Source organism: Cheilinus undulatus, linkage group 19 (genome assembly GCF_018320785.1).
Source record: "Cheilinus undulatus linkage group 19, ASM1832078v1, whole genome shotgun sequence".
NCBI lineage: Eukaryota > Metazoa > Chordata > Actinopteri > Labriformes > Labridae > Cheilinus > Cheilinus undulatus.
Window position 1 is genome coordinate 12,102,260 of NC_054883.1, and position 144,179 is coordinate 12,246,438.

The window sequence follows — 144,179 nt, forward strand, 5'->3', positions numbered from 1 at the left end:
TAGCAGGCATGTAAAGAATCCAGAGATGGATTATGCAAGCTATACACAGAGAAATATCAAGTTTACATTGTCTCATATACCCCGTATAGAATTCAGTCCACTTCCTGACAAACGGACTCAGCAGTCTTTTAAAATCCACAGTTATGAAGAATTTAATCCTAAAGCAAGCAAGCAATAAGGGGTGATGGTGGAGAAAACAGGGTGGGCAAGCTGGGACTGACCTGAAGAAAAGAAGTTTTGGTTAGAGGTATAAGTGTGGGGAGAAATAGACCTCAAAGTGAATAGAGGAAGAGGGGAAATCATGCTCTTTGCACATGTTTATAGATGCTTATTCTCTTTCATGCAAGGCCAAATCCTCTCTTGTGAGCCAGTAAATGCCTTATTTATAATATTCGCAAGATCTGCTGTATTGTGACAAAGTCATCCAACAAACTGTCCGACTGGTTAAAGAGAGAAAATGATTTATGATTGGTTTTGTTATTGTACTTTGCCTCTGGTACATTTCATATAACACTATAAAGGAAATGAAAGGAAGATGTTAGAGCTAATGGTCTAAGACACTTTAAAGGACTGTTTTATAAACTATTTAAATGCAGAGATGGTTTCTGTTGAAAATATTTCTATTAGTGAGCAGAAGCCAAGTGCTAACAGGCCCATGGACAATGCCAGTGTATCCACTCTATTGTCATTGTTAATCTATACACAAATATATACATTAGGGTTTGACCAATATTGTTTACTCAGGTCCAATAAGATACAGATTATTAGTGGGCTGAGAGACTGATAACCAATATTTGGAACAAGAATGTGTTTAAGGTTAAAATGAGATTTAAAGCATGTGATAGGATTTAGATTTCTCATTTAAAACAAGCCTAGTCCATCGCTGTTGTAAACCATTAATGAGACTGGTCTCAAGACCACATTTTGAATGTCTTGGTCTTGTCTCGAGAGCATTTTTACTCGGTCTTGGACTGGCTGGTCTCAGGATTTTCCATCAAGACCGGTCAAGACCAGCATTGGTCTGCTATTTTTCAACTTCATTAATGTGATAATAAGGAGAAGCACTTGCTAAAACAACAAATACACCTGCAAAAACTCTGACATCAGTCCATCTTATTTCTAGTCAGAAATATCTCTGAACACTTACTTTGGGACTCATTCACCTGACAAATCTAGATAAACATCTCATTTCAGATAACTAGAATAATTCTGGACTTGTCAGTGGCTTTTAAATACATGTAATGATTTTTTTTTTTACCAGAAGTTGAACAAATTTGCTAAGATTTGAGATTTTTGCATGTTGTGGTTAGAAAGAGTTGCAGACACCTTGTTTTTATTTGTCACATGTAAAAAAAAAAATGTTTTTGCCATGTTTTTATGGCCTTGATCTTGTCTCGGTCTCGGTCTTGACTCGATCTCGACCCCCAAAAGTCTTGGTCTTGTCTTGGTCTTGGTGCACTATGGTTTCGGCAAGTCTTGGTCTTGGATAGTGTGGTCTTAAGTACAACACTAGTATAAATACTCAAAGTGTAAGTTTTAAATCCAAAATCTTATGAAATAGCAACAAAGAGAATATTCTTAATGAATCAAAAGTAAAAGTGCATGTCAGAATAAAACTTGATTATAACAGTCGATGCGTTGATATGATCAGAACTGAAATGAATAAATAGATTGATTTATACTGAGACTGTGGTGAGTGAAAACAGAGCCAGGGGGGAAGACACATCTAGCAGAGCCAAATTGAAATGAATTGTTCAGATATCAGTAAAACAGCCAATACAGATGATTCCTTATATGGGACCTAAAAATGAGCCAGGCCATTTGTATTACCCCTAATACAAACATGTACTAAATGTAAGTTTTCCATGTATGGAAACGTTCAGTGGTTTGGCTTCATTGAGTTGTTGACTGTCATAGAGCAAGAGGCAGGATACACCCTGGACTGGGTGCCAGTCAGTCACAGGGCTGACATAAAATAGTGCTCTATTTAACTGACTTTATTAGATATCAGTGAAATAGCATGCCAATATAAATAACGCCTTATATCAGATCTGATAATGGACCAGGCCAATAATTTAAATGTTTTATGTGTAATCAGTAATTTGGCTTAATTAACTTAAATTCCAAGAACTAAAACTGCTCATCAATCCAATATCTCTTCTGCTTACCTGTTTACCTGGGTAACAGGCAAGAGACAGGGTACCAGGGCTGACTTAGAGACCAACAGCCAGACTGGCTCAGACTCACACCTACGGGAAATTTAGACTGACCAGTTAATCTGACAAGCAGGTCTTTGGTCTGTGGGAGGAAGCTGGATTACCCAGAGAGAACCTCCGCTCAGAAAGTCCCTGTCAGACTGGGAACCATCTTGCTTTTTTGAGATTATTTTTTGGCCTTTTCTGTCTTTATTGAGATTGGATAGCTGAAGAGAGACAGGAAATATGGAGGGAAGACATGCGGCAAACAGCACCGAGACCAGGAAACCTGCCCTACTAGTCTATGTATTACAGTAATACCATCTCAATGGCCGCTAATATCTAAAAGTGTCAAAACTTGAACATAACATCAGATCTTTAGTTTTTATTTATTTATTTTTTTTTTTTTTTATGTTTACCAGAAGCTGCCTTAAGAAAAAGTGAGAGACTTTGCCAATTTTTGTTGTGCAGTTTGGTGGAGCAGAAGTTTACCTTCAATTTTCAACAATTAAAAATAAGAAATTGTCCAACATTGCTTGCCAGTAGGACTTCTATTTCTACTGCCTGGGAGCCAGTGTTTTTGGTTTTCACAAGTATCATACTAAAGTGTAAAACAGCCCAGCCTGGCACCCTTCCACTGCACCCACTGACATACATCTTGGTCAGGTTTCTCACTTCAAAAAGCTTTTCAGCTAAAGTGACACCCTGGAAGGTGAGACAGAGGAGGAAGTAAGTTGTAGGAGACTGCTGTTTAGTTGCGCATTTCTTGTAGACACCCATGTTATCCCTCTTCAAAGAGTAGCAGTTGCAATTTAAGCTGCATTTCCACGCTAAGACTGGCTTTAAATTAGTGTTCCAGTAACCTGTTTGAAGACACACGATGCAGCCGCTGTTGCAGAACGTTCTGTCGGCCTCAAATGAGGCCCAAACGAGCGGATGATCAAGAGGTGGGAGGCTGAGGTGCTGTGTTCCTGGTAAGATGAACCTCACTTCATAATGGCTTGGTGATAAATCATTAACTCCATCAAGCAGACATTTTACTGACCTCTCTCTACTGGCAGCCAGATGGTGGTGCTCATGTCAGAGCTGCCGGGCGCTCAGGCCGACTCAGATAGCTATGTTGATGGGAACCACTGTTCTATGTGAGCTTTTTTTAAGGTTTAACTCCTGAAGAAATTCCCATGATCTTTAGAAGAGCCTGCATTTCAACATGCTGAAATTGGATTAGACATGGAATGTCGCTGCTACAGTGCATTTTCAGGGTCAACCTTTGCCTTAAGGAGCAAAAAATACCCCAAACTTTCTCCTAATCCTGATTGTATCACTCATTGTGGGTGTTTACAAGCAGCAAAGGTCCACTGTAGTGCTAAAGAGGATGCAGCTTGCTTTTGTGACCTTGTGAAGTAGGTGTTTGCCTTCCTGTCTGTGGTCACCTGGGGTTTATGGCCACCATTTAGTAATGTGCCATCTCAGTCGGAGACATAGCTCACTGGACTAATTCACCTGCTTCCGAGTCGTCACCTCACCTTTTTTATAGGTCTCACTTACATATAGGCAGTAATAACTTTCAGCTTTGTTTATATTCTCTCCCAACCAACGTCCACTTATCTCAAGCACCCTCATCATGGAAAAGTACCGGTGTTTTCATGCCGGCCTTTCTGGTTCTAGTCTGTGGTGTTGATTCTTCTTCCATTTTTTCCATTTGTTGTCTTCAAGAAATCTTTAAGAGATCTTCCTAAACTATTTTAAATCCTCAAACCATGACAGCGATATGTGTTTTGTCACTCTCCTCTGTGTAGTTTAAATTTATAGCCACCCACTGTTATAACCATTAAAGAGAGAAAACATATGTACAGTAAATCCAGGCAGTGACGCCCATGTTGGTGCGTTTTCCCCTCTCTACCTACTCTACCAGCGCCTGTGCAGGAAGCTCGAAGAGATATTTCATTATTCTGTTGCCCTTGGCGCCCACACATCCTCCACGCTCAACAATCCCCACATCTGCAACCGATACGCTTGTTGCTTCAGCGTGCGGAGGGAGTTTTCAAGGAATTCACCCACTTAAAGCTGGTGGAAAATGAGGAGATGTTTGACTGGGAGATAGAAGGGCTCAGACTGTCTTAATGCCAAACAGAGGGCAGAAGAATGTAGAAAGTTTTTTTTTTTTTTTTTTTAAGTGGGGTTGACAAATCAGCAGTTTTTTGCATAATTACAATGCAGATTTTAAAAGATTACAAATATCACTGGTCTAGCTCAGGTATTTTTGCAGTCATTCTGTAATAGTTGTGAGACTGAAAGAGTAAAATCTTGAAGCTAGAATGCCATCTTGTGGCAAGTTACCAACATGGCTGACACTCAGAGAATTTCAATTATTCTCGTATAAATGTCTACATTATTAGAGACATTATTCAGCTTTATTTCATGTATCTTTATCATATGTTTAAGCAATTTGGCCACCTTTGAGATTCAAATAAAGCATGTTTCCCTAAATGTGTTTGTATTCAACCACAAACAGGTTTTTTCATGCAACAGAAACTATAGGAGCGCTATACATTAGGATTATGCTAATATCATTACATCAGCCGCACTAATTACCCTCGCTAAGCTATCCTGTTAAACATAAAGACTCCCAACAATGAGGAGAATTTGTTTTTTATTCCCATTTCACATTCTGCTCACAAATGAAGCAAAAAACCTCGCCCTGAGGCAAATTTTCCACCGCACGCAGGTTTGATTTTCTCACAGAGCAAAGTTTCCACAGAGCCGAATCCCTGCTGTCCTGTTTGTTTAGGTGTGTGCTGATTAGAAGTTCTCACGCTGGGTACAATGTATCTCTGCACACCAAGGGTTTGAAACGTGACATGTCTTTTACAGTGACTGGAGCCTCAGCCATTCTCTTTTTACTCACTACCTCCGTGGTTAATGGAGTTGTTATCTGAGCTCGCACTTTGCCATGCAGTCTTCATTAACACAGGTCGTAACACGAGGCATAAATGTTCCCCTTCCGGGTGCTGACAGTCCACCCAGATGGACGGACCATTTGATAAACACTGTACAGTTTTACTGTTGCCTTTCATTAGCCCAGAGACGAATTAAAGGAGCAGGGAGAGTGCAGACTGTCTGAATAATGATGTTTCAGAGGGCATTTTTGGAATATTGAATAACACACAACATCTGTTTTTCATGGCTTCTTATTTTACAGAAATAACATAAAGCGTCAGGACAGCTTTAATGTGCAGGTCTTTAATGAGCTGGTGTAGGGTGAGCACTTTCATGGGTGCTCGTGTGAATTAGCGTTTATGGGCCATGCCAGCGGTAATGATGCCTCTTCCCCTCGACTGCCTATGACATTTTTTTGTTGTGTTTCTTTTATAGGACTCACTGAGGCCCTTGCCCAAGGCCTGTATCAGTCACAGCAGACGCACCCTGCCGACAGGGCCCCCCTGTTTTAAAGTCCCAGGATCTGGCACTAACAAAGAAAGAGAGGGAAAATGCAGAACATAACAACAGGAACGACGGGAGGGATGGATCTGACGTGCGGCATGTCTGGAAGCCACAAGCTGATCTTCACCCTGGTACCCATCGTCTACGGCTGCATCTTTGTCATAGGAATTGTGGGAAACAGTATGGTGGTGGCTGTCATCTACTGCTACATGAAGCTCAAGACTGTGGCCAACATTTTTGTGCTCAATCTGGCCGTGTCTGACCTCACCTTCCTCATCACTCTGCCCATGTGGGCAACCTTCACAGCCACTGGCTACCACTGGCCCTTTGGAGGATTCCTGTGCAAGGCCAGCGCAGGCCTTGCGATATTCAACTTCTACACCAGCATATTCTTTCTCACCGCACTCAGCATCGACCGCTACCTCGCCATCGTTCACCCTGTGCAGTCGCGCAGGTTTCGCACTGTGGTGTACGCCCGCGTCACCTGTGTGGTGATCTGGCTTTTTGCCTTTCTGCTCAGCGTTCCCATAGCACTGACCAGAGACGTCCACGTGTTTGGCAACTTTAACAACACCGTCTGCGGCATCCTGCACCCAAGCATCGAAAACACAAAGATGTTAGACGACCTCCTGTTGGCCATCAGCCTCATGAAGAGCCTGCTTGGCTTCCTCATACCCTTCATCATCATCATCACCTGCTACTGTCTCATTGGACGGGCGCTGCTAGGGGCGAGACACATCCAGAGAAGCTCCCGTTCCCGTGACGACGAAGTGCTGCGCATGCTCGCAGCTGCCGTCTTGGCCTTTTTCTTGTGTTGGGTGCCACATCAGGTGTTCAACTTCATGCAGATGCTCACCCAGGTGGTGTTTGAAGACAACTGCACCATCCTGGAAATCATCGACACCGCCATACCCTTCACTATCTGCATCGCCTACTTCAACAGCTGCGTCAACCCAATAGTGTATGGCTTTGTGGGGAACAACTTTCGCAAGAACTTACTGCGTCTGTTGTGCTGCTTGCCACGAGGAGCGACGCCTCACCCAAGCATCAGCTCCAAGATGAGCACCTTCTCTTTTCGGGCCTCTGAGGCTTTAAGCCTCACAGCCAAAAGTAAAGCTTCTCCTGATGTTAAGTGACAAAAAAGAACAAACAAGCTGACTCTCCCTGCTCTACCTGTTTGTGGTTAAAGAACCGGGGATGGAGACATTCCAAACTTTAAACCCCAATTGTATAACCAAGCACTGAACCATGCAGAATGGTGGAAATGTTCTTCATGAAGAAGTCCAAGAGACATTAACTACCTTGTACAGCGCTTACCTGCAGGTTATTATCACAAGTCATGTCACACAACACACATGGCAGTCATGCAAACATGCATTTCTTTCCCAGCCTGTAAAATCTATGTGAGTGTCACACAAGCAAAAAAGAGCTATACATAATTACACCTAGCTTATCCCATTACTTACAGTAGAAGTGCATGATCTGCAGGATTTTGCCTCAAGTGTACAGCGCAGTGATATATAGTCCAGTGATAGCTGCTCTGTGTGCTCAGCAGGTCGTTCACCAGTTGGAGCAGTGATCAAGTGCTCAGCTAAGATGCAAAAAACAAACAAGGAAGCATCACATGCAGGCTTTGTCTGTGGAAAATTTGGGAAGATGTGATGTAAGTCCATATCAGCATATAAGGCTGTGTTTAACTATGATAAGTAGTATGTGGTGATGTCAAAATGCGTGCTCCTTGTGAAATGTGGATGTGTTTGCCTTATAAGATTGAAACGCCTTTATCATGCTGTACAAATGAATCACCCCAGGTCATGTGATTATTGTCAATGTATTTGATGGTTGTTTTTGTGGTATTTAAAAATGTCAGTGGAGCTTTTTTCTCACTTTGTAATGTACAGTTTGTGAATATATGAAAATATGAGAATATGAATAAAATAACAATAATCTACAGTCCTGAGTCGTGTCTTTCATTCTTATATACTCATGAGTGTGTCATCAGTTACAGAAACATCTAGAATTAACAGCTGATCTAAGATATGAGGAATCAAAATCAACTGACCTTGGTCAAAAATATCCCAGAGCACCTCTGGCTCCTGTTAATCATTGACTCAGCCCCTACTCCTCCATGTAGCTCCTAAAATAACAGGTGCAATTTTTTTGGGAGGATGTATTGCATGATGCTGCATCCCAGTCAGGGATTGGTGGATGGGCGGCAGGTCCAGGGTGTTATAAGAGCCGTCGAGGGCCGAGAGCAGCCTCACTGCCAACATGAGGGTCCTTCTGTTTTTCGGATTGGTGGCTGTTGCCCTGGCTGATGTTACACGCTTCGAGGGGTAAATCTCAAGTCTTTTTGAAAAGAGCTTTAGACTTCTATTCATTAGAATTGTTTTGAAACAAAAGGTTTAGTGCTAATCATGACTTTGCATTAAGAACAGATGGGTACACCACATTACTATAATTTTGTTTCTTCTCTTACATAGGGTGTTTTTAGTAGAAATAACAAGGAAAGCAATAGAAAACTTTATGCGCAGTCTAGTCAAGGCAATAACTCTTCCTGGAATTGAACTTGTGTTTATTTGAATATTTGTGAACAAATGGAATCATCTGTTAAAGAAAGACATCATTTTTTCAACATTTGAAAAGCTTACTGTAGCAATGTTTGAATCTGCTGCTCTTCAACTCTCAAAAGCTTAACGCATATGCTACTAAATTTGTTCTCGTAACTTCTTTATTCTTTTAAATGGAGGGATTCAGAAAGAAGGCTGAACCTGTCAGGAACTCTGTCAAGGCTTTATAACGCTCAAAACATTCACAATCAGAGGAATAAGCTTAGAAATGCGAGGCAATGCTGTCATGACTGAGCTGCATGTGATTCCTCTTTTTTTTGTTTTTTATTAAGAGAGAAAGTCTTCCGTCTGAAGCCCACTCTTGCTGAGCATGTGACCCTTATTAAGGACCTGGCCAGAAGCACCCAGGTGCATACTCTCACTTTATATCACTGTCATTACAGGTGTTAAACTGGTTTGCAGAAGCTAAAAGAGGCCAATTTCACCTACTTTTCTAAAGGGTCTTTCTTCTCATTCACTAAATATTTTAAAAAGAGGCTGATTTACTGGAAAAACTTGTATGTTAGCAAGTGTGATTTATTGTCAAAAGGCTGTTACTATCAGTATAAGCTGGCTCAATATAAGATAACACTGATTTTATAAGTCAAATTAAACATCTTATTATAAGGTACAAAATGCAAGGAATAATTCTAGCAATATTTAAAAGGAATCTTGCATTTTGTCTGCTCATCGATCAAATATCTACTTATCCTTTCAGAGGGGTGTAATTTAGAATTTTTAAAAATGGGGCAGAAAAGACATGATGGTTTCTTTCTCCAGCCTCATTGACATATTTTAATTTTTACACTGTACAATGAAAGCAGACCTATTCTTTTACTCATCATAGCTTGGAATAAGAGGAAAATCTGAACTTGTCTGGTGAATTTGGTTTTAAATCAGTGTAATACACAATCAAATACACATGGGTAGATTTGTGTTTTTGCAGTATTGCGTCTGGGATCATACTTAAAAAAATCAATTGTTTGACTTTGGCGCCATCTGCAGGTCGACTTCTGGAAGCCCGAGAGTCCTGAGCTGGTGACCATCGACATCGATGTGGACATCCACGTGCCCGCCATCTACCTCGACACCGTGCATACCATGCTGCTGAAGAGCAACATGAAGCATGAGTAGGTCACAACACACAGATGCAAAATTAAAAAATGGTTTTCATTCAATCAGTAGAGCTTATAACAGGAATGCATCCTGACCACCAGGGCCTGGTTGCTCAGAAACAATCCAGCAAGATTAAAAATATCATTTAAGAGTACATTTTGAAATGTGGTCATTCCAAAGAAGTAAAGGGGATTATGTAATCAGGTAAAATCAGGTAATCCAATCCTCGTCTAGTCTGTGTAGTTCAAAACTTTTGAGCAGGGATCACTCTGATCCCAAATGTCCTCATCACAAACAAGGACTGGATTCAAACTGCATAGCAGAGAGCATTAAATATCTAATGGTTATTATAGTAACTGTGAGGATCTTTTGGTATGAAGTGTGAAAGTCATATTAGTAACAGTCAGTACATTTACATCCACAGTTAAGTAGATCATGATTATGGCAGTATCAGGATTTAAGCAGGCCACTCTTGTCCCACTTCATATGCACAGGAGAAGAATCAATGTATTGATGGTTGCACATCCAGTTTCACATACAGCACAATTTGCCCCCTTTAAACTAGTTCCACTGTGTTTTCGTTAGCCTTGTTAACAAATTATCAGGTGGTAAACTGGTCATGTGTTAAATGGTGAAGACACTGACAAACCTTACAGCTCTGGATATTTCATATAAACTCTACGCCAGCGGTTCTGGACTGGTCCGGCATCAGGGTTTACCACCACCTCTGTGTGAGAAATCACATTTTAATAAAAATGTTGCAGTCTGGACCTGAGAGGGAACAAAACATGATGGAACAAAGAGAGAAGCATGCATGCATACCAAGAGATTTGTTTATCTCTCTTTTCCTGAGATAGCATGGTAATTCTGATCATTCTTGAGGAATTACCCTGTTATCTTTGGGAGAAAAACCGCCTTGTTACCCTGTGAAGAGGAGACAATTGCATTAAAATCTTGAGAAAACAACTGAAATGTATTCTTTATCACAGGGAAACTAAGTAAAATTAAAAAGTATGGATGTATGTCTCCTTAGGACTTCTTTACATCATAGGCTTTTTTTCCAGGCGCTGGAATAGGCTCTGCGACCCACTTTAGGTCCCTGCCCACCCCTTGAGAACCACTGCTCTATACTTAACTTTTGGCACAAATACAAAAGACACCATCCCTGTAGCTTATGGCGATTACTGAAGGCAGAAAACAATGCAGCTTCTGTTATGCAAGCAAGTGGAAACTGATAAGCATGCCAAGGACCCCTGGCCCACTTGAGGAGTATATTTGCAAAAATAGATAAATCTCCAACCACATGACCTCGGTTTGTCAGTCTGACTTTGAGAAAATAAATTTAGTATGATTTCAGTTGGGCTGACATGTTTGCATGTCTTTTAAAAGGTCAGTTTTATTTGGACTAATGAAATAAATCAACTTGTTCTAACAGCATGATAACATACTGACTGTAATCCAGATTTTGTAGTCCTTTAAACCTGTATCAGGTTGATCAATTTTAGCCTTGAACAAAATGGATCAAAGTCAGCTCAATTTAAAAAAAAATGAATTACCAAATCTAAATAAACCTTTGAACATCTGGGTCCAGGTCTCATTTCTACACATGCAATATTTAACTTGACTTCTCTTGTATGAATCCCTTCTTAGGGTCTTGATTGAGGATCTGCAGGAGGCTGTTGATGCCCAGGCTGATGGTGGACCCTCCCCTAGAGCCCATAGCTACACCAAGTACAACACCTGGGATACAGTAAGAGCTAAAAAGATCATTAGTTCAATCCTTTACCCTTGTGGGAAAGCATTTTCACTGTATCAATTCTTCTCCTTTGTATTTCAGGTCCTGTCCTGGATCAACTCCATCGCCTCCTCTAATGCTGCTCTGATCAGCAAGCAGGTGATCGGAAACACCTATGAGGGACGCCCCATGACCGTTCTCAAGGTATTTCAAGGCTCATATCAGTCCCTTGTGCTGAATCATTAAGGATTTATTCACCATCTATTACTTCTAACAAGTGTTTTGTGATTACTTGAACAACCACAGCTTGGTAAGCAGACCGGCTCCACCAAGCCCGCCATCTTCATGGACTGTGGTATCCACGCCAGGGAATGGATCTCTCCTGCTTTCTGCCAGTGGTTTGTCAAGGAGGTAAGATAGACACCTACATAAATGGACTTTAAAAGAGTTTATACAAAGTCTTCTGTGTTGTACTAAACAGCTTTTCCTCAGGCTCTGTCCACCTACGGCAGTGACTCTCAGATGACCAGCCTGCTGGACCAGATGGATGTCTTTGTTCTGCCCGTCTTCAACATTGACGGCTACGACTTCACCCACAAGAGCGTATGTTATGACACTGAAGTCTAACTTTATTGCCTGACCTTTTTTAACCTTTGTTTATCTCAAATAATTTGTCTGACATGATCATCTCGTGCACTTTGGGGATTTTAGAACAGGATGTGGAGAAAGACTCGCTCCAGGAGATCTGGATCCAGCTGCATTGGAGCTGATCCCAACAGGAACTTCGATGCTGGCTGGTGCTGTAAGTCTGACGATACTCACGGTTATATTTGAAAGGGGTTCTCCTGCTCTCCTTTAAAGATGCGGGCATAAGAGTAGGAGATTAAAGCAAAACAGGCACAAATCTCTACTTTAGAGGCAACAATAACATGACTTTAAGGGCATGAAAATAAATCTGAATCCTACATTTCCCATAATACAGCTTGGTAGCAAAATGTTCAAATCATGGCCATAGCAACAGCCACCTGCTAATGAAGCTAAAATCTTTAGAGAATTCAAGTAACAGCACTGCAAAACCTATCTTCTTAAAGCCCAGGTTGTCCAGAAAAAAAAAGGCATTTAGAGTTTGACAGTGCACCACAGGGTTGATGCTCTATGAGCTTTTTAAGACAATAAGTCCAGGTGAGACAGAACAGTTAAAAATGTGTTCGGGCTCAGAGGGTTAAGAGTCAACAAAGTCATAAAGGCCTCTTACCCTGTCCACAGGGTTAGAATAAATCAGTGCAAACATGAAGCCAATCAAATAAGCTTTAAAAAATAAATGAATTCAATATTGAAAGAGTGTTTACAGCAGTTCATTATAATCATGAAGAGTTGGGGAACTGTAGGAAAATTTTGACTGCAAGTTTTGCTTTGTTGCAGATGGGAAGGATTTGAACTTAATGATTCAGTTGAGGTTCTTTTGGCAAAACTTATATCCTCCTTTTTAGTCTATAAAGCCAAAGCTATGGGCTCATCAAAAAAATATTTAAATTTTTTTCTTGATTATTTTTTCCCACTGCTCTTTTCTGTTGACTTGGCATATTAACATGTTGATAACAGTTGGAAAGGTCACACATTTTTAGAAACTAAAAGCTTCATGATTCCAAAAGAGTTTAACAAATAATCATGCAAGAGCAGCAATAAAGTTTTTCAACATTTTAAAGCAAAAAAAGGAAGTTTCTAGGTGAAATAAACTCCAAATTATAGGCAATACAAGAAGGACAATCTTGACCTTTTTTGTCAACTCTGGCCCATTTATTGCATTGGGAAATTTTGCTGTTTTGGGGGGAAATGCATAGCCCTAGTAACAATGTTGTAAACAAAATTCATAGCACACTATTCTGAACATTGCACTTGCAATAATAAGCTACGTGCCAGAGTTTTCTAAAAGCTGCAGGTGGAGTTGTGCCGTGGAAAATGGCAGCAGATGAGTAATAAAAGGATGCACAGCTTGCACATGCAGGCACGTGGACAACATATTATTCCTGTTTGCTCCACCAGTCCTACTACTCCCACATCCTAACCGGAGCTGACCAAATGCTTGGCAAACCCCAAAACTCTCCAGTCAAAACAGATCAGTTATTTATTTTTATTGTTATAATTTATCATATCATGCATTGAATTAATAAGGCATTGTGATTCAGATAAATGACTAAACTCTGTCTGCACCAAAGTTAACCTATCAGCACTCAAGAAATGCCTCTTGTCCAATCACAATACTGGGTCTGAACTTAATTTTGCACAAGTCAAACAATATCAATCTCATGTGCACCTTACAGCTGCAAAGTCACAAAATGAACTATGTAAATGCTTTTTTTCATGCAGCTATGGGAGCCTCCTCAAACCCCTGCAGTGACACCTTCTGCGGTTACTCTATTGAGTCTGAGATCGAGGTCAAGAACGTCGCCAACTTCATCCGCAGGAATAAGTCTGTCATCAAGGCCTACATCACCATCCACTCCTACTCCCAGCTGCTGCTCTTCCCCTATTCTTACACCTACGATCTGGCTGCTGACCACAGCGAGCTGGTGAGTCAGCATTATCTGCCATACTGGGCGTGTCTCTATTATAGCTTTATAGGCACAGTGATCATATAAACTAGCATGCTTAGTCAGTCACAACGACTGTATAATTATACATCATGGCAGTGTCACATGCATCGCTATAGTGCTGCAGTCTTGTATGTACAGCACTGATGCAAACACATGAATCAGGTCCCCATATAGGAATCATTCTCTTGAGTTCATTTCTAATATTTGAAGCTCTTTAAAATGTAAGAATATTGCACATTAATTTTTTTGTTGTAAAAATTAGTTAAATTAAAAAAAAAAAAACTCTACAAACGCTCCCTGATTAAGAGTCATATGAATGACTCATTCATCAAAATAGAAACTGATGTCATGCAAGTATTTTGTCATTTGATATTAACTGAATCACTGGATTATATACATGTTTTTGCCCTCATGCCTAACAAAATATAAGAATTTTGGTAACGCAATAAACTACATCTGGCAGACAAGACTTTTATAATATTTAAGGATGTCAGGATGTTCAGTATTATGCTTTGTTTTCAATAGCGCATGCTTTATAAAGATAAAATGATCATTATCTACAGAATCCTACCAAAGGTTCAAAAAACTACATCAGTAGTTGGACAAGTGCACAGGAGAGGACGAAATACATCAAAACATTGCAGGCAAACTGCAGCACACTGTCTCATTTAAAAAAAAAAAACACTGACAATTAAATGTTGTAGATGGCTTTGTTTATCAATAGCAAAAAAAGTAACATCCAATATTTGTGCCAAAGACAAAACAGATGTCAGTGTGTTTAGATTTTGAGCAATGTCATATCCAAGTTTAAATTCATGGCATTTTATATTATATTGGAGATTTACAAACCACAAAATTTGCATAAAATATTGAATTACATCATTACATTTTAAAGGCAAAGTCACAGATTTATAGCACTTCTATATGAAATTAAGCCTTTATATTCCTTTATGTAGAAATATTCCTATTGAGCAGACCCAACAACAAAATTATGATTTATTGATGATGTCAGTGCATGTTTGTATGAGCAGTATTGTTGCTAACATTCTTACCGAATTTTGGGCTTAAGAAGTAAATCAAGTTATGAATGGGTCTGATGTAATTTTCTAATTGTGCCACTTTTAACAATTATTGCCATTTTTTTAACCACTTTCAGTACATTTTAGCCCCCTTTAAAGCCACTTTTATCCAAATTTTGCCACTAGTTGCCAGCTTGAAAGCTGTTTTTTTCTGTTGTTTTAACCACTTTTTTCTTTTAACCATTTTTTTTAATTTTTTTTTTTACACCTGTTTGGCCACTTTCAGCACATTTTTACCACTTTTCAATCAATCAATCAATCTTTATTCGTATAGCACTTTTCATACAAAACAATGAAGCACAAATTGCTTTACACAAAAACAAAACAATAAAAAAGAGAAATACATCCCTCCAGCCTACCCCATCCCTCCCTCCCCAGTCCTTCCCAACCCCGTCCCCTCATCCCCACCACATAATCCAAACATAGTATTGCCAAGTATATCATAAAGCACATTGAGTAATCAAAAGGCTAGAAAAGCACTAAACAAGCTCAAATCAATTTACCAAGTCCATTTTATATCATGAGCAATGGATCCAGTAAGAGCAAGAATGTGTGCTCTGAGGAAATGCCATCTTAAAATTCAAAATGAGGAAACACTGGAGGTGAGGTTAAAATGTAAAAAAAAAAAAAAGTGACATAAAATGAAATTAAATAAATACTAAAAAATCAAACTTTTGTCACCGCTTTTATCCCATTTTCAGCACTTTCTTGCTACTATAAACCAATTTTTGCCTCTTACTGCCACTTTTATCCCATTCTCTCAGCTTTTTGCCACCTCTAACTGTTTTCTCCACTTCTTTTTTTTTTGCATTTTTCAGCCTTTCTTTTGACACATTTACCACTTCTGATCCTTTTTGGCTACCTTTCTGCTACTTTTAACCTATTTTACTCCTCTTAACTTCAATTTAGCACCTTTTTAGCCACTTTAACTAATGTTTTGCCATTTTAACCACTTTTAACCCATTTTCACCACTTATTAACCATTTTTGCATCATTTTGTGGTTATTTAATTTATTTTCCTCTAATGTTTCACATCCTGTCATTTGACATTACTTTACAAATCGATTGGTTCAATGTGTCCATTCACATTTGTATTATTACCTAAAAAAAAAGGTAATTCTGTTTGAAGAAAATGGGTTTACATCTTGAAAAAGGCTTTATTGTACTTCAGCATTAATAAATTAAATATATTTATATTGCTCTGATAACAGTGGTTATTATTCAGGTTAAAAAATATGGTTAACACAGATTCTTTTACAATGGATCAGGATTTTTCTGACCTCCATGGGCCCCATTTGGCAAGGCACCTGAAACCTCTGCTTTGTCCTCCTTTATGGGCAACCTTGGATTGTGATGCAGGATTTAATGAGGGATCAAGCCAAGACAGGGGCATAGAGAGGTGTCACATAGAGAAGAAATCAAATCAAATCACACCATGATGTGTGAAACAATGAGACAATCCATTCGTATCCAAAAATACTCAACATAAGTGATCTCCCATAATAAGTATATAATATATGTTAATTTAAATATATGTCTCTTAAGGTTTTTCCAAAAGCTTAAGCAACAAATCATCCCAGTCCCATTCTGCCTGTTATCTAAAAGCCACTCTTAGCTGCTGCAAATCATTGGCTCCCTGCTCACATGCCTCATTCTCATGGCTCTTTTACCTCTCACCGGGGTGTCCGAGGGCTGCACAGTTAACACTCACACCCCGACTCCAGCTCTCACACTGACTGAGGCACATCACACATCTCTGCCTCTCTATTACTCTCTTGTAATTTAAGCTCTCCTCTGACACTTTGCACATCAAAAGAACTCCAGGGATCTGTCATCTTTTCCTGTAGAAACATAATTTCCTGTTTTGTGCATTTCTCTGGGGCTTTTTCATTTCCTTTCGGAGCTTGCTGAAGCTTTTTAGTAGTTTTGGTAATATTAGAAAAATATGTTTTGTTTGAAGTGTAATGGATGATCAACGTTGCAGTGAAGAAACATGTTTATGTTTCTGTCATGCAACTTTGTTTTGTTTATTCTTTAAATAGTATTTTCACTTTACAGCCATATTTAATTTTTAAAAGGAATATAGTATTCATAAAATAAATCAGTTTATTAGAGTTAGATGTTTTGCACAAGATTACTTGGTTTTGCCGAGTGGCTGATGTTAGCAAACTTGTGGCACATTCGTGTGGGTCTATCTCCTCTGATTCAGGCCTCATTCCCAAAGTCTGGGTCATCAAATGAGTTATCAACATTTCTTCTCTACAGTATTTAATGCAATGATAAATCACAAAACAACCAGTGGATGGCAGGAAAGCTACAGTCACAGTCATGGAGGCTTAACTAATAGAAAAGAAACGCATATGCAACGTAGACCAGACAGCTACTGCCTGCCTCAGGGGCGAGCATGCAAAGAAAGCTGGTGTGACGGAAGTAAAGTGGACCCTTCCAGACTCGTAAGATACAAAATAACAGATCAAGACCAAAATGAGTCCAGTATTACAGTTAGCCAAGCTAGCACCAGCCTTCAGCTCGACCAGCCGAGGACGGCACTGAAGGCAGATTTGACAAGCAATGACGTACAGAAAATGTTGTTGTGATGCTTTTGTATAATAAATATCTCACACTGGCTTGTCTTAAAAACTATCCTATGGGATAGGAAAATTATCAGATTGGCCAAAAACATTTAAATATGCTCAATTAAGCAGCCCCATGATGTATAGATCATTTCTGGATTGGGTCACGATGGCTTACAAACACTGGCTCAAACAACTTAGATCTTTCACTGTACATCTGAACTTTTGTGAGTTAAATCTTTTTGAATTGTCCTGTGACATATTTTTTCATTGCAGTTGGAGGTTGCTGAGGGAGCTTCCAGTGCTCTGCGTAGCCTGTATGGCACTCGGTACACCAGTGGACCTGGCGCTACAACCATCTGTAAGTACAGACACTATTGCAGCTGTATTGTGAACATGTACATTCTATTAAGAGGGAGCTTTATAACATATTTTGGTCATGTACTTTGTGTGACAATGAAAGAACATTTTTTAGAGTAAAGACTTCTAAAGGTTAACAATATGGACCCCTTGGTATGCTGAAGCATTAAGATTGCCTTTCACTGGGAGATAAGGGGTCTAACCCAAACCCTGAAAACAGCCCCAAACCATCATCCCTTCTCCACCAAACTTCACGGCTTGCAGTCAGGCAGGGAACATCCTCCAGGCATCTGCCAGACTCAGACTCGCCCATCTGACTGCCAAACAGAGAAGTGTGATTCGTCACTCCACAGCTTCACAGGCCGGCACTCCATCAGACGCTTGGCATTGGACTCGGTGATGCGAGGCTTGAATGTCGCTGCTCGGCCGTGGAAACCCATTCCATGAAGCTCCTGATGCACAGTTTTTGTGTACATTAATTTTAGTGGAAGTTTGTAACTCTTCAGCTTTTGACTCATCATGTGCGTGGTCTTCTGCTTTGTTGCTGATTTGCTGTTGTTCCCAAACGCTTCCACCTTCTAATAATATCACTTACAGCTGGCTGTGGAATATCTAGCAGGGATTAAATTTCCTGAACCGCCTATCACAGTTCCATGCTTGAAGACACTGAACTCTTCAGGATGACCCATTTTGTATCACAAAATGCTTGCCAATGGAGACTACATGGCTAGGTGCTTGATTGTTTGATTGAAACACCTGAAATCAATAATTAACAGGTGTGGCCAAATACTTTTGTCCATATAGTGTAGCAAAAGGAATGACTTATCTCTTTTTTCTGCATTACTAAGGAATTTCTTGTTTTAAAAAGCAGACTTTGTATAAAATACATCCAGACTGTCTCAGATAATCAGCATATTTCACTCTAAACATCCCCACTCTTCTCTCCACCTTCAGATCCCGCCGCCGGAGGCTCTGACGACTGGGCCTATGACCTGGGAGTGAAGTATTCTTACACCTTTGAGCTGCGTGATACTGGTCGTTATGGCTTCCTGCTGCCCGAGTCTCAGATCAAGCCCACATGCGAGGAGACCATGCTGGCCGTCAAGTACATCGCCGCCTACGTGCAGAAGAACCTCTATTAAGGAGCCGAAACTGCCAGGACCCCTGCCAACTCAGCTCCTCTGTACCAGCCCCCAGCCCCTCCAATCTCTCAGCCATCTCCAGCCCGTAACCATGGATACCGGGCACCACCCGCCTTGTTTCCTCGCTGTGTTTGACAGAATGTCAAGATGAGTGCAAACAATAAAATCAATGATCCATCCCCACATGCTGAATCATTTTTTATGTGTGTATAATAATATAGTGTCTGGTGGAGTGAGCCTTTGTCTTTGTATTAAAATATAAAACAAAGCTGTGATATTTGGTGAATAAAACAATGATTACTTTTTAAAGAGCATCCTTCAGAGGCCTCAAAACTTGTCTGCTGCCTTCATGGTTTGAAAAAAAAAATTGCACTAATAAACGAGCGAGTTTCCCTAACACTTCTAAGTGTACATACTAAGCAGAGAAGCATATAAGAGAGAAAAGCATCCATTAAATTTAGTGCATCATCCTCTTTGAACCCTTGTGATCCCTCTTATAAAGCTGGCACTGTTCCAGCCATGGAGGTTGAGTGGGTGAGATAGGGTGGGGGTCTTGGTCTTTTAAGATATTTATCCCAGCAGCACTGTACGTGACGACCACAGAGCACTCCTTGGCAGCGTCTCCACTCTCTGCCAAGCATCTGCCCGAGTGGAGAAAATAAAGGAGCCAAATATCAGCAGGGAGTTGAACAGCAATGACACACATTTCAGAAGCAGAGGGTAGAAACATAAAAACAGTGGCTGCTTTTGTCACAACAGAAATTCCATTCAAATATTTAAATACAGTTTTTTTTTAATATATTGATGCTTTTCCTCTTTAGTTCTCTATTTTTATTCCCACTGGTGTCTTTTTTTAAGTCTTGGTAAATAAAAAAATAATACAAACAGCTGATTCCCCCTCCCTTTCATTTAAGTCCTATCTCTAAAAGTAATCCTACACCACTTGCTCTGGGAATGAACCCAAGAGCTCTTCTGAGACAACTAAAAATAATTCCCTGTTGTGTAATACAGTACAAGAGGACTGAAGGCCTTTACAACTGCCTCTGTTTGTCTTGGCTGAGTCTTGATGTATCGCCTTTCATCCACTAGATGGCGACAAAGTTCCGAATGTATATTTTGGAACATGATGTTCTTAATCTGAGTGCTTCATCACAGCATCATCACCATCTTTACATTGTCATCACGAAGAAAATTGATACTAGACAAGGGGGCAGCATGGTATTTGTTTGAAAGGTCAGGGCCTGCAGAATGAATGTTTGAATTATTGTACGAAATTTTAAGCTTTTCTCCTCATAATATTAAAGAACGACAAACTTAACACATATATTCAGAACAAAATGAAGCATGTTAAGACTTTAACGTCCACTTTTACATTTAATTAATGTAAATCTGTGAAATGTTGAACCCCCTGACCTACTGGGGGGTGTGGTGTCTCGTGTTAGGGGCAGGTGGGTGTGTGGAGGACGCGTCACGTGACGCTGTGGCTGGCTACTGTCATACTGGTATAAATCCACCTCTATATATTTAGTCAGTCCTTTTCTCCACGCAAAGCTGCCGTGTCTCCAAGTCCAGGCTACAACGTAGCTTCGACTTCTTCTTCAGTCATGGCTGGTGAGTAACATTTTAACGCTCTAAACTGGTGGAAGTTGCGCAGTTTCTTTCGCGGAGGAGCTAAAGCGTGATTTCTGTGAAGTTTCAGAAAGGTTAAATCTCGCGAACTTTCACGGTATCAGGTACCCATTTAAAGGTGACGTTTGAACATGCCGCCGGGGACGATGCTAGTTTTGAACTCCTTTGTGTGGTTGAAATGTTTGCGCAGCAGCAGCCTCCAGAAGTGGACAGAGCAAAAGTACATGCTGTCTCCATCTGTGTTAGGCTGCCTATCATAGTGAGGAGCAGCTAACTTTAAGGCATGAAGTTGGCAGCCATATTTGAAACATGATAACTACATTTGACAGCCATAAATGACTGTGTAACTTCACATTTGACAGCCAGTTAGCCTGTGAGAGACATTCATCATTTAAACCATAGCTAAGTACATGAGAAAAGCAGACCTCTTGGTTTTGATAAACTTTTTCTCTTTGTTTTTTCTATTTGTGGGTGCTTTTAATTCAAACATAAGTCTGTCTAGTGTGATGTTAGCTTTGGAAACCCTGTTGACTGTATGTCAGGTTGTGGCACCCTGTCTGGGGGGGGGTGTGAAGGGGGCTGTGTACAGCATGTACTGTACATTTGCAGACTGTGCTTGCATTTTTTCATTCTGCATCATGTTGTACTCCATTATAACCAGCACTGGATGTACCAATTGAAAAGAAGGCGTGAGAGAGAGGGGGGGGGTGTGGCACCATGTACAGCCAAGTGAGGCAGAACAACTTTCCCTGGCAGCTCTTCGCTCAGACAGACTGCTCCAGAGCTACGGAAAGTAAAGCCCTTTAGTTTTGTATACAAATGACTTTTTCCATTTTTAGTTGCACAGTACTCAAGGTTTACGGCCCAAGAGGGAATTAAAGTTTGCCCACACGCTAGAGCCTCACAGCCTCCCCCAGTGGCCATGCTGACTTCATCGTCTCCTTTTATATGTTCTCTCACAGGCTAGTCATTGTTCGGAAACATGATTTGGCAGGTAGCTGACAGACTTTTCCGGAGGGGTGGTACAGAAAAAAACAAAAAACGTAATGAGACATTGATTGTTGTGCTGGCTGCTAAAGTCTTACTCCTCATGAAACAAGTGAGAAACCTGTGATTTAGCCAGACTGTAAAAGTAAGAACTTTATGGGGAATTACCTTGCAGATTTTTTTTTTTCCAGGCGTCAAAGGACCTACTTGGGAAAAAGGCTACTACTGCCTGGGAAGAGAAAAGACACTTGTTTGCAAAATTGTCAGAACATTCAATACTTGGATACTTTTTGATGCTGCATGTTTAATAAAGGTAAAATCGTAATTATCTAGGGATGTCAAAAATCAAACATGTGGCATTCGTTCAGGCTGGGCACTGAGACGAGCACTACCGTATAATCGAGATCAGCTGATCTCACGCAAGCTCTCATCATATGATCCCCAGCTGATTCACTCATGCCTAATTGCACTCATGCTGCCATGGATAAACTGCTCTAGCCTAGCTATACTTTGTTGCTCTTTGCAACCTTCCTCCTCCCCAGCTCCTCCTTTATTCTGACTTTATGTCATTCTGTTGTCAATGATAACTGCTCAGCTCTGGGGTTTCTGCCACCTCTCTCAGGCTTTCCTTGTAGGCACAGGAAAGGCAGGAACATGTGTGGTTTCCACATAGGCTCATGGAAGGGCAGGGGGATTCCAGACCATCCACGCCACCAAATATATATAACAACAATAAGTACAAACTAATAACCGCAAAGAAAGAGAAAAATGTCTAACTGCAAATCCTGTGGGGTTTTTTTGGTTATCTTTGGCTTGGGTGGCCAAAAGTGGTCCTTGGCCCCTTTTTAAATAGCTGGCAGCAAATCCTAAAATTTAAAATGAAATATGTACATGGAGACTATGACGCTTATATTTGACTGTTTAGTTCTTTCTTACACTAGATGCTGCTGCTGTGCTTAATCTGTAAACAAACATTTTGACAAGAAAATTCTTTAACTGACTTTCTTCTATGACTGAAATGAGATGGCAGCTTAAACGATAAAAATACGGACAACAAATAATAACTTTTCACTTCATAATGCTTTGAATGAAGACAAAAGGATTATGGAAACAAACCCCGACATAAACGGTGCTCGTTTGTGTCACTATCAGCAAATTTTTTATAGGTTTTACTATCATTTATACAGTTAAGGTGAAATTTTTCAAAAATGGTCCCATTATCCTGATATTTTCCTGCAGGTGGCCCTCAGTAGAGAGTTTGGACACTCCTGATTTACAGTATCAGAGACTGAGGAAGCTTTCAAAAGACTACATCTGTTTCACAGGGCCAGTGCCTAGGCAAGGAATGAGTCCCTTAGAAATGCCAGGCATACTCCTCTACACTGATTGCACAAAAACTTGGGCTACATTCTGACAATGTGAAGAAGTTTGCCAGCAAGATTTGGTTCTAAACCAGGAAATCCCCGACAATGGCTGCCTAGGACTTCTATTTTCATTCCTGCGGTATCTAATTTTTACAAGGATTTCATCGAAGTTTATAATTCTGCTGTCATGAATGCTTTACTTTTTGTTCTGGAGAACTTAGTTTTGTATAAATATTAAATTTAATACTTTTCCCCATCTTTATTCCTCCACAGACCAGGCTTTTGTGACGTTGGCTACCAATGACAGTTATGCCCGGGGAGCCATGGTTTTGGGCAAGTCCCTCCGCAACCATAACACTTCCAAGAAGCTGGTGGCACTCATTGGTCCACACGTGTCAGAGCCTTGCCAGTAAGAAAACTGCCAACCAGTGCTGCAACTTTTTTGATTAACTCCTGTCTGCATTCTTGTCTATTCTTGTTTCCCACCTGGACTTTTGATGCTGATTCATCCTTTCGTGCTGTAAATATTTAGAGCTGTGCTGAAGAGGATCTTTGACGAGGTGAGGGTGGTCGACGTGCTGGACAGTGGCGACACGGCACACCTGGCTATGATGAAGAGGCCTGACTTGGGCGTCACCTTCACCAAACTCCACTGCTGGACTCTCACACATTACTCCAAGTGTGTTTTCATGGACGCAGACACACTGGTGAGAATTAAAGAGTAGTTATGTTTAAGATTATGTTTTATAACTGGACCTGTATGAACATGCTTGCCTGTATTTGTCTGCTTCTACATCCTAGGTGCTCTCAAATATAGATGAGCTGTTTGACAGGGAAGAGTTGTCAGCAGCCCCCGATCCTGGCTGGCCTGACTGCTTCAACTCTGGTGTGTTTGTTTTTCGCCCTTCCAACGAGACATACGGCAAACTGCTTCAGTATTGCACAGAACACGGCAGCTTTGATGGTAAGTCATGGGAAAAAGCAAGAACAACAAAGCATTAACACTGAAATTTATGAGTTTTTTGATGTAAACATAAGTAATTTGAAGATGACAACTCTTCTCTGGGAACTTAGAATGACATCATAATATTTAAATCAAGTGGAAGCTTCCAGTGTTTACAAAGGAAGCCAATGGAGAAGTGCGAAAGCATGCAGTTCCTCTGGTGCCCACTAGAGGGTGGCTCCAAAATTCTGCAAGTCCTATTTAACACTTTTTACAGCAATTAATGTGGTTTTTTTTTTTTGTTTTTTTTACATAATAGGGCATTCAGCATACATGCATTTATCACTGACTGGTAACTAGTGCATTGACTTTTAAAATAGCATCACATTCTTATTCCCCTTCAGCACACTTTAATTAAGCTGCTCTGGCTATGTGTCTGCAGACACAGTGATGTAAAATAAGTTTACCACTGTGTAGATTCAGTTTAAAAAAAAGTCTCAAACACATGCAGACAAGTCAAAAACTCTTCTCATCCTTGTGTTATTAAACATTTTCTCTGTTCAGCATTCCCTTATTTCATTTTCAAACCATAACGTTTCTTTTTCTGCGGTTAAGTTAATGTCACGATCTTCAATCCACCCAAAGTTCCTTATTTGCTTTCAAAATTATAGCAATTTAAGGCAAATTAACTCAATGAGATACCATTTTCAATATGGCTTTAGCCATCATATTTTATACTTCTGAACATGTCTACTCAGCAGCCTTACACCCTTTTGCAACCATACTTTCGAGGCACACAGAATTGTATATACTAGAGAAAACACCTACAAGAGCTTGTGCGTGTTTAGATATATTTTTTTCAGTTTTATTTATTTATTGTATTTAATGTTTATACCTGTACACTGAGAGCAAAGCTGCCCAGAGTTGAATTCCTTGTTGTGTAAGCATACTTGGCCGATAAAGCAGATCTTAGACGATCTCTGCTCATAAGAAAGATATCCCCACTAAGACCAAAGCATTTTACGTGCTGTTTTGTAAAACTTAAGACTTGTATAACGTATGAACTGGTGAGTTTTGGGGGGGCTTGATGGGTAAGGCAAGCTGGCTATTTCCCAAGGTTTGTAATCGCTGCGCTGATTTCCTCTAAGTGGATCTCATTTCTTAGAGGCATAGATTTTTATATTAAATGAATTAAATAACTGCATTTCCCAAATAATTGCACCAGTCCTAACTCAATAATGTAGCTATTAAAGAAGTTACATTATCATAGAATACACTGAAATAATTTGAATGTTATGGTCAATTCTAATCGATTTGACAAGTTTATGTGTAGATGTATTTTTCTTATTCCACAGAGGGCACTATCTGCCTTTGGCTTCTCTTGTTCGACGTCAAAAACTGGAGAGACCTCAAAATTAAAAGTAGCACTTATTAGTATAACAAAATATAAGGGATATGTATAATTTTGTTTTTTTATAGTTGGAGACTAGAGATAAAAGTATTATGTTCATGTATAAATTACTTGCTGTCTTATGACTCCATAAGTTATTAAAAACTGTGATAGAATCATATTGTGAAACCAGTTTTGTGAGATGTATTACATCATACGATGAGTGCATCAGTACATCCCTATTAACTAGAATCACTGATCCATTAGAACTTAATTACATACATGTAAAAACACCTGTAAGTTGGTTAAAAAGATGTCATCATTCCTGCTTGAACAAGAAAGAATTAAGTATGTGAAGAATTACAAGTATTTGTGGTTAACCAACGCTCCATTTTGATGTCATCAATCTTTTTCAGTCCTACTCAAATATTTAGGTTTTGACCTGCTTTGAGTAACATTGCGTTCTTGGTAACACGATGTGAAACCTGGCTTGTTTATCCTCTGCTCTAAGTAAGGCCTTTATGGAGTCTTGTGCTTAGACACAAGGCCCTCCTGTCACACACTGTCCGGTTCTCCAGGCTGAGTTATTCTCAGGGGCTCGGCGGAGCAGGGTGGGGGTTAAATTTGAGAGGCCCTGTTATGCACAGAGCACTGGTTTGACATTCAGCAGCTCTTCTCGGTGAGGCGTACTGTAACTGAATTGTGGTCGTCATCTTGGCTCCAGATCAGGTTTACTGAACGGCTCTGCTCAGATCAGCTGCTAAAAAGAACACTGGCGCATACCTGCAGGGTTTGAGGGTTTTCACGTGCTCCAGGTTTACCACTGATGTTACAGCTGATTTGAACATTGCGGTCACACTTAGATTAGTCATTGCCGTTCTTCAAAGGTCTTAATGTGTGATTTTAATCTTGTAGTTCTTTGATTCATTGTAGCTTTAATAGAAAGAACCCTTTTTAAACTTTCGGAGATAAAAGTAAAAAATGTGTGACTTGCCTCTTAAGCCCCACATGCTGTGTTAAATAGGTTAGCTTGGTTCTTTTACAACATTTTATGTTTTTAGCAACATTGAATGTTAGGCATATTGTCAGTAACTACAACTCCATACGTAAAAGAAAAAGATCCATTTTGATATTTTGCCTCTTTATTAACAGAATCCCACTTCACCTTATACTTACTCAAACTTTAGAGGGATCCAGAGTGGATTTTCTCTGAGTTTGACATTTTTTCTTTAATACATTTAGACATAGCATATTAGTACTGACACCAACAATCTTGACATGTAAATGCCAAGCTATGTAAACAAACAACTCGAATTTTTAAAGCATTTTAAAGCAGTGTGGCTGTTCTGGGATCCCTTTGCCCTTCCATGAGCCTACATGGAAAGCATCAAGAAATGAACCCCATTCCTGCCTTTCCTGTCCCTGTAGGGGAAGCCTGAGGCAGGAAGAGAGGCAGTAAAAAAAAAAAAAACAGAGCAGAGCAGGCATCAGTGACAACAGAGCAGTAATAATTTCGTTGACTAAAACTATGCCTAAAAATGTTTGTCGAAACCTTTTATTTTCATGACGAAAACTAGACTAAGGGCCAATCCCATTTCTGCTCCTTTCCCCTTGCCCCTTGAAACAGAGTGGAAAGGGTGAAAACCTCCCCTTGAGAAATGAGACGCCACTCCATTACTGTTCATCATCACACATTGGCCACGGTTACATGATGTTTTTTAATTCTGAGTTAATTATTCAGAATTAAATAATTCGGAATTAAAGTCTTCTCCTTCGCGTTTACATGGAAATAGTAATTCCGAAGTGAGGTATACATGGAAAACACTTTTAATCGCTTTTATTCAATTCCGCTTAAGGTCTGGGGGTTGGGAAGGTTTCTGACTGGACAGGGGAGAAAACAAACTCTGCCTATCTCCGTCCATCCACTCTTTTCATTGTATCCATATCTTCTAAGGCTCTTATTAAATAAATAGTCTCAGTTTGAGTCCAACGCTTGCTTCGGGCAGCCATCCTGGAATATGTGCCCGCTAGTACGGAATATGTGCGTCATCGCAACAGGACAAGGGAATGAGCTTGCGCAGAACGACCAGAATTAATTTAAAGAGGAATGAACGTATACATGTCGAGGAATTATTCAATTCGGATTTAAAATCAGAATAAACTACCTACTAACTTTGGATTTAAGTTTAATTTGGAATGGTCATTTTCATTCAGAATTAGGTGTTTACAAGATCATTTTTAACCTTTTTTAAAGAGGATTTAATTTTTATTCTGAATTAAAGCTCTCATGTTAACGTAGCCAATGCCGATAAGCAGCTGCATCATCAGAAGTGACATTAAAGCTTTGACCATCTCGTTCATACTATGGATATCTGTGTTGATCTTCTCCATATTATACAGTTAATAGCCCTTGTTTACACGTCTTCATACCAAAAATAAAATGAATTCACATCCCCAGTGGCCAAAGATTTATTATATGAGAAAACACAACTGTTGTGTTTTCTATAATCATAGAAAGTATTTTTAAATTTATATGCCTTCTTCATAACCTTGCAAAGCAGATGGATACGCCCATTTCCGTGTTTCTCACTGGTGAATCCATCTCACAAAGCTCCAGTCTGAACCATTCAGGCCCGGTTAAGGGCTAAGATAAGGGCTAAGGGGTAGAAATGGAATTCACCCTAAGACTAGCCAGACACAGATCTGTAATGGCTAAAACTGACAAAAAGTTTAAGTTTACAAACCACCATTATTTGGTGTCAGATTTAGGTCAGAGAATAAATGCTTGGACTAAAAGTAAAGACTAAAATGTGAGGACTTTTTATGAAGTAAAACTAGACTAAAATATTTTGGAGTTCTCATCGTCTAAAACTAGACTAAGATTAAAAAGGGTAGAAATGACTAAAATGTGACTAAAACTAAAAGACATGTAATCAAAAGACTAACAGTAAAATTAAAAATAGCTGTCAAAATTAACACTGCAACAGAATGACACTGGTTAATTCCAAAGCAGACTAAAGGAGGAGCTGGGGTGGAGGAGGGTTGCAAAGAGATGTTTGCCGAAGGAGCAGCAAAGTGTAGCCGGGCTAGAGCGGGTTACATATGGCAGCTTGATTGTGATTAGCCAATAGCTTGCTTAGAGGGAATCAGCTGGGCGAATCAGCATTAGTCTCTGAACTAATGCTATACGCTTGATTCGTCACTACTCTCTGCTGGACAAAAAATGTAACCTAAGCTCAATTCAATTTATAAAAATCAGAATTTCCATACAGGAGTCTTTTCATGTTTACCACCAAACATTTTACAGGAGAAAGCCTACTTTGACTACTTCTTGTGAAATTTTAGCTTGTTTTAGAGCCCTCAATTATCACAGGGTCTATGTGTCATGCCGAGCTAGCTTGATGCTACTACTTTGACCACTAACTCAGTTTTTAACATGGTGATACAATGTCCACAGCACTGAAAAAAAAAAAAGGCTGAGGAATAATATTTAGTCCAAGGACTATTTTGAGTAACTCTTCCAGCCCATTTTATATATTTCATTAATTAAAATCCCCCCCTGCTATGTATATGTACTGCTTCAGCTCTAAGCACACTCATTGTTTTCTTTTGTTGCTGTGACCTACATTAAAAACTGCTAAACAGAGGAAAGAGTTTGTGCATAAACAACACAGAAGCAACTTGTAGTAAGGCTTGGAAGAGCAGCTGTTTGTCCTTGTTAGTAGTAGCAAACATTTTTAATTGTAAACGAAGAGCTGCTACCCCTCTGATGCTCTTAGAGATTCCATCAGGGAGAGTTCATTGGAAAAACCAATTAGTTTGCTTATTTGCAGCCAACGCTTTCAAGTGCCGAGTCTTCCTGGCTGCCACAGTGTTTCCTGGCAGGAGTGTCACAGTGACAACCACAGGCAGATAACAGTCTGTGTAATACCAGGACGGAGAGTGTTGTTTTATTGATATATTTATATTTAGCATTTCAGTGTGATGCTGAAATCCGTATGCCTTATGGCATGCTAATGAATAAAGCTGTCTGTATTTATAGCCACGGATGGTCTCTTCATGTGCACTCAGGCATGAGTTTAAATTGCTTTGACCCTTAGCATTTCACTTCCACTCTTCCTCAAGTAATACTGTATGCACACATGCAGCTCTCCGTTTCTACGTATTTCACGGCTGATTTGGGAGAAAAGTCTGAGGAAAGACAACAATAAATTGAATTCTGTGTTTGAACCCAGAGGCTCTTTCTCTTCATCTGTAGCTCCACTGTTGCTCGCTGCCAAGACAAACTGGCAGAGTTAGACGCACATTCTTACTGAGCTCCTCTCATCCCTTCAAAATGAGCAACCTCGGCCCCATATAAAGTTATAAAATCCTCAGTGGAGGTTGCGGCTTCGGACAAACAGCAGTTATGTGTGTTATTTTAAACAGTGAGCTCACAGAGCGTACAGTCCTGTGCTTTATTTTTTTAAGCTCCAGGTGATAGCTCTATTAAAGGCCAACATCTCATTCTGTGCCAGTGTCACTCCTATGGCTGACCATTTGGCTTTAAAGTGAAGAAGTTCACGATGAATAGTCAATGGGCTTGTGTCTTAATGACTTGGCTTCATATTCAGCAGCCTGGCTGCTCAGTTGATGATGTTACAGTTGAGATGGTCACTGCAGAAAAAATATTTTGATAAGGTTCATTCAGATCTGCTTGTGCACTGAAAGTGTAACTGACCTACTTAATGACAAATGCTAACCCAAACTCTTTGAGTTCAGTGTTTACATAAGCTTCTGCCAACCAAGTGCCCCAATTTTAAATTATCTGAAGTTGTTCGGTGTCATGGCTTTCTATGTAGCTGTTTTTATAAAAACAGGATATTTTTCATCAAGAAGAAGCCTAAAGCGGGGCAAAGTTAGCAAAACTTTGTATCATCAAGCCACTTTTGAACAGTTTGTATATTTAAACTTGGTAAATATTTTAAAACTTTTTTGATTCCAAGTGTTCTAAAAACACATGGACAATTTAAATAAGTGCTAGTTGCAAAATGCGCTGAAACTTTAAAGGGGACATATGCAAAAAAAAAAATCTCTTTTTCAGACTTTTCTAACGAAAATATGTATACTACATCTGTTTTATAAGAATGGCCATAGGAGTTTAAATAATTCATCAAACGTTACAGGCAGATGTTTCAGTACTAAAACACTGCAATATTTTTGAACAGTTTAGACATGTGCAGGAGTTAACCTGCAATCTGATCAATTATGGTTGGTAAGGACTTGTATTTTTGTATCACAGTGGGTCTTAGTATTGTTTAGTATGTTGACATTTAAAATCCTGGTCGTGACAGGCCTAGGGTAAACCGGACTCTGCATGATTTCTATAAACTTGTCAGCTGCTTAGTTTTGTTGGTGAAATACCACAATCTAATTTTAATACTTGCTGAGCAGGGAATGACTACAGATATTTCTGTGAAAACCAAGCTGCTTTCATTTGAACAAGCACGACAAGATCAGTGATAATATTTATTAGAAGAATGAGACAAACTTATAAATCCCTAAGGTATGATTCATTCTTTCGCTGTTACTAAACCTGTTACTGATGCACATAAGAAAGTAGTACAAGAAGAAACGGGATCCTAAGGATATGCAATAATGAAGTGATGTCAAAGTGAGAATATGCTATAGATGTGGAAAATGTTGAATATGTTGAATAATCTTGGTGGGCGCCATATTGAAATGCTGTCTCAGACACACTTCAGATCTACCTTGAATCAGGTCAGTGAACTTGGAGTGTGCATATGACTTCCGTGCCTCTGTAGCCAGCCTCAAGTGGACACTTGAGAAATTGCAGTTTCTTGGCACTTCTACAGTGGCTTCACTTCTCAGCCACAGAAGTTGCTTCAGAGGGTTTGCACTGCAATTGAAAGAGCTCCCTAGCTCTTTGGGGCTTAGCTTGCTCATGGGCAAATTGGCAAAACTAAAAGTGAACAGTGCACTTTCTACAGCTACCAGTTGCCATACTTTGGTCTTGGACTTGAGCCAGCAACCCTGCAGTCCTCAACCCATTGTCCACATTTCTCATCTTGTATGTTTTGTTTTTTAAATATAGGAAATGGAGCGTGTTAACATGGCCTTTGGTATCCTGGTTATCTGTTTACATGTACAAAGAAACCTGGTTATTTATATCCCTGTATACATGAAAATATTAGCATTACAGTTTCCGATTACTGCATCTTGTATGAACAGGCACCTGGGATATTTACTTTTACCATTGAAATGATTTTGGGTTTAACACTTTTAAATGCCAACATCATGTTGAAGATGTGGTTTTCACCTCATTCCAGCAATGTTCAGATTCTTATGAATATGAGGCAAATTTTATTACTAATTATTAAGAATAACTAGCCAAGACTAACAGAGTTAAGCAGTCCTGCAAGTGAATTCATTCACTAAATAACTGTCCTGGATATCACTTCAGAATAAAAGCGTTCTATACAAATACAGGTAGCTCAAGCTTGTACTTTGAAAAGAACACTGGAAGAGCTATCATATCTATATTTCAGGCCTAGGATGTCTCGTTAGACTTGGCAGGATGCTTACTGTGCCATCTATCCAACTTTGGCTCACAGAACTCCAAACTCTTTGCAACTTGTAGCGTGAGCGTTCATTCTCTATCTCCAGAGTAAACTACACTCATGGCTGAAAAATCAAACCATTCAGCTCACCATTTATCTAAATATGACTGCGTTTAGACACAACACTGCAGTCAGCTCAGACGGATCTGCTGTAGACACAGCAGCCTCATGGTCACTGGACAGGGCAGAAGGCTATCTGAAGTTAAATGCACATTATCACGTTTTCTTTCAGAGTTCTCCAGGTAGCAAAACCGGTTTCTCAAAACTGGGATACAGCTGGTTTGATATCCAAGTTTCTTAAAATGTATACATCCACAAAACCAAGATACTCACAAAACCAAACAGAAACGGGGATACTCAAGTCCATGTAAACACAGTGAGTGATTTTAATGTTCATGATGAAGTAGTTCCAAATTAAATTCCCAATACCTTGTTTATCTAGACCAGGGGTGTTCAAACTTTTTCCGCTGGGGGGCCACATCTGGAAATATATCAGGATGTTTGGGCCCCTTTCATACACCTCAACTTGAGGATATTAAAGTTAGTAAAATCAGTCTACTGTAGGCTAAGATATGCTAAGTGACTGGGTATGCTCAAATGGATAGTAAATGACTGACAAGACAAGTAGTCAGTCATTTAAAGGATTTTGGGGAGGTCAATCAGATTTAAGGGGGCCCTTGTTGACCCTGGCTCTGTCTCTGGAATGCCACTGGTACTGCTGATGTAGTCCATCAGGATGTAATAAACTCAGATGTTATAGTTTGAGTTGGCAATATGTTAACCATTGACATTGTTGTCTCAATATAATAATGAAAAATAAAAACATAAAAAAAAACATTTCTAGTCAAAATGTTTGTTTGCAGAATTAGTGTAGTAGCATGGCCTTGTGCTGAAACTAAGAAGTACAGTACAGCCCAGCACAAGCTTCATGTTCCAGTGTGGGCCATATTTATTTCATTTTATTTCAGAATTTGCTGTGTGCCAATGAAAAATGGACCACAGGCTGCATTTGGACACCCCTGATTTCAACCTTAATTCCAGTTGAAGTGAGAACATTTCCCATTCACTTCCACTGATGGACAGCAGTTCAAATGATATCACTGCACAGATGAGTATTCACACTTGCATAGCTATCTGTCAGCAGGCTTGACACTGGAACTTTTAGAGTCCTCTGCTGTTGCTGGGCAGATCTCAACTTTCAACAGAGCTGATTACTAGACGTCATCAAGCAAACTGCAGACAAAGACTCTTTAGTCAACCATGAGATAAATGGATCCTCACTGCTGTGGCGGATTAGCCACAAGAACCTGGTCTTTCTATATGCTGTATGTAAAAATAGCCCTGGACTTTTGTACAGTGTACTGACCATTGATATACTGTCATCGTTGGAGAGTAGTGTGTCAACAGTAATACACATGTGACAGACATGTTCTGTACGTCTTGTCTCTTTAACCTTTTGTACAGCTACTGTAAATATGCAGTGTGCATGTATATAGTTTAATCTGGAGTGAATCAGAAACTGATAGGTTTAAACAATCTTATCAAACTCTTTGTGCACTCCTTTTTAAATATGAGTGTTATTTCAGATAGTCTTAGCAGTTTTTATATGGACTAAAATCACTCCCTGGGCTCTGAATGTGTGGGGAAATCACTCTTAACAAGTCATCTGCACTAATGTTAGCTGATTAATGTAGACGGAGCAGAAAGTCTTATTAATCTGGCTGTCATAGGTGCACCGATCACTTCACTGCTCACTCATCCTGCTTTTCGCCTCTCTAGAAAGTCACCTAGCCATAAGCTGAGCCTGTCAAAGCATCTTAAGATGCATTTCATGAGCGTATTCAGCTATTGCACAGTGTGGATTCAACAACATGTATAACCTGAAGCTTTCCCTAAAAACACGCTTCAAAGTGAATTTAAAGCACACATCTTACAGTTTTTCTCACTTGTGTTCTTTATATCTGTGCTAAGATGAAATGGTATTTGAACTTTAAACCTTTTGATGATGATTGCATATGGTATCTTGAGTTTATTTCCATCTAAAACTGCAGATTTGAACTGCTTTGGGGGTTTTTTATACATTTTGTTGCTAATATACCATAATATGTTGATTTTTCTTCCCCTTCTGTGTTCCAGGAGGAGACCAAGGTGTTTTGAATGGCTTCTTCAACACCTGGGCAACAGCTGACATATCAAAACATCTCCCATTCATCTACAACCTCAGCAGCATAGCTATCTACACCTACCTTCCAGCATTCAAGCAGTAAGTGTATGCATTATGAAGTCATTTTCTAGAAAAACATTCACACAAAAGTTAAAAGATTACATCAAAGCTTCTGCAGTATTACACTACATCGTCTGTCAATGTGACTGAAATCTTGCATATCAAACACAAGGCCAGGTTGTAAGCAGATCCTCCATCACATAGACGCATCATCACAACGTAACATGACATCAGGTTACAAGCGAGATGAGCCGTAAGATTCCAGCGGCTCTGGTGGAGTCTCACCCCGCAGGCCTCAGCGCTGGGTTGGATATCCACCATGAGCCCTCAACAGCTGAAACCAAACCCTAAAATAGGCGCGGTTTATTTAAAGACCTTTTATGTTCGCATCCAGGACTGGTCATTGTGCCCCCCGTCTTAAGCCCCGCCACTATCCTCAAGGTCTCTCAGTGTCCAAACCTTCATCTCCATAGAAACTTAGCTCATCAACAAGTCCATCAGTTCTGCATTTTCTGGCATCTTTATCAGGTTGGCAGGGGTGAGGAACATGTATTTACTTGTTGGTAGCTGTCAGCAACAGTTGTGTTTAAGAGGTCTGGCAAACACAACTAAACAATCCCCCCAGAGACCAACTCAGGTTTATTTATGTCCATGTGCTGTTTGCCAGTACTGAGGAGAAATCCCTCTCTGTTTGGGTTGGCAGGATTTTTAATTGAGTCACAAGATTATTATAATGTAGTCCAAGATAAGCAGGCTGATCTGATACCACTACTAGAAAAACAGTGCAACCTTAACTCTTTATTTTCAAGTGTCATGTTATAATACCACAGCAGTGCTTATCATAGACTTCAAAACATGTCCTAGTCTAATAAAAAGCTATACAAATTTCATGTTGGACAACTCTTAATACAGAGAAACTAAGCATTGTCATTAATATTTTTCAGGTTTAAAAAAAATACTGAAGTTAACACTGGCGTAAACCAGCTTACTAAGATGCACTTTGCCATTTAGCATTTGCTAAAATATGCTAATGCCAACACTTCTCCAAAATTTTGCATTAGTTTGAACATGCTAAGCATGAGCATTAGGGTTAAGATGCTTATGCCTACACTCTTGGGAAATTTTACATTAGCTAAAGATGCAAATGCCAACGCTGCTTTGAAAAAAGTAATGGTATCATATGGATGCTAATGCAAACCAGGAAATTTTCCTGTTAGCTTAAAAATTCTATTGCTGATACATTAATGAAACATTAACATAAGTGTATATATATATATGCATAAACCAACACTTTTATTAGAAATTTGATGATTAAAGATGTTAGTTACACTTTCTTGGAAACATTAGTATTTGCTAATAGATGAAAATTCCAACACTTTTCTGTAAAATTTCATTTCAGAATAAAGAATGGTAACCCCAACACTGGGAATATGATGATGGCGAAAAGATGCATTTCCCTTACCTATCAGGAAAATTAACAGTAGCCTAAAGAGGCTAATGCTTACAGTTTTCTGGAACATTTTACATTAGCCTAAAATTGCTGATGCCAACAACTTTGGAAAGTTTTGTTAGCTTGAAGATGCATTTGCCAACACTTATGGAAAATCTAACAACAGTTTGAAGATGCTATAACTGACACTCTTTGAATTTTTTTGACATGAGCCTAAATATGCTAATGAAGACACTTTCTGGGAAGTTTGATGCTTAAAGATGTGAATGCAAACACTTTACTGGATACTTAGATATTTGCTCTTGGATGATAATACCACACTTGAATTTCATATTAGCTGCTGAACACTATCCCCAAAACTTCTGTTGGAAATTTTATGTTCGCTAAAAGATGCTTTCCTTACCTATATGGAAAATTTCACAGTAGATTTAAGAGGCTAATGCAGCACTTTTCTGAAAAATTAAAGTTAGCCTAAAGAAGTAAATGCAAACACTTTTGGACCATTCTTATGTTAGCATAAAGATTCTAATACCAACACTTTCCTGAAAAATTAAAGTTAGCCTAAAGAGGCTAATACTAACACTTTTAGACCATTCTTATGTTAGCATAAAGATTCTAATGCCAACACTTTTCTGAAAAATTTAAGTTAGCCTAAAGAGACTAATGCAAACAACTCTCTGGAAAATTTCAAATTAGCCTAAAATTGCTAATGCCAACACTTGTGGAATGTTTTTTGTTAGCTTGAAGATACTTTTACCAACACTTTACTGGGTACTTGAATATTTGCTAATGGATGCTAATACCATCAGTTTTCTGGATGTTTACCAGGGTTGCTTGAGGATTTAAAAAACAATCACATCTTTTGTGCACCTGTCATTCAACTGAATCCATCCCCAAAATCTCTTAACATCTACTAATAAAATGGCAAACTGACCATTTTTCTCACTTTTTACATTTTTCATTTCAGATATGGTGGTAATGCTAAGGTGGTCCACTTCCTGGGGAAGACTAAGCCATGGAGTTACACATTTGACCCCAAAGCCAAAAGGATCGCAGGCAGCGTGCATGAGGCTACTGCACATCCCACCTTCCTCCTGGACTGGTGGACCCTGTACTCTAGCACTGTGGTGCCCCTGCTGCAGGAGCAGTATGGAGACCAGCCTTTTCACTCCGGATGTGTGGAGGTGAATGAACACATTATCCAGAGCCAAAGGCAACATTTTAAGGAGAATGACGTAACCAAACTTTTCACAGCTTACAATCTTGTTTACCATCAACACATACACAAAGGTCTCCTTGGTATGGAGTTTTCAAGTTAAAAAGGGATTGGATTCTTTGGTTTCCAGGTGTTTTTAGATTGTTCAAAACTAAAGATTAGTGTTGCTGTAAATATGAAAGCATGGGTAATGTTCTGAAGATTATCTGCCATTTCTTTTGCTTTTTATTTCATGCTTATCCAATTCTTCTCCGTCTTACAATAATACTGTGTCCTAACAACATGCAAGTGTCAGACCTTGCGTCACATCACACCAGCTTTGCATAGTTGCATTCCTTAAAATAAACATTCTGCCCTGTTAATTTAAAACTGCCCTTGTGAATAATATGATATCTCTGGAGTAATTTTGAATGTGAACAAACTGAAGTCTGTTACGCTGTATTGACAAGCCTCTGACAGCTTTGGCCAAACAGTTTTGCCGCCATGTTTGTCAAAATGCAACATTTTAAAACTGAATATGGACATTATTAACACACAACTATCTCAACTTTTGTGACGCAAGCTAACAAAGTCTGTGAATAAGGAAAATGGAAGAAAATCAAGAAAATATTCCTGTCTGACATTTCCTGATATCTTGTCAAATCTCTCTGTCTGTGTTCCACCTCAATGCGAGTGAGACAGACAAGAGAGGGATGACAGAAAAAGCTCTCTGTACACAGCCTCACCCCCACGCTGTCAGAATACTACAATAGGAGTTAAAGTTATCAAGCTGATTTTGTCGCAAATGCTCACTCATGTTGCGTGTATTTGGGAAACAATGTGAGGGTTGTCCCAACACCAGACTCTTTTAAACTTTAAAATAATACTAGTAAAAATCAAATGATGCTGATAGCCTGTTTCATTACAATAATAGCAAATTTAAAAGTCCTAGATGTCCGATACTAGTTAATTTCTTGTTTTTAATTACCTAAAATTATAGGCAAATTCAGGCACACTGTATAAATTACACAATAAGTCAAATTTGTACAATATGTGCAGCTCGAAGGAGCTTTCCTACATTTTTTTTTCCAAGTATTTAATTGTCTCCTACTTACCTGTCCTGTGAAATGGATGGTTTTTTTTCTACGGATTTTTGATGCAGTTAATTTTTAAAGTGTGTTAAATGGGCATATTGCCTGAAATGCATATTTCTGAAGACTATGAAAATAAAAATTAAATTACATCCTCACTTCTTTTTTATGTTATATAGTTCTAGTACTGCGATGTGCCTATAGCCTATGCCCTATGTATAGAGCCTGCCATCTTCAAGGCGGACGACCTGGGTTCAAAACTGGCCTGTCATTCTCCTTTCTCTCTCCCCTATTTCTAACACTGTCCACTGTCCTGTTGTCTTCATAACATAAAAAAAAAATAGCCTAAAACTTTAAAACAGCTCTACCACTCTGAGGGTAAATTAGCGCATTTAGAATTATAGCCTTAAAGGCAATAACACTGTTCACACCAGATTTGATATTTCTGCCCCTTTCACTGTAATCACAGCCTTTTAATGCTTTTAAATAATGAGCAAACTGTTGTGTTTTGTGTTGTCTCTTTTCTCTACTCTGTTTCACTTGTTTAATCTTTGATGTTTTTCTTCCCCAGGGTGAGGGCAGCTCTTCATTCTCACAAGGGCCCCAGCTGTCCTCAGAAGAACGCAAGCAGAAATGGGAGCAAGGTCAGGCAGACTACATGGGAATGGACTCCTTTGATAACATCAAGAGAAAGCTTGACACTTTCCTGAAGTAAAGACACAATGAAGCGGGATATGAAAAGAGCACTTTCAGTACATACAAAACAGGTTGCATTTCCTCCTTTCCTCTGATTTATCAACTAGAAATGAGTCGAGTGTCTCCTACCACCACCAGCTGCACTAAGCCCTCTGTACTCCAAAGACAGAGGTTTTTTTAATGGAGGAAAAGGTTACAACATATGAACAGATCAAAATGTCTATGCAAGGCTGTCATTATTCAGTTTACCCTCTAACAGGTACAGTATCTGTTCTGCTACACTGTGAAGAAAAACAGGAAAGATTTGTTACGTTTTATACCTGCATTATAAATTTTGCAGAGCTCTTTTGGCCTTGTGTCTAGGATTAGCAGTCATTTATGTGTACATTCTCCTTTTTTTACAACAGTTATTGAGCAGTTTTCTGAGCATTAATATTCTAATTTTTTCTCGCTTTTTGAGTTGAGAACAGCATTCTAACATTGACAGCATTAATAAAGGCTACAGCATGATCATTGAGCCATGTATACACTTGATCTCAGTGCCTTAGTGTCTTGCTCTCTTTAGTGCCATTATCCTGTCTGTCCTGTTATTGACTAGCAACTTTTCTGCAGCTGATAAAGGTTTTTAACTTTCTTGCATTGTACTTGAAAAGATATTGGATGTACTATGAAACCTTTCATCTGGAATTATTAAAAACTTTAAAAGCATTGGACTTGTTTAGTATTTCTTCAATATCTGATGACACTGATGTATGTGTGAAATTTTAAAGTTATTTGGTGGCTTGCAAAAGTATTCATACCCCTTGAACTTTTCCACATTTCTTTACATTACAAACATAAATACATTTTATTGGGATTTTGCATGATAGACGAACACAAAGTGGCACATAATTGTGAAGTGGAAGGAAAATCATGCAGGGCTTTCAACATTTTTTACAAATGAAAATCTGAAAAGTGCGGTGTGCAAAAGTATTCAGCCCCCTGGTCTGATACCCATGAATAAAATCCAGTGCAACCAATTGCCTTCAGAAGTCACCTATTTAGTGAATAGAGTCCACCTGTGTGTAATCTAATCTCATTATTAATACAGCTGTTCTGTGAAGGCCTCAGACATATGTTAGAGAACATGAGTGAACAAACTGCACCATGAAGACCAAGGAACACACCAGACAGGTCAGGGATAAAGTTGTAGAGAAGTTTAAAGCAGGATTGGGTTATAAAAAATATCCCGAGCTTCGAACATCTCACAGAGCACTGTTCAATCCATCATCTGAAAATGGAAAGAGCATGGCACAATTACAAACCTACCAAGAAATGGCTGTCCACCTAAACTTACAGGCCTGGCAAGGAGAGTATTGATCAGAGAGGCAGCATAAAGGCCCATGGTAACTTTGGAGGAGATGCAGAGATCTACAGCTCAGGTAAACATACAGCCAGAGCTACAATGGAGTGGTTTAGATTGAAGCATATTCATGTGTTACAATGGCCCTGTCAAAGTCCAGACCAAAATCCCATTGAGAATCTGTGGCCAGACTTGAAAATTGTTCTCAGATGCTCTCCATCAAATCTGACAAAGCTATTTTGCAAAAAGGAATGGGCAAAAATTTCAGTCTCTAGATGTGCAAAGTTGGTAGAGACATATTCAAAAGACTTGCAGCTGTAATTGCAGTGAAAGGTGGCTCTACAAAGTTTTGACTCCTGGGGGCTGAACACTTTTGCACACCACACTTTTCAGATTTTTTTTTTTTTTTTTTGTAAAACATTTTTAAAGCCATGCATAATTTTCCTTTCACTTCATAATTATGCACAGCTTTATGTTGATCCATCACATGAAATCCCAATTAAATATATTTACATTTTGTGGTTAGTATTCAAACTATTTTCTTAAAGTTGTGAGTTACACTGCCTGAGAATTACAACAACATATTTTTTTCCTTCAGGTGATTTTTACCAATGGGGACGCAGCATTTTCAGCAACAGAAATATGTGGCTTAAATATCTCAGCCACCCCTTGTGGCTTGCTGCAGTATAAGGATTTAACTGTGTGAATAGGGACTGAGTTCACTGCTAAAGGCTAAAAATAAGGTGCATTTCAAAGATAATACATTTATTTAGGGCTGCACAGCAGCGCAGGGGTTGGTGCTGTTGCCTCACAGCAAGAAGGGCCTGAGCTCGCTTTCCGGTCGGGGCCTTTCTGTGCCGAGTTTGCATGTTCTCCCTGTGCACGTGTGGGCTGTCTCCAGGTACTCTGGCTTCCTCCCACCACCATAAACATGCTCATTAGGTTAATTGATGACTCTAAATTGGCTGTAGGTGTGCATGCAAGCGTGCCTGGTTGTCTGTCTCTATATGTCAGCCCTGCGACTGACTGGCGACCAGTCAATGTCCTGTCGCCCAATGACAGCTGGGATAGGCTCCAGCCTCCCTGCGACCCCAAACGGGATAAGCGCAATAGAAAATGGATGGATACATTTATTTAGACAACAATGTTTCTTTAACGCCCCGGCCCTCATGTCTGCATGTCTGCATAGACATTAGCGGGTCATTGTACAAATGTAATTGATAACCCCTGCTTATAGAGTATATTCAGGTAACAACCCCAGTTTGGAAAAAAATGGGATGCTGTGTAGAATGTAAAAAACAATGCAATGATTTGCAAACCGCATAAACCCACATTTTATTCCCAAGGGCATAAACCTATAAAATAGACATTAAATGGGGCATTTAACCATTTAATGAAAATTATTAACTCATTTTGAATTTAATGGCAACAACACATCTCAAAAAAGTAGGGACAGGGCTTTGTTTACCATTGTGTTGCATCCCCTCTTCTCTTAACAACAGTCTGTAAACATTTTGGAAGTGAGGAAACCATATACTTGAGTTTTTGAAGAGGAATGTTGTCCCATTCTTGTCTGATGTATGATTCCAGCAGGCCAGTTCAGCACCTGGACTCTTCTACAGCAAAGTCATGCTGTTGCGGGATGTAGTATGTGGTTTAGTACTGCTTTGCAAAAAACAAAGGCACTAATAGACTGTCTAACCTCTGTCCTATCCTTGTGTATAAAATATGGGTTTATGTGAACTGAAAGTTGTTCCATAGTTTTTATTTAAATTTTACACAGCACCCCCACTTTTTTTGGAATTGTGGTTGTAATTAAACCATACAGTATGCCCAATACAGGAGGTTTGTGGTACAGAGGTAAAGCTATACTGATAAAAACCAAATTTTTGACATTTTTTGGCCAATTAGAACCCATTTTGCCACTTGATTTTGCTACTATTTACCAATTTTTTGCTAATATCCACCATTTCTTACCACTTTTAACCATTTTTGCCACTTTTTTAGCCTCTATAGACCCATATTAGCCTTTTATTTTTATATTTACCCCTGTTAACCTATTCTTGCTACTTTTAACTATTTTTTTTCCACTTTTTTGACCACTTTACACCCATGTTAACCACTTTTTTTTGTACCAATACTAACATATAGCCACTTTCGGACCTTGTTTTGCCACTTATTTCTGCTACTTTTAATCCAATAGTGTCATTTTTTCCCCTCTCTTAACCCATATTTCCACTTTTTAACCACTTTTAACTCAGTTTTGTTAGTTTTCCCACTAAATTTATTGCTGTTTCTTCCCCTTTATTTATTTATTTATTTTTCTTTATCATTCCTCACATCTGCCATTACCATCCAAACGGTTCAGTCCGGTGTTGCTATCCACATTTTTACCAATACCTAAAAAAGATCATTTTGTTTTGAGGGGTTTACATCTTTAAAAGGGTTTTTTTGTACAACTGAATTAATAAACTGAATTCGTTTTCTTTTGCTTTGATAAGAGTGACTATTATTCAGGTATTTTTTGTTTTTGCAAAGGCTTAACGTTACAATGGATCATGATTTTTCTAAGCAATGGCCCCCCATTTGACTGGGACCCAGAAAGCTCTCCTCATTATCTCCTCTAATGAGCGGCCTTGATCATACAGCCTACGCTGTTTAGAGGTTTAAAAACACACAGCACACGGTTTCCTTTTTGAAAGCTCTAATGAAATCTTTCCAATTCTGTTAAATCATAAAGCACCTCATACTGCATTAGAAGCGGTCCCTTTAAAAGTAAGGGTCGGACATTGACAGACTGAGCTCAGACGGCGTGCTTTTTCCAAGGGACGTTTACGACGAACGTCACCAGAATACGGATAACCGTTAACAACTAGCGACGATAACCTTTACGAGTGCCATTATAGTACTCAACAAAATGACTGAATTACTGAGCACATAAAGATAACGGCCGTCTCTGCCGAAACAGTCTGTCTTGTTCTGACGTTTGAACCAGACCGAATTTTCCGTTTTGAGCGCAGCCCCGGGGTATTTGGTGATGTGATCCAGGGGGCGTGACGTGACCCCGCACTGGCTGATGCAGACCTCTCCAGGAAAGTAAACACACCATTCCGTCAAGATGGCCCCGCTCCCCGGGTTCCGAGTGGCTCTGCTGGTGTCGTTTTCAGTATTTCTAACGGTGGTCCTGGGCTTTGGACTGCCTGCTATGCTTAACGCCGCTATGAGGGTGTTTGGACTACCGGAGACGAGTGTAACCGAGTGCATAGTTGTGCTATATGTATTCTTTGTGCTGTACGTTTCGACGCCCCGAATTCCTAGAGGAAAGGTTGAGGTAACGTACAATACCGACTTATATTTCCAACACGGAAATAACCAAATGTCCCATTTAGGCTGCCGTATATTATGGATTTAGATTAGTGTGATGCCGAAAATGTCATTACAGCAGTGTAGCATGTCACGTACTCTCAACAGGTAGAAATGTAAGGTATGGTTCGTTTTTTAGTGAAAACCCGTACATTATTAATCATGTACAAAGTCCTAGACTTAGTGTTGATAGAAATTAAACGTGAAAATAGCTGTATGCGACTGTTTCTGACATTACTAATCTAAATGACGTTCTGTTTATGTTCATTTACGTTAGACTGGAGACAACCCCGTTTAAAAATTAACTTGTTGGATACTTAAAAGTGATGATTCTTTAGATTTCTATTAAACCAAAAAGACTACCTTATTCTGTCTTTCTCTGCAGGTGAAGGGTAAAGCTGTGTTCATTACAGGCTGTGATAGTGGATTTGGTCATGCACTTGCCAAACATCTGCACAAACATGGCTTCACAGTCTTTGCTGGGTGTCTTCTAAAGGTACGGATACAGAATTACACCTCATATGCTTTGCTGCATTTTCAATATATTAAATCTGAAGTTATGCAACTTTAAAGGTGCATCTTCCTTGCAGGATAAAGGTGGAGAGGGTGCAAAGGAGCTGGAGGAATTTCATTCCGATCGCATGAAAGTAGTCCAACTGGATGTGTGCAGTGATGAACAGGTGAACCAGGCTGCAGAATACATCAGGGATAATCTGGAGGAGTCAGAGAGAGGTACTTTAAGCTCCACTGTATTGAGCAATCACCAGTTTTTCTCAAAAAGATTACTCATAGACTTTTTCCCTCATGACTCAGGTCTGTGGGCGGTGGTGAACAATGCTGGTGTGTCCACATTTGGAGAAGTGGAGTTTACTTCCATGGACACCTATAAGCAGATGTCAGAGGTCAACCTGTGGGGAACAATCCGGGTTACTAAGGCTGTTCTGCCACTGATCCGTAGGGCCAAAGGTCAGCCACTGCCTTCTGTACTGTATGTTAGAAATCTACCTGGATAAGTTAAATAGTGTCCACCACAGCAGTAGTTCAGAACTTGGATTGTGCATTTTTTTTCCATGAATGATTATAGGCATGCTTAGAATTCTTGTTGGAAAGAAAACTCTCCAGACAAAGAAGGACAAAGAAGTTGTGTCCTGGGATTTCTGTGTGGAATGCTAACTATGCAAACAGGCCTGACATTGAAGGATAAGTTTGAAGTCTTTCTTCAATGCAAAATTAAGCTTTCTATAGAGAAGATAAAATAGTATTTTGTTAATATCTATATTTTTTGCATAATTAAAGCTTTACACTAGAAACAAAACAGAATAAAATTGCCAGAAACCATTAACAACTAGTCATTCAAAAGGTATTGTTTTTCATGTAACTTTCCACCATAAAGTTGCATTTTCAGATTAAATCTAATAGTACAATAACTTTTGCCCCTCAGCAATATTCGACTTTGACAGCAAGTTGCGTTTTGCTCACAAGAAGTGTGCATGGCTTAACAGCATCAGTTCACACACCAGCAACCAGCTAAAACAAAGCCAGTTAGCTGATCTTGGTACAGTTAGATATAAAAGCTGAGATCTGAGAAACAAAAGTAGACAGATGAAGCTAAGAAAAGAAAAAGAGTGACTGAGCAAGAAGCTGGGAAAAAAATCGACAGCAGAGTGTTCATTACCAGAAGTGCTTATGGCTTAACAGCACCAGTCTGCACACCAGCGTCCAGCTAAAAGGAAGCCAGTCAGCCGATCTCTGTTCCGTTTGATACAACAGCTGAGGCTAAGAAACAGAAGAAGATGGTGACAGATGAGGCTAAGAAAAGAAAAAGAGAGTGACTGAGCAAGAAGTCAGACCACAAGTCAACAGTGTAGTGTACATTCCTGTCTGTATTCACTATGTGTGAATGTGATGTAACATTTAGGCTGTTCACCAAAGTCTCATGTTTTGCAGCATTATGTTACAGTGTTCACTTAAAAGGCACTTTTATCCAAAGCTATGGAGGACTAGATGCCTTTCACTGGCAGGCCAGAGGGGTTGTAGACCTGGATGAGGGAGGTGTTTTTGTAAGAAGCAGGGTTTTGGATTATTATGGAGTTTAGTCATCTAACCTAAATGAATGTTTGGCTTGATAAGAAATAAATCCATCTCATGCCAAACAACGGGCTCTAGACCCTAGCCGTCATATTTATACAAAATTTGGCACAACAGCACTTGATATGTTTTATCAGTGTGCTGATGTGTACCAGACATAATTCTTACCCAATCATTGTTTAGATTGAAATAAGGCAGCTGTTTAAGAAGAGTCCTTTAAATTTGTTTTACAAGTGAATAAATCCTGACTTCATCTCTGTTCTCTGACATCTCTCCAGGCCGCGTTGTTAACCTGGCTAGCATGTACGGGAGGATGGGAAACGTCATGCGCTCGCCTTACTGTGTGTCCAAATACGGCATTGAAGCATTTTCTGATTGCCTCCGCTATGAGATGAAGCCCTGGGGCGTCAAAGTGTCCGTAATCGAACCAGGGAACTTCATCGTAGCCACGGGCATCCTCACACGTGACATTGTAGCAAACACAGCTAACAAACTGTGGAACGAGGCACCCCCACAGGTGAAGGAGGATTATGGGAAGGCCCACTTCGAGCAGCTCATGGCTCTGATGCGCTCGTACTGCAACAGTGGACAGAAAAGCATGGCTCCTGTTTTGGATGACATCACTGACGCCCTTGTGTCCAAACGTCCGTACACACGATACAGCCCCATGGAGCCGCACTGGTGGATCAGAGTCCAGATGATGACACATCTGCCCAGCGCCATATCCGACCTCCTCTACTTCTAAAAGAGAAACCATCCTTCTTCCAGCTCCCTGTTTCTGCCCTTGGATCACAGATGGCAGCGTTTATTTAGATGATGTAGCACTACATAGATCTGCAGACTCACACTGAAGAGGGATTCCTCAGCACTTGAAACCATTCACTGATCAAGCCTTAAAACTAAATGTTTTTTAGACTGTATGTAAATTATTGCACTTTGCTTTTGTATGTCTGACAACCAGAGTAGCTGTGTAAACGGACACATTCCATGTTAAGTAGTAACTACTGAGTGGTGGATATCAGCAGGGTAAGACATTGTCATAGCATTAAATCATGCATCTTTATTGCTTGCTGTGGTTTTATCATGTATCTCTCACATTTCTTTTCCCTTCCTGGTACTTACGTTTCCAGCTTGGAAATCTTTACTCCCTTCCTTGGTGTGAGGACCAAGTGAGGGAAGAAGGGCTTCCTGCTGTTGTGTTGTGGCAGACGCCGGAACAAACTGAGGTCAGCTACTGTAACGACATGGTGAGATTTGGCTCAACTCATCTGAAAAGTTACATAACAACAGCACAAGCCTTGTTTGTCTGAAATGTGCTTCGAAATTCTGCTGGTTGCTCGGACAGCGAGGTTGATTGATGTGATTAATGAGCATGATGGGACAAAAACACGCCCCCTGGCTTTCCTTGCTTCTAACTTCTAACTGGAAAAAATATTTTGTAAATAAGTGATGTGAATGAAAATAATGAAAAAGTATAATTTTTCAAGAATGGATTGAAATAAAGTGACCGAAATGTGACTGTGTCTGTGAAGTGTCTTTGAATTAGGTCTGGGTGTTGGCAGTACATGTAAGGACACAAACAGCCACCAGGGGGCAGACGTGCACCATAAAAGACCACAAATGAATCATCTGCTGCCTTTCACTTGATATTAATGTCCCAATTTAGGCTTCTTTATTATGGCATTATATCAAAGAAAAAGCACAGCAATGAAAATGTACATTACTGTAACACTTCAAATATAAGCACCCTTCAATTTAAGACCTAGGGTGTTTAGCCAGCCTGGTGTTCCCTCATGTTTTGTCATATAAAGATGTTGAAATTAGAGGCCCCTTTGCATTTAGTGCTGATACACATATGAGGAAAAAATTATAAGGTGTTAAACAGAGCAAGGAAATTTTAACACAGCTTTTCCAAACATCCTAGTTTATTTTTGATGCTTCCACTATTTTTACTTGGCACACAAAAAACTACCAGGGTCAAAATTCTCAGCCCCCTTTACAACTGACCTTTTTATTGAGTCTTGGCACAAACCATTGTGCAATGGTGTGCTTTAACTTTGTAATGCTCATATCTTGTAAAATCAAGTTAAAACTGGGTTTTATCTTCCAATTTACATACAGGATAAAACTTGAGTAAGGGTTTGAGCTGTCACTGGAGAAAGAATCATGGCAAAAACAGAAGAAATCAGTTTCAACATGAGGAAAAGAATCATTGATGCTCACAAAGCAGAAGGATAAATTAAGTTATCACAGCATTTCCAAGAGTCAAGAACTGGAGGTATCAGGCAATTCAGGACAAAACAAGCCTAGCAGAGGTAGGAAGATAGAGATTTGAAAGACCCTGGAAAGAAAACTAGTGTCTAAACAACTGTGAAGATACTAGTGATTGACTTAGCCAAGTCAGGAATTGTAGTTTCAAAGAAAACCATCACTGGATTGAGAGGTTGCAAAAAAACTCCACTTCTGCAGAAGAGACCTTCAAGCCTGACTGAAATATTCCAGAGAACCTGGGGAAAGATTATGCATACTGGAGGCCTGTCCTTTGGTCAGATGAGACCAAACTAGAGCTCTTTGGTCATCGAGATGTTGCTTATGTTTGGAGAAAGAAGGAAGAGGTGTATAACCCAAAGAACACCGTCCTCACAGTGAAAAAGCAGTTGGGAGTATTATGCTGTGGAGATGCTTCGGTCATCTAGAATGGGAAATGTCATAAAGGTAGAAGGAATCATGAAGAACATGTGAGGATTTTGAAAGAAAACCTCAAGCAGTCAGCAGCAAAACTGGGTCTTTGTCACTTTGTCTTCTGTGACTCCAGGTGAAAAGCTACCCCCAGAAGACCAAAGTGAACTTAATGACTGTCCTGCATGAAGTCCTGACTTGAACCTCATCGAAAATCTGTGGGGTGAACTGAAGACCAAGGTCCATGCCAGAAGTTCATCAAATCTGGAGGAGCTTGAGAGATCGCCAGAAGATAAATGGGCTGGGATTCCTCAGGAGATGTGTCTGAGACTTGTTCAACTACAACAAAAGGCTGCAGACTTAAACAGCAAAAAAGAGAGACAACTGATTGTTAGAAAGAAGGGGGCTAATAATTTAGACCTCTGTCGTTCTGTGAAATACTTTTCTTTCTGTGTTAAATATCAAAAATATGTTAACAGATCCTTACTCTGATAGCATTTGGGAAATACCCAGGCTTTTAATAGAAGTTCTTCAGTATTTTCTAATAAATATGACACATTTCTTCAAAAGCTCTTGTGTAATTCAGTGAAATACCCCTTTTCTAAAAGTGAAAGTAAGAAATTCCAACATTGCGGACACACTGTTAGAAAATCAACAAAAACAGACATTTTTTTCATCGTTTATTAAGTCTTTGAACACTCTAATAAACTCTTCTAAATTATTACACCTGAAGACAATCTCCCCTCCGTAAAAACAGTATTAAGAGCATGACATTAAATTTCACAGCACTGCCTTTCTCATTCCACAGCATGGTTCTGTTTTCTTCACTCTCTCTCATACAGAAAATAAAAAAAACAACAACAAAAAAAAGCTTTTTGAGACAACGAACACCATAGAAATGTAAGCAGCACAAAAGCACCAACACGGGGTCATTTGTTTCAGAATATTATCAAGAAATCAACGGTAGGAGTCATCTCAGGCTTGTTTCACAGTCAGGAATTCCTGCTGAGTTGTAGTTCTTGAAATAGTTTGATAAACAATCTCTTGATAATATCTGACAAAAGTGACTGATTTTTAAATCTTTTCTGTACAGCTACAAGGCTCTGCTCATGCGGCCTCCATTGGTGTAAAATGAATCCCAGTATATAACTATATGAATGCAGTTCTGTCTTTGAATATCAAGTATAACATTTAGGATTTTTACATATTTAAGTGGCTAAACTGCAAAGTGAATGTCTTATTCTAGTCTTTTATGAAACACAAACTTTTTTCCTAGGAAACCATGACAGTTTCTTCACAACCAACAATATGTGATACCGTTACACTTGAGGTGCTCGTACACGAGATTCAGGTCATGATTACATCACACCTGGGAGTTCTGCTTCTGAATGAACATCACATATTTTATACTGTACATGTAGGCATTCACTGATTCATTTCAATGATGAAATCCGCAAAGGTTAAGGTCACTTGAAAACGAGACATGGGCATTTTATGCGTGAGAATAAACATTAAGCCTCTATTGTCAAAGTGAGCTCTAAATGAGGAAATACCCTTTCAGATATGAGGATGTTTGCTCACTCACTGAGCAGACGTGACTGATGCACATGCAAAAAAGCAACCAAATAGTGCATGGTGGTGACAAGAGAAGATAGAGACTTAAAAAAAAAAGGGGGGGGGGCGCTAAACCTTTGGTTGACAGAAAGCTGTGAAGGCACATTAACAAAAAAAAATCTCCTAAATCCTTCAAACTGGGGCACATGGCGTTGGCGTTTGTCACTTTAATGCTGTGTAATGTCGCAGATGCTAGAGCTGGAGACATGGGAGGAAAATTTCACCAAAAGGTCGCTGGAGGCAAATAGTATCTCACATTAATTGTCAAATAAACAAAGAAAATGGCACAGATAGAACAGTTAGGGATCAGGTGAAATAAACAACATGAATCCAGATTACTCCAGAGAAAAGAGGAAAAGAAGCACTAAAGTCAGAACAGGCAGGATAAATAAAATGATTTCATAATCAAGGGATGGAAAAAGCCTCACTGATAACTATCGTGTTTTACATTTTGACTCATTTAAATCCTGGAATGTGTCTTTTCAAAAGGATCAATCAAGGACCCTGTCTTTATATTTATAATTAGACCTCGCCTTTTTAACTCATCAGAACTCAACACGGAAGCTAACAGTGATCCTGTTTTTCATCCATTTATCACATCATGAATAGATGTGTCAATCACCTAGGGAAGCAGAAGAAGACAAAAAAGTTCACACCCATGTTTTGCACTCTTCTTAGCTCTGCTGACTATTTCATACCCAGACCTTAAAAGCCCCTGCCCTCCAGAAATCCTTTCATTCTGTTCCGATACATCAGCTCTGGCTCTGCTCACGACTAGGAGCGCTAATCCAGATCCTCCCTATAGATCCTGCTCTTGTTTTTAAGGGTCTATTTTTCCATTCCTCCTCTATAAAATCCCCTTTACTCCCTCTCTTCCTCCCTCTCTCTCTCTATTTCTCTGTGCTTGATCCAACAGCTGGAGAACTCATCACCGCCAGCATCATCATCCTTCGTCTTCCCTGCTGGAGCAGCTCCCTGCCAAACGCTGCTGCAGCTCTGATTGCAGGCGCTAATGCAAGCTGCCCCCTCGACATGCAACTCCACTTGGTCCGTTTTCACTCAAACAACACCCACTCACCAGAGACCTATACTGTAAATACAAACCATGTGTTCTGCTGACATTCACAACATCGGGGAAAACAAACTCAGTTGCCTTCCAAAGGAAATAAATGCAGAAATATCTGGCTTTAAACCATAAGAGATGTTTCTTTAAATCCTCGAGGAAGAGGGCGTATTCTAGCTTGATGTATGTGACTGCAAGCACACAAACGAGACCCCTGCATGACCCTCCACTCCCTCAAGTGATCACTAATTCTGGAGCAATGACATCATCCTCAGGACCGCCTTGACTGGCCCTTCATTTCCCCTCCCAGCTCTTGAAGAACAGGCGGGTAATTTGGAAGGAGGTTACACCCCGATAGCCCCGCTTCTCGCCCTTCTTCCTGCTTCATCTCAAGAGAAAACGCCCCCTTTGGCAACATACAAGGACACATCAGCTGTCAGTCATCACAGGTGGGTGGTGGGCTCTCTGGAAACCCTTTCTGACTCTCTGCATGACCTCAAGACACAAATGCACCCGGCGTCACTAATGTGGACAGCCAATCCCTCCTTTGGGAGATGCAGTGAAGGCGTGAGTGAGGAGGACGCTATCCCGTTAAGCGTGCATGCATGCAAAGTCATGGGATATTTTTTAAGCCCCCCTCCACTGCCTGTCTGTGATGCCTTAGCTTTGTAACATTCACATGATATGGATACAGCAATATGTGAGACAAGCAGTGAGACAAAAAAGATGACCTCCAAAATCTTCATGTGTCTGAGTGTTTCTGCAACTGTGATCCTAACAGAATCGTATCAATAAATATATTTTGGTCACTTAGTTTTTATTCATGATTAGCAGTTAGCAGAAGTCGTGGATTAGCGTGTCCACAAAGAGTGAATTAAGACAGACGACACAAACATGAGTTGCAGTGTAGACCTCGATGGGCCGCTCTGAAAAATGCCTGTGTATGTTTTGTTGTGTATTGAATACAGTTAAAAATCATCACATTTTAAAAAGAAACTGTTAAAAAGATTATATATTATCAACATAAACAAAAAGAGGAAACTAAATGCGACTCTAATAGATATCAAGGTGGAAATACATGGCGTAGCCTATGACCTAACACATCTGGATAATTTAAAATATGCGACCAAGAGGTCTGTAGTCATCTCTCAGGAGTCCATAGTCTTTTTGTCTCCCCTTTATCCATGTCCTCCTCTCCTGTCCTTTTCCATCCCTCCTCTTGGAATGCTCACAAATCGGGCATTACAGTCCTGATGATGTGTTTAGTCCTCAGGCTGGGAGTCTGAATGTTAGTGTGAGTGTTCTGCTGTTAAGTATCTGTATGTATATATATGGATGCAGTTAAACATCTATTTCTGTGAGTGTAAGTGCATGTATGTGTATATATGTGGCTGCTACAGAGAAGGATCAGGAGGCAGCCAAGGCCTTGATCAGGTACAGTTTGTCTCCCTGCTCGCTGGTGAAGATGGGGGCCTTTTTGTAGTGTTCCACAAGCTCCTCCATGGAGTTGAACTTACGCTGTCCGATGCAGTAAAGGTTTTCCTTCAGCTGCACTTTGAAATGCTTGTTCTTGCTCTGCGCTTTCAGGGAGATGGAGAAGTCGTTTGGCTGGAAAAGAAGAGGATATGCAAAGTTTGAGTACCTGTTTTTGTACTTTTTTTTTAAATGTCTGCATCCTTTCATATAAAGCTGGAGAAAAACTTGACCTCGTGCTTGCATGCAGAACATATACACACAGTTTACATATACTTGACTTTGTGCCAAGATTATCATAATTAACTAAAACTGAATTACTAATGCTAAAATGTAAAAATCCTTTTAGTTGACTAAAATACAAACAAGCCTTCACAAAAATAGCTAAAACTGTTCTGCAGGCTTACTAAATTAATTTGTAAATATCTTGCATCCCTAGTAAATAGCATCCATCATGTCTCTAGCATTAAGGTAAATATGTTGGACTTCCCAACCTTTTCCCCAGTAAGGGAACGGATTAGGAAAATAATCTAAATGGAATTTCTTTTTCAGTCCCTCATCTTAAATCATTTAATTTATAATAATAATTTTTCTGCAGCAAACAGCCCAGCAGTAGATAGATTCAACTAGGGCTGAAAAATTAACTAAAAGAATCTAATTGTGAATATTTTGACTCATTTTGCAAACTTGAAATGAATTGCAGTATTAAAAGGAATGATCATTTTACGGCATTCTCATTTTGGTTGAAAAGAAAAAACAAAAAATTAGTAAGGATGAGTTATTGTAAACTATTCAGATAGTGACACTTCAATGTCTGCATGATGTGTAGAGCAAAACATTGCTGCAGCAAAAACTTTGATAGCATTTCATAATAGTAGGCCCCCGTTATCCAGTAATTTAATAGCACAAGTATCTTGTAATATCTCAAGAATAAGAAGGTAATTACCTAGTAATAAGACAGGATTTTACCAAGTGATAACTTGGTAATATTAAGGAAGCATTCATTGAGTAATAATAATTTTATTGTCAAGTAATTCCTTGTAATATTGTGGTAATTCTCTGGTAATTAGGTGGAATTTACTCCAATCCTCTAACCTTTAGCCCTAAACCCAACCCAAAATTTTTCTTGAAAAATACTCAGGAAGTACTCACTTTTATTTAGTGGGCCAAAAAAATATTACTTGGGAACTATTAATCAACTTAAGTAGAAAATGATATTATTTCAAAGAAATTATTTGGTAAAATACCATCTAAAGACCAGAGAATTTCCAAACAGTTACTACTTGGTGAAATGTCATTTCATCACAAGAAAATTACCGCCTTATTCTTGTGAAATTACTGGATCACTACCACCTATTACTATTAAATTACCAGGCCATTATGGGCCAACTACAATAAAGTGATACAAAACCATTAAACTGTTATTTTGACACATTTCAGAACTAATAAAATATTAAACCCTCTGCAATTTGAGAACTGCAACAGACCATATTGTGGTTTAATTCCTTGCCAAGTCCTATTTCAGTATTAATTTTCATAGCTATTATTAATTTTAGTCTTAGTCTTTTGATTACCTGTCGTTTAGATTTAGTCACATTTGAGTCATTTCTACCCTTTTTAGTTTTAGTCTTGTTTTAGTCCATCACATTTTAGTCTCTACTTTCAGTCCAAGTATTTATTTCTTTCCTAAATCTAGTAAGAAATCAAGGTAGTGTGTTCTCTACACACTGCCAACCTGAGGTCCCTGCTTTCTACAGCTCAGAGGCAGAACAGATACAGCTCATTGTTTTTGACAGATTTACCCACAGTGGACAAATATGGATTTTGAATGTCTGACAAAAACTAAATTTCATTTTAGTCTAGTTTTTTCATCTTGATGAAAACCAAACCTTCTTTTCTGTCAGTTTCAGTCACCACAGATCTATGTTTGACTAGTTTTAGTCTAGTTCTCGCCATGAAAAAAGCTTGTTGACAAATATTTTTAGTTATAGATTTAGTCGACCAAATTAACACTGCCCTATTCCTCGCCCAACTAAGTCTGGGAGGGAGTAAAATGGTCTAGTTTGATTGGTCGAGACTTCACAAAATGATAGTAATAGGTCGCGAGTGTGATTCAGACACCAAATTAGAATAAAGAAAAGAGGAGCGAAGAAAGGCCTTTCCAAATATTACTTTTTAAAATGGTATGTTCACTTTTTCAGGTCCTTTTGGATCTCAACTTCAACAAGTGTCCCATAACAACAGCTCATCCTGAAAAAACACAAACTAACACTAAAAAAAACTAAACAAAAACAAAAAAAAGCAGTAAAAACAAATAAAAACTGACCTGAAATTTATAGCTGAATGTGAAAACAAAATAAAAACTAATGAAAAATCCCTCATTATTCTAACCTTGCTTTGTGCAACATTAATTCACCTCTACAGGCACACTAAGAAGCTCTGGCCACACACAATCACCTTTTATGAAGGATGTAAACAATGGACTTGTGTCTGACACAATATAAACATAAATAATCAACAGTAATATAAGATCAGCTTACACAACTTATGACCAATGAAAGTAACTCCGTTGTCCCCTTCTTCCCTGACATTTCCTCCATGCATACAGTCATTGTGTTTTAGTTGAACTAGTGTCCATGTAAACTGGTGACTCTAAGCCTCCATAGATATCAGTCAAAACAGAAACACTGCGTGTACATCAGTTTTCCATTATAATGATAAAATATACGCATCCAATATTTGAACAATGAAACTAAACACTAACAGATCCACACACATGGACTCAGCTGAAAGTTACCAGTTTGCATGGCCACTGGTTGAACCAGACCTCTAACCTTGTTCCCACAAGTCTGGCTGGTTTCCATGTCAACTTCTAAAACTGAACTTTGTTTGGCAACATTTATTTTGCGGCACATACAGATTTGATTACTCAATATTATTCATACGCAGGCTGATGAAAAAAATGTACATTTCTCACCCTCTATGGCCACAACACTGCATACCAGATACATTGCCATTTTTCTGTGGGAGTTTCTAGCATAAATTATTTATTTTTCATGAATGGTGCCTTCACACATGCACAAAACTCCAAACAGCCAAACATTTCTCCTTGACTTTAAACAGATTTGTTTCTGCCAGCCCCCGTAGTACATTTGCATGTGAAGTCAGGGTGAGCTGTTGTGAGAAGGCAGCAGGATTTCATTAGCAGAGTGGGAGAGAGCAGTGACATTTACCAGTATATCCTATGCTAGGCACAAATCAGACAGACTTCTATACAGGTGACTAGTACAATCTCAGTGTGGCATTATCATCTTTTCTATTTTCCAGTGTGTTTATCTCTGCAGTTTTGTTGATACTGTGATGTTGAACATCATTATTATAAAGGAAAACATTATTTTATTATGGCGCCATACAGCAGATTCCATTTCTGTGTGCAGCTTTCATATCATTCTCTCTAAGTCATGTCTTTCCTCTGGAGACCACACCCTACTCCCACTCTGTCTGACAGGGATAGTCTGTGAGGTGTTTGCATAAACATACAACTCAGGAAGATGTCCGGGCAGTCTTCCTGAATTTATGAATACAGTTTCAAGAGTGCATACATCAAAACCTTTTAACTGACGGTTCTGCAAGCATCATTCTGCTATTGTTTGCTGGTGTCGATTAGTTATTTGCCTCAACTCCGTTTGTGTTCAGTTTTTTTTCTTTTTTTTTTCAGTTTTTACTGTGTGACAAAGACAGGGGTCACAACAGAGATGGGCCAACTGTGAAATTAGAGCCCATACGGTTGCTGAACCAATGCATTGATGCATCCCTAGATCACAGAATTTTCTAATTTGATATAACTTTTACTAAACTGTATGATATTGACCCCTGTTTAGATACCACAGCAGTAATAACAGTCCAAGTCCAGTACGGGAACTTTCTTGTTTCAATTATCAAAAATTGCAAGCAAATATCTATACACTGTCTTCTGTCATGACTAACGACACTTTTTAACACTACCATTTATCAAGAAAAATGGAGAATGAGTAGTTTAAAAACTCAAATCAAAGCATCAAAGTAATAACACATTTGTTGACAACCTTAAAGGAAGAGTTGATTTCTGCACAAACAAATCCATTCTTTCTGATTCTAACACATCATAGCACTTGTCCATTGGTTTCCAACCTGGGGTCCAGGCACCCCTAGGGGGAGCGCCAAAGATCTAGAAAAAAAAGGTTGGGAACCACTGCACTAGACTATTACTATACTGGTAACTCAGCAAAACTGATGTAATTTTAGGTGGTATCAAAGCAATTTCCAATATTGATCTCATTATTAGCGCTTTTTTTTCCAATACTGTCAGATTTTGCTGAGGGCTACTATTTGTCATCGTTTAGCTCATACTAGCAGAGATAATCAATTCAATACTGCCGATAGCTTTAACCCTTTACCTACCGAGTTTAAAATGGTGATTTAGATATTTTGTTATTACAGCTGGGAGTTTGAGAGCTTTGGTCCCTTTTTTCCCAGGAGTACTTGAACTTGACTTTTCAACATCTGGTTAATGATTATTGCACATAATATGGAATTGTCAGCAGTTTAAAAGAAGAACAATACAAAACTGGTGATTTGCTATGAATGCCCACGTCATACGGCCGTAATGAGCCATATATGTGCACATGCCCACAATTCTCAGCTTTCCAACACCATTGGAATTTTTCTGATCGGATAAACTTTGACGGAGTTACTGTAATAATACTCCAGACATATAAAAGCCATTGCCGGCACTGGGTCAGTAGGTAAAGGGTTAACCCATTACCTACTGACCCATCACAAATCAGTGATGAGGTGTAGGTGTAGGTTACTCACCGATGACTCGCTGTCTCGGATGAGGAAGTCTCCCTCGATGCCTCTCTGGTTGAGGGCCACCTCTGCTTGGTGGCGCGTCACCTTCCCATAGTACCACTCCTTCCCTGCGAAGCGCCCGCTGCCTGAAGGTGAGATGTAGTCACAGTCAGGTGTGGGCGGCCCAGCAGGCCCTGCTCCAGGTTTATGAGAAGTGGAGTCCAGCACAGTGACGTAGTTTTTAGGCACCAAGCCCAGCTGTCCATCTGCTTTACGACACTTCCACCACTCTGGGTCGTTTTCCGGCTTCTCCACGACCTCCATCACCTCGCCTTTCTCAAAGTTTAACTCCTCGTCGTTGACGGAGCTGAACGGGTAGAGCGCCTGGACCGTGTGCAGCACTCGGTTTCCATTGGTGGTGCTGTTTACTACCGCCGCCAACTTCTCCGTCAACGATCCCGCCGGGTCTCCGAGCCTGCCCATGCCCCCTCCCCCTGCCGTCCCATCCACGTCCTCCGTCACGTAGTTGGACGGAAACCAGCCGGAGCGCCCGTTGTAGCTGCCACGCCACCATCCGTCGCTGCACTTCTCCATCACCACCACGCGTGTGCCTTTCACGAGAGACAGCTCGTCCTCGCGCTCAGCCGTGTAGCTGAACTTGACCAGTGCAGGAAGATTAAGGTCATATAGCCGCTCTCCATTATCGTACATGTCTGTGTCTGTGTTGGAGGCTGTGCCCCTCTCTCCTTTCCTGCTCTTCACCTTCCCGATTCCTGCAGGAAAGATCCAAGAAAAAGTGTAAGAGTTCACAGAAATCACATCAACAGCAGAATTAAATCAGGTGAATAAGGTCAGAAACTTAACAACAAGACAGCTGACATCCTGAATTTGCAGACTCGAGCAGGCCTCTAGGCCTTTTTGTCTCAATTAAAAGTTAAAAGTCATCATTCCACTTAAACATAAGCCTCTGGAATCACAAATTTCAACATCTCTCCACTGATGTTGAACAAGTTTCAACAGAAAAATACAAACCACACAAACACAAGATTATAAAACAAGTCTGAAAATTTAAGGGAGGAGGGAAAGAAAGAAATCCCAGACAAATACCAGGCAGTGGTAATAAGCATTAGGGGTTTCACTGAAATACAGGGAGGGTGGGTAAGTAGAGCAAGAAAAACAAAAAAAAACGGCTTTTCCACATTGCAGTATGCTAACCCCCACACTCCAAATCTAAATACATTCTTAGGGATTAGGTGTGGGTGCTGAGGAAACAAAAAAGCAATGCTGGTATAGTAAAACTAAAAAAGAGTGGGATGAAAACTTGTTTCGGCATGGGAATAGGGTTGTCACAACACCAGAATTTTGACTTTCGAAGAATTCGAGTGAAAATCAAACAATATCGATACCTTATTTAAACAGCAACAAAAATAGAGCATTCTGTATTGTATGCAATACACATACGCAATGCACAAAACATGGAAATGCTGCCATGTGTTTGTGTAATTTAAACAGAATACAGGAGTTTTTCTGCAGCTTTCCTGCCCACACAGCTGTCATATGAAATAGAGGTGATTATTTAAGCTTTAGCACTTTTGACAACATCAAAAGTTCAATTAATTGAGGCTGTATTGTTTAAAATGTGGTATCAGAGTATCAAACATATTTACAACCTAAGATGATTATATAAATCAGTTTTAAAAATCTGAGGTACTGTGACCTCCAGCTAAAAAGGACTATGCAGAAGGCAAAAAGGGCTCAGTCACATTCATTGCTGTTAATCACATTTCCGTAATCACCTCAGACACCTGCAGCCTTGCTCGCACAGCAGCTGGATGCGAAACTCAGTCCAAATTCTTGCTCTTTCTAACTCTACATCCTCCCCCTCTGTCTGCCTCCCACCCCCACAATTCCTCCTCAAAACCCATTACACTCAGAGCGCCACGCTGAGCTGACCGTTTGACTTCAGCGCAGAGCCAGGATGATTAAAAAGCGCTTATTTATCAAGACCTTATCAGCTGTGGTGTAGCAGAGACTTGTTTTCTTTTCCTTTCCGGCTACATGTTTGCCTGGTCAAACGGGGAATGACCACAGGGTGAATGTTATCGCACATGCCGCCAACCTCCTGGCACCTTTCAAACAGCCTCTGGGCTAACAGAAGGGGGATTACCAGGGCTCTTTAGCCTGCTCCTGGGTTATGCAGTCCAGAGGCAGAGCTTTGGCAGGAAGAGGTCATCCTCTTACTGGATGAGAATTTCCACTTGGCAGCCTGGCATGCTAACAGTTGTATGAAACACATGTGGAGCCTAGCAGTGGGGAGAGATCACACTTACTCACACCTACTTCCAATTTTCCGAGAGACTGAAAAGCAGCTCTGGTACACAGCTCTGGCTCGATAGACATTCTGCTATTCTGGCAAAGCTACTATGAGTAGGACTTGTCTAAGACAATCCTGATTATAACACAACCCTCTTTCCAAGACAAATGTTAAGACTATTTTAAGAGGAAAGGTAACATTCTGATTTGAAAATGATGTGCAAAAAACAAAAGAGGTGCTGTTTTTAACATGTCAGATCAATTCTATTTTAACCTTTCACAGATTAAAATTTCCACATTTCTGGATATTTCTGTATTTTCCACAGACAGAAAGTACAACTGTTTCACTCATGATTCCATTGAGCCAAATACTTTGCATTTATGGTAGAGAACAGGTGCAGTGTGCCCACTAGTTAATCCATCGTAGATGACTTTAGAATGCAGACTTAATGCTTCACTGATTACTTTAAAATGTGCATATAACTCTGTTTTCTTCACACATACTCTGCTCTTATCTTAAAACACAACAGTGTGTCCCATCTGCTCTCTTTCTGGTTTGTGCCAACAAAACTCCCATTTTAAAAACTTTCACCCTCAATTCTGCTGCCATGTTCCCTCCATTTACAAAAGTGAACATATGCAGCTTATCTTTAGTTGATGGAAAGGGTGACTGTATAGACTACAGAGAAAATTTTGCATTTATAACCATGTTCTTGAATTTGTTGTCATAACTCCACCCTAATTCCCCCCTTTCTGGCAATCAGTGCCACTCTGATTTGAAATCGTAAATGATAAGGGCCAGTGTCCACAGCTGACACTCTAACCTGTTCTTGTACTCATAAAGCCAAGGAGATACTTTACTCATTATGTGAAAGACAAAGTTGAAACCATGTCTGCATTTTGTTGATATCTTAACATAAATGAGGATAAAAAGGGTGGTCAGATGGCCGGGATACTAAGATGACCTAGGTCGCACCCTATATACGCAGGCGGCTCAGGGCTGAGTCAGGCCTGTGGCTCCTGCCCCACTCTATCATCCATGTTTCTGATTCCATCCACAGGCATAAAAAGCCCCAAAATATATCTTTAAAAAAGGAGGATGGAAAAATCAGAGAAGTATGGAAATCATGCACTGATTAATTGTCAAAAGGGAGGGATAGTTAACATATATGAAAATACAAGAAATTGAAATAATTTCAAGAACAGTGATGGTATTATTACGTACTCATATTTGCACTCAGTATTGGTGAGTACACAAATGTAAGTACTCGTACTTGGCCAGGAAAATCAGGTATCAGTGCATCCCTAGAAAGCCGACTTCTGCTTCCTCTGTAAAGCAACACTGTTTTTAAATTGCTCCATGTGCTTCATATTTCCCTTTTAAGGAAATATGACCAACAATGTAAAGGAATCCTTTCTTGTCAGGTAGCAGCTGTAGACCCAGAAACTTTAGCCTATAAAAGACGAGTCAGATCCTCTATTCTTCTGCCATTGTCGATTCAGATTGACCAGTGAGAGTAAAGTGACGCTGATGAGCACCGCACTGTTCCAAAAGTTGAACTGTTTTGAACCAAAAATAAACAGCTGACACAGAGGGTGTTTTCATGCTCAGGGAACTGAGCACTGAAAACACTTCATTATACGGGTGTGATCAGACGCTAAGCTTACAAGACGAGATTCTATACACTTTTTTTAACTTTCATAACACTGCCTGGAAATGTTGTCTTTGATTCAAGTAAAACACCTAAAATGCAAAGATTGCAGGTACATTTTGAAAAATATTAATATTAATCCTCTTGCACTTAATATCACTGCCTAATTATTGTTTATGTCTTGTCTGGTCACGACTTAAACATACATTTTAAGGCACTTCACATCAGATAGCATGTTAATGTTAATGCATGTTAGAAATGATAAAGATATTAGGAGCCTTAAGATAACCCTGGACCCTCTTTATATTTTTAAAATTATTCTTAAAATCTGACTATGACAGACTAAAATATAAGAAGTTGTATCACTTAAATTAGTCTTTTGTCAGTGGCGATTCAAACAGGCGATGGAGGATCAGCTGTGCTCTGTTTAATTACTGACTGTCACACAAACTATTTGAGGGGGTCAGGAGGAAATGCACGGGCAATATCCAGTTCAAGTGGACTACTGCTCTGCCTCAAAGCATTATGTTAATCTTACAGAAGACATTTTTTATCTCGATGAGAAATCTTGTGATGTTTTAGTCTTGCGAAATCTCGTGCACAAGATCCCTTCACACCACTACGAGGAATGTGAGAAAATACCGATACACTGATGTATCGCGGTATTTTGCAGCACAATACTGTATCGATATTTTAAAATGCAGTATCAATATTTTTTTTAATCAATAATTCACTTTGTTGGTGCGATAGTTTGTGGTGTACTTTCACACCCTGACCGCTAGTTGGCGGCAGGCACCACCAGCTGGCAGCAAGCGGTTGACTCTTCCCTCTCCTCTTCTGCTTAGACAACAAGATCAAGCAAGACTTCCGGTCTGAGCGAGTCGGCTGGTTATGCCTACCGCTGCAGTGAAGCTTCAGCTGCATTTGGATATGTGGACTTGTTTTGGCTTCCAAAACATTTAACACAGCACAGACTTATACAAGAGTCAAGTCATTTGTAAGATATGCCACGCCAGAGGAAAAATGCCTTCTATTCAGGCTAATATGGTATTTAAGCAGCCTTACTGGTAATCAAAGCCTGTCTAAGCCTTAGTCTGGTTGGCATACATCATCAGACTAAACTAGTGACTTCATACCTGATTACGTTTGCAGAACTCTATCAAAGTCAGCTTTTTTAAATTATATAGCATGGCAGGGTGTAGTCTGCAGGACTCTGCTCTGATGATGGTGTGAGTGTTTGTTTGTTTTCTGGCTGAGGAACGTGACTAATTTGTCACAAGCTGCACTAAATCTGTTTCACCATGAGTAAACTGTAACCGAGTCGTGTCCGTGACTCAAGGAGTGCAGACAAATTTCATGGTAGTGCTGAGAGTCCAACGTCAAATTGCTTCCAGGTAGACCCTGTTATTAGTCACAGCACTGTACATAACTACAGACTGCAGACAGGGTGTTAAGAGCTGATGTCTGTGCGTGGAGGTAAGGTCTAGTTATGCCTCTGTGCAGCCTTAATAACCCACAGGGAGAAATGCAAAATGACTGAGAAAATAACTGAATTTGTTTTAATTACACTAAAAATGTTAGTTTACAGAAAGAAACAAACTGTTTGCTTCTCTTCAGGGTTAAAAAGATACAGAAATGACACATAGAGCATCCACAGCTTAAATAATCACACGCCTGTTAAGGAAGCAAACATGTCCATGCAGGTGCAGGCCCCAGGATGTATTCTGTGCACAGTTGGTAATGACCTAGTTAACCGCACTCTGAAGTCAGGGGTCAACCCTGCATGGATAAAGTCGCTTCGACTGTGAATGGAGAGAACTGAGCGCTTCATATTTTATCTCTCTGACCAGGTAACAAAGCTGTTATCAGTTTCCCAGTCAGGATTTATTTGCTGCTTCCTGCTCCAGTCACACTTTGCATTAAAAAAGCACAACAACTAAGACTGCTCCATTTGACTAGATATCCAATCTCAGCTGAGGTAACAAGGGGAAGTTTGGATTTGCCTGCACAGCTACAGGTAGATGATACTGAGGGATAAGGGAGCTGTTACTGCTTCTCCAAGGGCCCATCTGTCATGCTGGTTTAGGTCAACTGCTGAGAGTTCACCTGTGTGTCAGAGTAAAACAACTGTATGTTCGTGCTTTTACTCTTATCTAAGCAGACTGTCACACTGAACACGGCATGGTGCTGCTCAGAGCAAAGGCCACAGGCTTCAATGCTGAACACAGCTGCATTCTGCTAAACTGACAGTGACCGGCTGTGGCAGCAACTTCTTTGATATTCTGCCAAGGTGTCCAGCCAGGTTTGTGATCCAATGGGGCTGCACTTGAGAGAGTACCTTGTTAGTTTACAGACCTCCCCAGACAAGCATGTTTGGTGGCATTCTGGGATTAACATAAGGCTGAATGTTTGGAGGAAAAACAGTTGACTGCAAACACCAGGAGGAGGAGGAGTAACTGTGTATGGAGCTCAAAATACATGGGTAAAGTGTTTAATACTTCATTGTAAAATATGAAAAAATCAGTTCGATTAGCAAAAACTATGGTGCTTGACTACACAATTTTTTCATATACTCTCACTAATAAAAAAGGACCCCTTCTGTTAAATACTTTTGGTTTTTCCTTGTTGACAACTTGATTTTCATGGAGTGCATTCAGTATGCAGATATAAAAGCTGAAGGTTTTTTGCAGTTGTTACAAAGAAAAAAGTAGTCTCACCGTTCCTTTAAGAAGGAGCTAGTTGGGTGTACATTCCCCACCTGTGCTGGACTATTCAGATGTATTAAAAGACACTGATCACAAACTGTGGTCTTCTTACACACTATTGCATCTTACTTCTTTAAGTTTACTAGACTGCTCTAAATACATGGTGGTATTTCAGACAAAATTCCAGACTGCCTTTCCTCCCTCTTAATCTTGGAGGATGGGATCACAAACTTCACTCACTGGGCATTTTGTGATTTTTCATTCCTGAAGTTAGAACTGAGTTAGGGAAAAAATGCTTTTAGGTTCTTTCAGTCTTTTGATGTGAAGAATCTACAGTCTGATTTTAAACCTTAAACAAATTACACTGATGTTTCACCAGCAATATATATGCTGGAAATGCCAGCACAACTGTTTTTTCTTCATTTTGAGGCGCATGATTTGGTATGCCATTCCTCAACACAAAACACTCCATAATCAACTTAGCAGTATGAAACAACCTCAGACAAGACTTCATGTTGTAACAGACACAACAGGACTTGGTAGGACTGATGCTAGGAGTATTTTATCATGAGACAGTTCAGCTTACCCATCACTATACTGTGCAGATGTGTCATCTTTACTGCTACACAACAATATTTTTAGGGATGCACGATATTATCGGTCTGGTATCAGCAGTTATCAAAATTTCAGCCGATATTTACATCCAATATTTTGCCTGTGTATTTCATCGACTGTAAATTTGTCCATATATACTAATAATTAGTGTAGTTTCAGGCTAAACCAACAGGCATATGTCAGTTGAGGTCTTTTCTTTATTTATCCTCATTCTTTAAACTTTAAAGTGTTTTTAAGGACTAAAGTTTGTTTCCTTGGCCATCCTCAAACCTTAAAGTGTGTCCAAAAGGACTGAAATTTCTTGTCTGAAAAGCATACATAAATATCGGTATCAATATCTGTATCAGCTAAAATGATTCCGTAAATATCGGCAAAAATCCAATATTGTGTATCCCTACATATTACGCTTGAAAACACTGAATTAAAGATTAAATAATTAGTCAAAGATGAGGAGAAAATGGAGATTATTTGTCTGGAAACAAACCTGTACTGTGAAGTACGGCTATTAATAAACCAGAATTTAAATTATATTGATGCCTGTTTTGGTGCCACAGCAACAAAACAGAGAAGCCCCAGGCACCTAATGGTGCAAAATTTCTTGTTTTAAATTATCAAAAATTGCAGACAAATCCCTTTACACTTTTGAAATTGCACAAAAAACACAGGTAACCTTATGGCACTAATGTTTGCCATTGTTGTAATGCAGTTTAAAGTAGGGCTGGGCATTTACTCGCAAATTAGATTAAATTGCAATTTGGACCGGTGCAGTTTTCAAATCCCAGAGGGTGCAATATTTCTTTAACCTGAAATTTGCACCAAAATACCAGTTTAAAACCTTTTTTGGAGCAGAGATGTTATGCATTATATATCATGCAATCATTCAAGTGCCATTTCTTAAAAATAGTCTACAAAAAATCCTACTTTCTTCATTTTTGAAGGTTTTTCTTATTGCACATGAGAATGACATCAAAATTATGACCCCTTTCAATACAAGAATTCGTGTATGATTTGCAACAAGAGTCAAAATAATCACAGCTTGTTTAGCTTTTGTTTAACCTAATATCATGTTGGTTAGAATATAGAGTGATTGATTGCTTGTGTTACATTAAAAAATACATATATGAGGAATAATATGAGGAACTTCAGAACAACTGCATGTCAAATTGCAATTAGATTTTTTCCAAACTGTTCAGCCCTAATTTAAACAACTGAATATGTTCCTATCTTATAAACCTTTCTTTTTAAACAAATAGCTTTTTAAGTTTTAGCACTTTATGATCATACTGATGATTAAAATAACAGACTTTATCATTTAAAAACAGCTGGTATTGGAGAAGAAGCCACGCATTGAAATGTTACTGTGGAAAAGGTCAAGTCCAGTAGGTCACAGATTCTGCAGATAAAAGACATCTGAATTTTTTTACTCTGTAAAGACTACCATCACTAGGATGACAACCAAACAATAAACACCACCCCTATGTCATCACAGTCCTCCCCTCAGTGCTCAAATTTGTTAACCCCAAATACATGAAACTGTCATGCGCACACACATAGATGTGCAGTGACTGAGCCCTTCCTGTTAAACTCCCAAAAATGCCATTGCTCTACTGCTACCTAGGAAATGCCTCCATGATAGAAGAGAAATGAAGCAGTGCTGTGAGCTGGAAACTTTCTGACGTCACATGCTTTTTCCTGCGCATTTCCTGAGAGAAGGATGCGGAGGAAGGAAATCGTGTTGTGTCAGATGGCACCAAATCACAGCAAAGAATGACAAAAGACCTTAGCACGCATTATGTAGAAGCACTCCAACAACCTCACTTTTTGTTTGCAGATGAGGTGGAAGGAGAAGAAAGTGTCGGGGAGTTTTTGTTTTTTGGCTGCCAGTGACAGACAGGAAAAGGTTTTTGTTTTTTAACTCTGGCCTCCACACGCTGGCTGGCCTGCCATTGTCTGCCAGGGCCCTTTCGACCCCTCAGTTTCCCTCCATTCCAGGGCTCTTCCTCTGTGGACAACAACACCCCGCGTCACGCTGTCTGACAGTGTCTGAACATCCCTGCACTTGAATGGCGTGTGGTCACTGGGGCAAGATTAGCAGCAATAAAGAAATGCTGATATTTTAGAGCAACAGTAACATCTGATATTGCAACTTCCACCTGGTGGCCTAATAACTGTGTGGCAACAGTCATGAAATCACGGGTGAGACTCCTGTGTGTCTGTGACAATTCAAAGTCTGATAATAATGTGTCACCCACATCCACCAGACATATGATGCAATGCAGCAACCGTCAGCCATATGGTCTGGTAGCAGACTTGCACATTAAATGTAATGACAGCACGTGCAGTCAGAAAGAGTGAGTCAAACAAAGTAAAGGGAAAACACACAACAGTGAGATGGCGTAGCCTTCAATTGGGAAGGTTCTGGCTGACAGCTTCAATCGCCCTGCTAACACGGCTGACTGATGGCTGAACAGGAAACGTGCAAAAAGCTCTTTCAAATTCAGCCATGTGAGACATCAAACGCTGGCTGACACCAGTCCCTGTGATGAAGCAGAGGGGGTGGGAAAAGAGACAAGGGGCTCTTTTTGGTCTTAAACTCTCGGGACAGTTCAGGATTACTGTCAAGGGTTAACATCCCCCCTTCCTGATCATTCAACAAGTGGTCTTATTAATAAAAACAAATTAGATCTCCAGTGAACCCAGATAGACTAGTGCCCCTGAAGTAACACTGAAATGATTATCTCTCACTCAAGCAGCAGCATTTTGATCTGCAGAGATGTCTGCTCAAACTTTTTTTTTTTTTCACTTGACCTATTTTTCATAACCTCTCTTCTGGTGACCCAAATTTAAAGAAAGTTTTGTTTTGTGTCCCCATACTTCAGCTACAATTCCTCAGTGTGCTCTGAATACTTATAAACAACATAAGTTGGGAAAGCCTATTTCCTGTTTATACATGGAAGCCTAAGATAGTAAACGTGTAATCTCATGTAAAAATTGGGCTAAGAAGGCAAATATTAGATTACCCACCAGGCCTAATTCATCATGCATGAGATTGATACTCAGCGATAAAACCTCAAACCAAAAAAGGTTTCTTGTTTGGATCAGCAGCTTTGTTCATGACATGGATTTGGGATACATACTGTCAAACCAAGAATAGAATAATTCAGATCCACTGCTAATGGACAAGACTGGTATTGGGTCAATGACATGGCATGCATTTTCTTAATTAGAGATGCACAGACTGAAAATGAGGGCTGCTGGTGACATCCATGTCTGAAACACTTTTTTTTTTCAGTGCTTCTTTTGGTGTGAGACTCCCACAACGGTAATGTTTTCTCTCATGTCTGACCACAAAAACAGATCAGTTTGTGTCCAACAGGTGACTTCTTCTTCTTCTGTCCAGTAAAAAAATCTCTCCTTTGAATCAGATGTTAGGTATACTGGATATCATGGTTAAATGGATAAGACATAATAGATAAACATCAGGTACTGATATCTGTTATCATGCCATGTTGTTTGCAGGTTGCCAAACAACAGGACTAATAATAGTCTGTACTGATGCAGCTGTGCGTCCTTATGAATAATTTTATCAATACATCACATTTTTTTCTATAAAATGGACATCATTTGAGTACATATTTAGTACATTTAAATAATATTAAATATTATATGTTTTGGCATCTCAAACCCCATAAAGTCTGGTGACACATCCATCCAAGCAATTTGACAGACTAAGGCCGGCCAACACTACAGGATTTTAAGCCCGATTTGGGACAAGATTTGACTCCCCTGACGATTGTGGGGGCGTATACCGACTGGAGCCTCGTCGCAAATGATTATTTGTCTGGGTAGTCAGCACGTGTGTGGTGTCAACGTGATTAATTTACTGCTCCAAATCGCGTTGTAGCCTCCCAAACCCTGAATCATAAATATCAAACATGTTTGATATTTATGATTCTGGGTCGTAGTGCCGCTGACTGAGTACCCACAACAACCAATGAGAGCGAGCACACCGGGTAGCGTCACCAGACCAATCATACCTACTTTCACCACTCACAACCATAAACACAACGGTACCTTAATTCCAGCCAGGATTTCGTCCTGAGTCTTTCCCTTGTCTTACGACTGTTGCTGCACCTGTAAACGCATGCCAGGACACTCTGTTGTGGAGAGACAGCAAGACGGTATCGACATCCGTGTTTTTTTTTTTTTTTTTCTGAAGTCACGTGATCACACGAGGTCGTAGGCAGGCCAGCAGGTCTCCAGTGATCTGACAATCTGGTTGAGTCATCTAGTGTGTGCGTTCAGAGGATTAAAGATAAAAAATCTTTGGAAATTGTCTTTCAGTCTGTGGTCTCCCATGATTTTAAATTCGTTTCAGATTTAAAAAATTGTCTAGTGTGTGGCCGGCCTTAGAAAACCATCAAAATAATGATTTAAAAAAATACTGTAATGGTTATCGTTTATTTACCTAGGAGAAGGTTGGGAATATGTGAGTGGGAAATTGTTAGTGTATTCTAGTGTTTGTTTGCTTTCCTTGTATGCTGGCTTATGCACACATAGTGAAAATAATGACAAAATACACTGAAAATACATATTACAATGTATTAAAAAAACTCTTTTTCCATGGCAGAACATGAATCATGGGACTTTTCTAAGTGAAAAGGTTTGTAGATCTCTTTCAAATTATAAAAGAAGGGGGAAAAAAATCCACTCATGGGTGGTCCAATACAAATTCAGTGTCAGGTGTCACGACCCATGCAATGAGGGAAAATGTTAAATACTCACATTACAAAAGCTGTAATCTTAAAATGTCTCACAACTGGACTTAGAACTAAAAAAAAAGTTTTATAATCAAAATTAGAGCTGATTGACTTTCTATCAATCAAGTGATCAACTTTAAACATCAGCTCTCCAATGGACACAGTTGATTATATTATTATAGTATAAAAGATAAAAACAAGGTGGAGCAAAGATTTTCAAATATTCAAAGACTTATTGATTTAATTTAAAAGACTGACGATTTCATGTGACAAAAATACTCTCTTCTGTTGTTTTTGCTGGTGTCTGGTTTTAATACAATATTACATGCCAGACAGTGGCTGCAGTGCATATGGAATCATTTTGCTAACCTAGAATCTAACTTTTTTTCTTTTGATTTAAGAATCAATCCATTTCACTGAACATTTTAATGTAATTAATCAAATGAATTATCTATTTTACTCAGTATTGTCAAGAGAAACAGACAATATCTTAAGTTTAAGATACAATATTTAGAATTTTTTGACTGAAATATCTATAACAATTTATAAAGTGATCATTCTTTTTGAACAAATATTTTTTAATTTAGGTCTTACAGTCTCCTAAGTGCTTCCTAAAGTTTTCAAAGACATGTTTTTGTAACTGTAATGGGACATGTCTTGCTATTGAGGCTGCCATAGGTCACGAATCAAATAGCTCTAACTCTCCTCTCCCCCCATTTTAAGCGAATCAAACCCAGCCCTGCTCAGCACCACCCACCTCCCTCACCATCTTCTCAATACTCCTACTTGCTCTGAACTGAGGACTGTTCAATAAAAACTGCATCTCATACGGTGTATTAACTAAGCATAAAACAATGCTTTGTTTCATTCATCAGTTTCTCATAATAAGTGAAAAATACAATTAAAAAGACTCTTCTGTGTATGCGCCGGATGGGTATGCGCTCAAAAGTTGGTTTCTCTGCACATGCGCATTCTGGGACAGCTTCAGCATAAATATTAACGTGCCCCTCGGTGGTGGAATTTCACATACTGTAGGCTTAAAAAGGGAGTGAAACAATGCTAAATCTGTTAACCCCTTAAAGGCTATATCAAGTATTTGTTAGCATCAAGCTAACAGACTCCAATGTACAGCCACGTCCATCTCTTAGAATAGTCTACTTTTCTTTGAATAATTGCAGATGACAGGAAATTATCAAGAATTCAAGGCACATGTCTTTAGAATAAACTAAAAGCTGTTATGAAACTGTCATGATCCTGAAGTAGAAGAAGGCTAGATGCTGGAAGATGTTTTAAGTCAATTATTTGAATCATATTTTACTTTAAGTGCATGCCAGTTTAATAAAGGCTTTTGGGGTTTTTCTGTACTACCAGTGCCTTAGTTTCTTCATATTTTTTCTGGATTTGTTCATGTCCTTCACCAAAGAGCACTGTCATTTTTGCCAGTACTACTGATTTCAAGAAGCCGTCCAGTCCCTTGTTATTTCATTGTAATTGCAAAAGATGTTCAAAGAGTAACTTTTCTGAATATCCCTGTTACTCTAATGATCAAGGTATGAAAAAGCCTTAAAAAAAAAAAAAAAAAAAAGTAATCTCTTTCTCATGACAAATCAGACACAAATTTCAAGCAAACTCCTACACACGGTCTAAATTCCACCAAAACACTGGCAGCAATTTGACAAAATGTTTTCAGTTCCTAAATATTGTCAGTGTTTTTGTGAAATTAAGACAGTGTGGAGAAGCAATTTCTGATAACTGAAACCTAGAAAATACCCAGTATCAGATGTCTTGGATTTCTTGTTTTTCTGCCACAGCATCTAAACTGGTCTTAATGTTATTTGAAGTGTCATATCAAATTCTAAAATTCTGATATTATAGCAACCCGGTAAAGACAATCAGCAATTGCAGCAGAACATTGGGTTTAACAGACGTGAACATGTGCTGTATGTGTTTCCTCTCTAACATGTTTACTGTGCTGGCTGATCCTCAACAAGCCCAGACCACTGCTCACTTCCTCTTAATGGCAGAGGACACAGGAAAACAAAGAGACAGAGTGAAACAAAACAGACATCATGACAACAGGCTGCCTGAAGTTATGTTGACGACTCTCCTGCCAATCTCATAATTATGGTAATGTCTGATGAGAGACACTAAGAAGTGGTTTGGATAAAATAAGCTAGAATTGTAAACTGCCAGGGAGTCCAACAGACAAACCCCAACACAATGATTCAACTTCCTTCTAACTTCTCACTTCCTCTCTGGCTAGAACTCCTCCAAAAAGGGCTCAGGGAGAAATGTGGCTCAAATTAGAGTTTCCGCTCACTGGGGAGGCTGAGAAACAGGAAAACAGAGGGTGGGGAAAGAGAGAAAAGAGAGGGAGAGGAGGCTAACAGCTCTGAGTTTACACAAGGTTTGTTAGCGCGTTGCTGTTCCTCTCAGCCTGTTAGAAGCAGACACGCTGTGTGAAGATACGCAGAGACAGGAGATAGCACTCAACAGTTACAAGGTGAGATTACAGAGTGAGTGTATGCCGGGCCTTTTGAAAAAGTGTGTCAGTGTGGCTGTAAAGTATCCGCGGCCCTCTGAGCTGCCGAAGTAATGACATTCCTCTGATAACCGAGCGAGGTGCGGGAGATGGATGCTTGGGTCCCATCAATCAGCAGAGACCCCTTCCTTTCCCCCCTGCACAATGACTACAGTGTTCTACATGAGCACCCCGCTCCCATCAACTGTAGCCCACGAGTGGCGCTGGGGTGGCGGGGGTGGAGGAGCCTCCCAGAAAGCTTGCCCTGAGGGTAGCATAAAAGAAAACAGACTCTGGCTACATCTTGAAATACTCCTCAAAGAGTGGGGTCTTCAAGGATGATAATCCATCGAGTTGCAGCCCACTCACCAGTACAAACTCTTGTAAAAAAAAAAAAAAAATGAAGTGGGATTACTGTGCTAGTGTCTCCACATGTTTAAGAGAAAGAGACAGAGAAGGATTGCTGTGGCAATTACAGGCTTCAGCTCAGCAGAAGGCTTTTCAAAAGCATATCCACCCAGTCTTCACAGCAGCTCCCACAGACACAGCCTCAAAAGACTGTTAAGACACCCTCCACTCCTTTTTCTCTGCCAGCTCAACATTTTAGCACAAATAAATCAGTTTCCTCTTGTTCTAATTATGACACATTTAGTTTGCTAACAAAACTGACATACAACCAGAGTGAAAAATCAAAGAAGGAAGATGAAAAAACTCCGATACAGGGAGGGAAGGAGACAAAGAGCTCCCCACCTCATGTCAAAACAAGTTACAACAACTTTTAAAAACGCCCAGAAAAGTTTGAGAACTCACGAAAGAAGTGTTTGAATAGGTTAGCCATGTCCATTTTGGGCTCGCCGCCTCTCTCTCTCCCTCCTCTCGTGTCTCTTTCCCAGCCCCTCGCTCTCTTCCCACTGCAGCTGTGGAGTTATTCCATGTGAACACCCAGAAGAGCTGGGGTGGATAGCGGGAGCAGGGGCAGCCCACTCCTGGACCATGTGGTATGGCCTTAGCCAATGGGAACGTGGGATAGGGAGAGAGAGGGCCTCTAGTGCAGCTCCAGCACAGAGGCCTCATGGAAAGGGGAAGAAGGAGGGAGGAGGGGGTGAAGCTTAGACTCGGAGAAAGAAAAGAGATGAAAGAAAAGAGATAAAGGGAAAGTGGAGGGGCTTTTTTAATCTAAATTAAGCAGCAGATTTGTACTTTGAGAGGGTAGGGAGCTCACTTAGCAGGGATCTGTGGGGACGTTGCAACAGCAGTGAGTCACAGAGTGCTGAAGTGTTGCAGTTGTTTGTGTGGAAACACTCATAACTTTACAACAAACCCAGGAAACATGAATCCTCCAGCACAGTCATCTGCAGAGGGATCATACCCTCACACATTCCTCCCAACGATGACACCATTCCACTCCCAGCAACAGACGTGCTGACGGAGAAAAAAAAGGGATATTTCCTCCCACATACCATATGAAAGTGTGTCATCTAACTCTTGTTCTCCTACAAACATCACCACCCACAATCCAGTGCCCTAAATGTACTTATAAATCATAAATAAGGCCTAATGAAGGGGACGTATTTACAAGCCAAGTCTGATTGTATTAGAGTTTAACAAGGCTGGGTTCATGCTTTGGCTCATGTTTTACATTAGAGTCTGTGTTTTACTGGGTTTATGAGACCTGAGCCTGTGTGTCATTCCTGCAGCTGTTCACCTGAGGTTATTTGATCATGGAGGTAGTGACAGGTGGAAAGTTGTTGGGAGGTTTGTGGATATGGTGAATGACAACACCAACCCTTACGTAGCCTCATGCATACACACGATACAAAACAATCACTTGAGGGCAAAACAGAGTGAAAAAGCAGCAGTTAAACAACATATATACTCAAGTTCAGAAACAACAAAGAGGAAAAGCCTACTCAGTTTTCAACACAAAGTGCTGTCCTAGTGTCACAACAGATGACAGCGTTCAAAAGAAAACAGTGAACAGGAAGCCCCTGTTCACATGCCTAACAGATAAGTCTTGTGCAAATACTGCAGTGTGTGATAAAGCTTGAAATTGAAGACACGCTTCTGGTTAGAAGAACACCCCTGTCTTCTGTAAGAAAAGAGAAGCAGAAAGAAACTCTGGGGTGCAGGGCTTCCTCGTGCAGGTCAACCTACTCTGCAGTGTGTAATCATCACCACATCAAAGATGAGAGAGGAGATAAGGCCCCAAGTGTTGGCGGTCTCACAAGTGTGGTTTGTTGTTGTGTTTTTGTCAAAGGGGCCCACAGTCAGTCCTCACATTTCAGGACATAAAAGGCAACTTTGGTGTTCCCAGTGCTGATTTCTATACATTTCAACAAGTTTGGAGTTTAATTCTGACAAACTAAAGAGAGATCACTGCTGTTGTTTTTCCCATATAGAAATGTTTCTGGTAGATATTTCACATCTAACATTTTTTATCAAGCCATTCTATAAATTCCTAACTAGACTGCCAGTTTCAGGTACCAGTTTAGCTCAGCTGGTAGAGCCTGTGCTCATGTACAGAAGCTAAAGGCCTCAGCACACTGGTCACACTAGCATGTTTTACCCCATTTTCTCCCCTCACATTTCCTGTCTCTCTTCAGCTTTCTTATCAAAATAAAGACAAAAAGACCTAAAATAATCCTGAAAAAAATTCAGACTGCCAGTTCAAGACCTAATGGAGCACTGATTATGAGGGAGCTTAGGAGTTAGAGAGATGTTCCCACCTCTGTGGCAGCAGAGGTAGTAAGAGGTGTTTTCTTGGCCTTCACAAAACCATGAAACAATGTGAAATCCAGCAGGGACAGCAGTGTTACGCTGTTACTGACTCTGTATGAATGCACAAAGGCATAAGGATGGCAGAGCTTGATTCTGTATCATGATCCATCATGATTCATCCAATGCATCCTCCATTTTCTACCTACTTTTTTAAGATTTATTTTGTGGCTTTCTGCCTTTATTAGAGAGAGATAGGCGAGAGGAAAGAGCCTCAAATAAGGATGAGAGAGTGGGGTATTACTTGTGTTGAATGAGCCACAGGACAGACTTGAACCTGGGCTGCCCGCACACATGGGGCGCGACCCAACCACTAGGCCATCTGCATCCCACATGGCTATGTTTTATCAATGGAGGCACACCATCTGATAAACAAACTCCTACCAATGTTAATATCTTTACAAAAAATATTTTTCTTTTCTATAATTCAACTAAATGTCAACAAAAATGTTCAATGAATATTCTCTTATTTCAAGTAAAAGATTTGCATGAAAAAAAGTAAAAGCATTTTGGTAAAGGCAAATTGAAAAAGGATTTAGAATTGAACATCAAGTAAAGGTTTAGTCTGGCTTTTCCCCTTTTCAAATTCATAGGTTAACTTGTTTTTAAAACATTTTAATAAAAAATGTTACATACTGTAATCAAGAAGCTTTGTCACCTGCTTCTCATCACTTCCCTCACTCTCACACATCTCTTATTCAATAAAATTAACTTCATATCATCCTTTTAGGGTTGAACATCTAAGCTGAAAATGTGACAGCCTCCTGTGTCATTAAAAGGATTTTATATTGACTTAAAACTTCAAGGGAATATTGTTTACAGGTTGTTTTAATGTGCCAGGACACTACTGAATCAATCATAATGGGCTCTTTATTCATGTATTTTTGGTGCCATAATATAGCATGTTCACTCCACAGGTGTCATAGTAATGTTTGACTAAACCGCGTTAAATGATCCTAACATACAAGAGTCTGTCCATCCTCTATCAAAAATGACTTTATTGTGCTGTCTACTTCTTGCATTCTTGCTGACTCACTCAGTATCTCTATGTTTCTGTCAGCACACTACACTCTACAGACTTTTGTGTATTACCAGGCTGATGCACCAGCGTAGTCTTAACACAGGTGTCAATTGGTTAAGTAGCATCGCGTGTGACTAGTGCTACCGCAAAGACAGAAAAAGCAGCACCATTTAAATTAGGCCACCACTGTAATGCACTGAACACAGCCCTGTTTGGAAACTGGTCATTCTTTGAGTGTTTACGGCAGGTCAAGCTGCAGGGGGAAATACACAAGCGCGTCCATCTGCATCAATTATTAGCTGCCTCTACATCGATGCAGAATAGTTTGCATCCATATCACAATGAATCATAGAAACTATTATTTTCAACACAACTAGCTGGCAATTCATAACAATGGAGCCATTAAGGCATGGTAGTCCACAAGTGTATGTGGACTACCATGCCTCTTGCTCTCACTCTCAGCATTCTGTAATGCCATAATGCAATGTGAATTTACAAACTGGAACACCAGGATGACACCATTATGGATGCAATAAAAGCATACTGACAGGAGAACTCCTCTATCATAAAGTAGCAGAACTGTATTATGTAGGCTGCCTGTGAGAGGGTTAAAAAGTAGATGAGAGTCTGATCTGAATGTGTGATCTATGACAGAACTGGAGGCATGGGACGCTCTGTGAAGCTAACCCCATTATGCCATGGAATCTAATTCAGTACTAGAGAGATCATTTCAGTAAGGATGAATAATGTCTTCATGACTGGTATCGGTAGAGACTGGCTTAAAAACACTGTTTGATCAGCAGAAATTTTTCACTTTTCTTTTTAGCAGAAACAGCAGACTTACCACAGCTGATGTTTTTACTTTGTTCCTCCTTGCTCCTTAAACTTTAAAAAGTCTTCTACAGACTGAAGGTTTCGGTCTGAACTACAGCTAGTTTTGTTTTCTTTACTTGAGATGAATGTGCTTTTTGTGTAAGGCAGTTCTTCAGGATTGTCATTCATTTTTGATAAATAGTAGAATTTATTTTTTACTTTAAAGTACAAGTTGAATAAAAAAGGAGTCACATCTTTATGTACTGCACTCCAGAGCTCCCTGTATGTGAGGAGGTTGTTATAGTGATGTTTGTAGTTCTTGGTGACATTTTTACTGTTACTGTTAACAAATACATTTTACAAAAGTTGTGCATGTAATCTAAACAAATGGTTTTCACTTTCTGAGTGACTGAGTGTCTAATTAAAAAGTACATATATAATTCATGGTCGAATCAAATAATGCTTGTCTAGACCAGTGATCATCAACTTGAGGCCTGGGGGTCACATCAGGACCCCAGAGGATAATTTAATTCAGAAAGTTTGAGGAAGAAAAAGTATGGCATGCTATGGTTTTCCTTTTTTCTCTTAAATTAAAAAAAAAACCATCAACTGAGCGGCTTTTCAAACAAGAAGCAAATAGGCATTGTATTTCTGTAATTTGGCATGGTAAGAAAAATGCTGGTCATTCCTTCTTGATTAAAGCTGCATTTTTTTAAAGACTCTTTGAGAGTGCAGTTTTCCTTTCTGAGAATCCACACAAAAGATCTGTTTCCTGCATGTGTATTTGACTAATCACGACACACTTTATTAGCATCAAACTCAGTGATAGACATCAAGAGGGCTCCAGAAATATGTAGCTAAAATATCTCAACTGCCCCTTGTGGCTGGTTTTGGTACAGATGATAAGTATGTTGTCTTACTGTTAAAAGCTTAAAGTTCCAGTAATGAAAGAAATAATATTTTTACAAGACTATGACTAAAATATTGATTTTAGTTTAGAGTTTTCAATGTTCGGCCCGGCCCCCACAGTGTCTGTCAAGAAAAAGCTGGCCCTTATGTGAATGGAGTTGATGTCCCCAGGTCTAGACTGTCCAATTAATAGAAACAGGTAAATTCTACACAAAAAACTTGGTATTTTTTACAGCAGATTACAAAATGTGTATATATATTATAGTGGTATCATCTAAATGGAAAGATCTTCCTTTCAGATATCAACAAAAATCCAATGTTGTGCATCCCTAAATTTTAGATTGTGCATAGGATATAAAGTAGTAATCCTGGTGCGCAGCACAGCATGACTCCAAATTTTACCACACCTGTGTACTAAATGTCGACCTGATGTTGCTTTATTGTTTCTTTTTCATTTTTTTGTTGTTCTTTTAATCAGCAATATTGTATTATAACTGTTCAACATCTTATCTTATCTTATTTTTCTTTCCATTATGTGAGGTAGCAGACAATTTGTGATGTTTTATTTGTATGTATACTTTTTGTTTTAATACTCTTAAAAAAGTTCAATAAAACATCTAGAGGATTTATAAACAGAAGGGGTGGCTTTTGCTTTGTAGTTAAGCTTCACAAAAAATAAAACATACAGTAATGTACTATCATCACAGCTAGAAAAACTCTTTCTAAAACAATGCCATTAGCACACACGCCTTACTTTTAAGTCTCTGTCACAAATTCTATTGTACTACACAACCTGTAACCTAATCTAATGAGATCTGTGCCAAACAAACATGGCCAAAGTGCAACAACAAACATGGTTATCCCATAATGCTCTTAGCTGGGACAATAATGCCTGCAGAGCAAAAGAACTGAGAGATTAAAGCGTAAAAAGCATCAAAAACTAAAGCAGAGGAATGATCATATAGTGAATTCAGAGGCTAAATGAATTGCCCTGTCTTTGTTCCAGACTGGATGCCAGTGGTCAAAGTGTATATCCCAAATTATCACGAGTATCTGTCATCAAGAAGAATGAAGCAATGACAAATGGTAACCTTGGCTTATAAACACAGCTACGTTTGGCTTGCTCGTGGTTGTACAAGTCCCTTGGCAAACAGCAGTGCTCAGAAATAAAACTACTGTGCTGACAGAGCAGACAACACCTGTGCAATTTTGGCCCTGATGGGACGAGAGCAGGACACATACTGTTGCAATTGCTTACACATAAACAGAAACATGGAGATGTTTAGATATGTTGATATAGAACAGACTGACTGGGTTTCTTTTTTTATGCCACAGCTATGAAATGTTAACATTTTTAGTATCAGTGCTCAATCTCTAAGTACAGCTTAAATAAATAATACATAACACTGCCTTACCTGTGCGAAAGCTTCACAGGAAAGAGGACAACATGTCATGACACATGTAACTATATACCTCCTTTTGGACCCTCAAGTTTCAGTTCAAGTGTGTTGTGAGCAGAAAATGGCTCTCAGCCAATCAGACATCAGCTAGACACCCATCTTCCTGTGGAGGCTAGCCAAATGTGGTCAAAGACGAATTGAGGTATAGCACTTTCTTTGCCGAGTAACTCTTGTGTACAAAACAAAAAGTAAGAATGACTGATGGATGATTTAAAAAATGGATGTTGTGCAAATACATTTGCAGCTTAACTGAAAGGAACCTCATACAGTTTTTATTAGCACACACACTGGAGAGTGTAAACCTCCAGCCATCACATGTTGAATTGTAAAGGGAATAAAACAGATTTCCTTACCTAGTGTGTCTTTGAGATTCTTGACAATAGAAGCTTTCCTGGCGCTGTTTTTCCTCTCCACATAGTTGGACGGCACAAAACCTGTTTTGTTGGTTGCATTTCGTACCCTCCACCAGGATTTGGAGTCGTCAAGGAGCCAGAGGCGCTCGTTTTTCTTGATGTCCAGCTCCTGGTCCTGCTGGGCCATGTAGTCAAACTTGGCAATGACAATCACCTCTTCCGTCATCTTGCACCAGGTTCACTGGTGGAGAGAGAGACAGAAAAGAAGAACAGAAGAGACATCAGAGAGGCTGCAATGATGTGATTTATTAAAATGTTTATGTATAAATGAGCTAGACTTGCAATATAAAGTACATAGGGCTATTAACAATTAAATATTTGACCACGATTAATCTCTGGGATTCTGTACTTAAAGGTACAGTGTGAAATATTTAGCCTAATAGCATTAAGCAGGAATAAAATGGTAAAAATAAAACATTATATTGATTATGAAATAATCATGGAACATTACAAGACACGAGATATTTTAAAGCTAAATGCAAAGCCGGAACTACACTCCAGGCATGGCTGCTGCACTGTGTCACTCCGCCAGTGGTTTACTCAAGAAATAGTTCTGAGTATTTGCTTCATGTGTCGTAATGTTACATAATTATACGTTATTATTTCATAGCGTGGTGAATGTGCAGGTCACAACTTGTCCACAAGAGCGTTTTGGAGTTGTTTGATTTTGTATTTGATGAGTCTGATGAGGGAAAGCTGGAATACCATCTGCTTACATTGAGTTGGCACAGCAGGTCCGAACTCAGAAGTGGCCGATCTAAAAATAGCTTGCATGACAACTGAAGGTAATGGACCTATTACTAAGACTATAGGAATTATGGAAATGGACGAATTTGCCAAAATGCTGAAGTATCCCTTTAACCATGGAAAATGAACTTTTAATGGATCAACCAGGAAATCAAGGAATGTTTAAGGTAAATCTTGATATTGAAAGGTGCAGATGACTTCTGACTTGTTGACAGAGCTGTCGTAACCCCTTAAATACACCAGATAACTCTCCCGTCCGTCACAGCTACGCTGCAGTTTGGCTGTGTGCCCCTCCGTCCGTCAACACCCACTGACTGCGCCTGCAGTGCAGCACAGAGCAGCACCACTGTACTGCAGACCTGCGAGACTGAGGAGTTTTGCAGTAGTTACAGAATCACACCTGGCCGTGCAATAGAAACTACTGAAATGCCATAAAACATAACAAACACATGTGAAGCTATTGTTCTGAACTGCAGGAGTAGGATGAAACTGCTTTGATTTGTTTCAGTTTGGTCCTTTCATGTGGCTTTTTGTTCTTCTACCATAGGTCAGTAACCTGTTGTTAATAAATCTGCTTCTTTTTGGTCCTCTTACCTGTTGACTGCAGGCTCTGCTATGCCCCATTGACTTTTTGTCCATGTAGTGAAAGGAAATACGGTCTGGCATTAATCTGGCGTCAACATGAAGTATTTTATTCTGAAATTTAACTAGATATCTTAATTTGGTTTCGGTGACACTTCCTGCCCCATTTAGTCTGCTCCGTGTTGAATTAATGCGCAGGTCTCCGGCGTCCGGCAGGAATAGAAATCCTGCATATCATCTGCGGAGGGCTCCGGACTGCTGGAGCAGAGATGCAGTGCAGGGGAGCTAATGGAAGCACTCTCATTGACTAAAACTAAAACCTATCTGCTCTGTTACCGTAGTGGAGCGGAGACGGACCGAACACGTATCTGGTGTATCTTAGGGCTTAGAGGCAAGGTCATATCTTTAACCTAAAGCTGCCAAAAGCAGAGTAAGAGAGCGATATATAGTGGTGGGCAATCAACATAAGGTAGAGAGAAGCAATGATACAGTGATAAATAAGACATTGTTCTGATCGTCTAACAGCCATGACAATCTACAGAACTTAGAAACACGTCGACTCCAATGCACAAACATGCATTATTTTGTTTCATTGCTAGTAAAGATCTACACCATCCATTCCCCTGCATGTATCCCTGCCCTGCCCTATGTCACAGCTAATACACAGCTTAGTGTTTTACAGGATTCACTGACTGGCAAAAAAGTTTCGTAAAGTGAAACTGAAACAGGAAAGCTAAGAACTTAAAATTCTGCTATTGTGACAGCTCCAATACCAAGTGATCTGCGTCATTGCCAGCTTGAGTCAGTGATAAAGATAGCCTTGGTTCCTATCCATATGAAAGATGGGAACAACATGATGACACAGATATTTGCTGCAGTAAAGAAAGACATGGTTCCTTCTCAGAAAACAGAAGTAGTATGCCGTGCTTACATTCGATCTTTACCTTTTGCAACAAGGACAGGTCTGTGTGCCTTTATTTACATCAAAATGATTATAAATTCACTGACGAATTTGTTAAAAACCCAAATTCACAGAACCCCCTTTGATCACAACACTACCTACTTATTTATGCACCAAAAGGAGTTTTTCCTCCTACATCTACCTGGCCTGCACCTGCATTTTATTCCCCAACTCGAGCTGTCTGCAGCAGACAAGATGATGAGGAGCTGTGAGAGACACGCAAAAGGTAAATTTAGAACCGTGTTTGGGAATAAATAGCTGTACCTGCACTGCATCAAAGCTGAGAACTTCAAGGGCTCTGGTACGTCTCTGTAGACCTGTGAGGAGAACGGAGAAACGCGAGAGAATTACAAAAAGATTTCTTAATTCTCAGAAACTTGTGTCAGTATTTCATTTTAACTGAACTGACAGCTACTGACAACAGTAAATTCATGCCTTGATGTGGACTGTGATACCCAACGCTAGTTCAGCTGGGCTGGAATCCTGAAGAAATGCCAGCTACCATATCCAAAGTTTAGTCTGGTTAGAGACCATTCCTCCTGAAACCAATTGTACTCTTAAAATAACAGACATAAATGGCTATTCTTTTCAGTTTCCAACTCTCACAGCTGCCAGAGAGTGCAAAGCCAATCTCCAAGTACCCACATTCTTGAGAAATTTACTGAGGGGATGATTTCCTTTCAGAAGCAGTCCAACGATTGTCTATTGTATGAGGTATCAAACCCAAACTCAGGAGCCAGGGAGATGGCAAAGATTACTGCAAAGGGAAAGTAAAGAAGAAGGGCACAGTGCGTCAGCAGTGCAGCTACATCAAGGAGTGAAGCGCTCTCTCTCTGCTCTAATGATGAGGGATATTGCTTCAAATTTAGCACAGGCCTATAAATATTCCTAAGCTTGCTGCCTATGCAAATGCTGTGTGATTATGTGATCTGCATTATAAGCACGGCCCCATTGTCTGCAGGGTTGCTTATTACGAGAGCTTTCAAGCCACCCTGGTCGTTTTAAAAGTATGATTTGGGAGCTCAGTGATCCACAAGCAAACAATGAACACATTCACAACAACTAGTCTTATGACTTGTAGCACTCAGCACGGCTAGGCTATGCTTAGGTTAATGCCGCAGCACAGGAGGAGTGAGGCAGTATTTAACAGCCCCTGATGTCATGGGAGTGGATGGAGTTTCAACTTTTCCTCCTCCCCTGACTGTCTTCTGGGACCAGACAGTGACCTCATTGATCGAGGGCTCTTGGTTTTTATTTGAAGAAATGTTGTCTAAGTTTCAGCTGCAGCTGGCCTTGAGATAGGCCCCGAACCTGATCTTAGGCAAACATAAGGAGGCTGAGCTAACATTCAGCCTGATTAGCCAGGAGGAGTTAAATAAACATCAAATAAGCTTCAACCAAGACCTCAGAAGAAAAGTTGATAAAGATGTTGAAAGCTACAAGCTCAAGCTTAAATGTGTAGAAAAAATTCCAAAGTTTAAAGGGGGGGCACCTGTGGTCTGGGGTATTTTCCCCTTGGTTGGGGTGTTGTTGACTTTGTTTACCATAAACACTAGGGTGTATCATGTGGTTTTATGTCATGGCATGTTATTGCCAGCTTCTTTTCCATGTCTGATTTAATTAATGAACACAGAGAGACATGTTAGGGAGCGGCAGACAAAAACAAAGAGCTGATTTACTCTCCTCGAGTGCTGCCTCTTTCACCAAGACAAAGGCAACAATCTCTCCACTCCCTGGGCTGGGCTGGATAACACTCTCCCAAAGAGGCTGACGAGTGTGTATATGTGCTCCTTCTCCATTTACAACATCCCTCCCTTGCTATCTTTTTTCCACTTTATACTCTACTTCAAAATGCATAATAGAATCCTCAATGTAGGACTATCCTTTTACACCATGTCCCATTTTCAGAAAGCAGACTTTTTTAAACTGCCACTACCCCCCATGTCTAGGCTGGCTGAGCACTAAGTGCACATTAAACACCGACCGTGACTTATGATGGTGCAGATGTGAGGGGAGGATCACAGAAAAGTTGGGCGACAGATGCTCAGGGCTAATCGCCACCACAGCTCCAGACTGAGCCGAGGCCACGAGCCGCTCCACAGCACTAAACGCGAGGTCAGATGGGTCAAACTGCTCAAATGATGGCATATCCACAGTGGTGCTCTGTTTACTCTGCTGTCTGGCAGAATTATGGGAACCCAATTCATCACTAACCCCACCCACAGTGAACCTTAAACAGCAATAGCATGCTGCTTTTTCCCTCTCCAACCAAATCATTACTTTTCAGATACAAATAAAACTACTTGTATTTTAGACTGCTCTGGGTTTTTGTGCTTTTACCATCAAAGTAAAAATGGTAGAATCTGATTTGGAGCCTTTAGAGTGAAAGCTGCAACAAGTGTAAGACAAAAGGATCTATGATGGTGTCTCCTTTGTGACATTTTCAACATTTAAAGATGGCTAAAAGAAAAGGCTTCTTAGCGGAATTAGGAAATATGAGATAAAAATCAAGGAAGACAGCCACAGATGTAGTCTAATGACTCACTGCCTCCCTCCATATGACCTGACTAATGAGTAACTGGTCCTATAGATGAAGCAAGTCAAGCCCTGGAAATAACCCTGGCACCAGACCTAAAGCTAAAACAGGACCTGTATGCATGTGCTTTGTGGTTGTGAACAAGAGAAGCAGACCACATAGAATGGTCATGCTGCTGGTTAGTGGTCATCGTAGAGGCTTACCTACTGTAGCTACCTTTTCTGCTCCTCCATTGAAATATTGGCAGTTGGTGTTCTAATGCAAAAAACACAAAACAGCCATCTCTGTCCCAGTTTGTTTTAAACTTGACCACAAAGTAGAGCAATAAAAGGTAGCACTAGAGCCAGGCTTGGGTATCAAGTACCAGTTTTCAGCTAAGATTTCTGGATTCCAAAAGGCAGGAGTTTCTTTTATACTTCAGGTTAAACATGAGTGAGAATTTTGCAGTCCACAAAAGTGGTACTCTTCTGCCTAGACAGAGTGTGCTGATATATTATTTCCTCATTTATGACACCATGGGCCCATAATGTTATGGATAGAGGATCAGGCAGATTGCAGCAGGAGATCAAGAATCTGACCAATCTTCACTAAGAAATTTTAAGTGTAACACATGCAGGAAGGAAATTCAATGCAGGGACAAAAGCTCATCCAATATGATGAAGTGTTTAATTTAACATGCTTCCATGAGCATTTCTATTAAGGTAAATGAATCATGTCTACAAAATTGTAATGGCTTGGTCTCACTGGATGCTTTTACAAGGATGCAAAATGACTTGGAGGCAGACATAACTGTTTAAAAATGCTCTGCCTGATTTATACTTCTGATGATTGCAGCTTAATTTTGACACACTTCTGCTCATTATGCCATGTGTTTTAGTGCACTATTACACTCACATGAAAGGCTGCTCATTGTCTGCCAGTCACTTTGTTAGCTGTGCCAATACCCGTCTTGGTCAGGACAGGATAAAGAGATGCTTGATCCCAACAAGATTTTCCTGGTTAAATATAGGTTGAATACAATTTTTTAAATTCAAATTGTTAGATGTGAGTTCAGGGAGCAGCCCTCCACCCACAGTTCCTAAAACTGGACCCTGTTTAAATACATGTGTTGTTATAGTGCACATGCAAGGCATAACTAATGGGTCTGATAGTTCAAACTAGGGCTAGACTGATTATCGACTTGGTCGATTATTGATGCCCATATTAGGCATTTAGCCTATTTTCGGTATCAGCATTTTATATCTTCAATAATCAGTCAAAATCAATTCATTCAAAGGTGTACTGCTCAGACAACACTACAAAGTGCCCCTTTACTATGGCTCTGTTTTCACCCTCTACCGTCTCACCTAACATCCTGTATACAACGCTATCTGACTGGTTTGACTTCACTGAGGCCTGGGTCTAGGCCTACACAGGGTATGTATGGCATCTCTTTCTGTTTACTGCTGCTACAGTGTTGCTCTCTTCCATTTCTCATGTTGACAGAGTTGGTGCTAAATGGGTGATATACTCTAAACATCATATCTCAGTATTTTTCTTGCCCTTCACAGTAACGGTATTATATCGGGGTATTACAGAATTAAAACAGAAAACACATTTACATAAATATTCAATTGCTATAACCCCCTCCACCTCCTAAAACAAACCTTATGATGGCACACCCAACTCATGTCTTAGCAGAAGATCACAGAAAAATCATTTCATAAGTCTTGTTTTGTTCACTTCTTGCAGCTGCTCCTGTAGTTTTAAGTTTCAGTGCTTAGGTGTATCCAGTTGCTATTGACTATACCATACTTCCTTTTTGGAGCATTCACAATAAAAGCACTCATGAAATAATAACATCTAGAGACTTTTTTTGCGTGTTTATCATTAATTCAACTTGGCTTCTGCAGTGTCACTGGCGGCTTTAAGCAGCTCTAGTGTTTACAGCTGCATCTTTGACTTGATTTAATGCCACAGCCTGCTTCCTGGACTCAACATGGACTTACACCAAGAGAGACACGAGTTTAAACACACCTTTAAGGAGCTGTTTAAGCTGAATCACTGTAGTGCTGGGCGAAAAACAAGCTGAGACGACACAACTTGTGTTAAACCTGCAGACGCGCTCTGCAAAGCGAATACAGTTGCTAGGTTGCTACAGACATGGAACTTTTAGAGAAAAGCACAGGTTTTACCCGTTTACTGTATTACACTTTAAATATAGTGGCAAAAATGAGTAACGTTCTGTTTGTTACCCAGCTGCTTGTTAAGCTGAAGTAGTCATTCAAGACTGGACTGACTGAGCTGTTTCCTATCACTTTGCTACTCTAGTGGTGGCATCAGTCACTACATAACAACGCACACATTTCAACTGTTGATGGTGGTGTTGCAAAAATGCATTCTGAGGCAGAAATTTTACCAGTGACTGTATGTTTATTTAACCTTTATTTAACCAGAACAAACCCACTGAGATCGAGATCTCTTTTACAAGGGTGACCTGGCCAAGAGGTCAGCAGCACACATCATAATAAATATGGTATATATATATATATATATATATATATATATATATTTATAGATTTAGATATAGATATACAGTGCTTAACAAATTTATTAGACCACCCTAACCCTAACCAAAGTAAGGTTTATACCACAGCTGCCCTAAATTAACAGCACTGGTAATTACCAAAATCATTTTTTATTTTTCTGCAATGGTTAATACACCAATATGTACAAGCTCTTTAACCAAAATGATATTTTTAATGCTAAAATATAATTATTATTGTTGTTATCCATGAATTTTCAACTTTACTGATTTACAAAAAAAATGGAAAAATAGTAAAGCACATTAATATTTCTTGATTCATATGTCAAATTATAGTTATTTACTTGCATTCCTGAACAGAAAAAATAGTTTTAGTGGTTGAATATTATGCTTGATTAATTTCTGACTTCTCAGAGAAGCCCAGTGAGCCAGCTCAAATTTGGGTGAATTCAGTTTGAAATTCCTCATTCCTGTTCAAAATGGTAAAACATGGAGAGCTGACTGAAAATAAAAGAGTCCGCATTAAAGGACTTCATGATGCTGGATGGTCTCTGAGACAAATATAACAGGTGGTCTAATAAATCTGTTAAGCACTGTATAGTGCTTAATAAATCTGGGCTTCTCTGAGAAGTCAGAAATTAATCAAGCACAACATTCAAACACTAAAACTCATTTTTCTGTTCAGGAATGCAAGTAAACTATAATTTGACATATGAATCAAGAAATATTGATGTGCTATACCATTTTGTCAGTTTTTTTGTAAATCAGTAAATTTTAAAATTTATGGATAACAATAATAATTATATTTTAGCATTAAAAATATTCTTTTGGTTAAAGAGCTTCTAAATATTGCTGTATTAACCATTGCAGAAACTTAAAAAATGATTTTGGTAATTACCAATGCTGTTAATTTAGGGCAGCTGTGGCATAAACCCTACTTTGGTTAGGGTTAGGGTGGTCTAATAAATTTGTTAGGCACTGTATATATATAGTATACTGGTTTACCGCCCACTACTTGCTTGTTCTTCACTTCCTCATAATAAAGGTCTGTAGTTATGTTATTGTTCAAGTGCCATTAATGTAAAAGCCCACAGGAGGAAATGTGGTGTTTTCTATAGCTGCTTGACACTCTTTAGGAAGAAAGAAATCATACTTAAGATCACAGGTGCAATTACAGAGAATTGAACTTACAGAGGCTTATAAAAACAATTTCTGGGATTTTATGCACTGACATGGGTTGAATTTGTCATCATAGGTTTGTCTTGGGTGGAGCAAGGACCCTCGAATATGCATTTAAATCATTTTTCCCTTACTGCTACAGCAATAAGCATAAAAAGTGTTAAAAATTTTGTATCATATCACTCAGCACGAATCACAAATAATTTTAACTACTTTATAAATCTATAGTTTCATATTCACTTCTTTGAACTGCTTGTTTTCTCAGAGTCAAAAACAAAACAAATTAAAAATCAATACTACAAGTCAAAGAAAAGCTAAGAAAGAACATGCTCCAACAAAAACCTGTCAAAGTTTTCTTTTATTTCCCTATTTATTGACTTCTTACTATAAAATCCTCATGTTTCATGTCCAATAAAACCAACAATGTGCAACCCTTAACTCTGAGGTGCTAATCTTGTGTTGCAGGCTACATGTATGAGTCAAAGTGAGCCTACTTGTGTCACACAGTACTGTTAACTACAAAATACCAAGCTGATAAAGCAGATCCACTTATCTACTACAGCTGCAGGCCACTGACAGGTCAACCAGTGTTCCTATCAGTACTCCACTAATGTTCTCAAGAGTGCCAACACAGTGCACCACTGTTTCCACTCAGCAAAAGACCACCAACCCAAACCGTGCACTGTTATCTTTAATACTAGGGGTAATGATTTATGACTTACATTTTCAGAACATATGATGATGTTCTATGTTGAATTTATGTAGCAAGGCTTAAAGTAGCACTGTAAACCACAAACCTCAACAACTGCACACCGGTGGTGTAAGGGAGATGCAGAGAGCAACTTAGTGAGTTATTATGTGAAACAACAGCGACACGAGTTCACCACTTCCTGCACTGAACAGCTGCTGCCACAACCTGTGTCTGTACAAGAAAAACAATAAGAAGGGAGATACAGCTGAAGAGCGCATCCAGTGGCTTATTTGGTAAAGCATGATCTCACAAAACAATACCAGAAATATGCATTAGGAGACGATGACTGGAATAGCATTAGTGTCCAGTATGGATTCCAGTGAAAAACTGATTTAATTTACCAAACTTCTTTGAGAAAACTTGAACCACAAGAACTGGATAGTGTATACAAAGCTAAAAGAACAATTATGGATCCTTGCCTGGCAGGGAGAGCAAACAGTGTCCTGCTGCTCGACAGGATTGCTGAGGCACCGAGACAGCAACAGCATGAGCTCACAGAGGCAGACAGAGTAACCTAATCCCTGTGACAGCCTGCTAAAATCACAGCCTCTGCTGCCTTCTGGAATGTGCTCTGTATGCTCACTGCTCACTCAGCCCCCTCTGGCACTGCAGCACTTCCTCCAACTTAACACCAAAACTCACATTTTGGCAAATGAGGGGGCCATCCCGCCTCACAGGAAACGAACGGTTGCAGGATAGACAGAAACACAACCCACAGCGGTTAAAACCCGTGAGACTGCATCTCTCATCCCAGCTGTCCTAGATTCTCTCAAAACAAAACAGCAGCATAGCAGCAAAGGGTCATGGGAGACTTGGCAGGCCAGCTGTGAGACAGGAAGTGTGGACACAAGGGTGACCGGATGATGGGAAAGTGATGCAATCTGACAGAGCACAGACTTGACCTCTTGATTGAGAGCAGATAACTTATCTCTGCTTTGCATTGAATCAAGTAATGGGCCTCAATTAAGACAAGAGAGATCAGGTTCAGGAGCAACTTTAACTAAAACTCCTGTAAGTATGATGCTCCCCAAAAGACAACAGCATTATATTCAAACTTAATAAAAGGCAGTGGGGCCTCTGGTGTTTGGGGGCTTAGCATAAAAGCTCATGAGTGTGTGAAAGCAGTTGGTTATTCACCCCTCGGGATCACCCTCAGCAGTTGGGAATGGCCTGAAATAGACTGGGGCTCATGTCTTTTGAGAACTGCCAGAGATTTACTCTCATAGCAACAACAAGCGCCAAAAGTTTAAAGCTTTCTTTAAGGCCAACTTCACATTAAAAGGCTCCCTTTTGCTGAGCTTCAAACAAATCTGTGAAAAGTGTACACAAATGCCACAGTTTGAAATATGGTGCATAGGCGCCGAATAAAAGTTCTCATGCAAAACCTACTCTAACTTATAGCACACACTGATCCAATCTTAAGAAATATATGGCAGTGATGCTGGCAGACTTTTGATGTAGTGAGTCCCTGGGACCTACAGGTGGTGATCAGAGAGGGTCCCAGGGAAATTAAAGTCAGACTGCAGGATGTGCGATGTTAGAAGGAATGGGTACCGAATTCGGTACTTTTACAGGTACCCACAGAATTCTGTCGGTACTCCAGAGAACCGATTAACATAAAATCAAATGGTACCATATCTCGGTACCTTAACACATCCTTAAGACTGAAAGCGCGTGGAAGAGTAGACAATTTTCCATGCCAGACGAGAACACAGCATTGCACGTGTGAGAGTAATGACGTTGATAGCAGCTCACTGAATCAACAAAGCAAGCATGGCTGATAGGAAGGGGTCGAAGGTATGGCTCCACTTCTTAAAATACGATGCAGATTCCACTGCAATATCTGTGACAGAAAGTGCAAGGCTAACCGCGGCAACACTTCTAATCTGAAGCAGAGATGTTTGATGATTCAGATCAGCTCTCGCTGCTTCCTGCTCGCTCACTCCCCCTCCTCAGTCTCTCTCTCTCTCTTGCACAAAATCCTCACTTTAAACACCATGATCTGCCCATTCAACATATAGATATCAACCATGGAAATATACCAGATGAAGGCACCTAACAGAGACTCAATTAAGGCATGGTACGGATTGTCTAGTATGAGTGCATCCTAAAAGTTGCTCTCCATCTCTCCAACTTGGCACGGCTGGTGCCGTATGAAGCTCTCTGTCAGGACCGCTGGATCCAGATTGATTTTAAAGGAGTGACAGAGCCACAGGCTTATCCTCACTGCTTATTTTCATTGCAGAATCAAACCATTTGCCACATTCTATGAATTTTTGCAGTGAACACAAACAGAATGTGCACGGTTTGGGTGTGTGCTGTTTTTTGGATTAAGGCTCAGTTATGCTTCTGCGTGGATGGCCGCATGATTGATTGATCAGTGGGGAGGGGGCTCTGCTCCTACCAGAGAAAGTTGAAATGTTAGATTTGTAGAAAAAAAACTGCAAGAGGAAAGGTGTGCAGTACATGTAGCGGTAGAAGAAGTAGTTTACTTTTAGTTACAGTAGTTTAGGTTTTCCATGTTAGAGTAATTTGTAAAACACTTGCGATGTTACACTACAAACAGTGTTTGATGTCATTCTGATGTATTTGATATATTTGACAGTGTTTAGATATTGAGGAATATAAAATTCAGAAGTTTTGAGGTTATTTTATAAATGAAATAACATTTATTATTGCATATTCACACACAAAAGTACCAAAAATGGGTACCGTTGTGGTTCACAGGTACAGGGGATCAGTGCCATACCGGCTCAAATGTGAAAGGTACCCATCCCTAGATGTCACTTGACCTGAAGCACATCATGCTACCACTTCCAAGTCACTTGGTGAAAACCAAAGCCAAGCCACATGGAGAGTAAATGCTTTCATTCACAGAGACAGTGGGGTACTAATGGCCAAGACAGCTGTACAATAACTTAAAGAAAATATGATATAAATATAAAGGGCATTCACTGTTTAATTTCTGTTGGTACAAACATACTTTTTCTTAATGGAGGTGATCAACTTAAAAAATATGATTTTTCAAAACCATCACCAAACCTAGAAAACATAACTTTAAGGTGCAAAGCTTTTTCTTTGACCTGCTGAGAGGATACTTACAGTATAATTAGAGCTGGGCAATTAATTGAAAAATAATCGAAACCAATATTTAGAGCCTTTAACTGACGTAAACCTGCCATGTCAATTATTTCCCCTTGTAATTCTCTTTCTACTAATGTACCACCCCCTTAAAAACAAACTACTGGCTGTGTGGTCATGTGACAGAAAGCCAGGTGTTGCAGGGCATATAGCCTGCTGGAAACCCAAGAGAAGAAGTAAATTTGACTTTTTACGAAAAGAAAAATAATTTCAGCTGATGTGTGTTTTGATGTCAAATATTTTAATAAATAACTAGAAATTGTTCATCTGTGCATGTTCCTTTCAAATAGGCTATTTCTTAAAAAATTATAAAAATATTTACAGACAAAAAACAGAGTCAGAAGTTGGGGTGGAATAATCGTTCGTTAATCGTAATCGAGGTAAAAAGTTTAATTAATCATGACTTTGATTTCTGCCATAATCGCACAGCCCTAAGTATAATTATCACTGGTCACAATAAAAGGTTTTTACTTTGTTTTTAATCTGTTTATCAATTTACATTGATCTATATTACTTCAAGATAGGGGTGGCTTTTACGACATGAGATGTAAGCTACATATACTGACTGTATTTCAACCACTGAGAATAAATAACATGAGAGCTTTATGTCACCAGCATGCAACTCTCTGGAGTTTTGCTTGTTCCAGTGCATCACAGCACAGTCACAGCACACTCCCCTGCCCATCTAGGAAACTCCTTCACACATGCATGTTTTTATATAAGAAGAAGACGAAGGAAGCATGACAGCTGAAAGTGTAAACACACAGCCAGTCAAGGCGACTGAGCGAGTCAGAGAGAATAGTTTGATGCAAAACAGTGAACAAAACGTGGTAATGCTTTGCATTTAACTTTAAAACATCTCCATCTCGTAATGTTCCATGATTATTTCATAGAGTGGTGAATGTGCAGGTCACAACTTGTCTACGAGAGCGTTTTGGAGTTGTTGGATTGTGTGTTTGATAAGTTTGATACTGCGGCGCCACCTGCTGTTTTGGAATGTGTAGTCTTGTGAGAAAGAAAACAAACGCCTTTATTATCGGTGGATTTTATCGGTTAATATTTTATTATAAAAATATGTACAATATATGCAATATTGGCCGATAATTTATTGGTACCAATAATTATTGTGCATCTCTAATTAAAATGTATTATGGCACACACGGAAGACAGGGAGAGAGGGGGGGAGAGCGAGAGAGAGGGAGAGCGAGAGAGAGAGATAGAGAGAGAGAGAGGGAAAGCACCAAAACAGGACTTGAATTGTGAAGCCTGAAAGTGTTCTGTGAAACTGTCGGGTCAATCAGAGAAGTTTATGAATTTCCTGTCTCACACCAGCGAGTCATGCAGGCAACATGTAAACTCGGAGATCTGCATAGGTTCACCAGTGCAGGCATAGTGCCATATCTGCCATGAAGCCATGGGCAGTGGATGCATAAAAAGCAGGGCACTGCCTGTTAACATCACTGCATTAACTTCTCTTACCACGTGATTTTCACTTCTCAAATTCTGCATGCTACGTTATAGTAACAGCGAAAACGAGTGCATTGTGCCACATAAATAGCAACACCCGGTGCGATGTCTTACAGCATGGGTGTATATGGATACAGGACTGATTTAAGCAAAGCTTTGAGGCAGATAATTTGCTTCAAGGAATTGTTTTAAATCGAATCACCTAAATAATTCGAGGGATCGTTTCAGCCCTAATATATGGTGTACTGCTATATTGCCTAAAATACTGCAATATTAGTTTTAGGCAATATCGCCAAACTCTACTTGAAAGAGTCAAAGCCTTTTTATTGAAACGGTGTAATCAAGACATTATTATTAAATGAAAAATAATCAAACATATAACTCAAACTGTATGCATACACGGGGGCTGGAGAGAACAGGGGATGCATAAAGTCAGAAAACACGAGAAAGAGAGGGACTTAAAACATAGAGCCTGTTGTTGATCTGCCAATCTCCCAGGTCAGTCAATGAAGTCCTAGAAATTCTTTGCAATCTGGAGTGCAGACACACAGCTACTGACAGCAGACTCACAAGTTCATCAGTCTGTACCTGCGCTCAGAGATCTGTGTCATGACCGCCTGTATACCTGCACCAACACTGTGTACCAACACTGCACTGTCACAACATCACTGTGATGCTGTTATGGCAAATCAGTAATTTCTATCTTCTTAAAAATTCCTCATGAAAAACTGTCAAGCTTTGACTAGAGTGGGGGTGGAATGAAATCTAACAGAGGAACCTTCTGTATGAGCGAGATGAGCTGCACCATTTGGACACGCTGACTGTAGAGTATTTTTAGATTTTAATGTGTAAACGGTGTGCCTTTTTAACATCGCTGATATGGTATGAACTATTTTAGGGTTTAAGGACATTAGAAACCAAAGCAATAAAAGCTGATTATAATTTCTTAGTTCACATTTATTGCTCAAAAGCGCTCTCACTTCCTATTTTCACTTCCCTCTTTATCATGATAGCATATCCCCTCCTGCAATACCATAGCATATTGTGAAATCAGAGATGTGAGACTGAATTTTACACAAAGAGATAGTGCTATCATGTGGCATACAATACTAAGTGCAAAACAGGGAGCAAAACTTAATAGCGGTTATTTATTTGTCAAGATATGTGTCCTCTAAAATAAACAAAATGTTTAATATAGAGTATTAAAGCATGTTTCCTGTTTCCTTGTAATGCAAATGCAGTAAGTAGTGGTGTGTTAAAGGGATTCTGTTTTGGAAGGGATTATTATCCATCAAGTTACGCTTCCCCCATAAATGTTTAGTAACAGAACAACAAATTCTTCCACATTTGGATATGGAGTGAGTAGTGAGTTAATTTAATATTTTGTTCTAGTAACATTCATGATGGAGATATAAAAAGCCTCTCCTGTCATTTTACAATATGGGTGTACTTTTCAACAGAGCACATCTCAACAGAACACAGAAGCATACAGCATTAAATAAAAAACCCAAGTTTAGCTGCATTTTTGGTCTGTGGTCTGACAAATGCCGTTAAAATGTCTCTGGTTCCCTATTTTGCAGAATGCTGAGATGGGCCCAAACTAAAGAGGGAAGAAACAAACATGAAACAAAGTGATGTCTACACAGAACAGCTGCTTGATTAAAATGAGGGGAAAAAATCAAAATACAGTTAGTCAGTGATCTGTATCATTGCTGGAATGACTGATCAAAACATGCCTGAAATACACTGTGTCACATGACTTTCCTTGAGCTACAGTCTTACTGGAGGGGCTAAATTTAGAGATAAGACCCCTGCATTTGAGGAACAAAATTGAGCGTAAACACGATACACATTATCTTATTTCAGTCTTTCAGCCTGAACCCTCTCCTGTAAGCAAATACGCACCAGAACATAATACTTCTAAGGTAGAACGGATCAATTCCCTCAGACCCCACCTACATGAGAAAGCCTACACATCCGCATCCACACCCTGCAGCTAGCAGGAGTTGACAGTTGTTCTGGGTGGCCTTTTTTGCTTAAAGCTACCAAGTCCAACAGCAGCCACATCCAAGCAATTTGGGATCAAGGCAACAGCAAAATGAACCTTTAAGTTACCTCAGAGTTCCTGGGGATTTCCTGATGACTAAACCAAGTTTACAAAGCAGGAGGACTCCTCACATGGAGTGCTACTGTACAATAAATCTGCCTGTGGTTTGGTTGTGGGTGGTGTCATTCTATTGTAGCATTAAGGAGTCAGTAAAGGATGATCAGAATCAAATCTAATTCAGTCAATGCAGTGAAATGGAGCTGTAAACCCCGCTGTAACGGCAGCCTTCTGGAAAAAATTATTGTTGCAGTCAAAATAGCACATCATTTGTAAACCGCGGGATAATAATCCCAGACAGTCTGTGTCAGGGAGGTGAAATGGATACACTAACTTCCTCTTGGTTTTCGTACATCCTGGTGAATATGAGCCCCAGGGTGCTGTCACAATAGGACTAAACAAGCCGCTTGGGACCTCTGGGAGGGACACGTGTTGGAACTTGTGTGTGAGCATCCTGAATGCAGAAGGCATTCCAGGTTGCACTGGGATGCCACGAAAATCTACACAAATCAACGAGATATGTGATAGGAGAGAAAAGGCAAGAAAAAAGCCTCGCAGGAAAAGGCCCAAACATGAGGACTGTGCTTGGACAAACTGGGAGTTGTTTCAGAGCACTGCCTTACATGATTACATACCTACAGGTAGAAATGTTCTATAGCTGTGAATGTGGGCTTATTACATTTATTTCAGTGGTGCTGAAATTAAGAAATATTTCTTTAATATCTGTTTGGAAAAAAAGAAACTCAAGCAACAATCTTGACACACATATTAAGTTGACACACATGCCTATCATTTGGTCAGTCTACAGGTCTCACATCTGCGGACAGATTTCCAAAATGCTGTTAGAAGATAAGCCAAAAGTGTCATAAATTAACCTTGAATGCCAGATAGACTATTTCACACATTCATTTCATGGGATACATTTCATAATCATCTGGGCAAATGTCCACAGCCTGTTTGGAAGGGCAGAACCTTTCAAAAGAATCTTAGAAAATGACTTGACAAAGGTTCTGTCTGTCATATTCATTATGGACCAATCAGAGTAACAAAACGTGACAAAGCAGGCATGTGCAACCCCAGGGAGTAAACTACACAACGTTCACTTGACAGGGTGCTGCTATCATTCTTCACTATTAGTAGAGCCAAATGGTAACATCTTTGCCACCAACACAAAGCTTTCAGATTCATTCTTTGCTCTCTTTTAAATGGATATTTCGGGATTTTTTTAAGTTGGGTCGTTTGAGGTACTTGATTATAGTAGCGGCATTACCCTCCAGTGATTTCTGTGAAAGTTGATCCTGTAGTTATTACGAGCTCAGAGAGATCAGGGGCATAGTGGCTGTTGATGGGATCGTTTTATCTGCGTAGTTTAGTGAGCTTTATGTAAAAATAGGTCAAGACAATATGTTGACTTGCCTGTATGCTGTTGAAAACAAACTTGAACCCAGCCGTCTGCGTACATGGGGCGTGTCTTAAACCACTAGGCCATCTGCGCCTCAGTCTTTACTATGTTTTAACAAAGAAATGTCCAGTTCTGATATAACTGCCTCTAGCTGCATCCAAACTAGTCTCTTTATGGGCCACCATTGTTTACTGGCCTGCAACCAAACTAAACCCGACCCATACCTTCTGCTATGTTCTCTTCAAATTATGATGATTCACTCTCAGAAAGGGCACAAGTTTTAGAATTAGCTTTGGAAAATGGATCTGCCTAACGACAGACACAGAATCCATCCACTGGCTTTGCTAAGTTGGTACTAAGTAGAAGTGGGAATAAATTAAAAAAAAATTAATTCACTCAAGTGTCACAATATTCTACTGGATGTTTTTTTAATAAGTTTTTAAGGGATGCACCATAATGTATTTTTGCAGGTATCTGATATGCCAACATCTCCAAATTTATTTTTAGCTAATACCTATAGATAAGGATATATAAATGTTGTGCAGACTTAGGTCCTTTAACATACTTTCAAAGTGTGGGGATGAACAAAGAAACAACCTTCAGTCCTTAGCATACACTTTCAAGTTTAAGAAATATGAATACACAAAGAAAACTTCATCTGCAGGTCTCTTGGTCCTGCTTAAAACTCCACAATACTATTGGTTAGGGGTGTGTCGCGACACTTTGCTCACAAGACCAGATTTAGGCTTACAAGTACGAGACAAGGCGAGATTTTATACTTTTTTTTTTTTTTTTACTTTAATAACTGAATAAATTTACTGTATTTTTTTCTTTAATTCAAGTGAAAGACATAAATGTAAAGATTGCAAGTACATTTTCAAGTTTAAACTACTAATCCTCATTTACTAAATACCACTGCTTACATATAGTTTGTCTTTTCTAGCCATGATTCAAACATGCATTTAATAGTACTTCATATTATTATTCATGCATGTTAAATTTGATCCGTCATCTCCGAACTAAACATGCAGCGGAATACGGTGACTTCACTATAGCAACAGGCAGCTTCACCGAAGCAACAACCTCTGGACTTTAAAAGGAAAGACAAGTACCCTCGAGAGAGCAATAAGGCAAAAAAGATAAGAGAAAAGTGGTCAAATTCATCGCTTTGAACAACCATCCCATCTCCATGGTGGAGAATTTGAGTTTTTGTCGTCTTCTTGAGCTTTTAGACCCCCACGCTATGCCCTTCAGTCTTGACAGTACATTACTGACACTGCTTTGCCGGAGCTGTACAACAAAGTACATTATAGCATACTAGAGTTTAAAAGCAGCTTCCCTGCCGTTAGCTTCACTACAGATGTTTAGAGCTCTGATGTTAGCCCCATGTCACTGCTGAGTCCTCCACCTTTGAGTTAAAGCGTGCAGTATTTCATGCACACCAGTTTCGTGGGTCTCACACAGCAGAGCATGTAAGCAGGCAATCGAGAATGCTGGTTTTCCAAAACAAAAAGCTACACTTCATTTTAAAGTAAAAGTGGGTAAAGAAATTAAAGGAGGGAGGAAAAAGCGATGTAACAGCTCCAGTTGCACTTTAGAAATTGCTCTGTAATAACAAGAGTGCCTTGTATTTGATATTTGGGTTTTATCGCAGTGTTAATGTTTTGGTTCATGTCTCAGATTAAGCTGCTACATTTTAATAGGATTATTCCTTTAAATCTGCATGATTCATATGTTTTTAATCCTATTCAAGTCAAATTGTTTACACCACTTTAACGTGGAGTTAGGATGTTTTTAATTCATTTATTTTAGTTCAGTTTTTGTTTTTGTGACTAATATAGTCAAGTTAATTATCACTTCTAAGTGGAATTTTAATATTTCAAATTCAATTATTGAATTGAGTGGAACTGAGGTTATCTGGGTTCACTTTTTCCGACTGCTCAGGTCTGTCAGCTGTTTTGACCATTTTTAAGTGGATTTTTGATTGTCTGCTTTAATTCAAACACTGCACTAAGTGAAAATGTAACTTTATTTATTTTTTTTTTTTTTGACAAATGATTAAAGCGAACAGAGCTATTACACCATTCTGAGCAGAAATGTGATTTTATGTTTTTAACAACGTTGGCTGTACTGACTTAAATGGAATAAGTTTCAGATATCTAGTAGGGCTGGGCAATTAATCCCAAGTTGGATTAAATCGCAATATGGCCGGCTGCAATTTCCAAAGAAGTTGAAATATTTCTTTAACTTGAAATGTGTCAAAAAAAAGTTTAATAAATCATTTTTGCAGCAGAAGCAGAGATTTTATGCACACTATGCAAACATTCAAGTGTCAATTTTTTTTTTAGAATGGTTTACAAAAATCCTCCTTTTTGTGTTCTATGTTTGTTTTTCTTAATCAGAATGAGACATAAAACTGATAATGCCCTAAAAATAGCAAATGACATCACATTTGCAATATGAACAAAAATAGCTAGCTCATTCCATCTAAAACTGATGAAGCCTAGTGTTACTTCACTAAAGTCATACCTCAGCTGGTAGCCAGCCTCACCTCCCCCACCCCAGCTGCCTCCTTTATAGCTTAAAGCTTGTTGCACCCCCATATTCAGATTCATGCTACAATGGATTAATTGCTTCGGAAATAATTTCATTGTTTTCAATACACATGGTCTTATTTATGGAATTATCAAAAAATTGTTGAAAAATACATAAGATAAATCAAAGAATAATAGCATTTTAAATCGCAATCACAAAATTTGGGGGAAAAAAATCACAGTTAGATTATTTTTGCAAATCGTTCAGCCCTAATATCTAGTAGTTATTCAGTTTACTTCAGTTATCTTTGCAAACAAAAACAACTGAAACTCTAATCTAGGTCATTATGAGTATCGGATCGGGACTCGGTATCAGTAAATATTCAATATCAAAATTTCAGATTGTGATCGGAGGCTAAAAATGCTGATCGGGACAACGCTAGTTGTAAATATCTGCTGAAATTTTATACAAATACATTAATTAACATTATAAGCTTACATCTGCTGATACCGGTATGCCGATAATATCATGTTTCTCTAGAAAAAAGAAAACCACCTGTGAGTTGTCGTCATCTACCACACCTCTGCAAGCAAATAGGATAGCTTGGTAATGAGCTCATAAGCTTAAATGATGAACATTTACTTTTTAAGGAAGGAATTCAGCCTCCACCTACCACCGTCCACAAAAGAGGGACAGATCTTTTAAATCTGCTTTCTACAATGTTTATTCATTGCTCAAGACATGAACATCAATGAACAATGAACATGACAGGAACCTCAATGGAACTGTTAGCAGATATTGATCAGATGCTCCACGTTTATCGTCTCAATGAAAAAAGATCACCACAATTATCAATCAGCTGATCTATAAAATGTGTAAATAAGTCCAGTTGAGATAATACAAGCTGTGAAGGCCAAATTACTTACAAATGTTGTTCTATGGTTGTCAATGCTGTTTTGTAATAAAAAGATATAAGAAGGTTACAATGATTTTCCATGAGTAACCATCAAAATGTATGCCCACACAACTGGTTTAAAGTTATCAGAGGGGTTTCGATGGCATCCAACAGTCTCTTAAAGTAAAGTTGTCATGAAAGACAGGACTGCTGTCATTAGCAAGTTCACACATCCTCATTTTCACACTAAAAAACCCAGAGTGAAACCCCCAACCAAAATGAACTAATAGAGAAAAACACTGAAACTTCATACTTGTTTTCCACATTATGAGGAAGTCAAACCACTCACTCTAAATGAGAAATGATAGCAGCCTCTTTGACCACAATGGTAAGTTTTACAGAAGTGGGAGAGAAGATGTCCCATTGTTGGTTGTGTGGTACTTGACGGCTTTGCCTTAGAATGGATTTGCTTTGGTTTCAGCTCAACCTGATAAAAGTATCAAACATAATATGAGGTGTCATTCTTCCTTTCTTCACTCCTGTTCTGTGTATACTGGCAAAGAGCTAAATCCCATTTTCAGTTGGTTAGAATATAGAGAGCACATTTGTTATGGACTCTCAAACATTCTAGCAGCATGGGAATTCAAAGGGAAATATGTCAGAATTAACAAATCGAAAGCCCTGAAAGAAAATAAGGAAATTGAAAGGTGTGAATGCAATAACTGAAATAACAGAGATAAAAATACAGAAAAAAATCCATTCTTTCTATACTTCAACCTAAACCATCCTAATCAATTCCTGTGCATGTACTTGACCAGGGACATTTTCAGCTGCATCAACTTTTTGGCCATGATGAAAATGCACAGTTGGTATTTTCCCCTAGGCTGTAGCGACAGATTTGGCTGCTTGAGGCCACTGTTAACACACAGCCAAGCACTGAGGAAGAGGCAAAGCAAAGATCTCAACTCATCCCTGCATATCCATAAGTCTACACTGTAATATGAAAAAAGACCATGTGAGAGGTTATCTGAGTCAACAGGAGCTATAAATAGGACACAGAAGAAGAAAAATAGGGCCATATCGCTGCAATTACAACATGCATAGCTGATTAGTGAAGGCATTGGCATCCTAAGCATGAGCTGGTTATCTGGCTGCTGCATGTTCTCTTTATGTTTCCTAATAGTACACGTCTTACAAAGTGCCGTCTATGCCCAAGAGGAATGCATAAGCCTCCAAGTCAATTCTGCCAAAAGGCAGGTCTCCTTCCACCATCTTTCTTTGAGCAAATTGTCTCTCTTCTTCCTCTGAGAGCAGACCAAATGTCTCTCCCCCCTCTCACCTTCCTGAAACCTTAATGAGAGACTGTGAAGAGGTCTGTCAGTGTGACAATAATTACAGAAACTGTACGATTCAGCAGCTGCAAAAGACCCCCCCTCCCAGGCACATATGCTAACCCCTTAAATCATCCACATTTAACCAGCCACATAAATTGGATGATAAAACACACCAAACATATTGATGTTCTGTTTGCTTCAAAGCACCTAGATAAGGTTTTTGTAACAAGCACAAGCCAGCGAGAGCTTGCCAACGATTACAAAGCCTTATCATCTATTGTGCTGCTGAAGCATGACATTTAGTCTGGCTTTGACTGTGTGAGGTAGAAACAAATGTTAGGAGATAATCAGAGAAAAAGGAGATGATTCAAAAACAGACAGTGTTTCACTGACACAGCACATTTGCCTATCTATAACTGGCAGATGAAACTTCAGACATTTTTTCCAACTTGTATGCAGGTGTTAGTTTCCAAAGCTGCTTTAGAGCAGTGGTTCTCAACTGGTCTGGAATCAAGACTCATCACCACCTCAAATTTATTTCATTAAAAAAAATTACAATTTGGATCCTAAAATTGAGGAAACATGATTTAACAAAGAGACAGGATCAATCAAACATGTTAACAAAGCCCATTATTACAAAGGGGCAGGCATGTATACATTTTATTTTACTCCATTTACAGAAACAGCGTGATTATGTGGTAATTTCTTGAGGAATATCCTATCTTGAGGAAATAAACTTCTTTATCTGAGAAATAAAGATATTAATAAATTGAAATTTGAGAAAATGACTGAAATATACTTGTCATCACAGGAAAAGCTTTAAAAAAATGTATGGATGTACTGTATGTCTACTACCATCGCGACCCACTTTTGGGTCCAGACCCACCAGTTGAGAAACACCGCTTTGGAGCATCAACTTAAAATGATGCAAGCTTCTCCTGTGTGTGCTGCTGTTATACACGTTTTATTTAGGGCTGTCAAAAGATTACATTTTTTATTGCAGTTAATCTCAGGATTTCTGTAGTTGATCGGAAAATTAATTGCATCCATTCTGTCCCATTTTAAAATGACACTTCTTGCAACCAAAATGGTTTTTATGTAATGATTTGGATCTTCTACTGTCCCAACCTAAGGGTAAATCCTGATTGGATGGATTATAATATGAACTTAATCATAGAAAACGGAACTTGTTATGGATGTTAAGGAAATACAATGTGAATATGACTTTTAACTTGTCCACTGAGCTGTCTCTGAGTTTTTAAAGAGGAATGGGGCAGTGGTGGACTTACTTTACCTCTGTTGCTGCAGGGAGACACTGACATGGCTTAATCAAAGGGTGCTAAAAGGCCCAATAAAGCATGAGAATAAACACATTTAGAAAAAAAGTAGTTTACTAACTGTGGATCTTCATTAATCACGATAAATCTCACCATTCCTGGTTGTATTACATTACTGCTTTAAACAAATAATCTTCAATGTTTGTTTAACCGTCATGCAATCCCAACAATCATCTCGGATTGTTGAGGTTATAGTTAAAACTGTCCCTGATGCAGCAAAACAATGCTACATTAGTATGCAATCAAGAGGCCATTTACAAGTGGTAAATCAAAGTCACTTGTCTAGCTTAACTACATTGATGTTAAGGGACCATGAGCAAAGTGGAATAAAGGAAAACCCAACAACTTAAGTATTTGCCAGTGCTATATAAAAAGACCAATAAAAGCACAAAGAGACGGCACTGCCTGAAATTTGAGGATGCAGTGTTGACAGAAACAACCGTTAAGGCCATTTTCACTCCCAGTAATAAAAGCATTAACGTGGTGCAATGCACGAAATTAAGTGAACCCCATTAACTGGTTGTGCTGCAGTTTTATCTAAGATTTTATCTAGTAACTTAAGTGTGACACGCTGTCACGCTATCTATCCAACTTAGCGACCTGGCTGATAAAATCCAGAAAAAAAAAGGTGACAAATGTCTCGATTAGAGCCAAACTAACCGTTAGCCAGCTGGGTAACAGTATGTTGGCCATGTTGGCAAGGCGACAGACTGGTTTTTGTCTGGGTTAACAGTTAGCTGTTAGCCGACGTGACTTGTAACGTTACTCGGTGAATTCAAGGATAGCAGCAGCTAGCCTGTAGCTCTCATGAGAAACGTTAGTGCGGCAGCTTGTATCAGAAAGCTTCACCGTCAGTGGCAGCTCAGATTCATATGCTCAGTCATACCACGTCTTACCCGATAGCTGATGGCCACCTCTTCTCGTCTCCGTTAGGTGAATATTCAGCGTGAAGGACCGTCACATAAACTACAGCTGGGTGCACACTAATGATATCCAGACTCGCAGTTAGCAGCCAGTTAATTTTCCACTCCAACAGGCTAGCCTAGCTGATGAGACGCTGTGCCCCGTTGGAATAGCATTTCTATATCAAAGCATGTCATTGCTCAGCAGCACGGCTAGGCTAGCTAGCAGTAGCTCCACAAGCTCCTCAGACACTAGATCCCGCCTTCTCGCGTCCAATTGGCTGCGTAAAACTCGGCTCTCTTATGATTGGATAATGGCATTGTCAGTCAATCATGCTGCAGCTGCTGATGTTTCGATTCCCCATGGACATTCATGATGTTTTACGCCTCATGGGGCTGAGAAGTGAATGACTGCTTAAATAAAAACCTGTTTAAAGGGAAAAAAACACACTGCCATACTGTGTTATAAGTATGCTTTACATGTCATTTCCTGTTAATACAGCTCATGATCAGCTATTTCAAAAGAAGGTGATTTAAAGGCTTTCTAATCCTTGAATGTGGCAAACGTGTGACCATGTTTGAACCAAAAAAAAAAAAAAACTTTATTTAAACAAACTGGGAATTTGATAACGTGAAAGAAGCGTCTTTCCCTAATTAAAAGCTTGAATGTTGAATGAAAATGTCAGTATGTTGTGCATGAGGCCCTAAGAGCTGAAAAGGTTGGTGAACATTACATATTCTAAAGGCCACGTGTTTCTAAAGCTTTCATGAAACTGCCCAGTCATTTTTACTGTGCAACAGCTCTTACACACAAACATACAATAACTCATCATTAAATTGCATTGAGCCCCCTCCTGGGATATTGTGCTACTTCTAATAAACACGTCTGCGGTGTATTGAGTTGCAGAGTAATTTGGAAGGTTGTAGCACTCTGCAGGATGCAGTCTGTTTCCTGCTCAAACAGATGGGCCTACCCTGCATGTATTCTCTTCTCTGCACCCAAAACCCCTTTTGTAAACAGCACTGTAATTCAACACATATAATAGACAGTGATCTCTCTTTGCATCAGTTTATTCATCTTTTTTAATTTGAAAAATATGTTTGAGCTTTCAACCATTAATAAAACAATACACAGGAGAGAGAATGTGCCTCCTATTTAAAATAATTTCACATAATGTGGTTATGATGGGTATGGTTTCTTGGTTGAAAATGATTGCAGCTTGCGCTTTATACCTGAATATCGCTCTTGTTATTGGCTGTGGATTGTCACCAGACAGAACCACTTCTCTGAGTTTGGTTAACCCCAATACCTTTTATTTTCTGTCGCTGTAATAATCTATTGAGCAATCAACTAGGTGTCATAAATTTAAAAGACTTGTAATGTGCAAACAATTGTTTGTTTTCTGATCTGCTGCTCCTGTTCCCATAACACAGACTGCATTAAATTGGGATGCTCTTTGATGAAATAACAAAAATAGAATAGCTCTTAGCTGGAAATGGCTGACCTCATGATTGTGAGAGAATAATTTAGACTTCTGCTGACACCATGAGAGTTGAAGTGGATTGTGAATGCCACCTGCTGGGCTGTTAGTGAAACATCCACTTGGCATGCGGCGCATTTGCTCTGCATCATTATTACCACTGTATTTCGACCCACTACTGTTATGCTTTGCCCCAGGGGAGTCTGTCTTAGCTTTTTTAGGCACAGGGAAGGGAAGCAGGGCTGCTACAAAAAAAAGCTGATGGTCTGTTGTTGTTAAAGAGGACTTTAATTCAATACAGAGCACCTGCCTCAGGGCATTAGTCTGATATGCGTCTGAAAGTAAACAGAAGCACCGTCCAGGGATGTAGTCACTAGTGTTAAGTATCAAGCTGCAACTAGGGAAGCAAAGAAAATATGAGATTCTCTCTTAAAATGTATTTTTAACTATCAACAAATACAATCCCAGTATACTGCATAAGATTGTCCCTATATGGCAGCACATAAACCCATCCTTGTTTGTCTTTAAAGGCATTTAAAGAAAGTACACCTTCTCTGCAAGCAAGAGATTAAAGCTAATGAAGCATTGATGGAACATGGGTGGTATTTTTTTATTCTTTCATTCCTTGAATGCCGTACGAATGATGCCTGGGCTGACATTTATACATTGTGACAAATGTGGCAGTGTGACAGCAGATCTCATTGAAGTAAAAATGATAAAAGCTGCTGTGCTCGAGCAAAATAAATCACAGAACTGAAGTGTTTTTCTTTTGGAGGCATTCTGCCACATTGTAACATTAAAACAGTACTAACAGGTAGAAACAGTCACCATAATACATTAGTCTTTTATTTCACACACAAATATTAAGACATGAGTTACACAAACTGGCACTCTTCCCACAACACAACGATACAAAATCCTCAGATGAAGATCCAGACATTCTTTAAATTGCACAACCAAGCAACATTGTAAACAAGCACACCAACATATCCGGACTCATTTGATGGGAGAGTCCAGGATCTCTTGGTAATCCTGCCGGATGGCCCTGCTCACCCTGTACAGCTTGACTCCTGTGAGCGTGAACACACTGACCATGATGACCAGACCTCCAATGACATCATAGACAGATGGGATCATCCTCAGAACGATAAGTTGGAGGAACATGGCGACCACGATTTCTAGATGCTGCACGGTGCTAACTAAGGCTGGATGAAACTTGTTTAGAGCATAGTAGACTCCGAGGAACGCCACAGTGGAGCAGATACAGATCCCAATTAAATAGCCCCAGGTCTCCCCATCCAGCGGGATGATGGGCTCCTGCATGATAAACATGGTGGAGGCCCCCCACACGGTGCCCGTCCAGCCAAACGTAAAGAGAGCCGTCCACATGCTGACACGCTCCTTGATGGCTCTGTAAACGATCATGGAGAGGGCGGCCGTCAAACCAGCCATCACTGTCATTGTGTAGCCAAACGCCTCCTTCCAAAACCCCAACCTTGACTTCTCTTCATCCGCTATGTTTGGCACCATCACCAGGCACAGTCCGAACACGCTTCCCACAACGGTGACTACGTCTGTATAGCCCAGCCTCTCATCCAGCAGCAGGAAGGCCAGAACTGCACTGAAAACTGTGGTTGATGCACGCCACATGATGGTGCCATTACTTGGTGGAACTATGGCGAAAGAGGTGTAGGCGCAGGTGATGGAGATAACATTGCACACACCATAGAAGAAGAGCCGCAGCCGGTAACCCTTAGGGCCAAAGGGGCCTTCCCGGTAGTAGAGAACCACCAGGATGGACAGCACTTGGATCACAGAGCGAATGAAGAGCAGCTCCAAGGAGGGCACTTTAGAGCGGTCGGCTGCTAGACGGGTGATCAATGCCACACATCCGTGAGCCACCGCTGCCCCAAACAACGCCATCCAGGTCACCCTAGAGGCCAAGACATTCGCCTCACCAAAGCTGGCCAGCTGACCCCCAACCCCCTTGTCTCTTTGCGCACTTGGCTGCTTAGGCTGGGTCTCCATGGTGCCAAAGAAAGTCCTGCCGCCTTTGCTGTCTGACACCAGTCTCTTTCCCACGTTGGCTTCAGCGAAGGCGCCAAAGTCCTCGAAAGAGGGCGCATCATCGTAGCCCTCATCCCCAGGCTGGGGGAAGTGGGTAGCATATTTCACTGTCACTGTGTCTGGGTGGATCTTAACCCGCTTTTTTGATCCGTACTGCAGTGAGGATGAGGATACATCCATGTTTCTTTATGAGTCAGAATCTGAAATGGAAACAGAAATGGTGCAGTGTTTAGTGCTAAAATTACACTCAAATATTTGATGTCATTTTCCCCCTAATGAGCCAAAACAGCCTCTCTGAGATACATATTTACAGCCTTATTTTCACAGCATCCACCCCAGACACACACTTGGATGCACACCGTCAAAACACACACTTATCACCCCTCTCACTTACCTTTCTCCCCTGCCTTGTAGCCTTACAGAACACTTGTATTGTGTTACTTCTATATATATCCCATGCAAGCTCATATAAGCCGAGTAGCAAACACTGTGAGGCTGATGCAGTCTGATGGGGATGAAATTACATAACAGGAAACCACACAGGGGACAATACATGAATGTGGGCCACTTGTGAGAGGGATGGAGTGGCACAGCAGAAAATGGTAAAACGTGGAGTGTCTAAAGTGAGTGCAGGAAAGGGTTAAACGCTGTTGGATAGTTAGAAAGGTCCTTTTTGAGATTTTTTAAATCTTCCTTATAAGGGCAATGAAGGGGTTGACTTTCAAGTGTTGTTCTAAAATCTAAAAATCTGTGCTTAAAGGGACAAATCCTGTTGAAAGTTAATCCACTAAAGATCTTCATCACCACATTAGATTAAGTCGACCAATTCCCTTAAAACACAGCATGGATGTAAACCACAAGGGGGCAGATAGACTCTCTTATTAGGCTTCCTGCCTCTCATATGCGGTTGCTCCTCCTTTTTGCAAATGCACATTAATATAACTTGATTTAGAGTAATAGACCCTGTAGTAGGGGGAAACCCTTATTAAATGAGGCGTTTGGTCATTTCTTTTAGTCTGAAAGCATGACAAAAATCAATGCTGTGACTACTTTGTGCCAGTTTTGAAGAAGGCTTTAATTTTCATGACTAAAAAAGACGTTTGAAAAGGATTTCCAGGAATACGACATGAAAAATCTTGTAGATTTTCAGTAAAACTGCGAAATTTAGATATGTACATGTATAAAATCCAGTTTATTTAATATTTAAGTGATGTTTTTGATGTTTTACCGGTCTAAATTTTTTAAAATCGTTATCAATGAACACAATGTGTTTGCATGAAATTGGTCGATTGCAGCGAAAAACAGAAAGGAGGAAACAGAATTCCAGCTTACCGTTTGTTCTTTGAATAGTTCCTGATGATGCATAAAGCTTTTTTTTCGTATCATAAATAAATATCTCGATGCATTTCTTCGTCTTCACATCCCCTCATCTGCCATTTCCCCATCTTCCTCTTCGAGTGGAGCGCCTCTTACTGCTTATTTGCTCCCCACGCTGTCGATGGACGCTGGTTCTTCCACTTCTGGCGAGGCTTGAGAAGCTGCTGTTGCTGAGGGTGATGATGATGATGATGATGAAGCTGAGGCGAGAAAGTGGGGGGAAGGAGAGCGAGAGAGAAAGAGAGGGGGGGGGGAGAGAAAGCCGAAGAGTGAAGCAACTGTCACTGTCACAGCCAGTGGTTTCCCCTCCTCCTCTTCCTCCGAGACTGATTTCCACGTCCAGCCGTTCGTATTCGTCATCTCTCAGGAGGGGTAAAAAAAAAAAAAAAAAAAAAAAAAAAATGACGTGTGTCGGTCTGCCGTGATCAGCATCATCACCTCTATCATGTTTGTTTGATTTAAACTTCAAAGGAAAATGTGTTTCCATCAGAGCCAATAAAGCTGTGAAATGAAATCAAACTGCACTCATGGTCTGCACCATCATATGTGTATGACATAATTAAGGTAATAATGGTGTCTGAGGGTCCGGTCTACCCCTCCTATAACCACTGGCAATTCTAGAGTCTAAAGGGGCCTGAAGGAAAAAAAATCATGGGCTCTCTCCAATCAACATTCATCACCATAAGGTTTTTTAATCCTACACCTACACTTCTTTGGGTCGAACCAACCAGTGGCTGGCAAAGGATATTTGATGGGCAGGGGCGAAAATGACAACAAGGACACCTGCTGTGTACAGTCAGGCACCATGGTTCAGAAAATTGTCAATCATTTATCGTGAAATGGTTAGAAACCCTGGTTGATTTGACATTTTTATCATGATGACACATACTACACATCTGTAGAAACAGGCAAGGAATTAAAAACCATTTAACCTTTGATCTAGTAAAGACTCACAAGGGAGGATGTCAATGAAAATAAACACCATACAAGCTTAAAGCACTCAAGTGCATTTTCTCCACTTGTAGACATGAGGTTATGTCCACTGAGAGGACACGCTGCCCACTGGACGACAACCATCTAGGGTACTTTATCCCTTATTTTCCACCGGAGAGGCAGCATGGGGGGCAATATATCATATAATGTATCGTCCACTTAAAGGCAGCCCAGAGACACTGTCATATATCCACTGAGAAAACACTAAGCTTTTTTTTTTTCAAATAGAGAGGATCGGAAAGGGCGATTTGTATAATTGTGTCTATTTGGAGGGCACTAACATGGGTTCTTTGTAAAATTTTGCCCACTTAGGAAGTCTAATTTAGTGTATTTAGAGGGCAATGTGTCATTATTTTGTGTACTTGAAGGGCACCAAGAGAGCAAAATGTCCACATAGAGAGCAATTAAGAGGACATTTTGTCAAATTTTGTCAGCTCAGAGAGCACTAAGCCAATTTTTGTCCACTTAGAGGGCACCAAAGATGAAACCTTATGACATTTTGTCTATTCAGAGGTTACTCAAAAGGGCACCTTGTGAATTTGGAGGGCACTAATTCAAATTTTGCGCCGGTTAAGATGGGTAAACGTGATGTAATGTCACTTCAGTAATTCAAGCGTCTGTGTCCCATAGCTAAGGGAAGACCAGAGACATTCAGACATTTACTGTTTTGTTTAATCATCATTAAATCGTTATCATACTCCACTTACTGCTGTCTTCCTTTCCACTTTTCCTCTTCTTTTATCCTTTTATCCATCTGAAGCAGATAATTAATCTTCCTTTTCCTTCTGTGACTTTGATTGCCAAACTTAGGATTTTGCAGGAATAATGCATGTGACATTTAACAGCACAAAAAGGGTGATTGCAGTAGGTAGGAGCTGCTTACGGAGGCGTATGAATATAACTGCAAACATTGCACATTTCATGCCACTGCTGTGGTTTAAAGTTTGTCAGCCTTCATCACCCCCCCCCCAACCCTCTCCATCTATTGGCCTGGGGCTCCAGGCATTTGCCTGCCTAGGCTGTTGACAAGCAGTGCCTCTGGCTACAATGCAGATTTATGGGATTGCTGCTTTGACCTACATCTGCAAATAAATACAGGATATTTCTTTTATTTGCTGTTGCAGTTTGAATTGATTTGGATTCCCATAATCCTCTCCGGGATCCCCTCATTAGCTCCAAGAAGACCCTCCTGAGACCTGCAGTTCTGTCTTGTGTGAAATGCTCATTTGACTGAACATTCCTAGTAGCCTGAACACAATAAATATTCTGTCTGTCTTTTGGAAGATAAATCTAACACACTGCCTATGCAATTATCCATTTGGAAAAGGGAAGTCAAAGGGTGACAAAAGGCAGGCACATATTTATAGTCCTTTCAATATAGGGGAAGTTGAAAGCACTTCAAATTTGATCGCTGAATTTAACCTCAAGGCCACGCAACAGGAGGCTCAGCTGGTATAATATAGATCATTCTGCCACTAGCTAACACTGGCTCCAAGGGGTAACTGAGATTTAATTGATACAGCAAAGGGTGATTTGTGATGCCGAGGCAATTAACTCGGTGTCAACATTTACATGGGGCTGTTTACAGCCAGTGTAAATCAGGGAGCAGGGACTGTGGACTATAAGCGACATAACTGACCTATGAAAAGCACCATTACTGTCATGATGTTTGCAACTACTGCGACTTAAAGGTATTTATGGGTCAGTCAAAATGTTAATAAATGCTGCCTGACCAATAAATGTATATGTATCATATCAATAAATGTCAGGTCTTAATGATATCTTAGAGGGTGTGAACAAATATCTACATAAAAAATGGAAAAGATGACATTTCAGGATAAATACTTGCATGGTTTCTTTTCAAGATGTCAGAGTTGTTATCGCTGTCAGTTGTAGTTCCTAAATATGATGCTACAAGTTAGCTTTGCAGAAAAACTAGACCTGACAGGGGAAAATGCCAACCAGAATATCAAAAGACCACTAATTAAAATTGTATACTGATTATCATAGGTTTTTATTGGATCCAGGAGAGCCAAGTTAGCTATTTATTGAGCATCAGACCCTAAACTCAGCTTACTGTCATAGTTAACAAACAAATGGGGCAGTGGTATTGTAAAACATTAACTAACAACTGGGGCTTTAATTGTCTTTAGTCTATGAAATGATCCTAACTCTAGCTGAGTCAGTTTAGCGAGAAGACTCCAATTTAATGTTTTTGTGTATTCAAAGGGGCAGTGAGACCAACAGCAACATAGATACCCCCCTTTATTGAGTCTAGACACTAGTAGTGAAGAAGGACGCAGGACTTGATACAAGGTAGCAAAATGAAGATCTGGACCGGGTCACTGAAGATCTCTATACCAAAGGTCTTGGCCCAGACACTGAAGACCAAACCCAGACATATAAAAAATCTGGCTCTGAAGATTTGGACCAGGTGACTGAAGATCTGGGCCCTGAAGATCTTAACCCTTCCAAGGAAGATTCAGGCGGTGAAGGCTGGGCCAAGACACTGAAGACCTGACCTGGATATATAGAAAATACAGACACTAGAGATCTGCAAATTTAAGATCTGGAAACTAAAGATCTTAACCCTGCACTGAAGATCTGGAAACTAAAGGTCGGGACCCAGGGACACTGAAGACATAGAGAAAATATGGACACTGAAGATCTGGAAACTGAAGATCTGGACCAGGTGGCTGAAGACCCATCTGAAACCAGACGCTAAAGACCTAATTTGAACATAAAGAAGATCTGGCGCTAAAGACTTAGACTAGGTCACTGAAGATCTTGGCAAGGTAAATGAAGATCTGGGCACAGAAGATCCTAGCCCCCACAATGAGGATTTTGACGGTGAAGGTAAATCTCAGACATGGATGATCTGTTCTGGACAGATACAAAATTCGGGCACTAAAGATACGGAAACTGTAGATCTAGACATAAACACCGGAGATCTGGACACTGAAGATACACTGAAGACCTGGAAACTGAAGGTCTGGACCTGGAGACAATGAAGACATATAGATAATCTGGGTCCTGAAGATTGGGACCAGGTCACTGAGGATCTGGGCACTGAAGATCTAAACCCTTACAACAAAGATTCGGACAGTGAAGATCAGGCCTAGACACTTAAGACCTGGCCTGGACATATAGAAAATACGGATGCTGAAGATCTGGAAACCGAGGATCTGAACATGGATACTGAAGATCTCAATCCTGAAGATCTCAACCTTTACACTGAAAATCTTGACACTGAAGGGCTGGGCCCAGAGACACTGGAGACCTGACCTGGACATATGGAAAATATGACAACTGAAGGCCTGGACTTGGACACAGATGATCTGTACACTGAAGATCTTGAACCTTACACTGAAGATCTGGACCCAGCCACTGGACACTGAGGATCTAGACACTCAAGAGCTGGTCCTGGACACAGAAGATATGGACCTGCACGCTCAAGATCTGGACCCAGACACAGAAGACCTGACATGGACTAACCCTAACCCTAAGCCTAAACCTGGAGATCTAGGCACTGGAGATCTGAAAGCTGAAAACTGGATCCAGATTGGAAAGGTCTGGACCCAGACTGCGAACATCTGGAGCTGTGCTGAAAGAGTAAACAGCCACAATTAACTGATCACCAGAACAGGGATGGGCAGAGTCAGACTGAAAGTGAGCAATATGTATGAATACATAAGGAACTGTCTTCCTGACTGAACTTGTACTTAGTTTCATTTAGGGTGGCGTCAGTAATAAACAGAATAATTTATAAATCATAATATACAAAAAGAATATTCAAAATCGCCAAAAATCAAATTACAAGCCACTAATTTGATCTTGCATCTTAAGACGCCATATCTGTACCAACCTGCTGCACTGTGGGAATCTCTGTTAATTGAATCACTAACAAGTGCTGTGCTGGCCCACAGAGCAGTGCAAACACATCTGAATGTCTTAAGCTGCTTAAAGCATATATTATGGAGGTAAAATCAAACATTTGATTTTAAAACATCAATATTTACTTTCATATCTACTGCCAGCACAAGCAGTAAAATCCTCCCCACTCCTCTAGTCACTCACTGAGGTTTAAATTTCCTTAGTCTTTATTCAAATCATCATACAGGAGACTCTGCAGAGGTTGTGCTCACATTCTGTGGATGCACATGTAATCATGACCCACAAGCTTATCATTAACTATAATTCTCACACTGGTTTGCATACTGGCATCATTCTGTCTTTCAAGGACATATAATGAAGTTGTGAATGCACAGGGGCCTCTAAATGAGACCTGCCTTTATTTGTGAAGCATGCTGCTGTAGCAGACTCCAATGTAAATTGAAATGAGCCTTTATTTGAAGTTTTTATGGTATTTATCGTCCCTGTTAACTTGAAAGTGACAGACGCATTACCATACTGTTATTCATGTTGTTTATCCCATTACTTTGGAAACTTTTTATTCATTTGAGCTTCTGTGGTCCTTTCTGAAGTCTTCCTAGCTTTATCCCCAAAACTAATGAGGGAAAAACTCAGTTTTCTACAAAGTTTGACTCCCAAAATGACTCCTGGAGTGAAGCTTCAGCTGCTTTTTCATTTAGTGTTAGTAACACATGAAAAAGACGGGGGATTAAAAAACACCTTAAAACTCTAAACCACATAACAGCCCGTAAAACCACACTGAAACTGCGATGCAATTGCAGCATTTCCTTTCAGTTTGCCATCCAGGGTGCATAATCTCAGCATAAGAAATTCATGGCTTGGGTTTTAATGATTTACTTCAAGGAAGTATTCAGACAGTTGAAGAAGAGTTCAAGGAAGTGAAATGCTGGAGGTGTTGCATTATCACACTGAACAGAGAATGAATCTGCTCTATTCACTTTCTCTGGGGAGAGGGCAGCACATTAAGCTTCTTTAATCCTGACAACACTGATTTAATGTCAGACAGCTTTACCACAGACTCCACAGGCAGATGCTTTCTTCAAATTAAATGTTTATTGATTGGTTTAAGAAACACTTAGTATTGAAATTTCCAATCTTTTTTTATAAACGTTTAAAGTTGTATTTCAGAGAGCCATTTAAAAGAGACACAAACACATGGAGACTACGAGGCTCTGTTTGTAGTGATGCTTGGAAATGCATCCAGTTTCAACTTTGTTGCGTGATAACAAATCTCCAGACATTAACAAAACCGTGGTTCATGCCGTATCTGATAATTTGTGAATTTGTGACAAGTATGAACTCACTTCCTGCAGTACGTGTGGTTAATCAGTGGAACATTTCTCAAGTTGCCTGCAAAAAAATGAACTCTCTCTGTGAGGCCAAAAATTTATGCAGTGATTTGTTCAGCGTGATGAAAATAAAAAGGAAATGAGACTCCATGGGTCGTCTAATTTGGTTTTCTTTTGCTGTCTTTGAAAACAGAGAGTAGAAAGGGCAAGTGAGTGGTGGAATAATTTCAAGGATTTTATATGTAACATTTTGACATTTTAAGCCTGTTTTTTGTGGTTTTAACTAGTGCTGTCAAACGATTACAATTTTTAATCAGATTAATTTAATCATGATGAAATATTCATTTTTAATCTGTATTAATCAAATTTCATTTGCATAAGCAAACAGACTCAATCTCTGACAAACATATTCTTTGTGTTAATGTGGTATTTTAAGCTGGAAGTGCTTCAGTGAAAAGAAAACTCCTTCCTGCAGAATGGGCATAATACCTTATGTCGGTCAACTGTTCTGTCTTTTTTGGTTTTTTTCGTTAACTCAAATTTGCTCAACGGTAACCCTACTTGGACAAACTGCCCATAATGCATTGCCAGAGACATTTCAGGGATTTTGAGTCTTTCTGCGCTGTAGATGGGTTAATTGCATTCAAATTTTTAATCAGACTAATCATGATGATGGACTAATCCGCATTAACGCGTCAATTTTGACAGCCCTAGTTTTAACACAAGTGCCTATAAAAAGTATCACCCCCTTGGTTTTTTTTTATTGTTTTATTGATTTTATAAATCCATCAATACAGTTTTGCTTTTTTGACAAAAAAAATGATGGCAAAAGAACTTAAATGTCAAAGTGAACACAGGTAATGATAAGTCCTTTAAAGTGACTGAATTAAACAGTGGTCTAGCCAGTTGGTGCTAGTAGTCTCACAATCAGTGAAATGGGAATCTCCAATGTGTCTCAAGTGATTGTAGTATAAAGATGCCTGCTTCTGGAAGGTCCAGTCACTGGTTAATCTGTATTCATGGCTGCCATTACACCGTGAAGACAAAAGAACACTCCTAGCAACTCAGAGAAAAGGTGAAGGAAAAAGTAAAAGACAGTGGATTGATACAAACAAATATTCCAAGGCACTGAATATTCCCCAGTCAAATCCATCATCAAGAAATGGAAGGAGTAAGACACATTTTTCAGAACTATAGCTTGAAAGAAGATTTCTTTTCCAGCAAGAAAATGACCTAAGGCGTAAAGCGAAGGCTACACAGGAATGGTTTAAAGACAACCAGGTGAATGTTCTGAAGTGGCCGAGTCAAAGCCCAGACCTCAATACAGTGGAGAATTTGTGGCCGGACTTCGAAAGGGCTGTCCAGTCTGATCACTGCGCAACCTCACAAAGCTTAAACAGTTTTGAAAAGAAGAATGGAGTAAAATTGCAGTGTTCAGATGTGCAAGCCTGACTGAGACTTATCCACACAGATTCAGTGCTGTGATTACAGCTAAAGGTGCATCTAAACACTGACTTGAAGACTTGCAGTCATTTATTTAACATTACATATTTTTATGTTATTGACATTACTTTGTAAAAATCTGTTCTCACTTTGACATCCAAAAAGTGATTTTTTTTGTACTTTTTAGGTCAAAAAGGCAAAATCATATTGACTATGATTGGTTTATAAAATCCACTAAAGGGTTAAAAATCCAAGATGGTGAATACTTTAACAGGCAGTGTATTTCCAGAGGCATTGATTAACACACAACACATGCACTAAAGCTGCTTCTGTTCTCTTTCTCTCTTTTTCCTTCTTCTTGCCAGTAAGTTGTGTCATGCAAAAAACAGAATTTTGAACACCCCTCTAGATATTTTTTTTTTCCTGGTGAACATATTAGCAAAAAATATGAAAGCCTTAAGGTGCGTTCTGTATTGATCAGCTGGCTTTATTACTCGGTTGCCTCGTTTCTTTGAAAGGCCTCAAGGATGCACATGTGGCTCATTAATCTTCTGTTTGGGGCTCAGACCATCTGTCACTGATTAAGCAGTTATATCTTAGCTTTATTGCCTGGACAGCAGAAAATGACAAACTGATATGCCCGTGGTACACTGCCTGACATATAGACATTGTGAAGCTTTAGTAAAATGGGGGCGGTAAAAGGAGGGCTGACAAGCATTAAAAAAATTGGAAAATGGTGGCTGAAGTAAGCATTTTTTGTGAGTTTGTGGTCAGCTTAAGGGAACGACATCTATTATAAAGCACAGATGACATATTACTTTTAACAATAAAACTAGTTTTTATCATTAAAATGCACATTATAGGCACTTTGATTTTGAGTACATTTTCTTAAAAATTTCCATCATGACGTATTAGATGGACTCTGTAGATGACATAGGACTTATAGATAAATGTAGGCTCTGTTGTCTGTGTTTAGGTACTGTATGTTTTGGTGGTTAAGTTTTACATTTTGACACTTCGTGATACAAGAATTTGCTGTGCCTTGTCCATGAGTTTGGAGTGACTGCATTATGGAATGGCATGCTTTTTAGAGGGAAAATGTGTTTATTTTTGAGGGATTGGGTATAAATGTAAATTCTGTGCACTGTGTGATTAGGATGCTGCATGATCATTAGTAAAAATGTGTTTTTTAAAAAAGTTTCCTTCGGATAAGCTGGAGGCTGTTAGACTTTCCCTTTATCAGAGATCTAAATCAAACTTTTTCCAATGTGATGCATTCTGCAAAAAAATCATTCAGGGAAAACCTCATTCTCACGGGAAAACCATCTGCACTCTTGTTTTCTGTCTATTTGTGGAACCCAAAACCAAACAGTGCCCCAAATTTCATGAATCATAAATGGGCAAACTCAGCAGTTTGTTCTGGGTCGAGACTTTTTAATTATGTATGAGCTGAAGAGGATTCCACATTAGAGAAGAGGAGCTTCCTTTCCTGTTGTGATAGCCTAACGTCTCTAACCCTGAACTAAATAAAAAATAAGAAAACAAAATAAATGTTTCCCTTTATCTAAACCAGGTTGCATGCAATAATTATAATCATGTGCAAAAAAAAAAAAAAAAAAATACAATGTTGTGGTGCTTATTTATTTTGAGCTTTAAAAGCCTACTGAAATGAAACTTAAAATATCAAGACAAGAAGACTACAGAAAGGCAAAACTGAAAGCTTAAAGCCAACGCTAGTGGCTAACTTAGCGCTAAAGGAAATGCTGGTGGCTGACTTGGGAAAAATTGCAAGCTAAAAGCAAATGCTGTTGGCTAACTTAGCGCTAAAGGTAATTCTGGGACTCAAGGGCTCAAAATGAATACTGGTGACTAACAAAATGGGAGCTAAAAAGTTAAAACTGGCAGCTGTAGGAAAAGTTGGCAGCTAACTTTGCAAAAAGTGTGAAGTAAAAGCTATTGCTAATGGCTAACTTTGAGCACAAAGGTAATGCTAGTGGCAACTTTGGGAAAGACTAGACAAAAGCTTATGCTTGTGACTACTTAAAGCTAAGAGGTTATGATGGCAGCTCATTTAGGCAAAACAGGAAGCTAAATTCAATGGTGGCTAACATTGAGCAAATATAGTAATCTTGGCATTTAACTGAAGAAAACTATTAACTAAAAGCTTAACCTGGCAGCTAATTTAAAGCGTAGGGAAAAGTTGTTTCTTACTTAGACAAAACTACGAGCTAAATGCTAGTGCTAGCAGCTACTTTGAACATAAGGTAATACTTGTGAAAAGCTTAGTAAAACTTAGTAAAGACTGTAGAATAAAAGCTAACGCTGACAGCTAACCAACAAAAAAATTAGGGGCTAAAAAGTTAAAGCTGGAGGCTAACTTAGCGCTAAAAGAAGAGCTGGTGGCTTACTTAGGATAAATAAGCTAGAAGTTAATACTGACAGCTAACTTTGAGCCAAAAGGTTATGCTTGTGAATGCTTTAGGAAAGACTTGTGAAATGAAGGCCTTTGCTGGTGACCAGCTTAGAGCTGAAAGGTAGTACTGGCTGCTAACTTAGGAAAAACTGTAAGCTAAAAGCTAATGCTGATGGCTAACTGAGCTAAAAAAGTCAGCTTAAAAAGTGAGCTAAACACTAATTATAGCATTCTGCTGTAACCTTATGCTTATGTGTTCACCACTACCTAGCAGAATGCCACCGTCAACATCCAAGCCAGGCATTTAAGCATGCTAACAATTACAAGTAACTACAGGAAATGATTTTATGTTTATGTATCAGCAATTCCAACTGTGCCAGTCCGTCTGGCTAAATGAAGTGAAACAAGTGAGTGCTGGAGGCATTGTTAACATATTATCAAGGAAGCAGATGTTTTTAAAATGAGTCGAGCTATTGTGAAATCATGATTAATGTACAAAATAGATTACTTAATAATACTAGATAGAAAAACAGGGATATTAAGGCAAAAACTTTCACCAGTAACATTACAGCAGGAAGTAGCTGGGTGAGGAACTTTTAGTGTGAGCTGATTTTGGCTTCTGGTCAAAGCAGTACAGCTTCACCTCAGGCAATGAAAATAGCATCAGTCTTAATCCCAGTCTGTTTCATGACTAGCTAAAAACTCTTCACAGTGGCTTTTATAAAAAAAAATTAACAGACAGATGAAAATGTACTCTATTTTAAAAAACAAAAGTATCACAGCAGACTGTAAAATGTACTTATAAAGAAAACACAAACCCCAAAGAGTCAGTTTTATGTCTGCGGTTGTGTTAGTTGAGTTGAAAAGCAGCACAGACTTGTTCAGCGTCTCCCTAGCTGATTAAACTTGCGCTGACTCTTACATATGATGAGTTTTAACATATTTATTCACTCACTGTGATATTATCAGCTCCTCAGAGCAGCATAGGCCGACCATAATTGGATCCTAGAGTGTCTTTTTTCACTGTGGATTGCTGTGAGCTCTGAGTGAAGTTGATGGCGTCTTTCTTAGAGAATTTTGAATCAACTCAGCATTTGGGAGAAATTTTATGCAGTTTTTCATTACAGCCAGATGTCTCAGAGCTAGCTTGCAGCTGTACCCTGAGACTATATTAGCATGACTGAGTGTGAGCAGCAGATGGGTCACTTATGAATATCTCCCATCAATTTTCTGTGTTTTGGTTCTTTGGAAATTGCCGGAGGAAAGTTCTGTCATTTAGAGTGTGTGTCTGTTGGCAGGTTTTAATGTGAGTGTTCATGTGGCCCACAGTAAAATAACACATGTTATTAGCATGTCAGACTATGATTGCACACCTCTGCAGAAGTTGTAATGCTGGGTGATTTATTACACTCAACATTAAAGAACCAGCAATATAATTTTAATTAGGCTTTTTTGAACCTGAAAGTGGTACACAAGCTTACTTTACATCACTAGAGTTGAATGAAAATAAGGTATTGCTAGCCTTCGGATGCCATTACAATTGGCTTAGCATAAAATCCAAACTGAAAACATGGTACACAGTTAATGTAAGGGGAAGAATCTTCTTATCTGTGTGTCGCTTACTGAGATGTATTTGTATAGTCAACAGTTAACACGTTCACTCATAAAACCGTAACACCAGTCACTGACGTGAAACCAGGTGATAGATCCATTTTTTTATAATCCGTGCCGGTCAGTAGGTGTTAGCTGATTTCATTGCGTGTTTCTTTTGGGAAAACAGGATGGGTTGAGTAACTTACGACACCGTAGCCAGTGCAGGCAGTACAAAATTATGTCAGACGCAGCATTGTAGACATTAACAGCACTAAGAGCTAGCAATGCTAATGCTAACAGTGCAGCTAACAAGCCATACACCTGCTCCAGCATCAGTGTCTGAGAAGGCACACAGGAGGAAAATACTTGCAGCAGGTGTGTGGTTGGAAATACATTCAGGAAGTAAAAAGTATGTTTAAAAATCAATTCTTGGAAATTTTTTTACCTACTCAGAATCCATACATACATCTTCTTCCGCTTATCCAGGTTGGGGTTGGGGTGGCAGCAGGCGAAACAAGCTAGCCCAGATGTCCCTCTCCCCACCAACGTTTTCCAGTTCCTCCTGAGGGATTCCAGGGCACTCCCAGGCCAGATGGGATATATCCTTTCAGCAAGTTCTGATCTGCCTACAGGACTCCTCCCAGTAGGATGTGCCCGGGAGACCTCCACAAGAAGGCGCCCATGAGGCATCCTGATCAGATACCCGAACCACCTCAACTGGCTTCTTTCGACGTGAAGGAACAATGATTCTTCGAGATCTTTCCGGATGTCTGAGCTCCTCACCTTTTTTCTAAGGCTGAGCCCAGCCCCCCTCCTCAATTCAGAGTCACAGATATTTATATATGCGATTCTGACATATGTATGATGGAAGTAGCCTGATAGGATGCCCAAACCACCTCAACTGGTTCTTTTGAGCAGAGGCTTTACTTCTAGATCCCTCTGGATGTCCAAGCTCCTCACCCTATCTCTAAGGCAACTAACTCTTATAATTGGAGACCAGGGACTAGCTTGCCCGGAGAAGGGAAACTGGGGCCTCCACCCTGAAGCCAGACCTGGAGGGGTAGCACGAAATGAGCAACTGGTGGCCCCAGCCAGTGGACCCAGCACCTGCAGGGATAGGCATGAGGGTTGGATGCAATGGAGACCAGAAGGCAGGCAAGGCTTGATGTTTTACCCTGTTAAACATTTTAGGGGACTTGCATTTGCTTTGCGTCTTTTATCTTATTTATTATTTTTTAAAATAAATTTTAGCTTTTAATGTCTTTATCGGAAAGGACAGTGGATGAAGCTGTGAATAACATGCTGTAATGGAGCCACAGATTGAGCTTGAATCTAGGCTGTCTTCCTGGAGGACTATTGCCTCTGTACATTGGGTGCAGCCAAACTGCTCGGCCATCAGCTTCCCGTCCATCCACTTTCTTAAAAAAGTATTATTTAAGCTTGTTGTAAATACACAGTATGGGTGGGAGCAATGATTAAAAGTGATTTTGTAAGAGTCTGTTGCTGTATTTGTCATTTTACAGTAAATAAGACTATCCAGTATCACCAAGTTTTAAAAACACTTGTGCTTTCCCTTTAATACAATGCACTTAAATTTCATTTCTGCATATTCTACTACTTTTAAGATATGTTTACAATGATGCATACAGTAGCAATCATGGGGATAATAGCAACAAAGCACTAATTCAAAAGTTAAAACACAATACACGCTTCATAAAACAAAAACATGTACCATCTGGTGAGAAAAAGCATTCTTCTTGCTCTGAAAAGAGGAAACTCTCACATATTCTCACAGTTGACCGAAATGATCAGTTTTTTCCTCATATTAGATACATTTCAGGTTTAAAATTCAATGAAGAGTCTTTATTTTAGGATTAAAGTGATGTTTAGGCAGGTCAGTTTGACCATAAGAACAAGGGGAGTATACAGAAGCTTATTACTAAGAAAGATTTAATCTTATAAAGGTTAAAGAAATGTAAAATTTTGCTTCAGAATCTATAGGCAATAACTGGGAACCTGTTCTGAGATAAGTCTGGTATATAATATTTTCTCACTTTCTCTATGTAACACTTTGCATGAGCAGGTTCCTCACACTACCTACACCTCTCTTCATCAGCTGACGCACGCTGAATCGTCGGGCTTAGTGACATTTTGAGAGGAAGTAGAGAGCCCTGAAACCGCAATGTGCTGTGTTATGTTTTGTTTGCTGTGAGTGGGCACAAACAAAACCCTCCAAACTCTAAAGCTTGAAAATCCTCATTTGAGAGAGTACAAGAGGGAAAGGTGGGCACGGTATGTCTGTGCCTGCCAAGACTGAGTAATTCTGCTTTGTTGGAGAGGACACCTTAATTTAGCTCTGTCCCAATACACCCCTTGTCCCAACCACTTAGCCTTACCCCTAAGTTTTGCATGTCAACTTTCAGAGGCACAGTGTTGCAATTCTAATTGGAATTGAAGGGCAGCATGAATTGTTAGGGGAAGATGGCCCTTTAAACTGCGATTTTCCAGAGGCACACCCCAAATCAAGAGTGATGGGAAATCTCCCAGAATGCTTTACGCAAGATGATTTGTCAGGAGATGAAAGAAGCGTATAATTGTAAGAGAGGTTCTTTATTGAAGAGATCCGAAAATTTTGATAACCTATTGAAAAGTCTCATTGCAGCTAATCACCTCCCTACTCCTTTGATTTCAGATGGATCATTTAGGATATGAAACAGTAATGGCTAGAAATGTCTTGATGATCTGTTCTTTCATAATCCCTTTCATTGTTTGTCTCAGTTGAGAAAGACCTTTAGTATCCCTAGAACTTCTTTGGAATTTTTTTTTAAACTTATCTTTTATTTATTTTTTGGCGGTGGTTGGAGGCTTGTACGGTCCACTTCATCCTAGCCAGTAATCCAATTGCCCAACATGACTCACTTTTACTTTTCTTTCACTTTGAATGACTGTCCTTCTCTTTGTATTTCAATATTTCATGTTTACCCAACCCTTTTTATGATTTTGAACAACTCCTTTGACACCAACTTGGGTTGTATGTTTGTTTTATGTCTGCTTTTCTTTTGTTTGGCTTTTTTGTGACTTAAATGAGCATTTTTGTTATGAAGAAAGAGGAAATCTTTCACAGTACAGTAAATGTCTTTTCCATTGTTAACGCTCAACAAAAGGCATTTGAAGACAGAAAATTACCATGACCATCTTTAACTTCATCTAATATCGCTTCAATAAATAATTTTCCTTTAATTTAAAAACTATTATTTAAAATAAAAAAGTCATGGTAGAAATGCTAACATCACATCTCTTTACGTAAATATGTCGATGACTATCAGAGACATATGAGGGAGTTGAAAGGTCATGTCATCTCACAGGGAAAGATTTTACCGCTACCCCTTTTTCCCTCCCTGGGCGTACAGGGAGGAAAAAAGGGTACTGATTACCCGGGCCCACACTAGAGGTCGGCGCTTGGGAAGCCTGCAATGAAAAGTGTGCTTTTATTTATGTTTTCTTCGTAATTAGTGTCATTATTGAATCCAAAGCAACTAAATGAGTTGGTCAACGGACTGAATTTTGTATCAATAGAGGGGAATAAATTACTGGGGTGCCCCTGCTCCTCCCTTAAAAATGTCCAAATGGTATGGTCCAGCACTGCAAAATAATGCAGGTAAATTTGATTTAACCATAGTAAAAATATTGCTCATGTATTGCAAAATTATGGTTTAGAAATACATTTAAATGCATAGATATTTGTAAAAATGACGTAACATTTATTGTTTGGTGAGCTGGTTAAGGGGGCCCTGTGTAATGTTCTTTCTGAGGCCCTAAAATCCCTAGCTATGCCCCTGCTGCCCCTTGTAATTCTGTTAGAGGGGTCTGGCTACAGACTGCCACTCTCAGACATCCCCTCCTGCAGACCACCACAGTGAGACACCACTTCCATCAGGACGGAAATGAAGCAATTTGCTGGTATGATGTATCTAGAAGTGGTTACGGCCAAACCTAACTATTGTTCTTTCCTAACCCTAACCTTACACTTACCCTAACCATAAGTATTATAGCTTCATTTTTCATTTTTCATTTTTCTTCTCTTGTTCCTTCCTGACAGTGGTGGTCTGTAGAGGCAGGTGTCTTAGGGCGGTGGTCTGTAGCCAGGCTATCTTAGTTTCCAGGGGGCAAGGGTGTACTCAGAGGTAGCAGTAAGAATGAGAAATGGGACTGAGCCTTAGTCTGAACAAAATGACCTCCAGTTCAAGATCAAAATTTTTATTTAATTGAAGAATATTTTTATAGATAATATTCTACAAGATAATGGTTTTCTCTAAATCTGATCCTGCAGACCGTCTGGAACAGAAACTTCCAGCTCTGCCCTCAGGTGCTTTAACCTCATATCAGACTCTATGATAAGGACAAGGCCGTTTCTAGTTTTCATTAACCCTTTTAGACTCCTGCCACAGACGGCCCTGGGGGCCATGATACAGCAGCAGGCTCTATGTGTGTCTCTGAGAGCGTGCGTGCTGATACATAATGCATGTGGCACTTGTGACCAGACGCCTCCTCTCATAAGAATGCTCTTTTCTCTACATCTGTTCTCCTATTAAAACATCGCACACCCTCTGATCCTGATGACGAATAAATGTTCTGCTCAATTTATCACATCTACAATTAAGCAAATGTATTAATGGATCATTGTGCAGGCATCTAGTCCTATCTTTCTCACTGTACAGCTTCAACCTAGATAGGAAAACATAGAGACCGTCACAGTGTGCAAGCACAGGAGGTAGCTGTGTTGTTTTTTTATAGTCAGCACCGCTCAGGGGCTGCAAAAGCATAATTCCAATTGGGGATGAATGCATCATGCTGTTACGGAGAGCACAAAAGATGCGTCAGTCAAATTATGAGGTGCAAAACGAATAGTGGCTCCATAAATCTCACTCTCGCTGTTTGTGTTTTTGCTGCAGGCTGGAGGTGATGCAGAAACACAGAGAAATAACAATGATCAGAGTGTTTTATGACTGTAGGGGATGCAGAGGCTGTAGTGTGATGGTGTAAGTCAGCATCTCACACCTGCAGCTCACACTGGATATGTCTACATCAATAGTAGTATTGATTTTAAGGCCAACAGTTGACTCAGTGGGATGCAGTATCAAGAAAACAAATCAGATCCTAGTGGGAGCATTTCTACATAAAGACCTAATCCCACAATGTTTAATTCTACAGGATATGTTTGATATAAAAATGCTTGGATGGTAATGATCAACACTGTGTGGTTTTCTCAACATGATTAGCAATGTAAAAGAGGAAAAGGGAGAATTAAACAAATAATATAGTCATCAAACTTTCCATGATCGTGAGTGTCTGCTTTAAACTGACACAAGAATCCGTTCTACTGTCCAACATGGAGGATTTTGACGTGCTGCAGTTTGCAGAAGGTGTGTGGCATCAATTTTGTGGTTTGGCCAGCCAGATCCCTCCTGGGTTTGTCTTGGCTTCACATTATATCCCAATGACCAGCGGCCATTGCAAGGGTATTCCAGCTAAAATTCAGAACGACAAAAAGAGAAAAAGAAGCTCTGTCCACTGTAATATACAGTGTATGATCAAAACCTTGTGCAGTCAGCCTCACTTTTCTCCATTACTAATCCTATGATAATAGACTACAAGTATTAAGGTCATTGTAAAAGCAGTCACATTACAAGCTCTGAATCCAACAGAAAAGTGTTGTAAAAGGATATTTCACATCAACCCTAACCTAACTCACCAGACAGATCCATTCATCCATCCATCTATCTTCTTCCAATTATCCGAGACAGGGTCGCGGTGGCAGCAGGCAAAGTAAGTCAACCCGGACATTCCTCTCCCCTGCAACATTTTCCACTTCTTCCTGAGGGATTCTGAGACACTCCCAGACCAGATGAGAAACTTAATCCCTGCAGCAAATTCTAGATTTGCCCTGGGGTCTCCTCCCAGTTGGATGTGCCCAGAAGACCTCCACAGGAAGGCAACCAGGAGGCTTCCTGATCAGATGCCTGAACCACCTTAACTGGCTCCTTTCGATGTGAAGGAGCTCTACTTCGAGATCCCTCTGGATATCTGAGGTCCTCCCCCTATCTCTAAGTTGAGCCCAGACACCCTTCTGAGGAATCTTATTCCACCACTTGTACCTGCAACCTCATTCTTTTGGTTATTACCCAGAGTTTATGACCATAGGTAGGGGTTGGAACAGTACAGTGCCTGCAAAACTACTGATGTTGCACCAATCCGCCAGTCAATCTCACGGTTCATTCCACCCTTACTTTCAACAGACTGTTTTACATATCAATTGCATGGGCTTTCTCCCATGCATCTGGGCCACTGCCGGTTAAAGGTGTTTGAAAAGGGCAGAGCCTCTGAAAAAAAAAAAAAAAAAATGTAGCCACTACTGCTGCCTGCTACTTCTGGAGCCAGTTGGTGGATAAAACTCATGACAAAGTTAGTTGAGAGAAGAGCAAAAACATCCTTCTCCATTAGGAAAAGCTTCCAATGTGATTCTTTTCTCTTCTTTTAAGAAAATGATCTGATTAAACTTCCACTGTGGCTACATCCAAGCTACATTAGCAGCCACTGTATACTGACTTTCAGTACAACTAAACTCCTCTAGCCCAGTGGTTGCCAACCTTTTCAGCCTGCAACCCCCAAAGTAAAGGTGCCATAGACCGGGGACCCCCACTGTACCTGAAGGTGGTTGAATAGCTGGGAATATTCAAGAATAGTAGTGTGCAGACAAGGCCGTCTATAAGGAGTTATAAGGGGGAGGTTTTTTGGACCCAGCCAAACTAGGGGCCCCATGGAAGTCAGCAAAACCATGGTCCATTGTGAAGTTAAGCTGTGAAAACCATATTTTATATTTGACCGGAATAATAACTTCTCTCATCAACAAACAAATATCTTTATTTATTAATTTAGCCTTCTTTACATGATACATAATTGAAATGCGTTAAAAATTGCTAAAATGTATTCATAATGCTTAAAATGGTAAAAATGTGTTGACATTAGATTTTTAAAGAACATAAATGGGTTAAAAGTGGCCAAAATTTGATAAAAGTGAAAAAATGACCAAAAAATGGCTTAAAGTGGCAACAATGGGCACAACAAGTGGTAAAGGGTTATTAAAAAGTGGCTGAAATGGCTATAAGGTGCAAAAAAATGGTGGAAATTAGGTGGCATGGGATGAAAAATTGATATAAACAGGCAAAAATGGGTTAACTGTGGTTAAAATGGGCAAAAGGATTGAAAAAATCAGTTGATAGAGGCAGTAATGGGTCAAGAGAGGCAACAATAGGCAGAAAGTGTCAAGAATTGGTTTCCAAGTGACAAAAACAGGCAGAAAAAAGTGATGGAAAGGGTTTTAAATTGACAAAAAAAAGGTTTTAAGTGGGAAAAATGTGCTAAAATTGGCAAAAATTGGAGTAAAGAGGAATCAGGGTAATTTTATATAATATTCTTAGTTTTTTTAAGGCATCTAGTGACCTCCCTCTCAGTGTCTCGCGACCTCCAAGGGGGTCCCAACCCCAAGGTTGAGAAACACTGCTCTAGCCAAACCATTCTCCTCAAATAATGCTGATTGGTCCAATCTATTCTTAGACCTAGGACAACCATTTCAGATTGGAACTTTGCAAGATTTATCTGCCTGACGAGAGAATCTGGTCTATCCATCAGCTTTGCAAGGTTCCATCAGTCCTTAATTTAAAACTATTGTGATGATGGTCAAGAAAGGGAGAGGATGGCTCTAGGGTAAAAACTGTTCCACAGTCTGGAGATGTGATATTTCAGGGCCCTGCGGGCTCTCCCAGAGGGCAGCAGTATAAAGTGATGGTGAAAGGGATGAGTACTGTCCTAAGCAATCCTGCGGGCTCTGCTGTGGCAGTGAGACCTGTGGATATCTTCCAGGGGTAGTGAGATGAGAGTCGATATGCCTGCCACTGAAAAGTTCCCATACAGGAGCCATGATGTAGTAAGTCAGGATGCTCTTCACTGTGGTAGAGGGACTTTTCTACCAGGGCAGTGGAGGCCCTTGCTGATGCAGGTTACCAGGAATTTAAAACTGAGAACCTTCTCCACCTCCTCTTCTCCTATTCTAAGTGGTAGGTGCTCCCACTGTTTCCATCTAAAGTCACTGACAAGCTCCTTTGTCTTTCTGATACTGCACACCATTCTGTTAAACTGCAGACCTTGTCCCTATAGGCTCTACAGGTCATTGAACAAAATGCAAGGCTTACATTTTGCTCGACACTGCTTTCCAATATTTAATTGACTGAATACTTTAATGATTAAAAAGATATATACAATTAGAGCTGTAAGTATTCAGACAGAGACACAATTATCTTCTTTTTACCACAAAAATGGATTTGAAATCAAACAGTCAAGCTGTTAAGTGTAGACTTTCAGCTTTAATTTGAGGGGCTTTAGAATGTATTGCATTTAATATTTAGGAATTACAATACCCTAATGCAGGGGGTTGAAAGTGGACAGACCAAAACAATTAATGATATAATCACAGTTTTTCATTCTTTGATAAATATTCCTAAAATTGCAGTCAAAAGATCATTAAATTCTGACCTTCCTCTCAGGCTTTTAATGCAGCTACACTCAATTGCTGTTTTTTTGAGTCTGTCCACCTTCAGTTTTGTCTTCAGGTACTAAAAAGTGTGCAGTATTAGTTGAGATCCTATGACTGGCATGGCCATTACAGAATAACCTTCAGAAACTCCTGATGCTTTCACAGTGTGTTTGGGGTCATTATCCATCTGCACTCTGAAACGCCATCCTATCATTTTTCAAGCTTTGGCTGAATATGAACAGAGAGTACAGTCCTTTTACACTTCAGAATTCATTTTTCTACCCTACATGTTGCCTGCTACATAGCAGCATGATGTTCTTGCTCATGCTCACCTCTGTGGCCTGTAAAACACTCTCTGGTACAAAGAGCAGAAAGCTCAGTGAGTCATCTTGACCCGTGGCCTCTTTATTTTCGACTTCTTGTTACAGCCGCAGTCTTTCTTTTTTGCCAATTCATCCATTTTTATCCACACTTGTGCATAAGATGAATCAGATTATACATCAACAAATCCTAGTTCAGTGGGATTTGGAGCTTTTGATACTGTGGGTACAGCTGATGCTGTGAGCATGGCTGTGATTGGATTACAGACGTTACTTGACGATATAATCAGTGCATAATGGGCTGTCAGATGATCTGATCTAGGATCAGTAAAGTCTCATCTACTGATTACAAAAAAAATAACTGTCATGGTTCATCTCGCCTTTTTTATTTTGAGCTTAGATTGTTTTGTGTTGGAGAGGAGACTCTGTGGGGTTTTCTCTCACTGCAGGCCGACTGGGGAGGGCAGGAGCACTGGGCAGTCACGGCTGCAGCCAATCTATGGTCAATCAAGATCTCCTCTTTACCTCCTCTTGTTGAGCCTTCAGACTTCAGAGTATTACTTCAGCTTCATGAGTGGTAACCTGGCTCTCTCAATATTTAAATAAAGTCTCATTACAAGTCTCATGTACGAACATAGATCCATGCATTTTGCTTTGCAACCATTGTTTCCTCCATACTTACGTGTGTCTGTTATGTTGGAGTCTCTCATGGAGTTTCTTTGATGCTGCTTTGTCTGATGCACAGACTGAAGGACGAATGGTCCGTCCTCTGCTCAGCCATACTCTTGAAGTTGTCTGTCATTATGTCCGGGGAGCTAGCATCATTGGTAGGTTCAAGAAAGTCTGGCTGCAGACCGTTGACCTCATACAGCTACTCTTACAGACCGTTCATCTAAGACGTCATATATCTCAGAAGTGAAAACCAAGCCAGAACTTTTGAAATAAAATCAGATCCAACTTCTGTTTTGGGTTCGGGTAAGGGTAAACTTTACAGTTTAGGAAACCAAAAGTTAAAAACCTGGCCTGTTTACAAAACCCTTAATAAAGACAAGTAAACAGTCTGCTTACAGGAAAAATGCTTGCCTCCATGAAAACATTCTCATCCAGAAAACATAGCTCATATCGCATTGTTAGCAGCATGAGTTATGTAACAGGCATGTAGATAACTTAGCTATGTAGCTAATTTAGCTATGTAGCTGACATAGCTAAAGCTAAGCTTATAAGCAGCTATGTAAGCTATGTATCTACAATATTTATGTAGCTGAGTTAGCTTTAGTTGTGTTTGCTAATGCTCACACTGCTAAAGCTAACTTAGCAATAGATAATGGTGCTACATGGCTAATGTAGCTAAAGCTAAGCTCACAAAGTAGCTATGTAAGATATACAAAGATAAATTACCTACATAGCTAGGTTAGCTTTGGCTACATTTGCTAAAGCTCCAATTGCTAAAGCTAACTTAGCTATAGATAATGGTGCTACATAGCTAAAGTAGCTAATATAGCTAAAATTAAGCTCACAAAGCAGCTTTGTAAGCTATGTAGATACATTACCTACATAGCTACAATAGCTTTAGCTATGTTTGCTAGGGTTCATGTTGCTAAAGCTAACTAGCCAACATTTGTGTTACTACCTCTAAAATGGGTTGATCCATAATTTCATAATTTCCAGATTAGACCTGGACCTTCTTCTCATTTTTTGTTTTTTTTTTTTGTAATGTTTGCAATGAGGTGATTTTATGAATGTAACTACCAGATCCCATGTATGAATAAAGTTGAATTTAAAAAATGCAAGACTGTAAATACATCGAACTGGCAAATTACAGCACTTCCTTTCTGAGATATACAGCATCTCAGATGAACAGTCAGTGAGAGTGGCTGCAGAGACGTACAGAGATGTACAGGCTGCAGTCAGACTCCTCTTAGTATGTTTCTTTTTTTTCCAACAGCTCACTCAATAGTCTGTGATTTTCCCTCAGAGAACTTGATTAAGTCCAACCTTATCTCAAATGCTTCTTCTTTGTTGGGTCTTACTCTGGGTTGAACAATTGGCTACATTGCTCAACACTGCCCCCACGATTGGTGGCGGTATCGCTACATTTGGTCCATATTTGTAGAGAGGGAACAGACAATAAACAGACGGAATACACACGAGTACAGACAGTAAGGTCCATCTGTATGCTTTTCAAACACGGAGCATAAATGAACCTTTTGTGTGCTCTTGCAAGTAAATTTTTTCGGTGACTTTGACTTTGCTAAGACTTATTGTCCTCTTCTCCTGCAGTGTCTCCTACTTCCTGCCAGTGATTCTGCCTGCCACCAGCCAGCTCACTCACCTTTGTTTTGCATCATTATTTCCTGTCAAAAAAACTCCTTTCAGCTTCTGGGTCCTAGTCAGGCATTCGTCAAAGTAGGATCAAAATGTGGGACAAGAAGTGTCCTGCTCAGAAAAATTTTTTACGCCTTAAATACAGGATGTCCAGCTAATATGAGACATAGAATAGGGAATTTAGTATTGCATCAAAAAACAATGGCATTTTCAACAGTTTGCTCTATTGAACCCATCATCAGGCACCTAAAATGCTGTGTAAACAGACAGCCCAAGCACAACAAGAGGTTGTCAATCTCAGACTAAATTGTTGTGTAAATGCGGCCGAAGAGGAATAATGCCTGAGAGAACCTTAATTAATTTCTTCTTTTTTAAAAATATCTGGTTATGGTGTTAAAACATCCTGACCCAGGCCTGACATTTAATAAATCATCAGAGAGAGTAACTACTTTCTTCTCAGATGTTGTGATGAGTTTGTTACAAAGGTCACAGACACCTGAGGGATAATAATCCGTCTTTAAATGCCAGGTGAGGAGGAATTTGAATCTATCATCTAACACTGACTTTACATGTACTCACACTGCTTTTGTTTTTGTGTAAATACATTTTAGTTGTAAGAAAACTCTTATCAGCATAGACAATCTAATAATCTGTGCTTTATTAGGTATAAAAAATGCAACTGTAGTATCACTTTACCGCTGGGCTTGTGCAAAGCCATGAAACAGAGAAACTGATCAATAGGATATTCTGTTTTACACCTCGGCTCATGAAAAGTCCACTGAGGCGTGTACCGCCTCTTCTGAGAGTCTGAATAAAATCAATCTCCAACAGCGGAGCATGAGAATCAGATGGACTGCTCCACCTGAGAATCAACGTGCCCTTCAAAGTCCTCTGTGACTCACGGGCCTGTATCCAAACACAGCTGTCTGCTATTAGATACATTCATCATATTTAAACGCAGTCTCTACTTGGACAGCAGATTGAGGAGAGAAGACATAGAGGAGATGGCCTGCAGCTATCCGACAGCACAGTAATACACACCAGTAATTACAGCCAAATCTGTGCTTAATTGTCAGAGGAACGCGAGCTATTATTTGATGAGGGATGAATCATCATCTGCATCGTAACAGTGATGTCTAAAGATGGAGATGTGTGAGATAGAGAGGTCTGAGAATAAAGTGATTTATTGGTGAGATTATAGATCCACTGGGGCCTCATGTGAAAGACAGGCTTAATAGAAATCCTCCCATCCCTCAGCCTGTGCACTCTCACTGATACTGCCAATCCATATATTGAGGATTTATGATGATGCAGCTCAGACTTAAGAGACGTGTGTTTTTACAGCAGAGAAGAGCCAGAGACGGGCTGGACTGAAATAGAAGTTTGTTATCAGTCAATATCAATTTTTCATCTCTTTGCAATATTTGATCTGGAACAGATGATGATGTTTGACATTAATCCGACAAAGAGACCAAACCCATCAATGATGACTTCATCCACTAAACAACAACTGACTCTGATTTAAAAGCCTAGAAAAGTTGACTTGTCTTTTTTTAAGAGCAACATTGTTGTTCAGAATGTAAATCCTACGAGACTTAAACCCAACATCATGTATCATCATGCTAAGCTGATAAAACAATATTGTTACTAGCATGTACATTACCATCTAACAATAAAGTCTCTCAACTACCAGTGAAATGATTTGTTTTGCATTGTTTGTTGGAGATCAGATTAAAAGAAGCAATGATTGCAATTGTAAAGAGATTTAATCTCTAATTATTTGTCTCATTATATCTAAATAGTAGCACAGATTTCCCCTGAGTTGTTGCAGTGATTTTCTAGAGGTCTCTACTAATTCTGCTTTGAAATTCACTAAAACTAGTTGTCATGGGAAAACTGGCATAGATATCCCAAGATACACAGATTAAACAATCAAAATTTATTTTCATAAAGTAAATTAATTATGTATAGATGCCCTTTTAGTTCTTCAATATGCCTATAATCACTGTGAGCTGTACTATGATTCATAAATATGGAACTGTAGTCAGGGTGGCCCACAGACTTGGCTGGATCCCTGAAAAAAAAACAGAAAATGGGCCCTCCCCAGTTCTGATTTATAGGGGATATCAATGCATGTGTATTAGATCAGTGGCTTGGTGCTAACATTCATCCTGGCTAACAGTTTCTTTATTTTGGACCTGAAAAGTTTTAAACCACTATTGGTTTCTGAAATTGCAAATATAATTTGTGCTACTTTTTAACGCCTTTTCACCACAACTTCCTCCTATTTTTGCCTTTTTTTTTTTTTTTACCACTTTTAATCCATTTTTGCCTCTTTTGTCCTACTTTTACTTCTGTTTTGCCACTTACAACCCATGTTTGCTGCTTCTATTATGCACTTTTATCTCACTTCTGCAGCGTTATTTGTGCTTTTTTTTTTTTTTACCCCTTTTCACAACAATTTACTCTAATTTTTGCCAATTCTTTTTTGCCCCTTTTGATAAAATTCTGCAACTTTTATCCCACTTTTGCCACCATGTTTCTGCTTGTATTAGCGCTTTTTGCCCATATTTTGCAATGTTTTGCCCATTTTTTTTTTCCAGTTTCATCCTTTTTATGGCACTTTATTTGCCACTTTAAGTCATTTTTGCTGCTTTAGGCCCATTGTTGCCAGTTTCATACCACTTCTTAGATTTTTTTTTGCATTAAACACACTTATTTGCCACTGTGCTGCTACTTCTTTTTAGCATTTTTACCCCACTTTAGCAGCATACTGCCTGTAATTGCCATTGTGTTGCTGCTTTTTGCAATTTCCATGCCTTCTCATGCCACTATCAACCAATTTCCTGCCACTTTTATCCTTTTTTACCACTCTTTTACCATCATGTTTGCCACTATGTTGCCACTTATTGCCAGTTTTGCCACTTTCTACCTTTGGCTTTTCTAAAGGCTGCATTTTTTATCTGACACCTACCCTGTGGCAGGTGTGATAGGCAGATATTTTTTTCTTCCTTTCTTCTCCTTTTAATGGTTTGTTTTTTGTTTGTTTTTGGTTTTTTTTCTAACAAAAATAGTCAGACATCTCAATAATTATCTTGCATGTTAGTGCATCATATATTGGCATCTGTCTCAATTACAACAAGTTTTACTTTGAGGTAGAAACTGCTCACAGGAGCTTTAAAACTTGAAAACTAAGAGTGAAAAAGCAAAGAGGAAAGACTTGTAGTGGTTTGATTTATTTTTCGAAATGTTGACAGTACAATGCAGTCTTCAGGAATTTATGTGTTTTTACATGTAACCTCAAGTTTTCAGTTGATTTTATGAAATAAATTCCCACAGTAATGATATATGATAAAATTAAAATAGTTGGGAAAAAAAAGGAATTTGAGGAAAAATTGCTCAAATGTGGGATATCAAGTAGACTTGGACTAAATCCTCACCTTGTTCTTCTGCAAGCAGCTCGCAGGTCTGCAGAGATTAAGAAGACATTGCAGTTTCCAAAAAGTTTTCCAAAAGGACGATGAGTAGACTAAGTGACCGAGTTGATCCAGTTTTTGTGTGTGACTGAAATATCTCAGGTCTATATCAGACTTTAAGATTTGGAATGAATATTTCTTTTGATCCGTTATGACATCATCAACAGGGAATCTAAAAAGTCCCAAAAACCTCATACAATGTTCACACAAAGAATGTTCACATATAGAATGTTCACACATAGAATGATCACACATTGGAGGTTCACAAATAGAATGTTCACAAATAGAATGTTCACATAGAATGTTCACAAATAGAATGTTCACACAAAGAATGTTCACACATAGAATGTTCACACATTGGATGTTCACACATTGGAGGTTCACAAATAGAATGTTCACACATAGAATGTTCACAAATAGAATGTTCACACAGAATGTTCACACAAAGAATGTTCACACATAGAATGTTCACACATTGGATGTTCACACATTGGAGGTTCACAAATAGAATGTTCACACATAGAATGTTCACAAATAGAATGTTCACACAGAATGTTCACACAAAGAATGTTCACACATAGAATGTTCACACATTGGATGTTCACACATTGGAGGTTCACAAATAGAATGTTCACACATAGAATGTTCACACAGAATGTTCACAAATAGAATGTTCACAAAATAGAATGTTCACACATAGAATGTTCACACAGAATGTTCACACAGAATGTTAACACATTGGATGTTCACACACTGGAGGTTCACAAATAGAATGTTCACACATAGAATGTTCACAAATAGAATGTTCACACAAAGAATGTTCACACAAAGAATGTTCACACAAAGAATGTTCAAACATTGGATGTTCACATATAGAATGTTCACACAAGGAATGTTCACACATAGAATGTTCACACATTGAATGTTCACACATTGAATGTTCACACATTGAATGTTCACACATAGAATATTCACACATAGAATGTTCACACATAGAATGTTCACACATTGAATGTTCACACATAGAATGTTCACACATTGGATGTTCACACATTGAATGTTCACACAGAATGTTCACACAGAATATTTACACATAGAATGTTAACACAAAGAATGTTCACACATAGAATGTTCACACATAGAATGTTCAAACATTGGATGTTCACACACTGGAGGTTCACAAATAAAATATTCACACATAGAATGTTCACAAATAGAATGTTCACACATAGAATGTTCACAAATAGAATGTTCACACAGAATGTTCACACAGAATGTTAACACATTGGATGTTCACACACTGGAGGTTCACAAATAGAATGTTCACACATAGAATGTTCACACAGAATGTTCACAAATAGAATGTTCACAAATAGAATGTTAACACATTGAATGTTCACAAATAGAATGTTCACACAAAGAATGTTCACACATAGAATGTTCACACATAGAATGTTCACACATTGGATGTTCACACATTGAATGTTCACACAGAATGTTCACACATAGAATATTTACACATAGAATGTTAACACAAAGAATGTTCACACATAGAATGTTCAAACATTGGATGTTCACACACTGGAGGTTCACAAATAAAATATTCACACATAGAATGTTCACAAATAGAATGTTCACACATAGAATGTTCACAAATAGAATGTTCACACATAGAATGTTCACACATTGGATGTTCACACATTGGAGGTTCACAAATAGAATGTTCACACATAGAATGTTCACACAGAATGTTCACAAATAGAATGTTCACAAATAGATTGTTAACACATTGAATGTTCACAAATAGAATGTTCACACAAAGAATGTTCACACATAGAATGTTCACAAATAGAATGTTCACAAATAGAATGTTCACAAATAGAATGTTCACACATTGGAGGTTCACAAATAGAATGTTCACACATAGAATGTTCACAAATAGAATGTTCACACAGAATGTTCACACATAGAATGTTCACACAAAGAATGTTCAAACATTGGATGTTCACATATAGAATGTTCACACAAAGAATGTTCACACATAGAATGTTCACACATTGAATGTTCACACATTGAATGTTCACACATTGGATGTTCATACATTGAATGTTCACACATACAATATTCACACATAGAATGTTCACACATAGAATGTTCACACATTGAATGTTCACACATAGAATGTTCACACATTGGATGTTCACACATTGAATGTTCACACAGAATGTTCACACAGAATATTTACACATAGAATGTTAACACAAAGAATGTTCACACATAGAATGTTCACACATAGAATGTTCAAACATTGGATGTTCACACACTGGAGGTTCACAAATAAAATATTCACACATAGAATGTTCACAAATAGAATGTTCACACATAGAATGTTCACAAATAGAATGTTCACACATTGGATGTTCACTCATTGGAGGTTCACAAATAGAATGTTCACACATAGAATGTTCACACAGAATGTTCACAAATAGAATGTTCACAAATAGAATGTTAACACATTGAATGCTCACAAATAGAATGTTCACACAAAGAATGTTCACACATAGAATGTTCACACATAGAATGTTCACACATTGGATGTTCACACATTGAATGTTCACACAGAATGTTCACACATAGAATATTTACACATAGAATGTTAACACAAAGAATGTTCACACATAGAATGTTCACACATAGAATGTTCAAACATTGGATGTTCACACACTGGAGGTTCACAAATAAAATATTCACACATAGAATGTTCACAAATAGAATGTTCACACATAGAATGTTCACAAATAGAATGTTCACACATAGAATGTTCACACATTGGATGTTCACACATTGGAGGTTCACAAATAGAATGTTCACACATAGAATGTTCACACAGAATGTTCACAAATAGAATGTTCACAAATAGATTGTTAACACATTGAATGTTCACACAGAATGTTCACACAAAGAATGTTCACACATAGAATGTTCACACATAGAATGTTCACAAATAGAATGTTCACACATAGAATGTTCACACATTGGATGTTCACAAATAGAATGTTCACACATAGAATGTTCACAAATAGAATGTTCACACAGAATGTTCACACAAAGAATGTTCACACATAGAATGTTCACACATTGGATGTTCACACATTGGAGGTTCACAAATAGAATGTTCACACAGAATGTTCACAAATAGAATGTTCACAAATAGAATGTTAACTCTAAGAATGTTCACAAATAGAATGTTCACACAAAGAATGTTCACACATAGAATGTTCACAAATAGAATGTTCACAAATAGAATGTTCACACATTGGAGGTTCACACATAGAATGTTCACAAATAGAATGTTCACACAAAGAATGTTCACACATTGGAGGTTCACACATAGAATGTTCACAAATAGAATGTTCACACAAAGAATGTTCACAAATAGAATGTTCACACAAAGAATGTTCAAACATAGAATGTTCACACATTGGATGTTCACACATAGAATATTCACACATAGAATGTTCACACATTGGATGTTCACACATTGAATGTTCACACATAGAATGTTCACACATTGGATGTTCACACATTGAATGTTCACACATTGAATGTTCGGACATAGAATGTTCACACATTGGATGTTCACACATTGAATGTTCACACATAGAATGTTCACACATTGGATGATCACACATTGAATGTTCACACAGAATGTTCACACATAGAATATTCACACATAGAATGCTCACACATTGGATGCTCACACATTGAATGTTCACACATAGAATGTTCACACATTGGATGTTCACACATAGAATGTTCACACAAAGAATGTTCACACATAGAATGTTCACAAATAGAATGTTCACACAAAGAATGTTCACACATAGAATGTTCACAAATAGAATGTTCACACATTGGAGGTTCACAAATAGAATGTTCACACATAGAATGTTCACAAATAGAATGTTCACACAGAATGTTCACACAAAGAATGTTCACACATAGAATGTTCACACATAGAATGTTCCCACATTGGAGGTTCACACATAGAATGTTCACACATAGAATGTTCACAAATAGAATGTTCACACAAAGAATGTTCACACATAGAATGTTCACAAACAGAATGTTCACACAACGAATGTTCAAACATAGAATGTTCACATATAGAATGTTCACACAAAGAATGTTCACACATAGAATGTTCACACATTGGATGTTCACACATTGGAGGTTCACAAATAGAATGTTCACACATAGAATGTTCACACAGAATGTTCACAAATAGAATGTTCACAAATAGAATGTTAACACAAAGAATGTTCACATATAGAATGTTCACACATTGGATGTTCACACTATGGAGGTTCACAAACAGAATGTCCACACATAGAATGTTCACACAGAATGTTCACAAATAGAATGTTCACAAATAGAATGTTCACACAAAGAATGTTCACACATAGAATGTTCACACATAGAATGTTCACACAGAATGTTCACACATTGGATGTTCATACACTGGAGGTTCACAAATAGAATGTTCACAAATAGATTGTTCAAACATAGAATGTTCACATATAGAATGTTCACACAAAGAATGTTCACAAATAGAATGTTAACACATAGAATGTTCACCGATAGAATGTTCACACAAAGAACGTTCACACATAGAATGTTCACAAATAGAATGTTCACACAACGAATGTTCAAACATAGAATGTTCACATATAGAATGTTCACACTAAGAATGTTCACACATTGGATGTTCACACATTGGAGGTTCACAAATAGAATGTTCACACATAGAATGTTCACACAGAATGTTCACAAATAGAATGTTCACAAATAGAATGTTAACACAAAGAATGTTCACACATAGAATGTTCACACAGAATGCTCACACATTGGATGTTCATACACTGGAGGTTCACAAATAGAATGTTCACAAATAGATTGTTCAAACATAGAATGTTCACATATAGATTGTTCACACAAAGAATGTTCACACAGAATGTTCACACAGAATGTTCACAAATAGAATGTTCACAAATAGAATGTTAACACACAAAATTTTCACAAATAGAATGTTCACACATTGGAGGTTCACAAATAGAATGTTCACACATTGAATGTTAACACACAATGTCTAAATTTAACATGTGTGCCCCTTTAGAAGATATCAATAAGTGGAAATCATTCAAATATCTTGACATTTTGATTTAAATGAATATTTGTAAATAAACCACTACATTAAAAACATCTCATATTGTTTTGGTGGTGTATATAAGAACATAAACACACACATGAATGGTCAAAGAATAGTCATGGTTGTGATACTTTGGTTTATTGGGTTTCAACCCAAAGATGGAAGCATTGTGAAGAGTTCAGTGAATTCCAGTGTGGCACTGTGATCGGATGCCACCTGTGCAACAAGTCCAGTCATGAAATTTTCTCGCTCCTAAATATTCCACAGTCAACTGTCAGTAGTATTATAACAAAGTGGAAGCGACTGGGAACGACAGCAACTCAGCCACGAAGTGGTAGGCCACGTAGAATGACGGAGTGGGGTCAGCGGATGCTGAGGCACATAGTGCACAGAGGTCGCCAACTTTCTGTAGAGTCAATTGCTACAGACCTCCAAACTTCATGTGGCCTTCAGATTAGCTCAACAACAGTGTGTAGAGAGCTTCATGGAATGGGTTTCCATGGCCGAGCAGCTGCATCCAAGCCATACATCACCACTGCCACTGGACTCTAGTGAAAAATCACGCTTCTCCATCTGACAGTCTAAAGGACGAGTCTGGGTTTGGCGGTGTCCAGGAGAACAGTACTTGTCCGACTGCACTGTGCCAAGTGTAAAGTTTGGTGGAGGGGGATTATGGTGTGGGCTTATTTTTCAGGAGCTGGGCTTGGCCCCTTAGTTCCAGTGAAAGGAACTCTAAATGTTTCAGCATACCAAGAGATTTTGGACAATTCCATGCTCCCAACATCAGTGTGTGACCTCACAAATGTGCTTCTGGAAGAATGGTCAAAAATTCCCATAAACACACTCCTAACCCCTGTGGAAAGCCATCCCAGAAGAGTTGAAGCTGTTATAGCTGCAAAGGGTGGACTGTCGTCATATCGAACCCTATGGATTAAGAATGGGATGTCACTTAAATTCACATGCGAGTCAAGGCAGGTGAGCCATATAGTGTATCACTGTTCATCAAAGGACAGCAAAAAACACACCACAGACTTTCACGTTGCTAATGTTTATTAGAATAAGCTAAATATTATTTATTCGAAAGATCGTGTCACTCCTGATGTGCATAGAAAGGCACAACAATATTCACCTCAGAATTATTTGCATTTTTGTGCCGTTTTTTTTTTCGCTTTGCCCTAGTATGTGTAAAGGCCTTAAGACTGAGACTAAAATCAAAAACAGCTGTCAAAATTAACACTGCAACAAAAAATATCGCTACACAATGATAAACATGACCCTGTCCCTACTTTTTTTAAATGTGCTGCTGCAATCAAATTTAAAATGAGCTAATATTTTCAATGAATGGAAAAATGTCTCAGTTTCAATATCTGATCTGTTGTTTGTGCACTATTGTGAATAAAATTTGGGTTTATGAGATTTGTAAATCATTGCATTCTGTTCCTACAATTTACACAGCATCCCAACTTTTTTGGTATCATTAAAGAGTACAACTTAGACTTGCCTGCTTTGCAAAGATAGCTTTGGTTATAAATTGGCCCTATAAAGATGAAGATTGACTAATGTCTCCTTTGAGCCTCCGTACTTAATTGCCATGAACTGTATTTTAATTCCCACATTTAATTCTGTATTTTAATTCCCACATTCAAGAATAGTTATGTGGAGACAAGGCCGCCCATAAGGGGTTAAAGGGGGAGGTTTCTGGGACCCAGCCAAACTGGGGGCCCATGGGGGTCAGCAAAATCATGGTCCATCGGGAAGTCAAACTGTGAAAACCATATTTTATGTTTGACTTAAAAAATAACCACTCTTGTCGAAGAAACAAATATCTCTCTCTATTCATTTGTGTCGTAAATGGCCTTCTTAAAATGAAAAGAACTTATGTTAATACATTTTTAAAATGGTTGAAAAATTGCTTAAATTAGTGAATAATAGCAAAAATGGTAGAAAGGGTGGTGAAATTGGATTTTTAAAGAACATAGTTGAGTTAAAAGTGACCAAAAAACAACCAAAAATGGATTAAATTGGCAAGAATGAACACACAAAGTGTTAAGAGTTGTTTAAAAAGTGGCTGAAATGGCTTTAAAGTGCAAGAAAATTATGGAAATTAGGTGGACTGGGATGAAAAATTGATAACCTGGCAAAAATAGGATAACTGTGGTTAAAATGGGCAAGAAAGGGTGTAAAAAGTGGTAAACAGGGGCATTAATGAGGCAATAACAGGCAAAAAGGTGGCAAGAATTGGTTTAGAAGTGACAAAAACAGGCAGAAAAAAGTGGTGGAAGGGGTATAAAATTGACATAAATGGGTTTTAAGTGGCAAAAATGTGCTAACAGTGGCAAATTTGGTGTTAAAAAGTGATAAAATTGGTGTAAAGTGGCAACAGATTAATTTGAAAAATATTCTTAGGCATCTGGTGACCCCCTCTTAGTGTCTCACGACTCCAAATGGGGTCCCGACCCCAAAGTTAAGAACCACTGCTGTCGAAAATGACTTGAATACAGAATAGGTATTAATCCACTGCATGAAATAGTTCTGCATGAATGCACTGGTTATCCCCGTTAGGAAAAAGTCTTCTAAAAATACAAGTCCCAGATGTTACAGAAAAGACTGAATCTTAATATGAAAAAAGACGCATTAAGGAGGAATTAATTGGTTCAGGGCAGAGTGGGTATGAGGGAAGTCCGAAGTGACTGATAATTTATTGCTCCTTTATGTCTCTGTTGGATTTGTCAACAAAGAGAAAAGCTCAACATTTATTCCCTTACCTCTCTCACTATTTTCTCCACATTCCCAAGGCTTTGCTTCTTTCAAGAAAAACAGAGAGGACTACAGCATGCTACAGTTTGTCACCCATGGCTACGAGTGTTTTCAATTCAGCTTTTAAATCAACTTGGCTACCTCCATCTTCCATTATGCCCTCGGAGTACCTCCTTGTACTACCCATCAACACGCTCTCCCACAGTATTAGATCATTAAGTGGGGCAATTTGTTTTGAATTTGGTTCAAGGGAACATTTTCTTCATCGTCAGATACCACATAATATTGATTTGAGCAGTCAGGTAAGCCCATTAAATTTATCTCTGCAAACACAGTTGCCATGACATGTGGCCTGTTGCTAAGCTAATTTTGCATTTAAGCCCATGAGAATAATAATAGTAATGAGAAAAGGAGAGGAGGAAAGGGCTGTGAGATAACAGAGATAAACGCCATAGTTTCTTTAGGCATGGTATGAATGTGTGACAGCTGTTATGTCAGAGGGGACTGATAGCATTACATGGTGTAATAAAATGCTAAATGTCATCCCTATGTCAAGACAAAGCTGATTATAATGGCCTGTGCACTGATGCATATTAAGCAGAGAATAATGTCCTGAGAGGAAGGACATAAATCATCCTGGGTAAATGGAGTGCTAATAAAGAGCCAGAAATGTGTCTGCAGAGGATTCAAGTTTCACGCTAAATAAAGAAAAGTCAGAATACATCGAATTGTGTCCCTCCATTGATGTATTTCTCCAGCAGTCACTGAAGGGTCCCCACAGCCCACTGCTGTTTGTCATTGTTCCCACGCCTCGACGTCAGAGCCAGGAGAAAAACCTCATCGACCACAAGAACAGGCTAGAGCCCTTATTGACTGGCTGCCTCTCCCAGTGGCCATTATCTTTACTGCCTTGTTACCAGATGGAGCCGGTCAGCATTGGCACACACAAAAAAAAGGCTCATACAGCTCCTTTGAGTGAACAGATGGACCATGAGGAGATGGGCGATATCACAGGGAGTTATGGTGCAGAAAGGCTCGCTAACGCCGTGGAACTAAGCAGTAAGAATAAAGATGAAAATATAGATTGAGCGTGAAAGTGTTTCAGAGAAAGCCGACACTTATGGTCAAATAATAAAACATCAAAATGAAGCATGAGACTGTCATTTGGACCGTCATGTAACTTAATGTTTCCCAACCATTTTTCGAGCTCTCCTTACATGCACCTAAGAAAAGCCACAACCCCCCCAGGACCAAAGAGAGAAGAAAGAGTAACACACTGCCACCAAAAATCAACATAGACTTTAACTGTTTAACTGATGAACCCTAATAATGGCCCATGCATGCTTTTCTTATCAAAAGACTTTTGTATAAACTACAGTAACTGCTTTATCATGGTTTAGTCAATATTTGCAAATCTAATTTTGGCAGCCTCAGAGCAGACAAAGCCTAGCGAACCCCCCCTTAGATCTTTGGTGCCCCTCCTGTGGGATCCTGGACCCCAGGTTGGGAACCAATGATTTAACTGAGCTGTAGGTCCTGTCCTGCTGCATCAGCTCAGCAGCCTAAAGGCCTGTTTATACTCCCTCTACTTACAAAAATGTATACGTCCTTTTCAAACGTTGTTACCGTCACTGCTCACATAGTTCCATGCGTCCTTTACATTGGCATGGA

General features: G+C 39.4%; 6 protein-coding genes across 9 annotated transcripts in view; 4 read left to right on the forward strand and 2 right to left on the reverse strand.

Annotated features, from left to right (window-relative positions):
* Nucleotides 1-7,558, forward strand: part of agtr1b (angiotensin II receptor, type 1b) — a 7,962-nt gene extending 404 nt beyond the window's left edge. Inside the window, exon 2 of the mRNA XM_041813761.1 lies at nt 5,571-7,558. Within this exon, the coding sequence (XP_041669695.1) occupies nt 5,687-6,775 (1,089 nt within the window). The 5' untranslated portion in view covers nt 5,571-5,686 and the 3' untranslated portion in view covers nt 6,776-7,558. The remainder of the gene's footprint in view (nt 1-5,570) is intronic.
* A 332-nt stretch (nt 7,559-7,890) lies between these two features.
* On the forward strand, nt 7,891-19,030 carry cpb1 (carboxypeptidase B1 (tissue)). The gene is made up of 11 exons (XM_041814177.1): nt 7,891-7,975; nt 8,542-8,617; nt 9,254-9,378; nt 11,015-11,114; nt 11,202-11,303; nt 11,406-11,510; nt 11,592-11,702; nt 11,811-11,901; nt 13,467-13,669; nt 17,622-17,706; nt 18,660-19,030. The coding sequence occupies exons 1-11, from the start codon at nt 7,911-7,913 to the stop codon at nt 18,845-18,847; spliced, it is 1,251 nt and encodes a 416-aa protein (XP_041670111.1). The 5' UTR covers nt 7,891-7,910; the 3' UTR covers nt 18,848-19,030.
* Nucleotides 19,031-20,311: 1,281 nt separating this feature from the next.
* Nucleotides 20,312-39,144, forward strand: LOC121527526 (glycogenin-1-like). The gene is made up of 7 exons (XM_041814524.1): nt 20,312-20,458; nt 23,101-23,236; nt 23,360-23,534; nt 23,629-23,791; nt 33,917-34,043; nt 36,422-36,638; nt 38,312-39,144. Exons 1-7 carry the CDS (start codon nt 20,452-20,454, stop codon nt 38,453-38,455), a joined length of 969 nt encoding a protein of 322 aa, XP_041670458.1. The 5' UTR covers nt 20,312-20,451; the 3' UTR covers nt 38,456-39,144.
* Nucleotides 39,145-39,638: 494 nt separating this feature from the next.
* Nucleotides 39,639-46,747, forward strand: bdh1 (3-hydroxybutyrate dehydrogenase, type 1). 2 transcript variants are annotated; one of them, XM_041814771.1, is made up of 5 exons: nt 39,639-39,857; nt 43,527-43,637; nt 43,732-43,873; nt 43,955-44,107; nt 45,508-46,747. In XM_041814771.1, the coding sequence occupies exons 1-5, from the start codon at nt 39,819-39,821 to the stop codon at nt 45,972-45,974; spliced, it is 912 nt and encodes a 303-aa protein (XP_041670705.1). In that variant the 5' UTR covers nt 39,639-39,818; the 3' UTR covers nt 45,975-46,747. The 2 variants fall into 2 exon arrangements, with proteins under 2 accessions (XP_041670705.1, XP_041670704.1); XM_041814770.1 differs by lacking the exon at nt 39,639-39,857 and adding an exon at nt 42,604-43,109.
* A 1,840-nt stretch (nt 46,748-48,587) lies between these two features.
* On the reverse strand, nt 48,588-103,475 carry nck1b (NCK adaptor protein 1b). 3 transcript variants are annotated; one of them, XM_041814104.1, is made up of 5 exons: nt 103,237-103,475; nt 81,400-81,452; nt 78,786-79,026; nt 56,913-57,661; nt 48,588-52,193 (listed from the first exon to the last, which is right to left on the reverse strand). In XM_041814104.1, the coding sequence occupies exons 3-5, from the start codon at nt 79,009-79,011 to the stop codon at nt 51,993-51,995; spliced, it is 1,176 nt and encodes a 391-aa protein (XP_041670038.1). In that variant the 5' UTR covers nt 79,012-79,026; nt 81,400-81,452; nt 103,237-103,475; the 3' UTR covers nt 48,588-51,992. The 3 variants fall into 3 exon arrangements, with proteins under 3 accessions (XP_041670038.1, XP_041670039.1, XP_041670040.1); XM_041814105.1 differs by lacking the exon at nt 81,400-81,452; XM_041814106.1 differs by lacking the exons at nt 78,786-79,026; nt 81,400-81,452; nt 103,237-103,475 and adding an exon at nt 72,265-72,373.
* Nucleotides 103,476-105,102: 1,627 nt separating this feature from the next.
* slc35g2b (solute carrier family 35 member G2b) lies at nt 105,103-108,342 on the reverse strand. Its single transcript, XM_041814397.1, has 2 exons — nt 108,123-108,342; nt 105,103-106,990 (listed from the first exon to the last, which is right to left on the reverse strand). Exon 2 carries the CDS (start codon nt 106,968-106,970, stop codon nt 105,720-105,722), a length of 1,251 nt encoding a protein of 416 aa, XP_041670331.1. The 5' UTR covers nt 106,971-106,990; nt 108,123-108,342; the 3' UTR covers nt 105,103-105,719.
* Between the last annotated feature and the right edge of the window lie 35,837 nt (nt 108,343-144,179).

What these genes read in the sequence shown, in the direction of transcription:
- cpb1 (XM_041814177.1), top strand. Translation starts at nt 7,911, where the DNA reads ATGAGGGTCCTTCTGTTTTTCGGATTGGTGGCTGTTGCCCTGGCTGAT. An exon ending in GATGTTACACGCTTCGAGGG is followed by an intron (nt 7,976 to 8,541) that starts GTAAATCTCAAG and finishes TTTTTTATTAAG; the next exon opens with AGAGAAAGTCTTCCGTCTGA. An exon ending in ACCTGGCCAGAAGCACCCAG is followed by an intron (nt 8,618 to 9,253) that starts GTGCATACTCTC and finishes CGCCATCTGCAG; the next exon opens with GTCGACTTCTGGAAGCCCGA.
- LOC121527526 (XM_041814524.1), top strand. An exon ending in TACCTTCCAGCATTCAAGCA is followed by an intron (nt 34,044 to 36,421) that starts GTAAGTGTATGC and finishes TTTTCATTTCAG; the next exon opens with ATATGGTGGTAATGCTAAGG. An exon ending in TTCACTCCGGATGTGTGGAG is followed by an intron (nt 36,639 to 38,311) that starts GTGAATGAACAC and finishes TTTCTTCCCCAG; the next exon opens with GGTGAGGGCAGCTCTTCATT.
- bdh1 (XM_041814770.1), top strand. Translation starts at nt 42,897, where the DNA reads ATGGCCCCGCTCCCCGGGTTCCGAGTGGCTCTGCTGGTGTCGTTTTCA. An exon ending in TTCCTAGAGGAAAGGTTGAG is followed by an intron (nt 43,110 to 43,526) that starts GTAACGTACAAT and finishes CTTTCTCTGCAG; the next exon opens with GTGAAGGGTAAAGCTGTGTT. An exon ending in TTGCTGGGTGTCTTCTAAAG is followed by an intron (nt 43,638 to 43,731) that starts GTACGGATACAG and finishes TCTTCCTTGCAG; the next exon opens with GATAAAGGTGGAGAGGGTGC.
- nck1b (XM_041814105.1), bottom strand. Translation starts at nt 79,011, where the DNA reads ATGACGGAAGAGGTGATTGTCATTGCCAAGTTTGACTACATGGCCCAG. An exon ending in GAATCTCAAAGACACACTAG is followed by an intron (nt 57,662 to 78,785) that starts GTAAGGAAATCT and finishes TCTTTCCTGCAG; the next exon opens with GAATCGGGAAGGTGAAGAGC. An exon ending in TCCGAGACAGCGAGTCATCG is followed by an intron (nt 52,194 to 56,912) that starts GTGAGTAACCTA and finishes CTTCTTTTCCAG; the next exon opens with CCAAACGACTTCTCCATCTC.
- slc35g2b (XM_041814397.1), bottom strand. Translation starts at nt 106,970, where the DNA reads ATGGATGTATCCTCATCCTCACTGCAGTACGGATCAAAAAAGCGGGTT.